This window comes from Chiloscyllium plagiosum, unplaced genomic scaffold (genome assembly GCF_037043375.1).
Source record: "Chiloscyllium plagiosum isolate Xiang-an unplaced genomic scaffold, Cpla_swu_hap1 HiC_scaffold_13, whole genome shotgun sequence".
NCBI classification, from domain to species: Eukaryota; Metazoa; Chordata; class Chondrichthyes; order Orectolobiformes; family Hemiscylliidae; genus Chiloscyllium; species Chiloscyllium plagiosum.
This window is the reverse complement of record NW_028270151.1, coordinates 63,458,564-63,586,145: the sequence shown is the minus strand read 5'-3', so window position 1 is coordinate 63,586,145 and position 127,582 is coordinate 63,458,564. Positions and strand designations below refer to the sequence as shown.

Here is a 127,582-nt window from a genome sequence, read left to right as displayed (position 1 = left end):
GAACTTACAGGTAGCAGTGATCCCATGTATCTGCTGTCCTTGTCTTTTCAGATGATATTGGTTGTGAGTTTGTAAGTGTTAACTAAGAGGCCTTGATGAATTTCTGCAGTGCATCTAACAGCGCAGAATGTACACACTGATTGTTGCTGAGCTTCGGTGGTGGAGGAAATGGATGTTTGTGGATTTGGGGCCAATCAAGTGGTTGTATTACCCTGGATGGTGTCAAACATCTTGAGTTTCATAACATCTGAAGCTGTGAAGCATAACATTCTTTTATGTTCAATTACAGATAATAAAAGATTGCAACCCATTAACCTTCTTTATTACATGCTGTTCTTGTATACCAGCTCATAGTGACTCATGCACACTTCCACTTCAGAACATCTTGCTCTGCACTTTGAGAATCCAGTCATTTTCCATTTGTGAGACTTTGCTTTCTCCTGCCAAAGTGAACATTTTCCACATTATACTCCATCTGCCCTCTTGTTCAACCTATCCATATCAGACCGCAACCTCCTTATATCTTTTTTACCACATACTTTCCTACCTATATTGGTGCCAACTATGAATTTAGCCACAATATAAATTGTGTAATGTGCATCAGACAACAACTGAATAATTTCAGAGGAGAAGATTGAAGTGTGCCAGCTGAAAGATCCACACATGTAAATCTCATTTTGAGCAGACTAGTGGTCAGCTTAATGACAGCCGTTGGGCAAACATAGCTCTCTTTGTACTGCTGCTCAGCCTCTGTATGTCAAGATCTGACTGGGATCATAAGTCATTTCTTGTCATGTAAATGCCGGTCATTCAAAGGTTATGGTGGCTCATATATCCCTGGCATGTGGGAGTGCCTAAATATGTGGGAATCACAATTTTTCCTGGGATAACCTCTTCAGGATCTGGACTGACAGACCATTGAAGTTGCTGTTGGTACCCAGACTCATGACAGCAAAAGACTTAAACTGACTACTAGACTTAAACTGACTACTAGACTTAAACTGACGATGAGAACTCATAGGCTGGTATCCAGGAGAGTGCACACCCTGGAAAGTCCACCTACTTCGGGTTTGGAACAGTTAGATTGCTTAGCAACATCCAAAACAGAACCAATCAAACGTTTGGTTAAATAGACACCCGGTTTGAATGGAGGTTGATACTGACACGGCCGTTTCAGTCATTGTAAAAACAGTCTTTAATGAGATGTGCTCTGGACTCCAAACCTTAAGTTTGTACAAGACCTTGGCTAGATTGAAAACCTATGCTGGGGAACCTTTGCAGATTAAGGGTACAACTTGGGTTGCAATCTCTTATGAGAAGCTGGCTCAGTTACCACTGATTGTAGTAAAAGGCTCGGGCCCAAGCTTGATGGGGCAAAAATGCTTTAGAAAGATTCACTGCAATTAGCTCAACATGCTTTGATTAAGAAATGGCTGCTTGAGTGAAGTCCTACTTAAATACCTGGAGGTTTTCAGAAAGGTCTAGGAACTATCGGATGAGACAATACCACCTTGCAGGTTGCATAGGAAGCAATTCCACAATTCTAATGCCTGCCCACTCTCATTTGGCTTACGGACAAAAATAGAGGCAGAAATCAGAAGGCTGGAAAGTGAAGGAATCAACAAACCAGTCCAGTTTGCGGCATGGGCAGCATCTGTTGTATCTATCATAAAGCCTGACGGTTCAGTTCACCTTTGTGGAAATTTTAAACAAATGATAAACTGCTTTTCGCAGCTGGATAAATACCCAAAGCCTCACATTGAGAATTTGTACACGATGCTGGTATGGTGGGGGGGGGCGGGGGGGGGGGGGGAGTGGAGAGAGAGTTTTCCTTCACAGAGCTGGACATGAGCCACTTGGGCTTCTGTCAGTAGGTGCTTTTGCATGTTTACATCATTAATCCCCAATACTAAACATGTCTCAGCACCTCATTAAGGGCTAAACTAAAGTCACATGCCACTGCCAGTCATCTTAACCTAGTCAAAAAACTTCATATGGATTCGCCTGGTTCTCAAATTGCCAATTAAATGTGATTGCATCTCAGAAGTAGAGGTGCCTAGGGGCCGTAACTAAATCCATCAATTCCTGAATGTTTTAATATCTGGTGTCTCAAGGAAAGGTAGGCTCCTAATAACTGAAAACACCGCAAGTCCACAGCTGTCAGAATGTTGCTTTTTATCTACCCCAAAGTCATTTGCCTGTAAATATTCTTTCCACATATTGGGCCCAGTCATCAATAGCAGAGTCAAACGAATTAAGCTTCCCAAATAATGGCATGATACCCAACTCAAAGACAAATTTCTTCAGGAGCATGCTTTTCTCTCATTGTCACTGAAATGACTCCACAGAAGCCAGAATCCTGTCACCAAGTTACCCTTACACATGGAAAGACATTTACACTGATCCAGCTCCCTCAGAGCCAGCTCTCCAAGTGAACAGAATGTCTGATATTCCTGTTATCTGTCAGCCTGGGCTCCATGATTGGGCTGTTAATCTGGTCAAATCAGGGAACGCATATTCTACAATCAATATAGAAAGTAAATAACTGACTTGATTGGGGCAGTTAACAAAGAGTAGGGATAATCGGTAAATACTTGAAACAGATGGAAGTGATTAATGATATCTACCACCAATGGTACCTCAACTATTCACTATATTTCTCAATGATTTTATCAACAAATTATATCTAGTTTGCAATTGCCAAAGATTGGTAGTAAACAAAATCGCGTGACATTGTCTACCATGAGAAAAACTGTGGCAGAAGGGGATCAATGCAGGCAAGTGCTCTGTCACCCACGTCTACAAACAGAGGGCATATCCATGATTTTCTAAAATAGGAGAAAGTTAGGAACAGTGGAGGTTTCAACAGATTTAATAGATCACTAATGAAAAAAGATGAAATGAATGAACTAGAATACAAGAACAGAGGACTTTTGCAGCATCAGTATATCCTTGGCTAATCTACATACAGTCATAGAGCACAGAAACAGACCCTTAAGTCCAACCAGTCCATTCTAAACTTATTCCCACTTGGCTGCTCCTAGCCCATATCCCTCCAAACCTTTCCTATTTATGTACTTGTCCAAATGTCTTTTAAATACTGTAATTGTACCCACATCCACCTCTTCCTTATGAAGTTCATTCCACACACGAACCATCCTCCTTGTAAAAATGAGCACATCTGTTTAAAATCTCTCTCCTTTCACCTTAAAAATGTGCCTCCGAGTCTTGTAACTCCCCATCCTAGGGAAAACTCAACTATCTTTAACTCTATCTATACCCCTTATTATTTTATAAACTTCTGTAAAGTTGCCTCTCAACCCCCTATGCTCCAGTGAAAAAGTTCCAGCCTATCAAGCCTTTCTTTATAACTCAAACCTTCCATACCTGGCAACATCCTGGTAAATAGCTTCTGAGCACTCACCAATTCAATAATACCCTTCCTACAACTGGGTGACCAGAATGGGGGACAGTATTCCAGAAGGGGCCTCACCAATGTCCTGTACAACCTGAATATGACTTCCCGAATTCTATACTCAAGGACTGAGCAATGAAGGCAAGCATATTAAACACCTTTTTAACCAGAAATAGCTGGGAAAGCTCAGCAGAACTGGCAGCATCTGCAAAGAGAAATCAAAGTTAGCATTTTGGGTCCAGTGAGCCTTCCTCAGAACAGCATCCGCAGTCCTTTCGGCCTTTTTAATCACTGGTCTGTATGTGATGCAAACTTCAAAGAATTATGCGGCACGGTGGCTCAGTGGTTAGCACAGCACCAGGGACCAAGATGTGATTCTAGCCTTGGGCGACCGTCTGCGTGTAGTTTGCACATTCTCCCTGTGCCTGCGTGGGATTCCTCCAGGTGCTCCAGTTTCCTACCAAAGATGTGCAGGTTAGGTGAATTGGCCATGCAAAATTGCCCGTAGTGATAGGTGCATTAGTCAGAGGGAAGGGGTCTAGGTGGGTTACTCTTTGGAGCGTCGGTCTGGACTTGTTGGGCTGAAGTGCCTGTTTCCACACTGCAGGAAATCTAATTACCTGAACCCCTAGGTCCCTCTATTCTACAATAATATCCAAGTACCTACCTTTAATTATATAAGCCCTACTCTTGTTTGGTGTACCAAAATGCAATACCGCGCATTTATCCAGATTGGCTCCATCTGCTAGTTTTCAGCACATTGACTAATTTGATCACAATCTCTTTGTAATCTTAGAAAACCTTCTTCACTGTCTACTATGCCGCCAATTTTGGTGTCATCCACAAACTTTACTAACCATGCCTTCTATATTCTCATGCAAATTATTTAAATAAATGACAAACATGTGGAGACTTGACCCAGTTTTAGAAAAGGCATATTGTCCTCAGAAGGAATGCAGTGCATATAAATCCGAACATTAAAAGGGCTCCAAGGTTTAAATTATAAAGAGAGATTACTTAAACTAGGGTGTCATATTTCCTACCATATAGGAAGTCAAGGGGTGAGTTAATTTAGGCTCTTAGGAGTTTGAAAGAAATTAACATGACAGAAAGAGAGATCCATTTCCAGTTGTGAGGAATCTAGGACAAAGAAACATAACCTTAAACTCTGAGGCGGGTCGTTCAGGTGAAAAAATATCAGTCACACAAAAGGTGCCAAATCTCTCTTCTGCAAAAGAAAAGCAGCTACTGTTTCAATTCATTATTTTAAATCAGAGATGAATTGAATTTTGTTAACAGATAGTATTAAGGGTAATGGACCGCAATTTCCCTTCCCACGTGGTTAAAGATGCCCTCCAACGCATCTCATCCACATCCAGCACCTCCGCCCTCAGACCCAACCCCTCCAACCGCAACAAGGACAGAACGCCCCTGGTGCTCACTTTCCACCCTACCAACCTTCGCATAAACCAAATCATCCGCCGACATTTCCGCCACCTCCAAACAGACCCCACCACCAGGGATATATTTCCCTCCCCAGCCCTCTCCGCCTTCCGCAAAGACCGTTCCCTCCGTGACCTCCTGGTCAGGTCCACGCCCCCCTACGACCCACCCTCCCATCCTGGCACTTTCCCCTGCCACTGCAGGAACTGTAAAACCTGTGCCGACACCTCCTCCCTCACCTCTATCCAAGGCCCTAAAGGAGCCTTCCATATCCATCAAAGTTTTACCTGCACATCCACTAATATCATTTATTGTATCCGTTGCTCCCGATGCGGTCTCCTCTACATCGGGGAGACTGGACGCCTCCTAGCAGAGTGCTTTAGGGAACATCTCCGAGACACCCGCACCAATCAACCAAACCGCCCCCTGGCCCAACATTTCAACTCCCCCTCCCACTCTGCCGAGGATATGGAGGTCCTGGGCCTCCTCCACCGCCACTCCCTCACCACCAGACGCATGGAGGAAGAACGCCTCATCTTCCGCCTCGGATCACTTCAACCGTGTGGGCGGCGCGGTGACACAGTGGTTAGCACTGCTGCCTCACAGCGCCAGAGACCCGGGTTCAATTCCCGCCTTAGGCGACTGACTGTGTGGAGTTTGCACATTCTCCCCGTGTCTGCGTGGGTTTCCTCCGGGTGCTCCGGTTTCCTCCCACAGTCCAAAGATGTGCAGGTCAGGTGAATTGGCCATACTAAATTGCCTGTAGTGTTAGGTAAGGGGTAAATATAAATGTAGGGGTTGGGGTATGGGTGGGGTTGCGCTTCGGCGGGTCGGTGTGGACTTGTTGGGCCGAAGGGCCTGTTTCCACACTGTAATCTAATCTAATCTAATCTAACCCCAGGGCATCAATGTGGACTTCAACAGTTTCCCCTTCCCCCACCTCATCCTAGTTTCTAACCTCCAGCTCAACATTGTCCCCTTGTCTTGTCCAGACTTGTCCGACTTGCCCAGCTCCTTTTCCACCTATCCACTCCACCCTCTCCTCCCTGACCTATCACCTTCATCTCCTCCCCCACTCATCTATTGTACTCTATGCTACTCTCTACCCACCCCCACCCTCCTCTAGCTTATCTCTCCACGCTTCAGGCTCTCTGCTTTTATTCCTGATGAAGGGCTTTTGCCTGAAACATCGATTTTGCCTGTCCTCGGATGCTGCCTCAACTGCTGTGCTCTTCCAGCACCACTAATCCAGAATAAGGGTAATGGAGTCAGGATGGCTGAATGAAATTAAGCTGCCATTAGTCATGATCTCATTAAATGGCAGAACATACTCAAGGGGCTGAATGGCCTGTCTAGATTAGAGTGGTGCTGGAAAAGCACAGCAAGTCAGGCAGCATCCGAGGAGCAGGAAAAATCGACATTTTGGGCAAAAGCCCTTCATTAGGAATAGAGGCAAGGTGCCTGCAGACTGGAGAGATAAATGAGAGAGACTCACTGAGATTCTTGTAGAGAGAGGAGGAAAACCTCTTCAAGGCAGGCATCCTTGTGAGAGGATTCACAGTAGGGTTAAAATCAACTAGGTAAAACAAGGACTGCAGATGCTGGAAACTAGAGTCTAGATTAGAGTGGTGCTGGAAAAGCACAGCAGATCAGGCAGCATCGAGGAGCAGGAAAATCGAAGTTTCGGGCAAAAGCCCTTCATCAGGAATTCCTTAGGAACTAGACCTTGAAGATCCTGGTGATGTTGGAATCACTACAGCATCAAAAGATCAATCACATCAATCTCACGTAGCAGGGAGAAGGGATCTAGTTGGATAGCTGGGAGGAAATTGGAATTTTAACAAACAGGCCAAATACCTGCTGGGTGTATGAAATAACCTTTCAACATGGCATGAGATTTCACTGTGTTAACTAGTTCATGCAGAAAGTGTCTTTTTTGTAGTTTAGTCTCAATTGCTACTAAATATTGTTAATTGCTGTTGCTTTTATTTTGTTTGCTGTGGTACAATTTTGAAAATAAAATCTTATCTTTCGAGGCCAATCGCTGAGTAATGCATTCCTTTTCAAAAGTTAGTGATCCCGAAGGGGATTATAATCACAGCAAGAAGCATACTGCCTTACTGAAATGTTCAAAAAATATTATATCTACACACTTATACACAGCAACCCCTTCATTTATCAACTGCCCAATTAATAATATTAGAGAAATATTCTCTTTTAATTATTCCAAAGTACTACAATCGGCAGCCACTACTGACAACTATAAGAAAATTGTTGTGGGAAAATCTACACATGGAAGTGCTTTTCAAATTCTAAACTTGCACATGTTTGGAAAGGGTCTTGGATGAAGACCAGAAGAAAGTTTGGCCGTTTTTTCTCTTATTTAAAGAAAGAACATCAAAACCCATTGAAGAATCTCTCTCACTGGCCAACTGAGATCAGCTTCCCAATGCAGCCATGGTATTGAAAGTGGGACATTGCACATGTGCATGCCTAAGGGATTAGGTGGATACGTTTGCTGAATCACTTGGGGAGCCAGCAGTAGTTAAAATTAGTGTTAAAAGTCTATCTTAACCAGTTTCTACTTCGAGATGAAGGAACTATCTAACAATATTTTCAAAAACTGTATGAAAGCAACACAATGACTAAGATGTACTCTTCATAAACCTCTAGGTGTAGGCTAGTGTTTCAGCATTTACACATCTGGAATTACAGCTTTATCCTTCATATTGACTGCCCACACAAAAATTCCAAAGCAAGTGAAATGGTTAGCCATTGCCAGGACTTCCTCACAACAAAAAAAAGTAAGTATTTTGACTTCAAAAGTTTAAAAACGCCAGAGGCCATGAGATGGATTTCATTAGTTCTAAAGCAGGCCACTGTGGTGGGCCATACAACTGCAGGAAATAAAACTAACGCATCCTGCCAGCCAATCCATAGAACAGTAAGTAACTTCAAATGCAACTAGGGAAGTAGAGAAGGATGATAGTTAAGAGGGAACTAAGAGGAGAGACTTGAATGATATGTAAGTGGATCCTTGACTAAAGCTCCAAATCAGTTAATTTTTAAAAGCTTTCAGAGAGAAATTGTGCCCTCTTAAAAATCATATTAGTCAACAGTTTTAAAATCTGGCATGCATATTATTGTGATAATATTTTTAAAAGCAAAAATAGAAAATTTTAGAATTGCACATCACGTCGATCGCTAACTGAATTGTTAACCACAATCTAACTAAGCTGTGCTAGTCTAGAAGACAATCAAGCAATCAGATAAAAGTGCAATTCCTAATCTTAGCTCAATAACTGGTAGATGCATTTGCCTGGCACAGAGAACACATTGTTTCTCATTTCTTTATACATAGTCTAATCAGGAATAATTAAACTTCATTATGAAGAGTCAAAAGTACTACTGGTAATGACACACAATATAAATTTACATATTGTAGTCAGGTAGATTACATTGTAATGTCTCTATTTTTTTTCTGAATGATGGCCTGTTTATACCATAGCATTTATACGTGCATTCTCTACATTGGAAAGTAAAGCAGCAATTGCACCAATTCAACTGAGTAAATGCTATTAAATCCTTAAGGGGCAGAAAGAAAATAATTGATTCATTGCAGACTGGCAGACATTACATGATTTAGGTATTCCACATATTTACATTATAAAATGGATTAAGGTAGCTATTGGCCACTTTTGCATACACTACTATAACATTCAACAGGGGAAACCCTCAAGTTGGCTTTATGCCACCTACTAAAACTATTTTATCCATTATATATGCATTTATTTTAGATCATATTTGCTACCATTAAATATACAGAAACAGAGTAATTTTTGTTTCAGAGCAATGATTCATGTTACAGCAGGTAAGCTAGACCTCTGTGTATCAACATTTTGTTTTTTTTTACTTCTAATATTATGCTTACATGTTGCATTGAATTGCAGCATTACACATTTACAGTTTCAATTGGTTTATGCTGAAGAATGTACTATTAAGTTTCAAGCAAACAGATAAAATTACAGAAGGGAAAATATATTTAACCACAGAGCAGACATGGGATCCTCTGCCTTATTAAATATTTATCTTTACAGCTGAACAGTGTCAGTAGCTACTCTTTGCAAGAATGACTGAAGGACACAAAAAGTGTGATAAGAACTAAGAAGCAATCTCGTTGTTTAAAGAAAGGGCTCAATGTCGATTTCGAGAGCGGAGCAGGGCATGGTCAGTTCAAATTTGGTGATAACATCAGGGTGAAGAACTCCCAGCTTGCCAATGCTCTGACCTTTAGCAAAGATCTCGGCACATCGACCCGGGAAGAAAGTGGAATCTGTAAAAGAAGGAAACAAAACAAAAACCATCAGTACTTCTCCACCTTCAATAACCAGCAGATGTAATTCACTTTCTTTGCACTGCCCTGCAGCTGGCAACTGATAATGCCTTTAATTAAATCTTCAACAGCTCTAAATGAAAATTTATAATTGTCTTCCGCAGGTCAGAAGTGAGCAACACTTTGATGATGGTGGTCGAATCCCTCTTTTTCCCTCAGAATCCAAATGAGTACTAGTCTTTATCACATTTTCAAGATAATTAACCATCAAAGCACAAAATACCATCAAAGTTTTCTTTGCCAAAAGACTAAGTATGCTAGCATCTAGATGTCATTAAAAGTATACAAAAGGTCACTTCATGGCTTCCTTAAAAATTTAATCGCAGCTTTTTGATAACTCTTTTTATTGGTCTCATTTTATTCTCACTTGTCTCTGTTCTATGTTAGCATACATCCTTCCTGTAAATGGTTATGCAGTAGCTAACTATTTGAATTGACATTTAAAGTGGTTGTGCTCATTTTTGTGAACTGAAACCCTTCTGAACAGAGGACACTGGTATTGTTCATCTGCAAACTTTGTCAAACCTGCTTTACTTTGCCTAGGATCAGAAAAGCTACAGAAAGTAATTTCCAAGATGCAATATAGCACAAAAACTTAACATTTTGATCGCTGTGCAAACAATGTACCCACGGGTAAGATTTCAAATTCACGTGCAATATAGAACTATATTGGTTTTCAATCATAGTAAAACAGCACAATCAGCAAACATACTAAAATATCCTTCATACTGAAGCATTAAGTTTTTGCTGGACAATGAATAAGAATGCCCTGAAGTTTGCAGAATTAAAGAATCAGGCATTAATGATTTGTTTTCTATTTGAGCATCTATTCACTCTGCACAGTGTTATTAGGTACACAGAAATTACAAACTTAATGCTAAGTAATAGAACAATTTCTGACAAAACAAACTAGGTATTTGCTTTAAAAGTAATGTTGAGTTGATCTTTCAATTCCTTTTCGGTGCAGTAACATTTTGAAATACTTCCTCTGGAAAATATATTATAAAGAAATTTAGGGACAGCACATTTTGTTACAATTGAAATGATCGATTTTTCCATACAGCGTAGCAAATAACTGCCCAGTCCTCAGGAAAGGAATCACTGGTTCACTGTCCAGATCATTCTATCTTGGCTGCTCCCTCCTTACCTGGCCTTCATGGTCCACCCTCTTGAGACTCCCCTCCCATTCCCCTGTGTGACTCTACATTTATCTGCTGTTATGGATACCAACACTAAGGCAGCATGGCCAGCTAATATTGGTGGGGATGCACTGCCTGCGAGCCATATGGGTTGGCATGCAATAAATATCTGAATAATCCTATCCAGAGTTGAATCTAAAACAATGGCCCAAGAACTGCTGTTATGAGTCTGCATTGGTATGAAGACTTTTCTCATTTGGTAATGATAAAACTTTGCCCTGCACGTCGCTGAGTGTTTGAAAAGTAGCTCAGTGCCCTCTGTGGGGCATTTGGGATGTGAGTCCCTCTGTGAATTTTCTCAACCAGTTAGATCAAATATTTGTAAAGTGAGCAGTTCAAGTTCTGAGCAAGGAAGTGCAGCCGAAAATAGTGAATTCTATGGTTCAAATCTCCTGGTGTGCAGATCATCAGAACATGTATGTGCATCGAGACCTTGAGGAAGTCCTGGCACACAGACACACGCAGCAATCCCCTGGGAAGTTTACACTTCCTAAGGGCTGATTTCTACTGCCTGCAACTTTCTCCAAACAAGTCCATCACTGAGCCCAGTGGCAGCAGCTTGGGATGCACATATGGGATTTCCCTGGATATTTATTCTTCAAATCTTACACTAATTAGTATCTAGTCAGTCTTAGTGATTATCCAGAAGGGCTGAATTGAGCACAACTAAATCCCTAAACACTTCTGAACCAATTCAATCACCCAGAGATCAGAAGCCCCGGTTCAAAAAGCACAAAAGGGTCAGATCATAGAATTCTTCACAGGCAGTGCCAATGTCACTCACCCACCATCCTGACTTGAAACTATATTGCTGTTCTTTCACTGTTACTGGCTCACAATCCTAGAACTCCCATCTATGCAATATTGCACATGTTCCACTATCTCAAGAACTACAGTGGTTCAAGAATGCAGTTTATTACCATCTACTCGAGGGCAATTAGTGATGGACAATAAATGCTGGCCCAGCCTCTGATTGCCCTCATCCCATGAACAAATAAAATGTTCACAGCATTGACACTGATTGGAAGACACTGACTAAGGCAAGTCATTTCAGAAAGAGAGGAAAAATATGAACTGAGGAAAGAAAGCTAACTGTAATTAAAAAAAATCTCCAACTATTAAAACATAAAGAATGAGACTCCAGATTACTAACAGTTAATTCTCAGTGCCTGAGAGGCTGATTGCCTGTAATCCACACTTGCTCATCCCTCAAGTTTTTTTTTAATATAGCAAACGTATGTCATATGTACCATGCAAGAACTCAATGCATTTGAAGACTGAATCGGATGGATGGGGGGGGGTTGGCTGTTTCCAGGCAGGTACCCTCACCTAAAGTTGCTGCAATGTGTTCTTTTCTTTTGGTGGGGGAGGAGTTGTTGGAGAAGATGTGGGTCAGGCTCAATGTTATTTTAATCCTACTTTTGGTTCAAGATTGTACTTCAAAATTATTAAAACATTTAGTTTAATATTAACAGTTTGCATTAGTACATGTCTGAAAGGGATTTTGAGAACTGTTTTATCAGTCATTATAAATGAATCAAATGCATTTCCACATTTAAACTTATTTCCCCTCTTGTCCCCACAAGTCTATAAATAAAGTCAATCTTTAGGAAATTCATGCACATAAAGTATTTGCATCTATATCCCAAATCTAGAGAAAGAGCAGAGAATGAATTTAACAGTACCAACTGCATAGCTTGTGAAATGTCATTAGCGAAAAAGGAATATAATAAAATTAGTCTCATTGTTCAAAATGGTTTCTATTTATGTTTTAATTCTTCAGAAAAGCTCTTCTCCATCTAGCAATCTCCTTTGTTCAAAAGGATAACAGCTTCAGCAGCAGCTATCTCTAGCCATTATTAAACATACTTCTACAGTAAATGACAGATTTTCAGCAAACTCAGCTGGCTCAGTTGTATGCTCCTTCAGGGAGAGAATCCTTGGCATGATAGAGCATTCCATTTAATAGCCTGGCTAAGGATAAAACACACCAACAGTGAAAAAGGCTCAATAACTAGACAGTCCATCAGACCTGGATTATTTGGTTCAGGACTGGGTGAGGAGCCAGTCAAAGGACTGGAATGACTTTCAAAAAAACTGACAGAACTTTTCTTTTCCCCCCAGGTTCCCCCTTCCCCATTTTCACTTAGAGCATACAGAGAGAAGTTTCCACCACCCACATGGGTGGGAAATTGGCAGTGAGGATCACCCTCTGCTACAGAACCCATCTGATTCTCATTTCCATTGAAATCAAACGCTGCAGGTCTCACTAACAGAAGGCAGACAAAACTGATCAGATGTACAACTTCCCAGAACGTACTGCACCTTTTCCTGGAATGGACTCATCCAGCTTACTACTTGAGAAAACCAAAAAGCATTTTATTTGTGATGCACTCCGCACTTGGCAAGCAAAGAACACATTTCAATACCACGTAAAAGTAAAATCTCCCACAAGTCACTGGTGAAACCCCAAATGATCAATCCTTTAACAAATGATAATATAACTTTAAACCATGAAGGAATGAAACTCCGGATTAATAACAGTTATTCTAAGTGCCTGGGAGGCTGATTGCTTCCAATCCACACTTGCTCATCCCTTAACATAACCTTCTATGGTAAACATACATCCTGTGTACTATGCAAGAACAGGACCGTCACACTACTCAGTGCATATGAAGAGGGAGTCGGATGGGGGCTGGCTCTTTTCAGGCAGATACCCTCACCTAAAGTTACTGCAATATTTGTACCTAAATAAAAAGCTTTTAGTGGGCAGTGATTGGGGGAAGATGTGGGACAGCCTCAGTGTCATTTTAATCCAATTTTTGGCCCAAGGTTGCACTTCAACATTATTACAACATTGAGTGAAATATTAATAGTTCGCATTAGTTCATGTCTGAAGGGGATTTTTAGAACTGTTTTGATATATACTATAAATAAATCAACTGCGTTTGCACATCTAAAGTTATTTCCCCTCTTGTCCCCAATAAGCCTGTAAATAACTCATGGAGTGAGGGCTGAGTCATTAAGTTCAAGCAGCTTTTACATGAATGGTAAACATTTGCATTACCTGGCACCTCACCAACAAAATACTCTGATATCCCATAATCCCAAGGAAAGTGTCACTGTTGTTATATTAAAAAAAATAATGTTGGCAGTCTGAAATGAGTGCAAAGAAGCTGCTGAAGGTTTTGAAGAAGTGTTCACAATGAGAAGAGTCAATGGGCTAATCGCCATTTTTGATTTACTGGCACAACTGGTCGTGGTGCATGCTGCACAATGCAACTTTTATTCTATAATTCTTTTAGTAAGTGACCAGAAATAGAGTTTTTCCCACCAATATTCTTACTTGGTAGTGAATAATAGAACACAAGAAGTAGGAACAGGAGTAGGCCATTTGGCCTCACAGGTCTGCCCTGCCATTCAAGTTTATGGCTGATCTGCTTCATCTTCATAGCACCCAACTCCCTGATCTTTCATAAATCTATTCACCTCCTTTTTACATATCTTCTGTGATCTAGCCTCCACAACTCTCTGGGGTAGAGAACTGTAGACATTCACTAACCTCTGGGGAAGGAATTACTATGCATCTCAATATTAGATGAGTCTCTCTTATTCTGGAACTATGCCCCTAGTTTGAGATTCCCTATCTGTGGAAAGATCTTCTCAATATCTAGTCACTAAAGCCCTCTCAGAATCTTGAATGCTTCAATAAAATCACCATCATTATTCTAAACTCTAATGAATAAAGACCGAGCGTGTTGAGCCTTTCTTAATAAGTTCAGATATAGCCTAGTAAATCTCTTTTGAACAATGCCAATATATCCTTTTTGTTTACATGCATGGATCAAAAGTGTACACAGTACTCCAGTGTAGTTCGTGCCAACACCCCATACAGTTAGAAGACTTCCCTGTTTTTAAAACTCCAATCCTCTAGCAATAAAGTCCAAAATTCCATGCGCTTTCTTAATTACTTGCTGCAATTGTATACTAACTTTTTGTGTTTGACGCATATAGAATACCTAGATTCCTCTGTGCTTCACTTTCTTTGCAATCCCTCTCGACTTAAATAATAGTCCACCTATTTATTCTTCCGACCAAAGTGCATGACCTCACAGTCTCCCACATTAAGTTCCATCAGCCAATTTTTTGCCCATTCAGTCACCTCGCATATCCTCTTGCAGATTCCTTATGTCCTCATCACAATATGCACTCCCACTATTTTTGTTCAGCATATTTAACCACATTACCCTGTTCCAAAGAAGGGTCACTGGATCAAAACGTTAACTCTGATTTCTCTCCATAGATGCTGCCAGATCTGTTGTCCTTCTCCATCAATTTCTGTTTTTCTTTCAGATTTCCAGCATCCACTTTTAAATACAGCTGGGTCACCTCTGATAGCAGACATTTCTAAGATGATTTATAGTTTGATAAAATGACTTCACACCCAACTTCCCCGGTTATTCTTGTCTGCCTATTTTGAATGCAGCAAAATGAAAGTTTATATAAAACAGTAAGAAAATGGAACACTTGCATCATGCTGGCAAATTGAAAAATATGGACATCTATTTTAATGTAAAAACAAAGCACTGAAAGAAGAAACTGCACCTTGCGTGAGCAGCTTCAAACAAAAATCACCCAGTTCAATTCTTCTTTCTCTCCAAAAATTTACGAAAAGGCACCAGAAGCTTCTTTGGCATTTGAATTGGACAGGTAGAAAGCCTCTCAGGTATCCTAATCCTTTTAGGTTAAGCACCATCTCTACACTCTACCACATCAAAGAACAACACTAACAAACTAATAATGACTTATCCAGGCACAAAACCCATCAGCTGAAACCCTGAACAAGCATGCCTGCAGCTACATCTCCAGCCACTGCCTTTCTGCATCTGGATCAATGGTAGGGTTAACTGGAGGTCTGCAGTTGTGAACCATTAAACTGTATTGGCACTAATCAATTTGTCTTCCCTGTTGCTACCACTGCACTACTATCCCATCCCACCCACACACACACACTTAAAAAAACATTTTTTTCTACATCATAGAACTGCACTCATATAACTTCCAGCACAGAAATGGGGCATTTGGTCTAAGCTGTCTACGCTGGCACTTATCTCTCTTACAGTATGGATGCTAAAGTGACAATCAACCTATCCACTGAGTTCCTAAGTTTCTTGGAAACAGCCTCTTCCTGTTCGAAAGAACAGAGACTGAGTGTAGTTTTCGGGGAATAAATTAAGAAAAACTCATGTTCTAAATTCATGGTAAATGCACCATGAAATATCTACATTTTACAGGTGGTTTCTATTTATTCTTATAGCAAATACACACCTTAAAACATGAAATAAAATTTCTTCACTCCATCAATTATACTTCTGTGAAAAACTTAAGTGTATTTAAATAAAAACACACTCTCTGCAGGCTGCATTACTCGGTTTTCACTCAGCCTTTCAATTGGATACATATTTATTTTTACAAGTTCAGAGCCCAGGTATCATATACCATAAATATTGATATAATTTTTACTTTTGTCATGGGAAAATCATGTCACCTTCCAATTACTAGAGAATTTTTTTAAAAAGTTGACTATTCTAAGTTCTTTGTATTTTCAATTCACATTGCATTTTGGTTTAAGAAACACTCAGTGCCCACAGCAGTATTACATAGTAACCACAAAAAACAAGTGTTCCATTATCATTATGGTGGTATTTCTTCACTCTTATACACCAAACTCTCTACTAAAGGCTAACATATACATTAATTTTCTTATTTTTTGTTGTACCTGTTAGCTTCATGATTCATATAAAATTATATATTTCCCAATCTCATAAACAAAAAAATCTGCTTTGTTATATTTCTGTTTCCTTTCAAAGTGGAAGCCTTCACACCTTCCTACATTACATCTATTCTGCCATTTTCTGGCACAATCACTTAACTTGACTATATTTCTTGGCAGCCTATTTGCAACGTTTTCACAGCTTATGATTCTATCTAGCTTTAACTGGATACATTATATTCAATCCCAAAGTAACTGATAACGACAGTGAATAGATGAGGTCTCAGCACTGATCTCTGCTGCTCCCTCTAGCTACGGCCTGCTTAAGGCCAGGTTATTCCTGTTCTGTTATCTGTTTATTACCTAATCTTCAAATGAATAATATATTATTCCAAATCCCATGAAGCCTGAGATTTTGAGTAATAAGCTCATGTGTGGCAGCTTACTAAATGCTCTATGAAAATCCACAAGCTAGTTTCCCCCTTATAGACCTTACCATAAAAGTTGATGAATTTATTTAACATGATTTTTCTTTCAAAAATTTATAGACGCTGTTTAATGATAATGATTTTCTGATTACCCTGTTACCAAGTCTCTACTATCAGATTCCAGACTTTTCCTACTACCAGTGTTAGGCTAACTGGCCTATAACTTCTTGTTTTCTCTGTCCTTTCTTGAATAGCAGGGTTGCATTTGTTACATTTATTCCATGTGAACTATTCTAGAATCTAGGGATTTATGGAAGGTCAAAATCACTGCACCCTCCATCTGTGCACTGATCTCCTTTAAAATCCTAAAATGCAGTGATTGGGTTCAGAGGATTTGTGTATCTTACATTTATTGGCAATGTACTTAGGATAATAGAAAGTCAATTGATATAACAAAGCTTATCATGCCTTAGAAATATATTTATCTGGAGCCAGTTGTACTATATCAGATTTTAAAACAATATCTAAAATACTACATTTAAATTATTTGTGCATACTTTGTGTTCATGTAGATTCATTCTCACCACCACAATCTGATTTTCATTCATCTTTGTTCAATTAGAAAAGGAGAAAGAATTGGAGTAAAGGCAGTGAACAGTCATTACTTAACCACAGACTAATGTGTGTCAGAATTAGGTCCTTCACTCTGAACTGCTCCTTCGTATATTTTTACGATGAGAAATTACTGAAGAGAAGATCAAAAGCCTTACACTTCCAATGGAATCAAAAGGTCCAAATTTCTCTTAAAAAGGCAGAGAAACACAAGATACACTAATTATTTTGTATTGAAGAATTGTTTGCGCACTATGTTTGTTTTGTCACAAGATACATTAAGTCTCACAGCTTTCATTAAAATTAATCCAGTATTCAATTTGATTCACATACTCGATAATAAAAAGCAAGTAGTAAATAAAAATATTGAATGCAAATTATCAAGGCCAACAGTTTCCAGTTCTGAGCAAAGGTCACTTGACCCAAAACATTAACTTTGATTTCTCTCTAGAGATGCTGCCAAACCTGCTGAGCTTTTCCAGCAACTTCTATTTTATTTCCAACAGTTTCCAATTGGGCTACAGTCACTAAGCTGGGCACAAACTGTAGTGGTTCTGGTAAGTGAATTATATGCTCAAGTTTCTGCATAAACAGATTTACATATTGTTGCAAGCAAACTCCTCTCCAGCAGTGAATTGAAAGGCTATTTTTTATAAACTGTTCACAATAGAAATTGCTCAATATATTTAAGATTGGTAACTTTGTGTAGTTGATTAATGCAACTGAAAATAGGTAGGTACGTTATTTTTAAACCTGCATGTGTCATCCTTGTGAAAAATCCTATTTTTATAATATTCAATAATCACATTTAAAATCAATATAAAACCATTTAGTACTGGCATTGGGGTACAGTAGTTAGCATTATAGTGAAATTATTTTTTTTTTGAAAAAAAGTCCACCTCAGGGCTCTTGTGCACAAAAATGGCTATTTTTTGGAGGACACTCACAAGCCTGTCTGAGTATGATTAACAGAAAAGCATAATAGTTCAATCTCCATGTGTGGCCTGTTTTGTGGAATGGGGCCACAACACTTTTAGAATAGTGCAAAAGATCATGAAAACTCAATTTGCACTTAAAATTTCGTAAACTTTTGTGTTGTTTTGTCAATTTTGAATGATTTTGGACACAGTGGAAACTCTGCGTCTAGTGTCCAAATTCAAAATTTTTAATTTAAAAATGCTGTTATCGTGTGCACATTGCTGGAACTCGCTTTCAAGGTTCAGATGATGTCACTGAAATGCTCAAGAGATTTAAAAACAATTCCATTCCCAATGTCCTGACGCCCAGTAACAACCTTTGAATTGTATTGTTGTTTGAATAATTGACAACTACATTACCAATGCTTTAGAGAAACATGTGGGATTGGGGTAATAAATTGATATAGTTGAAAATTGGCAAGCAGACAGGAAGCATAGAGTAGGAACAAATAGATCTTTCTCATGGTGGAAGGCAATGACTGCTGGGGCACCACAGGTGTCAGTGCTTGGACCTCACTTATTCACAATAGGCATCAACAATTTGGGACTAATATTTCCAAGTGTGCCAATGATACAAAACTAGGAAGAACTGTGACTGGTTAAGGTGCTTTAAGGTAATTTACACTAGTTGACTGAGTGGGCAACTACAGGGCAGATGCAGTAGAAGTATGAAGTAATTCACTTCAGTAAGAAAAGAGCAGAGTTTTTAAAAAAAATTATAGTAGATTGTGAAATGTTGATATAAAGGGGGACCTGGGGGTGCCCTTAGATTAGATTCCCTATAGTGTGGAAACAGGTCCTTCGGCCCAATAAGTCCACACCGACCCTCCGAAGAGTAACCCACCCAGGCTCATTTCCCTAAATTTACTCTTGACTAATACACCTAACACTGTGGGCAATTTAGCATGGCCAATTCACCTAACCTGCACATTTTTGGATTGTGGGAAGAAACTGGAGCACCCGGAGGAAACCCCTTGTGCAGCATTCACTGAAAACAAGCATGCATGTGCAGAAAGCAATTTGGAAGGCAAATGGTATGCTGACCTTCATTGTAAAGGGAATTTTCGGTAGTTTCATTAACTTTCAGTATTTCTGGAGATGCCAGGAATAGTGGGGCTCGATTTCCAATGCACTACTCCAGTAAGTCATGACAACCTGATTCCCATCAACTCTAGTTTTCCCTAGGATTCCTTGATGACAAGGACACTCTCCCCGGATTTTGGAGTTCAGCTGTTTCTTTCCTGTTTGGAGCAAGGCTATAATGAGATCTGCAGCATGTCAGATTGTCAGTGAACAGGTTATTCCTTTGCAAGTGCTGTTAGAGAGCACTGTCAAGGATCACTTTCAACGCTTTGCAGATGACTGAGATTTGACTAATAGGGCTGTGATTCGATGGTTGGATTTGTCCCACCTTTTCTGTATGATACATATCTGAGAATCTGTCCATACTGGCATGTAATGCCTATGTTGGCTGTACTGGTACAAACATGGTTAGTTGTAGAGCACAAGCCTTCAGTACCAGAGTGCTGTCAGGGTCCACAGCCTTTGCCATTTTCAATGCCTTCAGCCTTTTCTTGACATCACATGGAATAAAATGAATTGGTTGAAAACTGGTATTCAGGACACTGGGTCCTCAGGAGGAGGCTGAGATGGATCATTCACTCGGAACTGCTGGCTGAAATAGATGCAAATATTTCAGCCTTGTCTTTTGCACTAATGTGCTGATCTCGTCCAATATTGAGGGTGGGAATATTTTTGGACTTGTTTAGCAAGCAAGTAGTCTTGTATTGTAGTTTGAGAAAGTGTGGACTGCCGAGTCGAAAAGTGTGGTGCTGGGAAAGCACAGCCAGTCAGGCAGCATATGAGAAGCAGGAGAGTCGACGTTTTGAGCATAAGTCCTTGCTCTTGCTTGAAACACTGACATTCCTGCTCCTCGGATGCTGCCTGACTGGCTGTGCTTTCCCAGCACCACTCTATATTGTAGTTTCATCAGATTGACTCCTCATTTTCAGGTATGGATGATGCTGTTCTTGGTGTAACCTCCTGCACTCTTCATTGAACCAAAATTGATATCCTGCCTTGATGATAACAGTGAAGCAGGTCTTGTGCCAGGCCATAGGTTGTAATTGTAGTCAAATACAATTTTGTTGCTGATGATAGCCCACAGCAACCCACAGATGTCCGGTTTTGAGTTTTTAGATCTGTTTGAATTCTCTTCCATTTAGCATAGCAGAAGAGACGTAAATGCATTGGAGGTGGTTCAGTGTCGGTTTGCTAAATTGATACCCAAAATGATGGGGTGGTCATGAGGAAAGGTTAGACTGACTGGATTTGTTTTCACTGTACTTTCAAAGATAAGGTTGGTATGAGGGGCTGAATGATCTACGTCTGCTCCTAATTTCATTATTTGTAACATCACCTAGCCTCAATAAATATAATTCTCCAAAGGCTTTACATCCATCAACAACGTGCAAAATTTGATGGAATGACTTTCCATACATTGTATTGTCCTGCTAAAATAACTTAAGAAAATTATTTAATTACCTGTAATCAGTTAATACAATACTAACAACCTAGATTATAAGAGCGAATTCAATATTCTAACTGAAAATCTCAGTGAGGTTGGACAATAAATGCTAATTATATTATAATACTGTTACACCTCTGCACTGTATATATAATGGACTAACCTCCTCCTTGGTCCCTGGAGATGGTAACCAGACCAGACGTCTGACTCATGCACTGTCTGCTTTGCTACGCCTGTTTGCTAATGTGGCCGTTCCATATCCAAGCTTTAACAGGATCACTAAATCTCTTGATGATACATATTACTCTAAACGGCCACCTACAGCATCTCTGTTCCATTTTATGTAGCTTGAGTGAGGATCATTTTTCACACACAATCTCCAGAAAGGCTAATGGCACTCAACAATTTCATCCCTATTTCCAGTCATCTATATCCATGCACAGGTGTTTCACAGATGGCGACAAAAGGTCAGAATTTTGTGCCATTATGAGAAAATGTATTTCTACAAGTGCAGAAAGTGAGAGGTTGCAGTGTCCTGCATTTGACATAACAAGTCATGGCATACAGAAGGTTAATTAAAGGATGCAGCACATTTAGGAAGGCTTTCAATTAAATGAAGCATTTACTGTACCTAGAGGTGATTTGTACCAAATTTATTCACACAAATTTTGCATGGCAAATGGTACAACTTTTAACTATGGTGGAAAATCCATTACAGGAAAATTATGTTTCTTCATGCATTGGAAATAGATATCTTATATTTGTATAGGTATGTTATTATTATAGCACCCATTTGTAAATGCTACTCATTGTATCGTCGAAACATACAGTACATAGGGAGGCTGTTCAGCCTGTCAAATTTGTATTAGGTGTTGACAAAGCCCTAGTACTTGTTCCCACATTCCTGCCTTTGCCCTTAAGCTTATAAGTTCATTAATAAATAACCATCAAACTCAAGTGTTGAACTTATTTATGGCATTCACTTGCAACATCTTTCAGAGTTTTCCAGCTCCCAACAGTAGCAAGAGTTTCTCGCTTTCCCCCCAATAAAAGGTGAGTCATTCACAAAAGCAAATAGTATTATCTGTTTATTCCATCAAAGCCCCGCAACATTGTGAAAACCCACCTAAAGTCACCTTTAACCACATTCATCCAAAGATATTAGACCTAACTGTTCCAACATCTCCTCATAAGTAAAATCCTTCTTCCTTCGTAATACTATCATACACCTCATTTGCTCTCTTTCCAAGGCCTTTGCATCTTCTAATCTAGCCATTTGCCAGAGTACAATCTTAATCCTGCAATAGTAACAATTTATTACCTTCACTTCCTTTGACCTCTGCTTAAACCTCACTTCCATTCTACATGCAATGTCACTATGTACTCTAGTATGGAGAGGAGGCCATGTGAATTATTTATTCCCATTAAGATGATTTTTAAGGTGACAGGTTAAAGGTTCGTTGCAGTTATATAATTTCTCAGTAAATGCACATTTTGCTGTCAGTGAGGTTTATGAATGATGAATAAATTCTCTTGAAATTCCTCTAAGTTAATTCTACAAAAACTAAGTCATCAAAATAGACTTTAAAAAATGCACAAATAAAAACAGAATGTATACATAGTTGGTTATAAAACAGAATATTCCAAAATCATTAAATGGTAAATGTCTAGTCAAATTGAGTTGACATACAATGAAGTCCTCGGTTTGAACTTTGGGCTGTGCACTGAATTAACTGCTTGTGAAAAATCCTTTAAGATCAGGCAAATCTCTACAGAAATGCAAGGAAAGTTCTTCCTTTCCTACAAAGTGGTCAGTGCAAGTACCACCTCAGATGTTGCATTTTTGGAAAAGAACACTTAGTTTAAGCTCATCTGGAAACTTTTGTGCAATCAGATTTCTTACAGGACCTGGATAATGAACAAAAACTGAATACATAATAGGTGTAAGAGGATTGCCCTCAAACTTTCATTTCAGAGCACTGCACTGCCAGATTTTAATTTTGCCTTACTTTCTTAAAATGGTCTAGACTGCTCTTGGTGCTGCTTGAAATCATGTGCAATCGCAACTTTCTTTTGTTACGAAAGAGAACTTTCAATATTGAAGCAACAATATCGCAATTTATGACATTCATATCGCAATTTATGACATTTTCACAATATCTCTAATTATTTTTCTTATAATACATTACATGCATTGTTACATGAACAATCAGGCGTACAGGCTGCCTGCAGCTCTGACTCCTTTTAGATCCCTTCACTCCAGAATTTCAACATATACATTTCATGCTAATTGATCACATTACTTTTTAAAGCTTAATTTAGTTAGTTGTGTGACTACTTTGCTAACATTTGAGCATTCATGTTGGTCTATTTAATTTACTTTATTTTTTTTTCCATTCCAATAAAAAGTGGCAATCATTAGAGCATATTACATAAGCAGCAACATATCATTTAAGTTTTCAATGATAGTGCTGTCCTTATTATTTCTCACTTGGCAATTTGTCATTTGACTATTGCAATTTCTCCATTACTTTCATAGGATCACAGAATCCCTACACGATGTGGAAGCAGGCCATTCAGCCCATTGAGTCCTCACCGACCTCCAAAGAGCACCCCACACAGACCTATCCCTCCACCCCCGACCCTATTCCTAAAACCCACATTTCCCATGGCTAATCCATCTAACCTACACATCCCTGGGAACTATGGACAATTTCCCATGGCTAATCCATCTAACCTACATATCTTTGGACTGTGAAGGAAATCAGAGGAAACCCATGCAGACATGGGAAGAATATGCAAATTCCACACAGACAGTCGTCTGAGGGTTGGAATCGAACCCGGGTCCCTGGAGCTGTAAGGCAGTGGTGCTAACTACTGAGCCACCACGCTGCCCCAAATTTTGAGAGTCTTAAACATTTAGTCACGGAACTATTACTTTGATCAACGTACTATCAATGCAAAATGTGATAAGCAGTATTTCTAAAATAAAACAGTGAATTCACTTTGGAGCAAGTAATTCATTGCCCATTGACGACACTCTGCATCACCAAATGCTTTGTTTCCCATGATATTACTGATTATGTGATAAACTTCCACAAATGCAACAACAGTTTTACTTTGGCATATGTTTTAAAAGAGCTTCAATAAATACTTCCAGAAAGTGGTACTAAAAATTTATTATTGGTGTTGTTTAAGAACTGAAAATGTTGCTCCAACTAATGACCCTACTATTCCCCAATCAAACTTGCAAACACCAAATTATCTTAAAAACATTAGGCAGGGCACTTCATGAGAACTTTTAAGACATAAAGATTGTAGTTTGCTGGTGGTGGAAAGAAAATCTCCTGGGATTTCAGTCTGTTTCTGATCCACATCTTTCAGTCTCCTAACACATTAAAAGCAAAGCTAATCTGCCATTGAAAGAATTGATTTGTATTCATAAATGAAACATATTGGCATATAACAGGAAATTTTTGGATGTGGTTAAGAATGGAAAAATGTCACTTAAAAACATTCCACAGATTATAATGATAGTTGAGTCAAGTTGCCCCATTGTCATATTCTGTCCACGTGTTAAATTGCCATTGTAATATTTAATCAAACCAATGCGCAATTGTGTACAACTGATTAAAAAAAACTATTGAATAAGGTAATGCGAATTTGCCAGATGTGTTTATTGGTAGGTGGGTACCTAAAATAAAGTGGGTACAGCCTAACATCTTCCCACTCCTTTCCCTCCCTCCCACCATTCATCGGGGATACCTCTCTGAAGATAGCTCTTTCACTTCAACCTGTTCTACAAAGCCCACATCCCAAGTCCTCTCCCAATGGTTTCTAAGTCTTCCTGACTCAATACCCAGACCTGGCTGGACAGCAGCTCCAGAGGGTGGGACTTCTAACCCAGTGAAGAACAGGAGTCCCATTCTGCATCTATTCACATCACCAGCAGTGAGTTATTGCTGTGGGGTGGATTTTCTTTTCCTTTGTTGGTTACTGACAAACACTTTGGTAGGGAGGGTGAGCAGCCCATCCCTGGCAATACACAGTCCACTGTCTCAGCATCAGAACATTGCAAATCAAGATCTAATACAGGGTTGAGTTCATAACCCAGGCTAACAAGTCAGTACGAAACTCAGGGAATACACTATTATCAGAGGCATTTCCTCAAAATGATTACTTGGCTCAGATTCTGTAGCAAAAATAATTTTGGTTTATCATTATCATTGAAGTGTAATTAACAAGACAGCATGTGGATATATGTACAGCACATGGACATCAGCAGTTCAAGAAGGCAGCTCACCACCACGTTCTCAAGGAGAGCCAGGGGTGGGGGGGTGGGGGGGATGGGCAATAAATGTTGACCCACCTGGTGATGCACAGGTCTCACAAGTGAATATAAAAAAACTTCTAACAATTCCATGTGCAGTTAAATGCAGAAATCTGGTGGTTTCTGTCTGAGTTGGGCTGATCCTCCACCATTGAAACCGAGAGAGCATGAGGTTACTGTACTTACCACTAAACCTGCCAATAAGATCCACAGCTGCCCAATCTAGCGTAAACAGATTTTAAATGTGCATTAAGTGAAAATTATACTCAAGGAATCTCTTTGGCACTGAAAATGAACTGTTATAAGTTGGGTGTCTAACTTATTTAGCTTTTGTTTCTAAGAGATTAAAACAGAACTTGTTTTTTGCTTCTGCTTGACTTTTTTTTTAAAAAACCCTCTCTCCATCTGAATTCCAATGATTATATTACAAGAAGGTGTTATATAAACTGGGATTGGATACTAAGAAATTTATACGGGTAAGAAGTGAACTGATTGAAGTTTTCAAGATATTAAGGGAAACTGATAGAGTAAATAGAAACTCTTCCTGCTGCTTAAGACTAGTTCTGTATTGCAAAAAAAAAGGTCAAGACTTTGAAAACCCTTCTGAAAATGGCAGCTGACGCTTTGTAAATTTTAAAAGTGAGATTGTAACATTTTTGTTAATCAAACATATTAGTGAGACAAAACACAAAAAGGAGCCAACAAAGTCTGAAGAAGAACCACTGGACCCAGAAAGTTAACTGATTTCTCTCCACAGATGCTATCAGATCCACTGAGATTTTTCAGCAATTTCTGTTATTTCAAATTAGTGAGACAGGTTATCTGGCAGATCCAGTGAATAAGGTCACAGATCAGCCGTAATTTCAATGAATGATGGATAGACTCAAGGGGCTAAACAACTTACACTCATTCCAATGCTCTTTTAATCCTATTTTTCTTTCCCTTTATTTCATTCTCCGTGCATGATTTGACATTGAATTAAATGTTTTAACTTCAACTTCCTTATTTAGACTCTGCACTGCAATTCAGAGTTCTTCAGCCTAACTGGGTTTCTTTTCATTGGTGAGATGCTGGCTAGGCCAGCATTTGTTTCCCCATCCCTAATTGTCCAGAGGCCAGTTACAACTCAACCAAGAGGGTCTGAAGTCATATACAGGGCCAGACCAGAAAAAGACGGCAGGTTTCATTAGTGAACCACTTGGGCTTTTACAGCAATTGATGGTCAGTAGGCAAGTTTTTACTTTGGAAAGTTTTTAAAATTCAATTCAAATTTCACTATCTTTCATGATGGATGCTAAACCCATGCCCCCAGAACATTAGTCCAGGCTGCTGAGTTACCAATTTAATGACATTATCATTACAACACAATTTCCCCATTTGAGGAGAAACATTTACAAAAGGTCTCCGACATGAGACAGTGCATTTGATTTCTAATTAAGAATTCCAGGGCCTAAGTCCATAAAAATGCCCACGAGTAACTTTAATCATGATGAGCAGCTGAAACCATTCATCCTTTGCTAATTGCAAGATCTAGATCAATAGATTCACTGGGTCTCACTACTTTTTCACCCGAGATCTTGGGCCAGTAAAGGCATGTTCCAGGTTATTAGGCACATGGAGGAGAACGGAGGACATGGACTGGCGATGCTGAATTCAGGTACACTATCCTGAGCTAAATCTGAAAAAACAACTCCACTCACCTTCGACTGCCTGAATGTAGTACCCATTCTCTTTTTCTGGATTCAATTCAAGTAGTTGCATTACACGGTCCAACATGCCATGGATCACTTCAAAGCCAGGATTCTTATTGTAGTACACAGCACAGAGGCGTCTGGAGTTCCTTGCACCAACATCTGCATTCCAGTAAAATTTTAAATAATGGTATCAATTAAAAACCTGTACCATTTTTGCCTAAAAGGCAGCTATCAACAACATTGGAGTAAGGTAATACTAAAGACAAATGCACGTTTAAACAAGTTCCTGAAGCTCAGAAAATGGTCACGCGTAGGGTTAAGCAATTTGAATGATAATCATTTAAAAAAAGCTAAAGGTAACGTAGAAGTGAATATTTGCGTTATGTGACTGTGGAATCAAGGTATGTTTTTACCATGAGGGAAGACTCCTGTCTGAGAGATGATAATTCTCCTGCCTTTGACAGAACATATAATTAACTTGATTTCCAGGATCTAGTCAGCAATGGAAATCCGAATGGGACACCTCTATTAATGAGATGATAATGCACACATCACCCTTAACTAAAGTCAACTGTTAATGCTTAACCTTGAAACACAAAATTGATTATCATATTGTCCATTGATTGCATCCTAGTGAGTCCACTTCTCGGTCATTCCTCTAACAAGTTTCCCTGGATTCTTTTGTACAATGTCAGGCATGTGCTATCACTTACTAAAGATGTCCTCAGATTGTGACTTTCCCAGGTGTGTATCGCACCAGTTCTTGTGTCAATGATGCTCCCTCACAGTGCTAATTAGGGATTCCAGGATAGTCAGTATTTGGTCATGACAGTGACGTGAAAGAGGTATTGAAGGTAACATCTATTTTGGCATCTTGTTTGCAGTTAAGGTCCTGGAGCCGGAAGGTGCAGCCATACTGTACTCCAACGATAATGTGCTAGTGGTGGTTCTGGGCAGATGCAGACTTACATGTTACCAAATGAACAGACAGTTTTCATTTGAAAAGGTAGAGCTTTATGAGTAGTGACATATATCCAGGTAAGTGGTGTGTTCCAACACAATGCTGATTTGGGGCACGTAGAAAATGGAGAGGCTTGGTGAGTTCAGATTGGCAGTTGTTGGTCAGTACCCAGCCTCTTGCTTTGTTTTTATAGTCAAGCTGTTGATATGGCTGGACCAGATAGGCCTCTTAAGCTAACAGTGCTCCACACAACCACCACCAACCTGCTCCAAGATAATCCTGATGTAAGTGGGAGCATACATTGGTCTCAAGCGTAGTTGCGTCAGCCTTATCAACTTCATTATTAAGAAATCACAACAATGCTATTGCATTTTATGGGGTGGTGGTTAGAAAAAGCCATTGCACAATACTTGTGGCACAAATGTTAGCAGTCTTTTGTCAATTCACAGTTGCTGCAGTATGCTCTTTGGAAGCCCTGTAATTTCCAGAGCTTGTGAGAACTGGTTTGCAACGAGTGGAACTTTCTACTTTTAAGTCAATTATGATTCCAGTCACTGAAAGGTACTTGTCACGAGCACCACCCTCCCACCTTCAGTTTTACAGAGACTGTTGACATATTTGTTTGAACATATTATGACATCTCTGCGGCTGTCACAGCCTGTGATAGGACTTGAACTCATACCTTCTGTCTCAGAGGGTGGGCCACTAGTAATGTCAATGCTACTGAATATCAAGGATAACTGATCTTACCTTCATTTCAAGCCCAAGCCTAGGTCAAGACTTTGAGTTGTCTGAAGATTTCTACCTTTTCTGGTTTATTAATCGCATTCCAATCAGTTAATCAGCCAAAGCTTTTTTCTTAAAATTTTAAATGAAACTGTAGCCTTGAAATTGCTTTAGAGGCTCAACAGATTCTGCCCTTGATCATTATCCACTGATATTTGTTTGAAAAAGTGCTTGCGACACTAGGATTAGGCTCAGCCATGACTTCTATACTCTCAGTCCAATGATATGCCATCACACACAAAAAGTGGGCACAGAGCTAACAAAGCGTTAAGTCAGATTTAAAGATATATTTCTTCATGTCAGGTGATACATGAAACAGATGACTACATTTGCAGAAGCAACCCATTCCATTCAGCATCAAATCAGAACAAGTATAATTACAGGTTTAGTGCAGAAAAATGAGACTGCCAAGTACTGAATACTCTTTCTTTCCATCCCATACTTTTACATATCTTAGAACTTCCTGCAGCAATGTTACTTGAAAAACAAATGGTAATATTTTTTCCTTTTTTTTGTACCGCTGAGCTCTCCTAGATTGAGAACATTTGCCAAAACAATTTAGCTGTCAAAAACATGAATCGAAATAAAAACTTCATGTTCAGCATTATTTAGCTTCATGAAGAGTAAAGCTAAAACTGTTAATGGTTGATTACTGTTAATAAAAAGAATGCAACACATCAAATAAAATACTTATGCCATATCCTTGTAGTTTCAAGTGATTAAACCAAAATATTATCATAATGTCATGAAAGAATTTCTCTGCAGCTTATAATGGGCAAATAATGTTTGCTTAGGCTTTAAGCTGCACAACTAACTGAATTTCTACCACCTAACCTTGCCGTTCCATTTTTGACCTTTGACAGATGCAGGAAATGAGGTTGAAGTGGCATGCTTTGAATTCGCCTTTTGCTTAGTACTCCTGATCAGGCCTTCTCACTAATTCTGTGAAGGTGAACATACTCAAAGCAACATTTATTGTTTCGTATTAAACTGCAGCATTGAGTATAACCATGTACACAACAGGCAACCAACATAACACCTGGGCCAGCAGACTGCCAACTTAAAAAAAATCCAACACACATAGATTTTTTGCAAGATCGGAGTTCAATTTTTCTCTCCTCCTGCCAATTTTCTCTCCTCTAGGAGAGTTGATTCTTTGCTGGAATGTGGTTCTTTGTGCATGAGACCTCTCTTTAATTCAGAGGGAGCCTTCTAAACATGTGAGCAATGACACTAAATTACTATTTCAGAACTGAGCAAACTTGCATTTCTCACACTACATTATTTAAGAGACAACAAATTTTATTGTATTGGAACTACATAAATAAATTGCTGAACTGTCGTCACGCTGAGGATGACTGAGCAAAAGTCAAATTTGACTCTTGGATCAAAGAAAGTAATAGAAAGTAAATCATTAGTCAAGAGATCTGCAGAGCAGGTTTGAGCTTGTATGTCGGGAATAACGATATCTCAAGATGGCTAATTTACTATGCATTAAAATTATAAATTTTATTACATGAAAATTAATAGTATAATTGGATCATTTTAAAAATTAATTCATCCTGTCATTTGTTTTCTTAATTCTTTAAAATTCCCTTTGAAGTAGGAGTAATATTGCATAAAGGTTCTGTGATTTTTTTTTTAAAAGATGATTTGGAGGATGCACAAATACTCCTACTCCTGTAAAACCAGGGCGATTTCAGTTTCACAATATAAACTATACTGTGAACTTGCAAACAATCTGCTCATGATTTCAATCCTTGCCATACGCATGATCACATTTTTGTAAATTCTAAAAAAGTGAATGATTAATATTTTTGAATGGAATTTCCCAATACCTAAGTAGCTAAACCATGCAGATCAGTAACTCCACATTGAGTTAAGTGAACACAATGAAGCAGCAGTAGGCAATTAACCTAATTGCTAAACATTTTGGAAGGAGTAAACTATCCTTGGATCCTATTCTTGACATCTATAGTGACCCCTGCTGGAAGTGTGGCCATTAGATATTTCAATTGCAAAGCACCAACAATTGAATAGCCTGTCACTACTCAATATTACAAATAAGTGATACCGAAGGGACAAAACATTGCTTAAATTAAACATTATTATTAAATTATTTCTGTGGCGCTCTCTTAATAGATGAGCAAGATTTTCCTGTGTATATGAGAGATACAGGCCAGGGTGGCCTGAAGATTGAATGCTGACTTGTGCTGAATCAGTGCACCACGAAGGTGGCAAATTTGGCCTCAATTCTCACGGGCTGCAGGAAAGAAAACATTAGCCAGGATTCATGTTCTTGATGATTATTGTAGAGTTCCCGCAATTGCCAGCGAGCTCAGCACAGATTGATAGTCGAACCCGGAAATTTCCCGGGCTTTATGCTTCCAGTCTGTGTTATGTTAGAAAGCTATGCTATCCAACTGAACAAAATTTTATTCAAGCATCAAAATTTTAAACCATTAACTATTGACAAAAACTATTTAATATTTATACGTGAGTAAAATACCATTCTAAAATCTCTTTGTTTGGCATGTTACATATGCTAATTAAAAGTAAGAGCGCAATTGACTATGAAATGAGTATTGTGTTTAATGAAGTATAAATACCTTTGGAAGAATCTTTCAGAACAACATCAGAAATTTCAAATAATTTCAGAGGCAGTGGCATCTTTCTATTGGCTGCAATTGTCTTCAGCAGACCAGGGAGCAGGGTGGTACGAGCCACCTAAATCAAATAGAAGGATGGACACTATAGATGAACTGTTTTCATTATCAGCTTGGAACACCTGAATTTAACACGCCACAACAGAGAAGACGAATCACACAAAATAAAAACTTTCAAGATTGTCTGCTCACTGCTAACAGTAAAATGTTGTTTCAGCAGCTAGTAAAACAGACACTACTATTGTCAAAATGTGTGAGAGCTTGTTTCCCATATGCAAAGTGAACGTATTCCAGGGAACAATGAAACAGATAGTTCCAAACCATTGTTATATAAAATAAAGAAAAGACATAGATTCTTGATCAGTCAGGGAATCAAGGGTTATGGGGAAAGGGGAGGAAAGTGGATGTAAGGAATGTTGGATCAGCCACGATCATGTGGAATGCAGGAGCAGATTTGAGGAAGCACATGACCGACTCCTGTTCCTATTTCTTTGGTTATGAACGTATGATTGTAGATTTAAAAGCAAATGTTCAACTACGTGAAAAACATTTAGTCAAATACTACAATTTCAATCTTCGCTTTTTTGGAACCAAACTTGCATTTTCTATATATATATTTACAAACTCCAAATGAGAACAGTATGCAGTTAATACCTCTTTTAAGGTTAAATGTTCTTTGCGAAATACATTTATTTATTATATTGGATAACTATGCTATTCCATTGAAGGAAAAGCAGTGACTAATTGGTGGCAATATTTTAAAGCCTACATTCGCTTGCACTTGGTAAAACAATTTACAAACTGGAACACTGCCGCCACCTTGTGGTCTGTCAAATATTTTTCCAGCTTCTCAGACAGTCCCACAGTATAAGATACACACCCACCCACACACCCCTGGATTTGAGGGTCTTCAGATGATTTAAACAATCTGATCCTAGTTCACGACACGCTGCAGGCAGTGTCTGAGCAGGTAGGATGCTCAGGTTTTCGCATGGTCTTTTCACTGTTTGCGCTTGATCTCCAACCCAAGCCTATCGGAAATGCTCAAGATGGCTGGCACTTTCACATATGCTTCTCCAGTTTGGGTAAGATTCCAACAAGTTGGTCAGGGTAAGGTTATTTTTCAGGAAGGCTTAGAGGAGATCCTTGAAGCATTTCCTCTGCCCACCCAGTAGCTGCTTGCTGTCAGGAAGCTCGGAGCATAAAGCTTATTTTGGAAGTCTTATATCAACCATGTGATGCACTCAGTGCTGTGGACTGACCTGAACACTGGGGATGTAGGCCTGAGAAAGGTCACTAGTATTGGAGCTTCTATCTGCCCATGGATTTGTAGGATTTTACCAAAGTTTTGTTGCATGTATCACTCTAGGGATTTGAGGTGTATTGCTGTGCATTATTCATGTCGATGACATATATAGAGGACAGGCAACACTATCTCTAGCTTGGTGTCAGGTTTGAGGAATTTTTAACCAAAACACTATTCGCCATATGGCCATTCAGTTCGTTCTGCTATAACGCATATTTCTTCAATGCGAATTAGCTATAATGTGTTTGATGAATTCAGACCATTATTTATAGAACACGCACTTTCCTTATCTGTATTGGGTATAACCAGTCCCATTGGTTTAAAGGGTACCGCTATTACGCCATTTTCTTATAATGTGGAATCGCACAGGAATGGACCTATAGCATTTCTCAGAACAGGCTGTAGGCTGCACTGTGACAATGGGCATGATATTGAATTTCACCATTAGTGTCTTTAATGCCTGCCCTCACTGTAAGGAGGCTCTCAAGGCAGTAAGTATGACCCACACTATCAACTAGCTCATGGTGGATCTTTGCAACAGTGCCCCACTGAGTGTCAAGTGGGGACAGGCCAATAGAAGACTTCAGACTTCTGGGCATTATGTCCAATTCTCATTCACACCTCTGAACATGTGCAGACACAATCTAGTCTGCGCATTGCAGCTTGATAACAAGAGTTTGGTATCATCTCAGTTCTAGGTTGAAACTTTATTGCTGGAACAGCACAGCAGGTCAGGCAGCATCCAGGGAACAGGAGATTCGACGTTTCGGGCACAGGCCCTTCTTCTGCTCATTCCTGAAGAAGGGCCTGTGCCCGAAACGTCGAATCTCCTGTTCCCTGGATGCTGCCTGACCTGCTGTGCTGTTCCAGCAATAAAGTTTCAACTTTGATCTCCAGCATCTGCAGACCTCACTTTCTCCTCGATCATCTCAGTTCTAGGCCAAACAGATTAAACGGTTTCATGTTCATCCTGCAAAGAGGCTCAACTTCAGTGGGAAACTTTATGAATACTGAATAATGAATATGTTCTGGCAAAGAAGGTGGTGAAGAATATTGGTGTGATTACACAGCCTTGCTTGACCTCAGTTTGCATATACATTGGGTCTGTGGTTGATCTGTTGGTGAGAACCAAGGTTTGCTCATCTGAGAAACGCGACAGTTCATTCCTGTGCGAAAGAAAATGGTGCAACGATGGCACCCTTGAAACAATTGGGACTGGAATCGCGTTATACCCAATACAGGTAAGGAAAGTGCGTGTTCTATAAATAATGGTCTGAATTCAAACAGGTTATAGCCAATTCGCATTGAAGAAATATGCATTATAGCAGAATGAACTGAATGTCCATATGGCGAATAGTGTGTTGGCTAAAAAGACCTCAAACCTGGCACCAAGCTAGAAATACAGTGTTGCCTGCCCTTCCAAATACGTCATTGACATGAACAATGCACAGCAACACACATCAAATCCCTAGAGAAATAAACCCAGCAAAACTTTGGCAAAATTCTGCAAATCCACGGGTATGATAGAAGCTCCAATACTAGGTGGAGGATAGTGATGAATTTCTATAGGCAGTTACTTTGAAGAGAAGGCTCCTTAACCCCTCCCAGATGGCAGAGTGGAGGCCTTTGTTAGGTAGAACAAAGTCACGTATAAAAGGTACTGCTGCTTTCTGCACTACTCTTCGGCTTGTCATGCTCATTGTGCTTATTGATAAATGGAATCCCCAATGTCACTCCAAGGGAGCTCTCCAGCCCTGGAATGGAAGCAAACAAAATGTTTTGAATAAGTTTCACTGTGCCAGATAGCAGAGACCCCTCTGCTAGTTACTGCAATTGGTCTTATCTTCTTTCTTGAAAATTGTTGCAATTATAGCATCTTGGAAATCATCATGTACTCCTCCTTCCAGACTGATACTGACCTCCTTTCTACAGTGCTGTACATTCTTCCAAATGGCTGAAACTGCTCTAACCTCCAACTTTGCACTAGGTTGGCATGGTCTGGTGTTGTAGCCTCCACTGCTGGTCCTGAGGAGAAAGGCACTTCTATCTAATGATCTTCTCAGCAATTTCAATTTCTCTGCTGCATCAGTTGGCCAATCCTTCATCAACAATGACAAGCAAAAAGGTGGCTGACCTGGATCCCTTATCCTAGAGGTTTGGAAATGAAGTGGGGGGAGGGTGCAAATATCCTTTCACTGATTGGACAGGCTCAATTCCTTTTTCCAAAATTTGTCCAATGATTTAAATTAAGAAATGTAAATGACATACAGGAATTAAAATGTCACATTAAACACTTTAGGATGATTAGAAACAGATAAGACAGGAATAGACCAATCCATTCCATCAAATCAGTTCCACCATTCAACAGTACATAGGCATGGTCTTCCCACTCTCACTGCACATCCCTTGATACCTTTCTCTAGCAGAAATCTCTCACGACTTCGAAAGCTCCAATGTGGAGGACAGAGCTACAGAATTTTCAATCACCATTTATATAAAAAGATTTTGCATCAGAATGGTGTAGTTATTTCAAGATTACAGGCAGAACCTTAGCAGGATCTCAGTGATGTGGCAGGGGTGAGATGAATGGTAAATTGGGTGAGATATTCTCAATGTTGGGATCATCTCGCTGCTTACTTGTACAAGTTTCTCATGCAGTGTAGCAAGATTCTCGCACAGCAGTGGCAAATTCCCAAATGCTATTCATTATCGCTTGTTAAGACAATTTGTTAACAGTCTAACCCTGTGCAATCTTACCACACCATGCAAACAAGCTGGTGGGAAAACTCAGCATGGAAACCAGAGCAGCTTCTTGCCAGATTCAGTACCAACATCTCAGTCCCAGTCCAAGGGCGCCAGCTGCATGTGCTCCATATTCAAGGACAATGGCTTGTAACATGCGATGTAATACTGCAGCAAGGACACAGTGTGCTCAGGGGCATGCACCCAGCTCATGGACTGGACCAGATGAGATCTCTGGGCCACTTCCTTCTGCCATGGCGCTCATTCACTCTGAGTCTACTTGGCAACTCACAGCATCCCTGCCTTGCTTTGCTTTTTTGAGCCAGAGGTACCAGGTTCATAATGCTATATTGTGCCACTTATCAGACACAAACCTAGGAAGCTTCTCCTGGCTGTCAGCTGGCCTCAGCCCATTCAAGGGAGACAGTCATTGCACAGGAGATCCTGGCATATTGAGTCAAGGACACCCTCCAATACCAGCTCGGAGCCTGCTCAGGGGATTCAGAGTTAGGATCCTCTGTCCAGGGGCAAGGAACTGAATAACTGGTGGTAAACTACTTGTTTCAACTCCTCTTGCTCTCCCGTGGGCTGGTTTGTTCCTGGACTGAGGGACAGACAGATACAGGAGAAATGAAAAGGGATGGCAGTTATTACAGTTGCTGCGTTTCCTGAGCAAGCGAAGCATGGCAGGTCGCGTTGGAGGTGAGGGTTAGTACAGTAGATGTTGTAGGAAGGAATGAGCAAGAGTGATAGAGAATGAGCCTCTGAGGGAAGTGGGTTCAGCACAGAGTCTATCAGAGAGAACATGGTGGTCTGTACATTGGCGAAGCAGAAACTGATACTGACCTCCTTTCTACAGTGCTGTACATTCTTCCAAATGGCTGAAACTGCTCTAACCTCCAACTTTGCACTAGGTTGGCATGGTCTGGTGTTGTAGCCTCCACTGCTGGTCCTGAGGAGAAAGGCACTTCTATCTGCGCACCACCCTACCCAGCAGGACCTCCAAGGCATTAACCACAAAGTGAGGGGTGATTTCTCCATCTGCTGAGTCTAAGGCAAATGTCAGCAACTGTGAAGAGCAGCTGTGCTGACCAGTGCTTGTCCAGGGACTTTTCACAACGGCACCAACACCGGGGATGTTAACATCAGTGAACTGGGGATATCTCTGGGTAGTGAGTCATTCCAACTATGACTGGGAAGTCGGTCACGATACTCTCCACAGGGGCAGGAATGACACTGAAAGCAGCAAGTTTGGAAAGATTCAACACTGCCTCACAGCAGGAAATCACTCCAACAAACTCAAAGAGACTTATACTTGGCGAAGAAAAAATTAATATTTAGCACTTTGGTTCTTCACCAAAGCAAGTGGGATACCGAAAATCTGTCTAATTATTTTAATTTTGCAAACACCTTGATCACAATCGCATGACCTCAAGTGACTACATATCAAATTTCTGCAATTTGTAATTGTGAAATCTGCTAAAGCCCTGCAATCATTCTGGTGATTCTGTACTTGATCCTTTCCAATCTCACTATATCTTTCTTCTTCTATTCTCCAAAACTGAAAGCAATTCACTAGATTTGGCCTAATTATACTCTATACCTTAATCAAAGTATATGACTTTAAAGGAGTCATTTGAAATTTGAGTTAGGGCACCTTTCTGTAAAACTTAATTCATTCGGTTTCTAAAGATGTCATTTTAAAGTCCTTGAATGTATCATCTCCCAAAGCAGTCTCCAAGTTTCTTAGAATTCCATGGCTGAATCCCTCCTGTCAGGTTTGCACCTCCGCCACAAACATTAATATTATCAAAGTCAACAGTATCATTTTATGGAGCTGTCACAAAAGTAAAGCAATCCTTCCTTGTCTATGTCAACCTGCGTACAGCTCTTGACATAGCCTGCTGATGCATATTCATCGCTGTCCATCTGGATGGAATAGCAATCACCTGATTCCACCTCAACTATCCAATAAGCTCTCAAGAATCAACTGTAATGACACCTCTTCCTGTTTGCAGAGCATTACCTCTGGTGACCCCCAAGGATATCTCTTGTGGTCTCATCTAGATGTTGCCCCTCAGCGACACGTTCCAACAATACATCAGTTGCCACATGGGTGCTGAGTGCACTCAGCTCAAGACCCCGCCACTGACTCTTAATTGTCAGACATGCTCAATATTCTGTACCAGATGAACACAAACTTCCTCCACATTTGGAGGGCAGAAGCTATAGACTTTGGTGCACAATGCAATCTCTGTTCTCGTGCTCCATCCTTCTCCCCAGTGACCGCCCGAGAGTGAACCAGAGTGTTTACAATCTTGGTTTCAAATTTGCCATGGAGATGAGCTTCTGAGCACATACCCATTCTGACACACTGACTGCCAATTTCCTCCAGCACAACAACATCTACCTCTACCCCTGCTTCCTCCCAGCTACTGCTGAAACCCTCATCAAGGCCTTTCTTATCTCCAGACTTAACTATTCCAATGCTGTGCTGGCTGTCCTTTCATATTTTAATCTCCATAAACCTGAGGTCATCAAAGCTCGGTAGTGCATGCCCCAGCTTGCTCTAAGTTCAGTTCATTAATCACCTCTGACCTATGTAATTTCTCAGCTAGAGAAAGTCTACATTTTAAAACTCTCATCCTAGTTTTCAAATCTCTCCGTAGTCTTTCCCTTCCCTAACTCTGTCACCTCCTCCAGCCCCAGAATCCTCAGAGATATCTGTGCTCTTCTCATTTTGGCGTCTTGAGCACCTCTGGTTTTAATCACACTACCAGTGCTGGCTATACTTTCAAGTGCTTTAGGCCCCTGAATCCAAAACGTTCTGCCTATACTTCTCCATCTCACTACGTTGTTGCTATCTCTTTGACTGAGCATTTGGTCAGCAGGGATACAACAGGCTGAATGGCCCCTTCTTTGCTGTAAGTACTCTATGGTTTATTCAAACTTTCCTAATGTGGGGATCATGTGGTGTTCTACAGTACTCTGTGAATATAATAATATAATGGCATTAAAGGTGCTACAAAAATACAAATAGTTGCTGTAAACAGGTTAATGGCTGATTTTAATGAGCTTTGGTTGATAACACATTAGTGTACAAAATATAGGAACCACCTTCAGGCAGAGAACTCAAGAAGTAACTTTCAATATCAACTGCATAATGAACATTTGGTGGAAAACACAGCAGTTCAACTGACTTTGAATGCAGGTTACGTTGGAGGCAAGTGCTCACTCAGCCTTGGCTTGGAACTACATCACTGTTCCCGAATGTCACTCGGTCAAAATCCTGAAATTCTCTTCTTCACAGCACTATGGCTGTCCCTCCACCCAAAAGACTGCAGCAGTTCAAGGATGCATGCTCACCACCATCTTTTCCAAAGCGATTAGGGATGGGCAAAAATAGCTAGTTTACGCATTAATGAATTTTCAGAGGAAATTAAATCACACCAAGTATTTTGTTAAAAAAAAAGTGGTCTTTTCATTCACTTTCTTAAGTAAGCATCTAAAATAAAATATTAAAAATGAGAAAAACTGAGGGTGTGTGTTGGGCAAAAGGAAGAGTGGGTAAGAGAAGGTGGGTGGGAGGGGATGACAGCAATAAAAGAGCAATGGGGGAAGAGGAATTTGTAGATGTTGTTGGTAGCAAGATCAAACTCTTTCATCATAAGTCACTTAATAATTTCAGTGTAAACATTACATGCTGGAAATCCTCCCAAGTCTGAAGATCAACACTAAAGACCCATGAAATCAGATTAATGTCTCAGGTATGGTTCAATTCAAGCAAATTCACAAATGAGTTAGGAGGTGAATTCACCAACTGAATTACAAATCAGACTTTACAATTATTCAAAATATATCTTTTATTACCTAGAAGTACCATTTTAAAGATAATTATATTTTGATTGTTATCTCATTAATAATTGCTATGCTAAAATAAATTTGTCAGGAAGTTCAATTATATTATAAGACAAAACTGTATTTCAAATCTTTTAAGGTATAACTTAAAGATTTTTTACACACATAAAAATCTGTCTTCAAAATTGGAAATAGCAAAGGTGCAGGTCTTTCAAAAAAAACAGAACAAACAGTCATTCTTCATTCCTACCTGAAATTCAGCTGTTTTAGGATTGGCTATATGTACTGCTTTCGTTTCTGATATGTCCTTGCCCAGCTTGCCAGCAATATCATCTTGCGAACACTTAGGTGATGAAAAACAGCACTAATTAGACATGTGGCAATGGCTAACTAGTTGGCTGGTCATAATTCCATAACAGAATACTTCTTATAGATATAACCAACCATAGTACAAGAAGTTCAAACACAATGGCACATAAGTTGCTGGACCTCGATATAATATGCTCTATTCCTTTGACTTATTCTTGCATCCTTAAGCTCAACTTATCTTCACACACTAAATTACTGGAAGTATGAGCAGATACTGGCTTAGTAAGTGCACAGGGCAACTGGAACGTGAATCACCAACGACATCAAATTAGATTTAGGGGTTGAGAAATAAACATAGGCCTGAGAAGGAAAATGAACTTGAGTGGGTGAATTCATTTTCAATCAGGTAAGCAAGAGAAATAAGCAGAGGGCTCTTGCGACACAGTGGCAGTGTCCCTACCCCGAACCAGGAGACCTGAGTTCAAGTCTCACCCACTGTAATGACATCTCTGAACAGATTAATTAAAATATATAAGAGAAATAAATGGAAGGGGAAATAAATAAAAATTGGAAGAGAGGACAAAAATAGAGACAGAAAGTAAGGTTCATTTTACAGGTTGTAAATTGATTAACAATTATCACCTTGTCAAAAGGCTATTTTACACTATTGATTATTAGATAGCTTCCAGTGGCAAGTTAAATGGATAATTAAGATGCAAATTCAGCAACTTCATTAAACTCGAGGGATGGTTAAGGGCCTGATGCCAATAGCTTGTGGCAATTTGTAATTGATGGGGTTCCTCTTCCTCACCACAATTTGCACATTAATTAAGATACTTGCTGTTCAAACACCATTATTTTCCAAGCGAATTTGGGCCAAAATTTACTTGTCTGTAATTTAGCAACACACAAGCATCAAAAAAACACTTTGCAAGGTTTGTTAACATTCACAAACAAATTCTACCTGACAGTTCATGGCTATAAATAGCTACATTGATTTATTGGCTTCAAAAACAACCCAGTGAGTTGATGCCCTAATAAAATTTGCCATGGGCTGGTGACATATGTTTGCAGTGTTGAGAGATGGAACAAGTACAAGCATTTGTTTGAATGAAGTTCACAAACTCTACCACATTGCAGGGAAGATCATCTACCTATCGTGGGCTTCTTCCACAATTCGGTACACCTGGTGACCCTGTCCAATAGAATTCTGCAACAGTACTATCATTGTCTGTGTGTGAAAACAGGTGAACAGATTTTCTCCTGGCATTCTATCCATCACTATCAGGAAGCTGTACAGTCAGTGCCAAGCTATTGTAAACATCTGGATGATTCAGGTCTTTTAAAAATGTCAACTCTGTAATTTGTCTTGTCCATATAGTGGACGAAAATTTTAAGGCCTAGTGACCAGTTTCCAGCACTCTACTAATGGCACTCCACCATCAATAGGTCCTTTGCACGTACTGGAATACAGGTCAACTCTCACTAACTGTGCATACAATCTGCCCTTGGATTTATCAAGGAACTCGTCCACTTTCATCCATTTTCCTAGATTCAGCTGGGATGAACTTCAGTAGGTTGCACCCCACTGACACCACTCACCAACCATGCATCCCTGGAGAACACTCACCTCCACTCACACTTAACATAGAATAGAGGTAATGAGAGGGGTTCTTTTAGTGCAGAGGTAGTATCCCTAGGAAACCTGGATTCAAATCCTACCTGCTCCAGGAGGTATGCCATAATATCCCTGAATAAAGTTAAAAATCACACAACACCAGGTTATAGTCCAACAGGTTTGATTGGAAGCACACTAGCTTTCGGAGCGACGCTCCTTCATCAGGTGTTGTGTGATTTTTACCTTTGTACACCCCAGTCCAACACCGGCATCTACGAATCATACCTCTGAATAGTTTGATTAGAAAAAAAAATTGAGGTAGAGACAGGGCTCTTGTGGCACAGTGTAGTATCCCCACCTTTGAACCAGAAGGCCTGGGTGAAGTCTCACCTACACCAGTGATGTATCATAACATATCTGGACAGGTTGATGAAAAACAAATTGAGGTAAATAGCGGGCTCTCATGTTACAGATGTAGCATTCCTACTTCTGAACTAGGAAACCTGGGTTCACGTCCTATCTGCTCTAGAGAGGTTGTTGGCTAGTTATAAATTTTAATTACGTGTATTACCAAAATTCCACCAAAATGTACAAAAAAAGGGTTTTCTAAGTCAGTCATTGCAAAAGGTGCCATCTGACATTTTTAAAAAATCCACGTTCAGCAGTATGTCTCAAGTGTATTATCATCGTCATTTGTTCTTTCTTGAGAAAACAGGACCAAGTAAAGAAAATGCACAAAGTTTGTGTTTTCTGCTCAACACAAACAAATTATCTTAATATGTACCAGTTACACAGCGTATGCAGCTAAATGAAGGTACAAATGCATTTTAAGTCTTAACAAAATATTTAAACCAAAATAAAAATGAAGTTGATCTTATTAAAGTTCCTGCAATGGTCCTAAACATTAGGAAGTGATAATGAACTCACCAGGGCAAAGGTCAAGGCCTCCGTGAATCCACCAGCTGCCATGTCCTGCCTCAGCAACTCAGCTAATTTGTTCAACGAGAACTAATAAAGGATAAAATAAAAGCAATCAGGTGACCAGGCTAAACACAGTCTCAGCAACACACAGCCAGACTTTGCAGGCTCAGTGACACAGTGTTTAGCATTCATGGCCACAGAATGTTAAAGAGGCTCCCACAACTTCAGTAGGTTGCACCCCACTGACGCCACTCACTAACCATTCATCCTGGAGAACTCCCTTTACAACAGCTCTCACAGCTCCTAAAATACTTACTGCGGTAATTGTAACAATCAGGGTGGATTTCAAAGAGGAGTTCCCTGATTGGGGTTGTTAAGCTGGACAGATCAGAATAGTAGTGTCAGATATCATGATCTTCTGAGAGTTGGCTTTGAGGGAGGACTCTTCCACGTGTAAATAAAAGGTGACTTGATGACGGGATACCGCCCTCGGGGACTCATTTCATTCACTGTCCGTACACACCCAACACAGACCATCACTCCACAAACTGTCATCAAACCAATAAATCTCACCCCCACCCTCCCAAACACTATTCACTCCTCCAGCCCTCCCTAAACGCCTGATACTGATCTCTTTATCTCTCTAGTCACTGCTCACCCTCCCACATCCCATCCCACCCCCTCACTATGCTCAACTCCCTCACACCACCCTCCATCCCTACATTCACAACCCTCATCATACCCTCTCCCTGCTGCAATAACCCATCACTCCCCCACTAGTTTACCCCACACCCTCCCTTCTATGTTCACCCCCAACACCTAGCCTTCCCCCTGCTACCCACCCAGTATGCTAACAATCCTCACTACATCCTGGAGCGCTGGCTTTGACACATCTGCCAGACTAAGGAGGAAAGGATTTTGGGAAAGTGAGCTGGGAAGTGGTTGCAATGGTTGGGTCACCACCTTTAGGAGAGCAGCCGAGGGGGGGGTCAGTCACTTAGTAGTCGTAGAGTGGTGGGGATGTGCAGCATCAGGAAAGGGTGAGGCAGTGTTAAGAGGGATGTGAGTTGCATTGGGAGAGGTTGGCCAGTGTTGGAGAAGGGGAAGTGGGGTGGGGGGGGGGGGGGGGGTGAGCCGTGACAGGGAGGGAGGGGGTGGGTAGTGTTAGGGAGGGAGGAGGTGGGCAGTGTTAGGGAGGGAGGAGGGCCATGTCAGAGAGGGAGGGGTTGGGCTGCATTGAGAGAGAGTCAGCAGTGACAGTGTGGCCATTGTGCAGGATTTACCACCTGATGTATTTAGACCTACGTTTCCAAACAGGCGTCACAACTGTTAGAAATCAATGTAAAAACCACTGTGCATAAATGGCAAACAGCGTCAGTTAGGGTCCCACAAAGATGTCCCGGAGGTATCCAATTTTGTTCCTGGTGTATATCAGCTCCCCAAAGTTTCCGATGCCACTGTGACCATAATAGCAGTGAAGGTCTCAGGTGCTATTGGGATCGGAACATCTAGGCAAGGAGGTGATCATTTATTTCCTGGATGTTACTGGAACCTGGCTGCTGTGCTTGTCTGCATAGCAACACTGACTACACTTGAACTATAATTCACCATTGTGAAGTATTTTGGAGCATTCCAAGGATACAAAATATTATGTTTCTTTTAGATCAAAGCTTTCTTAAAATACTGCTGTTATGAGCAGGTGAGGAGAAGTGAACCAGATCCCCTTTTCCCAATCTTCTCAGTCGGTCACAACAAAAGTTTAAGCTATTTTTAGCACAAGGACATAACCACTCTGCAACTAAAATGTAGCTAACTCAGTTTACTGGAGCACTAAGGAGCCAGTCACAAGGTTTTCTGAAGTTAACTGAGAGCAAGTTGATCACCTGCCAAGTCTGAGAAAAATAATAAAGTAATGATATCAAGCATATGGTGTTCGTAAAGTACTTGGAGACACACACGCATATTACTAAAAGGGGATAGCATCCAGAAGATAAATAACATAAAAGATATAGTTTAATCATTTGGGTTTTGTTGAGGCATATGGTTTAGACCCAACAGCACGACTGATTAGTTGGGTTTTTGGACACCCAACAGTAGTAAATATTGCAGTGACCATTTAAATTCTTGGCTTTCTGATACTGATATTTCTTTCCAATCAGTGTTGTAATTGGATATTTTGTTTTCTCAAGAGATGGAATAAGAGCTTTCTCCAGCATGTGTTAGTTCGACAGTCTAAGATCAATCTCTGCTCTACCAAAGAAGCCCCTTGAAACAGCAGCAGCTTGTAAATTCCCTGTCTGCAGTTTGGTAATTACAGGTGAGGTTCCATCTCCAACATGTGAAGACCCTCATAATGGTGTAAATCAATATAGAAGATGTGGTATGTTCAGCCGAACTTTTCCTGCTGCTGTGCTGATCTAAGGTCTGTGCATGGCAGCAACTGGAGAATCCCATAGTCAATGTATCAGCATGCCAAATGATTGTACAATTATACAAAGCAGAGGGAACGTTAGAGGTGAAGGCCTTTTCACAGATTAAATGACTAGTTTATTTGTCTTCATGTAAAATGTTAAAACAAGCTAGTATGAGCTGAATAAGAATCCATGTTACTTTTATGAAACTTGGCCAACCTGTGTAGGTCAGGTGATGCTTGTGGCTATTTTTAATCAATGCTTTTCAATCCTTTTTAAAACCATTGCAGTCCAAGAAAGTCCCAGGTATTAAATCAGATAATGGGATTCAAAGATCAATAGTCCATAATTTACTTCATAATAACAATGCAGATGTAATGTAATATTACAACCATTTACTTTAATCAATAACAAAGACTGCTGTCTCTCACCTGATTAGCTACAGTGTATGCTTTTGGAACGGTCATCTTGATATTGTTGTAACCATAGGCTATTGCTGCATCTTCTACAATGTCACATGGATGGATGATATCTGCCCTTGTGGGGGGAATTTCAATTTCTATTTCTTCTCCATTTCCTATTACCTTGGACTTTAAGTACATCCGACTCAGCAGTTTAGCAATAGATTCAGGTGTTTCACTGTAAGTAAAATAAAATTGCAATTAGAATTAGAATTTAGAATTTTAAATACAATTTAATCAGGTAAATATATTAGTTTCAATAACTTACGTGACTCCTACATGCTTGTTAATAAAATCTGCACTTAGAATTTCTTTTCTATACCTCATCTCCTGCAAAAGAAGAAAAAAGTTTGTCATGTCAACAAAGCCATTTTCAATAATATTTTAAACTCCTCCAAATTTATCCCTCCTTTCTGGAAAATCCTAACTTATTTTAGAATGTGGGTTCTATGGATTCCATCTGGCTGGTCACAACTGTGTAGGAAATTGTGGTATTGACCCCTTCACGCGATCAATTCAAAGGAACAAAGGCATTGGATCCTCAAAATCTGTCCACTGTCTACAAGGTAAAAGCCAGGAGTGTGATGGAATACTCCTCACTTGTCTAAATAAACACATCTCCGACAAGACAAAGGAAGTGACACAAAAGAGTTAATCACTCTCTAAAACTGGTATACTTTACCACAAGATTCAATCCAGCAACTAATCAAGGTTAATTAGACAGCAGTTTCTAAACCCACAACCTCTATCACCTAGAAGAACAAAGGCTGAAGACATGTAGGAACAGCACCACCTGCAAGTTCCCCACCAAGTTGCACACTATCCTGACTTGGAACTATGCTGTTATTGCTTCACTATCATTGGGTTACAATCCTGGAACTCCCTCCCAAATAACAGTGTAGAGGTATTAATAACGTTACTGAGGAAAATTGGGAAAGGTAATAAGTGCTGGCCAATTATATTCCTGTCCCATGAATAAAGCATAAATTTATATCATATTCCACAAGTAAAATCACATTTCTGCAGTGTTAACATTGACATCCCTGCAACAGTGTAACTAGAAGCAGTAACATTTTTGATAAGTGAAAGTCATCAAGTAGCTTTGTACACCAACATGCTTGGATAGTATAATCTAAAATCCTAGTTGAACAATTGATATAGATTTTATATTTAAAAGGAAACACTGCAAAGCTGCAGATTCACTCAAAGTACATTTCAATTGTTTTACATAAATTGAAAGGGTATACAATACTGTTTATTTGACATACAAGTTTTAAATTTTGTAATTATAATCTTTGAAATGTGAAACCTACTGAGATCAACTTTAATACAAGCTCTAATTCAGAAAATAATTTGTAATAACTTGGTATTACCAGATTTGTAGCATAATCACATAACATTACAAATTGAAACATAAACCAAACAAACTTCAATTTTGTGCAATTAAATTTGTGTAATGTTGTTAGTCCAGCTTTTCAAACTGTTACCATTGCTACCACTACTTACAGATCTGTATCAATCCTTCCTTTAAAAAGGTACTCAAAATGCTTGCTAAATGCACAACTCAAATTTAGAACAGCAAAAATATCCAATTGCATTGTTGCATACTTTTCCCAATTCAAACATTGGTGACACAACTCTTCTGTTTATTGACTGTTACACTTTATTAAAATTCTATTGACAATATAACATTTCACATAACAAATGGTAACTTTTATTTCTCTTATTCTGCACAATTTGAGCTGATTTGTTTCTTCACTTATTAGAAAACACAGAATACATATATTGTCACATTAATCAATGAAAGTCTAATTTTCCAATGGATCTTGGTATTTAAAAAAACAAATGAATAAGTGCAGCAATCATCTAAATATTTAAAAGTCCAATATTGTGCAGAAAATTATCAAGTTGAAAAGCATGAAGACAACACAAATCTGCATATCTGAACTCAGAGGATTATCCATTTTTATTTCTCTGGCACTAGTGTTTGTTAACTATTGTTATAAATTGATTTCCCTACATTGTGTAAACTGTAATTGTCTTGAAGGTTACATTCAGCACTGATAATGTTGGGCAATTATGATCAAGGGCACCAACTATATTTTTTACACAATGGAAATGGCTGATTATACTCACTGGGTAAATGCATGTTTCTTCATTTGGATATATTACCTGAGCTGCTTCAACTCTGTAAAACAGATTTTGATTTTTAATTCAAGATTCATTTCCAGTCAACTGTACTTGATAATGACAAATATATTACATTAGAAGTATTTTTCTTCAGTTAAAATCCAAGACCTATCCTACACCAACAGTTGCTTGGGAAGGAATTACAAATAGCAGATAGTCATTATATAAGCATAAAAATGCACACAATTTGCCTAAAACACAACCTCTAATTTTGTTACTATGTTATCTCATTTCTGTATGTACAATGTATTTAGTTTATCATGCATGAACAAACATTCTTAATTCAGATGCTAACGAACATAGTACATTCAATTCTGGCCTCTTGAGCATCTCAAGTTGCTCCAACATTGGTGGGTGTGACTTCAGATATCTCACCTTAGGCTCTTCCAAAACATCCTCATCTCACATCTCTTATAAATCTCTCTCTCTCAGACCACATTTTTGTTCACCAGCTTCAGTATCTCTACATATGGCAAATCTTGTTTTATAGGCACCTGTGAAGTACCTTGGTACATGCTGCCACGTTTAATACATAAAATATATTTAAGTTCAATTTGTTGTTGCTGGAGGTAAATCTTTAGAGGTACTTACGTAAATGATTTCTCACAGTACTCACTAAACATTGTGACAATCATATCCAGCACTATTTTTGCCTGTGATAAGAAAGAGTCAGTCATTTAATTTCAGTCAGGTTTGATTATATTTGTTACGTTTACTTTTATGTTTGGCAAAATATATAAAACTCCCAACAAACACTGGTATACTTACTTTTGTGCGATCAGTTGCCGTACATTCAATAAAAACATTTTGTGTGTTGAGTGTTATTTTACTATGATCGCCTAGCAAATCAAAGACAAAAAAAGGATGATCTTTGTAACTAGAATGATGAAAGTACAGTAAAAGACATTTATTTCAACTATTTAATAGTTGTGTTTCTGGTAGGGTTACTTTTCCCTCTTGCTTTCCCTTGTAAATCATTCGCCTGTAAGTTGAAAATTGTGGGCCAATCCCAGCTTTCAATAAATTTACGACAGTCAAGGACATAGAAGAACTTCATTGGATAATACCAGGAACCAGGTCTTAACCATTAGAAAAGACTGAGAAATCGAGGCCCTTGTCATCAAGTAAAGCAAGTTTGGAGGTCACCTGATACAGGGGTTCAAAATACTTCTCGGTTTTAATAAAGTAAACAGAGGGCTCTTGTGACATAGTGGTAGTGTCCGTACCTCAGGGCTAGAGGGCCCGGGTTCAAGTCCCACCTGCTCCAGAAATGTGCAATAACATTTCTACCAGGTTGATTTTATATAAAAAAAAGGAAACACTAGTTCTAAGTTGGTAACCACAAGAAAAAGATTAAAGCTTTTGCTAAAAGAACAAAATACATTTAGGAACATCCTTTGAGCAGTAATATGAGAATAGGGACTATAAAAATGGGACATAATGAGGTCTTGTGGGTACAATTCAGGAATATAAAAGATCAGTCACATCGCTAAGAATATATTATAGGCCCCAAAACAAACAATCAATCGATCTGCAGGTAATAGAGGAGAAGCAGATATACAGACAATTCACAAAGGTGTGTAAAAATAATAGGGTAATTATATTAGAGATTTCAACTTCCCCAATGTTAATCGGCTAGTCATAATGTGAAGAGTTTAGAGGGGTAGGATTTCTTGAAATATATTCAGGAGAGCTTTTTATAATCAACATGTATAAGGTCCAACTAGTTTTGGATTGGGGGAAGGCAGGTTTTATTGAAATAAGACAGAATAGACTGGGAACAGCTTCATGGATAAATCTGCACCAGAACAAGGGGTGGGCAGTCAAAAAGGAAAAGAGGAAAATACAACATATTCCCTTTAGGGTGAAATATAGAAGCAACAAGCCAAGAAACCCTGAATGTCTCAGAATATTCAGGACTGGATAAGAAGGAAATAACAGACTTTTAGCAGGTACAAAGGGGACAAATTAACAGAGGCCTCAATGGAGTTTAGGAAGTGCAGGAGAGAACCGGAGAAAGCAATCAGGAGAGCAAAGACAGGACATGAGAAAACACAGGTGGGTAAAATTAAGGAGTATGGCGAGATATTATCTAAGTATACTGTGGGGAAAAGAATAACTAGGAAAAAGTAGGACCCATTAGGGACTAAGGGCGTAATCTATGCATGGAAGTGGAGGACAGCTGCAGGGTGTTAAATGGGTATTTCATATCTGTCTTCAATCAGGAGAAGGAGGATGTACTTAGATTTTGGGGAAGAGGGACTGTGGGGTTCTTACGCAGATTGTCACAGGGATTGAGGGAGTATTGGAGGTTTTGGCAAGTTCAAAAATGGATAAATCCCAGGACCAAATGGACAAATAGCCAGCTGTGGGAGGCAAGGGAAGAAATCACAGAGATCTGAACTAATTTTTTTAACTCCCCTCTGGCTACAGGGGTGGTGCCAGAGGACTGGAGGACAGCTAATGTAGTTCCACTTTTCACAAGACTGATAGAGAAAAGCCAGGAAGTTAAAGACCAGTGAGTCTCACATCAGTAATAGGGAACCTTGGAGAAAATTCTGAGGAGGGAATGCATTTGGATGGGGAAGGTTTGATCAGGGATAGTCATCGTGGTTTTCTCAGAGGGAGATCATGCCTAATAGATTTGAATGAGTTTTTTGAGGTGGTGTGTGAATGAAGGTAATGTAATTGATGCTATTTATATAGATTTCAGCAAAGGCTTTAACAAGATCTCATATGTGAGACTGATAAACAAGATAAAAATACATGGGAACCTGGGTAACTTGAAAAATTAGATCGTAAAATTGGCTGAATGGAGGCCTGTGTCCAGTGGCATACCACAGGGATTATTGTTTGTGAGATGAGAATGTGAGGGGGCATGATAAGTAAGCTTGCAGATGACACGAAGATTGGTTAATAGTGAGTAAAAAGACGTTAGGCTACAGGAAGATAGAGGCAGGTTGATCAGGCAGGCATATTGAGGTATATAAGTTTATGAGAGGCATGGACAGGGTGGATGGAAAGCAGCTGTTCCGTTTTGTTGAAAGGTTAATAATGAGGGGCCATAGTTTCAAGGTGAAACGCAGGTAATGTAGAGGGGTTTTAAGGAATAGCTGGTTCACCCAGCGTGTGCCGGTGGTCTAAAATGCACTGCCTTGGAGGGTAGAAGAGGTGGGAAACCTCACAACCTTTAAAAGGTGTGTAGAGGAGCACTTGAAATGTCATAACATTTAAGGCCACCAGCCAAGTGTTAGCAAGTGGGATTTGTGTAGATAGGTCAGCATAGACTCAATGGGGAGAAGGGCCTCTTCTGCGCAATATGATTGAATGAATCTGCAAAAGCAAAACTAGGACAACACATGCCCCACTAGAATGTGGTTGACCCATAGTTTGAAAGGTCTTTAGAAGGGGGATATGTAACTGAAAAACATGAAATTTAAAAGGATGAAATACCTACTGACCGGATAGAGTAGGTAACCTTTTCGAACAAATGACGTAGGCTCAAGAGAAAGCAACACTATGGTCAGACCTAAATACATTTAAACTTGAAAAGCAAACTTAATTTCCTCACTTCTTTGTTATGTATCTCTCAAGGTTGCAAGGAAAAGATTCAACAATGTCGCATCATATCGGAGACATCACTTCCTTTTGGCCTTCTATTTAGTAAGCGGCTGTACATCCATAAAGATAACATCACAAAACTCATCAGTGGCAAAAATCCCTCAAGTAAAACACTAATTATTTCTTGTTGGTAAAACAACAATTGGCTACGCTGACATTTATTCCTTGAGATTAGAAGGTCGAGGGAATGAGACGTTAAAAATGAAAAAGGGATTCAATAAGTACAAAAAAACACTATTCCTCAGGTGGGGGAATTCAATTTAAAATTAGTCTGGAATCTTGAGGTCCTTTTCCATAGAAAGATTAGTTTGAAACAATAAATGCCTTGCCCTCTCTGCCCACCACCATCACTGGTGCCACATCTGCATGAAAGGTTGTGGGTACTAAGGCAACTAAAATTTTCAAAACTGTGGTCAAGTAGGTTTTGGTCAGGGAAGTGTATCAATACAGGTAAAACGAAATGGAGATATAGATTAGTTACGATTTAATTGAATGATGGCGAAACAGATTTTAAAAGCTAAGTGGTCTAATTCTATTTATGATCAGAACAGTTTCAGACTTCATGTCTCCATAAACATTTGTCGTGATCACATCTAATGTTATTATTGGATAAGTCAAATCCTGGGCTGAAACTGGATTGATAGATCACATTTGATTTTGTCTTGGTTTCAGCAGTGGTCTCTCACTGATTCATTAGCATGCAATGCTGCAGATTTTGCTTTAACAATAAAACAGAAGGTTATTCACAAAAGAAGTAAAGACAAAGTTGAATTAGCTAAATTATCTACTTATAACACAAATTCAAAAATAGATTTTACACAGTAAAAATATAATCTCATTAATCCCCACTCATTTACAAATTGTAAAGAAAAACAGCTTTTGTATGGGAGGGATGAGGTTGCAGGGAAAAAAAAATGGAAACAGCTACAGTGAACGTCAAGAATCTATTTCCTTTACATAGAAAAATTGGACCAGAGTGCTCAGACACAAATGGCATACTGTACTCACCATTTATAATAGGTGGCATAGAAAGGACGATGCCATTGCTATCATAGATAACAGGATAAACTGGTTTATCTTCAATGATGTGCAAATAATGGCGAAGGTGACTGTCCGTCTGAAAATCAAATCAAATAAATCGTAGCATTTTCTAGACCAAAATCATTTGGTAAATTGTTGAATAGGTAGATATCATTAGGGTCTTGGTTCTTTTATTGTTGAAAAAAGAAATTGATACCACAAACAATGATATAAATACACATGCAGGATTTTATCAAATATTTTGAATTAAAAGTTTGATTCAATATACATTTTGCTGTGGAAGTAAAATCTAATCATACAAATACATTATATTGTATTATATATTATTGAATTAAAGATCAAACAAATGATAGGTTAATTGAATGGTTTTGTAAAAGCAGATATTGTAGCAGTTGAATATCTGTCAAACTTTGATTGGACAACTTGAGTAATGAGGAAAGATTGGAAAGGCTGCTGTTGTTGGAGTAGTGTAAGTTGAAAGGGGATCTGATAGAGTTTTATAAAATTATAATGGATAGATGTGGTGGTTAGGAACCGATTTTCTCCATTAGTACACGGGTCAATAACTAGAGGGAATAGAGTTAAGAGGCAGAGGAGTGAGAGTAGAATTGAGGAGAAAGATTTTCACCCAGAGAATGATGGGAATCTTGAACTCACTACCTCAAAGAGTGATTAAGTCAGAAACTCTCGTAACATTTAAGCAGCATTTAAATATTCACTTGCAATATTATTGCCTCGAGGGCTATGGGCCAAGAGCTGGAAAATTGGATTGATGTAGTCAGATGTCTGATGACCGACATGGACATTATGAGCAAATAGCCTCCTTTTGTGTTGTAAATGTCTATGAATTCACACAGATCATCAATTATTCAATTCATACCAATTAATCATGATACATTTGACTGAGGTTATCTCTCAGTAGGGAAGGATTCCTTAAACAGTTCACTTTTCATTTAAGACATGATATTTTGGATTCCAATGTATTGTGCCAACAAGGTGAGAATCCATGTAGTCAAGGACACCATTGTTCCAGGAAAGCTTGAGCACTCACCGCTGGGAAGAATTTGCATCTATACAATGTCTTTGCATGCACCAGGACTTTGCAAGGCAATTTACAACTGGCTGGTTAGCTCAGTTGGCTGGATGGCTGGTTTGCAATACAGCGTGACACCAACAGCACGGATTCAATTCCCAAGACTGGTTGAGATCATTTTGAAGGTCTCACCTTCTCAACCTCGCCTTTTGCTGAGACGTGGTGATTCTCAGGTTAAACCACCACCAGTCATCTCTCTCTAATGAGAAAGCCACCTTATAGTCTTCTGGGACTATGTGCAACTGCTAGGTTACCTCTGAAGTGCAGTTATTGTAAATACACATGCAAACTTGAAGCCAACTCTAAGGATACCTCACAAATTGCAAGTGAAATCAATTACCTTTTCATTTGTTTCATTATCAGTTCTGCTGTTCAAGGGTGGAATATTGACCAGTAAATCAACACAGTTTTATCTGCTTTTTCGATTTGTACTAGATTTTTACATCCTGCTGAAAAAGGTAAACGAAGAGCAAATTTTCCTCGTTTCACCTGGATTATCCAAAGCACATGAGCAGGGAGTATTTCGGTCAGTTAATCAAATGCCAGATAACATAGTTTAGCCAAGCATCGGGACCTTGAGATCTTGTTCGAATAATTCAAAATTCAGATAATCGAATGCCAGATAATCAAGGTTCCTCTGTGTCAGGGTCAGGTGGAGCCGCTAACTTGCTCTGGGTGAGGTATCAGCTGCTCAGCAATTGCTTGCACTAATTGGCCAATTATTAGCCAGAGCACAGACTCTTGGAACTGGAAAGCTGAAGGAGTAGCAGCTTATGGTTAAGGTAAGAAAGAGGTTTCTGCATTTGGAGGTGGCCTCTCTCCAATTTCTAAAACATTTACATTAAAAATATGTCTTTGCTAGCTGCGTCACCACTGTGGAAGAAGAAACCCTCGCAGGAATGCCTGCAGTTGAAATCAAGGGGGGCTTCAAAGCCTGTCTGGAGCACTCACCCCCGATCAGTCTGCATCAAGGTAGATGGTGCAAATGCCAAGCCCTCAGGGGATCTGCAGGGTGACTAGAAAACACCAGGCAGCCTCTGACCAAAGGCCTTAAGCACCACTGAATACATTATGTTACCCATTGAGTTTGGAGTTAACCCCATCATTCCCTGTAAAATAATGGGTGAATTTTCAGTTGCCCCGTGTCATTTGCATCACACCCTAAACCTCATGCTGCAGATCGCAAATAAATTCACAAATGAGAGACAGAAGACATATTCAAGGACCTGCACTTGATCAGAAAAGACTAAACAGTACAAGCTTGGAAAAAAATTCACCTAACTCATCAGTGCTGTGCTAAACACAGAGGGGAATAATAAAGATGTTTCTTTGTCTTGTGAATATTTCAGGATTTAGAAGATTAAAAAATGCTAATGCCAAGGAAATGCAACATTTCTCACTTAGTTGACCAGGTTCCATTCCAAGCACACATAAATGATGTAGAATGTAAGAGGACATAGTTTAAAGCTCCAACAATGTATCTTTAGCAACCTCAAAGGGCAGGCCATTCCTTCACCTGCAAGCACATTCTTTTTCTGCATCACACATCAGCCAGCTGGTAGCTTGTAGTGAGAATGCAACCATACAGTCTCAATTTAAGCCAAATTTCAGGTAATTATGTGATGGACATTCGTACCATATTCCGTGAAAATCGGATTGTAATTATCCAAATACAATTCATAAGGACCCTTCCAGTTAGCACACATAGGAGGTGTTTTCTTAAATACCATTAGTATAAGCTGGATTTGAATTCAGGTAGAGGGGACATAAGCCAGTTTCTAACTTGATACATCACAAATTGCACCAGAATTAAGCATTTAAAAACATAGAAACCTGTGTGCTCAACAATTATTGTGGCACAAGGGATTTTTTGTTCTCGCAAAGTATTTCACACAGGTAGGAGAAAGTGAGGTCTGCAGATGCTGGAGATCAAAGTTGAAACTTTATTGCTGGAACAGCACAGCAGGTCAGGCAGCATCCAGGGAACAGGAGATTCGACGTTTCGGGCACAGGCCCTTCTTCAGGAATGAGCAGAGAGTGTTCAGCAGGAGAAGATAAAAGGTAGGGAGGAGGGACTTGGAGGAGGGGCGTTGGAAATGTGATAGGTGGAAAGAGGTCAAGGTGAGGGTGATAGGTCGGAGTAGGATGGAGGCGGAGAGGTCAAGAAGAAGACTGCAGGTCAGGAAGGCGGTGCCGGGCTGGAGGGATCCGGCTGAGACAAGGTGGGGGGAGGGGGGATGAAGAAACTGGTGAAGTCCAAGTTCATCCCCTGCGGTTGGAGGGTTCCCAGTCGGAAGATAAGACGCTCCTCCTTCGACCGTCGGGTTGTTGTGGTTTGGCGGTGGATGAGTCCAATGACCTGCATATCCTCGGTGGAGTGGGAGGGGGAGTTGAAATGCTGTGCTACAGGTTGGTTGGGTTGGTTCGTCCGGGTGGCCCAGAGGTGCTCTCTGAATCGCTCCGCAAGTAGGCGGCCTGTCTCCCCAATATAGAGGAGGCCACACCGGCTGCAGCGGATGCAGTAGATGATGTGGGTGGAGGTGCAGGTGAATCTGTGGCGGATATGGAAGTTTCCTTTGGGGCCTTGGAGAGAAGTGAGGGGGGAGGTGTGGGCGCAAGTGTTGCACCTCCTGCGGTTGCATGGGAAGGTGCCAGGAGTGGAGGTTGGGTCGATGGGGGGTGTGGATCTGACAAGGGAGTCGCGGAGGGAGTGGTCTCTACGGAAAGCTGATAGGGGAGGGGAGGGAAATATATCCTTGGTGCTGGGGTCTGTTTGGAGGTGGCGGAAGTGACGGCGGATGATGCGCTGTACATGGAGATTGGTGGGGTGGTAGGTGAGGACCAGTGGGGTTCTGTCCTGGTGGCGGTTGGAGGGGCGGGGCTCAAGGGCGGAGGAGCGGGAAGTGGAGGAGATGCGGTGAAGGGCACCGTCGACCACGTCGGGGGGGAAATTGCGGTCCTTGAAGAAGGAGGCCATCTGTGTTGTACGTATTTTGAACTGGTCCTCCTGGGAGCAGATGCGGCGGAGACGAAGGAATTGGGAGAATGGGATGGCGTTTTTACAGGGGGCAGGATGGGAGGAGGTGTAGTCCAGGTAGCTGTGGGAGTCGGTTGGTTTGTAGTAGATGTCCGTGTTGATTCGGTCGTCTGAGATAGAAACAGAAAGGTCTAGGAAGGGGAGGGAGGAGTCCGAGACTGTCCAGGTGAATTTGAGGTTGGGGTGGAAGGTGTTAGTGTAGTGGATGAACTGTTCAACCTCCTCGTGGGAGCACGAGGTAGCGCCGATACAGTCATCAATGTAGCGAAGGAAAAGATGGGGGGTGGGGCCAGTGTAGTTGCGGAAGATGGATTGTTCCACATACCCTACGAAGAGGCAGGCATAGCTGGGGCCCATGCGGGTGCCCATGGCTACTCCTTTTGTTTGGAGAAAGTGGGAGGATTGGAAAGAAAAGTTGTTCAGGGTGAGGACCAGTTCGGTCAGTCGAAGGAGGGTGTCGGTGGAAGGGTACTGGGTGGTACGGCGGGAAAGGAAGAAGCGGAGTGCTTTGAGTCCTTCGTGATGGGGGATGGAGGTGTACAGGGACTGGATGTCCATGGTGAAGATGAGGCGTTGGGGACCGGGGAAGCGGAAATCCTGGAGGAGGTGGAGGGCGTGGGTGGTGTCACGAACGTAGGTGGGGAGTACAGGTCCTAGCTCCCCGCCCTGCCGTGTGTTCACCATCCCTCCAGACTTGCCCCTCTCTGAGGATGAAAGATCAGTCCTCAGCAGAGGTCTCACCTTCGTTCCCACACGTTCTCGGGTCAATGAATTCAATACACTGACTGGAATTGAAGTGACACCGAACAATTCTTCCGCCGCCTTCGCCTCCGTGCCTTCTTCTTCAATCAAGACTCTCGCCCACCCTCTGACGACCCCTTCTCCCACCTCCAACACACCCCGTCCACCTGGACACCCCGTGCTGGCCTCCTACCTGCCCTCGACCTCTTCATAGCAAACTGCCGCCGCGATATTAACCGCTACCTGAACTCCCCCACCCCTCCCACCCACTCCAACCTCTCACCCTCGGAACGCGCAGCCCTCCACTCCCTCCGTTCCAACCCCAACCTCACCATCAAACCAGCAGACAAGGGAGGCGCAGTAGTAGTTTGGCGCACTGACCTTTACACCGCTGAGGCCAAATGCCAGCTCGCAGATACCTCCTCCTACCGTCCCCTTGACCATGACCCCACCCCCCACCACCAAACCATCATCTCCCAGACCATCCATAACCTCATCACCTCAGGGGACCTCCCATCCACCGCCTCCAACCTCATAGTCCCACAACCCCGCACCGCCCGTTTCTACCTCCTGCCCAAAATCCACAAACCTGACTGCCCCGGACGACCCATCGTCTCAGCCTGCTCCTGCCCAACCGAACTCATCTCGGCATACCTCGACACGGTCCTGTCCCCATTAGTCCAAGAACTCCCCACCTACGTTCGTGACACCACCCACGCCCTCCACCTCCTCCAGGATTTCCGCTTCCCCGGTCCCCAACGCCTCATCTTCACCATGGACATCCAGTCCCTGTACACCTCCATCCCCCATCACGAAGGACTCAAAGCACTCCGCTTCTTCCTTTCCCGCCGTACCACCCAGTACCCTTCCACCGACACCCTCCTTCGACTGACCGAACTGGTCCTCACCCTGAACAACTTTTCTTTCCAATCCTCCCACTTTCTCCAAACAAAAGGAGTAGCCATGGGCACCCGCATGGGCCCCAGCTATGCCTGCCTCTTCGTAGGGTATGTGGAACAATCCATCTTCCGCAACTACACTGGCCCCACCCCCCATCTTTTCCTTCGCTACATTGATGACTGTATCGGCGCTACCTCGTGCTCCCACGAGGAGGTTGAACAGTTCATCCACTACACTAACACCTTCCACCCCAACCTCAAATTCACCTGGACAGTCTCGGACTCCTCCCTCCCCTTCCTAGACCTTTCTGTTTCTATCTCAGACGACCGAATCAACACGGACATCTACTACAAACCAACCGACTCCCACAGCTACCTGGACTACACCTCCTCCCATCCTGCCCCCTGTAAAAACGCCATCCCATTCTCCCAATTCCTTCGTCTCCGCCGCATCTGCTCCCAGGAGGACCAGTTCAAAATACGTACAACACAGATGGCCTCCTTCTTCAAGGACCGCAATTTCCCCCCCGACGTGGTCGACGGTGCCCTTCACCGCATCTCCTCCACTTCCCGCTCCTCCGCCCTTGAGCCCCGCCCCTCCAACCGCCACCAGGACAGAACCCCACTGGTCCTCACCTACCACCCCACCAATCTCCATGTACAGCGCATCATCCGCCGTCACTTCCGCCACCTCCAAACAGACCCCAGCACCAAGGATATATTTCCCTCCCCTCCCCTATCAGCTTTCCGTAGAGACCACTCCCTCCGCGACTCCCTTGTCAGATCCACACCCCCCCACCGACCCAACCTCCACTCCCGGCACCTTCCCTTGCAACCGCAGGAGGTGCAACACTTGCGCCCACACCTCCCCCCTCACTTCTCTCCAAGGCCCCAAAGGAAACTTCCATATCCGCCACAGATTCACCTGCACCTCCACCCACATCATCTACTGCATCCGCTGCAGCCGGTGTGGCCTCCTCTATATTGGGGAGACAGGCCGCCTACTTGCGGAGCGATTCAGAGAGCACCTCTGGGCCACCCGGACGAACCAACCCAACCAACCTGTAGCACAGCATTTCAACTCCCCCTCCCACTCCACCGAGGATATGCAGGTCATTGGACTCATCCACCGCCAAACCACAACAACCCGACGGTCGGAGGAGGAGCGTCTTATCTTCCGACTGGGAACCCTCCAACCGCAGGGGATGAACTTGGACTTCACCAGTTTCTTCATCCCCCCTCCCCCCACCTTGTCTCAGCCGGATCCCTCCAGCCCGGCACCGCCTTCCTGACCTGCAGTCTTCTTCTTGACCTCTCCGCCTCCATCCTACTCCGACCTATCACCCTCACCTTGACCTCTTTCCACCTATCACATTTCCAACGCCCCTCCTCCAAGTCCCTCCTCCCTACCTTTTATCTTCTCCTGCTGAACACTCTCTGCTCATTCCTGAAGAAGGGCCTGTGCCCGAAACGTCGAATCTCCTGTTCCCTGGATGCTGCCTGACCTGCTGTGCTGTTCCAGCAATAAAATTTCACACAGGTACAATTTTTCAAATTAAAAGAAAAAAGCAAAGTGCATAGCCATTGCAGATTAACTTAGAATTGCTCAATTATTAATAGCGACAGATCCTTTGTCAAATGAGTTCTTTTATGTTCAGTTTAAATCATCAAAGCAACAATATTCATCATATAAAAGTAAAACACCGACTGTAAATGTTGCTTACCTTGTAAAGATCCATTATTTCTGAAGCAGTGTATTCCTTTGACTGGTTTAAGGGTTTAAACTTAATTTCAGAAGGTGGTTTTGCAGTATAGGTAAAAGGTCCTACCAGTGTGTCCAGATCATGGGTTCCAATTGCAACCAAAGCTCGCTTCCTACAGAAACATTTACACACTAATTATTTTCTCAAGATTTACTTCCAGGGAATCTAACTTTTCAGTATTACAACTCGAACATAGCAGAACACCTCAAAATTGAGCAACCAAAACTTGTGACTATTTTACCACACGGATGTTTTCACACGATGTCTGAGTGACACACATTTGGGAGTTTTAGAGATGATTTATCAGAAAGTAAGGGCCGATGTGATCTCACCTGCAAATGTTTTGATGCAGCTTCTCCTGTAGATCAATGAAACTGTCATAGCGATCCTTGGTAAACTTAATGTTACGAAGGACAGCTGCTACAGCATGTGGGCGAACTTGTGCAGTCTACAAAGGAAGAGAATTATGATGAAATTGGGACTTATAACAACAAAGAGGTTTTGGATTGTGACGGTTACAGAATTAACAATACATTATGATTATAGCAGCACAAAAACATGACTAATTACTATTCCTCCCTTCGTGGAAATAATGACTGATTAAAAACATTTCTAATTCAGTGTTGAGATGGCTGATTACAAACAGAATGGTGGAAGAAAACTGCAATTGGTCCCAAACCTACTGGTTTTAGGCAGAAAAAATCTGCCAGGGTTTACGTTAGTTATCCCTATCCTACAGACAATTGAAAGATAGGATTTACTGTTACTTGGAGGCATAGATTAATCAAAGTTAAAAATCACACAACACCAGGTTATAGTCCAACAGACAATCACCTGATGAAGGAGCGTCGCTCCGAAAGCTAGTGTGCTTCCAATTAAACCTGTTGGACTATAACCTGGCGTTGTGTGATTTTTAACTTTGTACACCCCAGTCCAACACCGGCATTTCCAAATCTAGATTAATCAAGGTAGTCAACACAGTTTTGTTCAGAGAAGATTGTGTCTCAGTAATGTAATTGAATTTTCTGAGGAAGTAACGAGGATGATTCATGAGAGTAGTGTGGTGGATAGTCATTTACATAGATCCTCTTAAGGCATTTGGCAAGGTCCCACATGGCGTGCTGGTAATATAAATTAATGCCATAAGGATATGATGAGTTGGATTCAAAATTCCGAAACGTCGATTTTACTGCTCCTCGGATGCTGCCTGAACTGCTGTGCTCTTCCAGCACCACTAATCCAGAATCTGGTTTCCAGCATCTGCAGTCATTGTTTTTACCTAGTTGATTTTAACCCTACTGCGAATCCTCTTGCAAGGATGCCTGCCTTGAAGAAGTTTTCCTCCTCTCTCTACAAGAATCTCAGGGAGTCCCTCTCCCACTGCATTTCCTCTGCCCTGAAGCTCTTCAACCATCTCCTGAAACAAACTTGTTACCACAGCCACATTTGCTTCCTCAGTGCCTGCCTCCATAACCAACTCATCCCACATGGACTCCGGACCACCTTTAAACCAGCAGAGTTCGGAACCGAACAGGACAAACAGGAAGGGCTTTTGCCCGAAACATCGATTTTACTGCTCCTCGGATGCTGCCTGAACTGCTGTGCTCTTCCAGCACCACTAATCCAGAATCTGGATTCAAAATTGACGTAGTGATAGGAAACAAAGGATAACTGTAGACAGGTATAGTTGCAAATGGAAACCCATTCCCAATTGCGTTGCACAGGGCACAGTTTTGGGCCCCTTGCTATCAGTGATATGTATTCATAACTTTGACATAAGCATCAGAGCGACAATAGGGAAATTTGCTGATGACATAAAAATTAATTAGGTTATTGATCATGAAGGTTATGGTAATTCACTGCAGGAAGATATCAATGGTTAGATTCAGCACAAAATGGCAAATGGATTTCAGTCTGAACAAGAGAGAGGTTGTGAATTTGGGAAAGCAAACAAAGCAAAGGAACACACAGTAAACAGGGGTGTATTGAGAGGGATAGAGGTGGTGAGAGACCTTGGAGTGCACATACACTGGGTCCTAAATGTGGCAGGATAAGTACATATGGTGGTAAAGAAGGCATGTGAGTTGCTTTCCTTCACTGGGTGAGGTATTGAACCCAAGAGCAGGGATGTCACGTTAGAACAATATTAAACACTAGCTAGGCCACGGCTGGAGTTGTGTACATAGTTTGGGTCACCATATTACACAAAGGACATAATTGCTTTAGGAAGAGTAGAGAGGAGATTAACAAGAATGTTGCCGAGGCCTGAAAATTGCAGGTGTGAACAAAGATTGGATAAGCTCAGGTTGTTTTCCTTAGAAATGTGGAGGGTGAGGAGTGACTTAGTTGAGTTCTACAAAATAATGAGGGGCTTGGACTGAGTGGATGGAAAACTGATTTTTCCCAAAGGAGAGATCAATCATTGTGGGCCCAAATTTCAGGCTATTTGTAGACATTAGAGGAGACGTGAGGGAAAACATATTTCACCCAGAGCATGGTGAGTGTCTAGACTTCTTTATTAAACTGCCACGCATGAATTTTAGTTATTATTAAATTAGTAAAATAACTTATCGATCTGTTCAGCCAGGCACTGCACTGCTGGGTAGGGGGCTGGTCAGTTATTGGCTTTTTAGCGCCAGCCTTTTGTTATGTTTTAAGTAATTCTTGGCAGTCTCCTAACCCAGCCCAAATGGCCCAACCCAAAAACTGACAAGATCCAAAATCCAGGACAAATTCAGTCCAGGTTGCCAGTTTTGATACACTGCCTGTATTTTGCTCAAACTCAGAATTTCTTTTTCAGAAATACTGAAACTGGTATAAAAAGTTCATATGATGTATTTTTCCTTTTAGGACCTGGGTTGAAATCCATCCCCAGTGGTGTAGGCAACACAAACATTACAATCCTTTCACAGGAATAGGTGTATCGTCTAAGGTTGGGAGTCAGAAATGCTGTCGAACAGCGTTCAAGCTGTATATATTAGCTTCATATATTAGCTTCATGAAATGACCAAATATTCCATTTTTAAAGATGAACATTCCTCATTTTAAACATATTTTAAAAATAAAATATATTTGCTCCAACATTTGGTATGAAATTTAAGCTGGAATGGTAATGGCATCTTGAAAAGAGTTTTTTTTCACTTCCTTTAAAACCATATAACATTCTATAAATGATGCTTCTTTCATATAATACAGAAGTGAAAGTGAAAGTCACCACAGAGGGCCATAACTACTTTTTTATTCATTTGTGGGATATGGGCATCACTGACTAGCCAGCAGCTATTGCCCATCTCTAATTGCCCTTGAGAAGGTGTTGGCGAGTTGTCTTCTTGAACTGCTACAATCTGTCTGTTGTAGGTTGACCCATAATGTCATTTGGAGGGAATTTCAGGATTTTGACTCAGCAAAATCATTATTGCTTGCTCAATAGAGACAGAGAGAGAGAGAGAGAGAGACAGACAGACAGACAGAGAGAAAGAGACAACCGGTGGTAACTTTAATTTGAGGGTAACCACACCTCAAGTGAGGGGCAAGGTTGAGAAGATGGGGTCCATGATGACCCCAGCCAATTTAGGAATTGGAAGACTTGTTCTTAGTGTCACTCTGCATCACAAATTAGCCATCGAACCAACTGAGTTAATCTACCCCCATATAATGTTTCAGCTTACTAGGCAAAATACATGTTTACCTCTTTGGTGATAATTAATTTCTGCATGTCTCCACTAGGTGGCCCCACTCTTGTGTACTTTGGAGCTTCAATTCTGCTTGGACAAATGAAAGTTACATCATGACAGTCAACATCTTTTACAAGCAATAGGTATCTTAAAACTTTAATAACTTAACAACAAACCACACTTAATGAAATTACGATACTTTCCAAATAAGAAAGAAGGCTTGGTGACAAAGAAAACAGTAAGAAAGTGAAGTAAAGCAGCATCTATCAGCAGAGAAGCGAGTTAATGTTTCAGGGTCATGTCTTTTCATCAGAACAAAGTTGGAGGTATAATTGGTTTTCAACAAGTGAAAGGAAGAGGACAAGAAAAGAACAAAAGGGAGGGCCTGGGATCAGACACAAAGCCAAAGAGAGTGGTAATGGAACAAATAAAGACATTAGAGGTGAGTTGAGAAGAAGTTTGAATTGCAGAATAATGACAGATTCTCTCCAAAATCAAAAACAAGAGACAATAAAAGTAAAACCAAAACCTGAAATGCAAAAGTAAACAAAATTTGAGCAGAAGTTACAATCAAGCTGAAAATGTTCAAACAACTGCACCACATCCTTTGGTTAAGGCCTTCTTCCAGCCATCATTTCAGATGAGTCTGGAAGAAGTCCTTAACCAAAGGATGTGGTGCGGTTGTTTGAACTTCATTCAACACAAAAGGGCCGAGGAGAGAAATCAATATGTGAGCAAGGTGAAGAATTAAAAAAGGTGAGTGCAGTGTCATGTTTGCGGGCTAAAGAAATGTTCCACAAAATAGTTACCATGCTGCATTTAGTCTCCCTAATGCACAGTAAATAGTGAGCAGTAAATAAGAAGTCACTAAATAGAAAGAAGTACACATAATGCTCTTTGTTTCATCTGAAAAGTGTGTTTGGGACCTGAGTCGAGTTGTGCTGGGAGTAAGGGAGGGGACAATGAGCTGACTAAGATGTAGGCCAGGATATTTTGGAGGAGATACTCCCTTTGGAACAATGAAAGGGAATGGAAAGAGGTCGATGTTTTTGGTAATGGTGGTATCACACTTGAGGTGGCAGCAGGCATTTCATTGGACAGGGTGGGTCAAAGGTGAGGACAAAGATAGATAGATTCCCTAAAGATAGATTCCCTATAGTGTGGAAACAGGTCCTTTGGCCCAACAAGTCCACACTGACCCTCCGAAGAGCAGCCCACCCAGACCCATTCCCCTACATTTACCCCTGACTAATGCACCTGACGCAACAGGCAATTTAGCATGGCCAATTCACCTAACCTGCACATCTTTGGACTGTGGGAGGAAACCGGAGTACCTGGAGGAAACCCCCGCAGACATGGGGAGAACGTGCAAACTCCACACAGACAGTTGCTCGAGGCGGGAACTGAACCGGGTCCCTGGCGCTGTGAGACAACAGTGCTAACCACTGAGCCACCGTGCCGCCCCCAAGGACAAAGGACATATCCTGGCATGGTTCTGGAAGGGCGGGGAAGTGGTGCAAAGAGAAATGTGGGAAATGAGCTGGACAGGATCAACAGCTCTTCTTCTTTTCAGCTTTTGGTTTTAGTCTCATTTTTCTGATTTTAGACAGTCACTGTCCACCATCTTGCCATTCATACCTCCTCTAATGTGTCTCCTTTCACATGTTATGTGTCTTCACTTGTCCCATTACCAAGCCCTGTGGTCTTACACAAACTTGTGTCATTTAATCGTTTACGTCTTCCAACCTACCAAGACCTTCTCTTTGTTTTGTCTACATTTCTTCCTAACCCCTTCTCTTATTTAAAATCTGTTACTTGTCTAACATCTTCCAGTTCTGACAAAGTTAATCTGAAATATTAACTATTTCTCTCTATATACTTGTTCAGGATTTCCATCAAGGATTGAGTTTATTTCATATTTCACAGCAAATGCAGTATTCTACTTTCATATTAAGAAACGTTACCTGTCTTTAAAGACCTGCAAACCACGGGTCAATCCTTCCAGGCACAAGAGATCATAACGGTTGGCAGGAACATCGATTTTATACAATATCATATCGGATGCACCCTCTGCTTTTCCATCTCCTTGTTCTCTGCTTATAATTTCCTTTTCAGATGTCTGCAACAAAAGAACCAACCTATATAATACACATATATAGTATACATACGTGTACATATTCACAACAGCTTTACACAAGCAGCATTTGAATGCAAGAAACCGGAAGCTTCCACACTCCCTGCCGCACCCCCTCCTCACCCTACCCTACCCTAAAAGGTAGTAAAATACATTATATAATTGTAATACTGATTAGCAAAATATCATTTTTAATCCCAGATCTATGCAATTACGTGATCTCAGTCAGATTGTAGTAGGATGGCCAATGTAGGCCTCAGCAGCTCTGAGCTATGATTAGGAAATTATAGAGTCACAGAGATGTACAGCATGAAAACAAACCCTTCGGTCCAAACTGTCCATGCCGACCAGATATCCCAACCAGATATCCTGCCAGCACCCGGTCCATATCCCTCCAAACCCTTCCTATTCAAATACCCATCTAAATGCCTGTTAAATGTTGCAATTGTACCAGCCTCCACCACATCCTCTGGCAGGTCATTCCATACACATACCACCCTCTGCGTGAAAAAATTGCCCCTTAGGTCTCTTTTATATCTTTCCCCTCTCACTCTAAACCTATGCCCTCTAGTTCTGGACTCCCCAATCCCAGGGAAAAGACTTTGTCTATTTATCCTATCCATGCCCCTCATAATTTTGTAAACCTCTATAAGGTCACCCCTCAGCCTCCGACGCTCCAGGGAAAACAGCCCCAGCCTGTTCAGCTTCTCCCTGTAGCTCAAATCGTCCAACCCTGGCAACATCCTTGTAAATCTTTTCTGAATCCTTTCAAGTTTCACAACATCTTTCCAATAGGAAGGAGATCAGAACTGCATGCAATATTCCAACAGTGGCCTAACCAATGCCCTGTACAGCTGCAACATGACCTCCCATTTCCTGTACTCAATACTCTGACCAATAAAGGAAAGTATACCAAACGCCTTCTTCACTATCCTATCTACCTGCGAATCCACTTTCAAGGAGCTATGAACCTGCACTCCAAGGTCTCTTTGTTCAGCAACACTCCCTAGGACCTTACCATTAAGAGTATAAGTCCTGCTAAATTCATGAGAATCAAAACAGCTCAGATTAATTCTTCTTGTCAACGGTCAATGATACCTACTGGAAAATGTACATTTATAAATATATTAGCTAAGCTTCAGCTGTGGTGCTTGACATGGTTGAATAGCCTATCAATAATCATACATAATTAATGATCATTAGGCAAAGTTGAGCAAGGCAGACTGCAAGCTGAACTGTACCTCAACATATGTGAGCATCTTAAATAGAGAAAATTGGATTGGAAAATTGGTAAAGATTTGCTGATACTTTTTTATTTGACATTCACTATACTTCTACACACGTGTTGCTTTTAGCTAGATATAAAATGATACCGTACCACTTCATCCAGTTCCAAACCAAACTCAAAACATAGTGCATCAAACTCTTCATCAGCTGTAAAAGAAAATTAAAAAATTAGGTGTTGTAAAACTCAATAATTTCAGAAAATTTCTGGAAGGATGACCATATAATTTTATGGAGTCAAGAGTAAGTATTTGCCAAGTGCACCATACCTAACCTTAACACCTCACCTCCCCCCATACAGCATGTCTGGTGTAGCTTAGAACAGATTCTTTAGTTGTTGGATTGCTTACCTCTGTTTATTGTATGTTGTTCATACAGCTTGGCACCTGACATGTAATTTCACCAGGCTGACACCTGTTTTACGTTTTTTTCATTGATTTGATGTGGGTTGTCACTGGCTGGTCAGCATTTATTTTCTGGTCCATAGTTGCCCTTGAGAAGGTGGTGATGAGCTGCCTTCTTGAACTGCTACAGTCCACCTGCTGTGCGTTAGCTCACAATGCCATTAGGGAGGGAATTCAAGGATTTTGAGCCAGCCACTGTGAAGTTGTATTTCCAACTCAGCATGGTGAGTGGCCTAGAGGGGATCTTGGAAGTGATGGTGTTCCTTTGTATCTACTGCACTTATCCCTCTAGGTGGAAGTGGTCCTGGGTTTGGAAGGTGCTTTCTGAAGATCTTGTGGATTTCAGTGCATCTTGTCGATACTACTCACTGCTGCTACTGAGCATCAGTGGTGGAGAGAGTGGATATTTATGGATGTTGTGCCAATCAAGCAGGATGCCTTGGCTTGGATGGCATCAAGCTTCTTGAGTATTATTGGAGCTGCAATCATCCAGGCAAGTGGAGGGTATTTCATCACAATCCTGACTTGTGCCTTGTAGATGATGGCTTTAGGGAGTTAGGAGGTGGGTCACTTGCCACAGTATTCCTTGCCTCTAACCTGCTTTTGTAACCACTGTGTTTATGTGGTGAGTCCAGTTGAGTTTCTGGTCAATGGTAACTCCAAGGATGTTGACTGTGGGGGAGTTAATGCTGGTAATATCACTGAATGTCAAAGGGTAGTGGTTAAATTATCTCTTATTAGTGATCATAGCTTGACTGTTGCGTAGTGTGAATGTTACTTGCCACTTGTCAGCCCAAATCTAGATATTGAGATCTTGTTACATTTGAGCAAGGAATGCTTCAGTATTTGAGAGGTGTAAATGAATTTGCAACATTCAGCACCATCAATGAATATCTTCATTTTGACCTTGTGATGGAGAGAAGGTCATTGATGAAACAGCTGAGAATGGATGGGCCTGGAACACTACCCTGACGCTCTCTAGGTGCTGTTCTAGGATGCCTTCCTGCACTCTTCATTGAAACAGTTTTGATTCCTTGAGTTGTGGCAATGTTAGAGTCAGGAATATGCTGAGGTATTAGTTTACAGATTGTGTTTGAAAATAATTCTGCTGATGGCCCACAGTGCCACACATGGAAGCCCAGTTTTGAGTTACTAGATTTATCGTTTTGGGCACGATAGTCCCGCCATACACGGAGTATCCACAATATGATCAGACTTTATCTCCACAAGGACGATTAGGTGATCACTTCTATTAATGTAGAAATGAACAGATGCACCTGCTACAGGTACAATGGCAAGCACGAGGTCAAGTATGTTTTCCCCCTCATGACTTGCAGCATGCCCTATTAGCAGCTATGTGCTTTAGGACTTGACCAGCTTAGTTAGTAGTGGTACCGTTTATCAAGTCTTGATGATGAACAGTGAAGTCCCACATTTAAAGTACAATCTGTGCCCTTACTACTGTCAATGTATCTTCCATTTGGTGTTCAACATGAAGGATTCCTCAGCTGAAGAGTGACACAGCAAGGTTTCTTGCCTGTGTTTGACCTGATGTTGAGAGAGTCGCGTGTAGGCCAGACCAAATATAATTGGCAGATTTTTCTTCCCTAAAAAGATACTAGTAAATCAAATAGGTTTTTGCAACTATCAACAATGGCTTCATGATTGTCATTTAACGGGCTATTAGTTCCAGATTTATTCATTGAATTCAAAACTCATCTTCTACCTCAGTAGAATTTGCTTTCCATCCCCCAATTCCCAGCTTAGGTCTCTGGCTTACCAGTCTTGTAACAAACCAAATCTTCAAATGTTGGAAAGAAGAAACTGCCTATTTCAACAGACAGGACGCCCTCCGCAAAGGAAATCCTAGAAATTGAAGAGACCTACAGACCTCAGACTATCAGGATAAGCAAGGGTCCTCCACCCAGCAAACAGTGAGTTTTCCAAGTTCGAAATGCATTCCAGGAAAATAGGAAAACCTCCAGATTGCCTGAATTTGTTCACAGAAATGGGGTAGTAGTGAATGCAATTATGTACACAAATACATAATAATCATAATGAGGAAAAGGATTGGGAGAGATGTGCTATTTGGGTGTGAAAAGGTTAATAATCAAGAATTCCACAAGCTCTGTCCACCAGGATGATATCAAATGGACTTGTGGCAGGACAGATTATGATCTTAAAGGAGATTCTCCTCAAAATCTCTGCAACAATGTTTATTATATAGTGTGATCTGTAACTAGTGACTCTCACATACAATAAACTACCTATATTGTTAATGACATGAGACATTTCTAGTTTGACCAGGAAGTGGTTTTCCTCTGCCACAGTAAACCAAGCAGGCCATGAGGTTTCCTACACTTAAGGAAGATGATGGCAACAATCATCATCACGAGCAGCAGTTCATCCAGTGTAATGAGCTGCACGTGCATACAGCACAGATTAGTATAATTCTGTACTTTACAAATGTTTTATGTGTCTCCAATATACCCCCCCCCCCCCGCTCCTGCAGATACTAGAGTCATATTGGGTACAACTCCATGGCATTGACAGCAGCATAATACTTTATTCAGAAATGTGAGCTCTTCATTGCAAGGTTGATAAATCCCCAGGACTTGATCAGGTGTACCCCAGAACCTTGTGGGAAGGTAGGGAAGTGATTTTTGGGCCCCTTGCTGAGATATTTGTATCATCAATAGCCACAGGTGAGGTGACAGAAGACTGCAGGTTGGCTAAGGTGGTGCGATTACTTAAGAAAGGTGGTAAGGAAAAGCCAGGGAACTATAGACCGATGAGCCTGACATCAATAGTGGGCAAGTTATTGCAGGGGATTCTGAGGGGTAGGATTTACATGCATTTGGAAAGGCAAGGACTGATTGGGATAGTCAACATGGCTTTGTGCATGGGAAATCATGTCTTACTAACTTGACTGAGTTTTTTGAAGAAGTGACAAAGAGGATTGATGAACATAGAATGGAGGACACTGTATGTGCACTTTAGTAATGTGTACAACAAGGTTCCAAATGGTAGTCTGGTTAATAAGGTTAGATGACATGGAATACTGGGAAAACTAGCCATTTGGATAAAAACATTAGATTAGATTAGATTCCCTACAATATGGAAACAGGCCCTTCGGCCCAATAAGTCCACACCGACCCTCCGAAGAGTCACCCACTCAGACCCATTTCCCTATGAATGATGTACATAACACTATCGGCAATTTAGCATGACTGATTGACCTGACCTGCACATCTTTGGACTGTGGGAGGAACCCGGAGCACCCGGAGGAAACCCACGCAGACACAGGGAGAATGTGCAAACTCCACACAGACAGTCACTCGAGCTTGAAGGTAGTTTGAAGGTAGGTGACAAAGGGTGGAGGGTTCCACAAGCAGTGTGCTACAAGGATTGGTGCTGGGTCCACTGCTTTTTGTCATTTATAGGAATGATTTATATGTGAATATAGGAGGTATGGTTAGTAATTTTGCAAATAACACCAACATTGGTGGTGTAGTGGACAGCGAAGAAGGTTACCTCAGAGTACAATGGGACCTTGATCAGATGTGCCAATGGGCTGAGGAATGACAAATGGAGTTCAACCTACATTTTGGAAAGGCAAGTCCCCTTCCCCCACCTCACCACAGTTCCAACCTTCCAGCTCAGCACTGTCCCCATGACTTGTCCTACCTGCCTATCTTCCTTTCTACCTATCCACTCCACCCTCCTCTCTGACCTATCACCTTCATCCCCACCCCATTCACCCATTGTACTCTTTGCTACCTTGCCCCACCCTCCTCCCTGACCTATCACCTCCATCCCCACCCCCATTCACCTATTGTACTGTATGCTACTTTCTCCCCACCCCCACCCCCCTCTCATTTATCTCTCCACCCTGCAGGCACCCTGCCTCTATTCCTGATGAAGGGCTTTTGCTCGAAATGTCGATTTTCCTGCTCCTCGGATGCTGCCTGAACTGCTGTGCTTTTCCAGCACTACTATAATCTAGCATCTTATATATTCAATGGTAGGGTCCTGGGGAATGTTGCCCAACAAAGAGACCTTGTAGTACAGGTCCATAATTCCTTGAAAGCAGAGTCGTAGGTAGAATGTATCAAAAGAAGGCGGCATTTGGTACATTCGCCCTTATTGGTCAGAGGATTGAGTACAGGAGTTGGGAGGTCATGTTGTGGCTGTACTGGACATTGGTTAGGTCACTTTTGGAATACTACTATAAAGGTTTATAGAATCATGAGGGGCACGGATAGGATAAATAGTCAGGGCAGGGGAGTCCAAAAATAGACAGCATACGGTTAAGGGAAGGATTTAAAAGGGATCTATGGGGCATCTTTTTCTCACAGAGGGTTGTGCATGCTTTCCTTTATTGGTCAGAGTACTGAATACAGGAGTTGGGAGGTCATGTTGCAGCTGTACGGGACATTGGTTAGGCCACTGTTGGAATATTGTGTGCAATTCTGGTTTCCTTCCTAACAGAAAGATGTTGTGAAACTTGAAAGGGTTCAGGAAAGATGTACAAGGATGTTGCCAGGGTTGGAGGATTTGAGCTATAGGGAGACGCTAAACAAGCTGGGGCTGTTTTCCCTGGAACGTCGGAGGCTGAGGGGTGACCTTATAGAGGTTTACAAAATTATGAGGAGCATGGATAGGGTAAATAGGCAAAGTCTTTTCCCTGGGGTCAGGGAGTCCAGAACTAGAGGGCATAGGTTTAGAGTGAGACGGGAAAGATATAAAAGAGACCTACGGGGCAACCTTTTCACTGAGAGGGTGGTACGTGTATGGAATGACCTTCCAGAGGAAGTGGTGGAGTATAATTGCAACATTTAAAAGGCATTTGGATGGGTATATGAATAGGAAGGGTTTGGAGGGATACGGGCCGGGTGCTGACAGGTGGGACTAGATTGGGTTGCGATATCTGGTCAGCATGGAAAAGTTGGATAGAAGGGTCTGTTTCCATGCTGTACATCTCTATGACTCGATGTATAGAATGCGCTGCCAGAGGAAGTGATGGAGGCTGGTACAACTGCAACATTTAAAAGGCATTTGGATGCATATATGAATAGGAAGGATTTAGAGGGTTATGGGCCAAATGCTGGCAAATGGGACTAGATTAATTTAGGATATCTGGTCCGCATGGACAAGTTGGACCAAAGGGCCTGTTTCCATGCTGTACATCTCTATGAGTCTGGGCAGTGTGCCTTGTTGTGCCAACTCAGCACAAAGGATTTTGCACCTGACACCAATTACATTTTTACCCAAAGTCAACACACTAACATTAGAAGGGCTTATGCCCGAAACGTTGATTCTCCTGTTCCTTGGATGCTGCCTGACCTGCTGCGCTTTTCCAGCAACACATTTTTAAGCTCTGATCTCCAGCATCTGCAGTCCTCGCTTTCTCCTACACTAACATTCCCAGCAAATGATAGCAGACAGCAATCAGGGGAGTGCTGGATTATTTTGCCATCCTTGCTGTTGCCCTGGCTGAAATCAGCAAAGTGTTGGAACTGATTTGGGGACTATGTAATACTTATGATGTAATTACCAGCTAGGCCACATTTTCTACTTTTGCAACTATAAGAGCTGACTGCATTATGAATGGCACAGTACGATTAAAATATTTCTTTCAGAAAGATCAGATTGCAAACAGCGGAATTTATATTGTATTAGCTATTTCAGCATAATTCCCAAAAGGTTGGAACATATTAAAAATGTACGTTACAGAGAAAATTGATTTTTAAAAAATCGTTTTTGTTTAGTGGCAACATCCCTTGAAAGATACATTGCATGAATTGGTTCTCCAACTAACGTGTCGCATTTTTTTCAAAAAAAAAACTTAGTGGCAAGCGTTTTTGTTTGGAAATTAAAAACAAGAATCTGCATTATTTAAAACCAGTACCATGCAATCAACCCCAAGCCCGCTGTTTCTTTAAAGTGCGCCTCTCCCTGATATTGACAGCTCCGCTCTCCCTCAAATCACCGCCCACACCGCCACAGGGCTCCGACTCTGCATGATGCAATCAATAGAAAGGAAGACTCCCCGGGACCGGGCAACAAAACAATGAATGAATCCGAACGTTCAGGTACTCCGTGTTCCAAGTCCCAGGTTCCATTCTCCAGGTCCCACGTTCCAGATTGAGCTCCCCCCACCCTTGCACTCCTCTCTCATTCCCAACCCCGTGTAACAATCTAGTTACACTCTTCCCGGGCGTTATTCACCCACCACCCCGCCAGCTAAGACCACGAATGAATGGATTTATCGAACTCACTGTATACTTGACCCAAAGCTTCAAACAGCAAATCCCTCTTCACACTGACAGTAGGCATGGTGAAAACCGGCAGACACAACCAGGGCGAGCGTGCACGCAAGGGCCCGACCCGGCGGCTGTCTTCACCACTCCTGAGCGGGTGTTCATGTTTTCACTTTGCTGCAGCTTCAACGAATCATCTTTTCAAACACGCAATATCTGCATTGTTTTACTCGCGGATACCCTCGGCCACCAATTGCAGCATCTGTCGTTGGCACTTTTCCTCGGGCGTATAATGCAGCTACCTACTGGGGTAAAACGACGTGTTCATTGTTGTCAGGACGTCAAAGGAGGGCAGTCCAAAAAAGGAAGTTGCAGAAAGTTATGTATCCGGAGAGTAAAAGTAAGCTATCAGTGCAGTTTTGCCCAGATACTAATTTTTTTGTATTTGGTTACAAAGTTGTAAAGAGGCGTATTTTTCTGCCAAGTTAAACGCAGGGTCCGTTGAGTTATTGTACCCCCGTGCATTAATTGCAGCTAAAGGTAGTCTTGTATAAGCAAGAAATGCTTTTGGTTTGTTTGTTAGATAGTGTCAAACTCCACTATTTGTTTGTTTCTTCTTATTCTATTCTACAGAACCGAACTGCTTTAGTAATAATGAATGTGTAGAAATATATTTTTATGAATAAAGTGTATTTTTGAAATAAAAAGGCGCATTTTCAATATTGATTTGTAGGGCAGAAATTTCACGCAGAATGCTTTTAGTAGGAAAGATAAAACTCATAAAACAAGTTGGACTTGATGGTACTGGAAATTAATCATGAATTTCAGCATTCCTTCCCATCGTCTTTCTGTGGGTGTTTGCACAACATGTCAGCCAAACCAGTGCGGCAGGGATCTACGACTGGGACCTGTGCGAACAGAAAGCAACTGTAATTCCCTCGCCAATCCAATGAAGAAATCATTGATCAGCATAGCCGAATCTGAACAGTGAATTAAATGTTTGGATTTTGTAAACTGCAGGTGTTATTCTTGTGTTACTCATTCCTGTCCTCAGGAATTTACCTACAAATGTTCAGTGGATTCTAGATTGTTTACATCCAGACTGTTTCTTAAATTCTGCACTGTTATGATTAGCTGGCTCCGGGCGGGGGGTACTATCCAACAATCCGAGAACTGTGCAATAGACCTCAGAACGTTCATTTACCTGATGACTTCGTTATTTTGCTGGAAAAGCGCAGCAGGTCAGGCAGCATCCAAGGAACAGGAGAATCAACATTTCGGGCATAAGCCTTTCATCAGAAATCACATTGATCTGCTCTGCTTTTCCAGCGCCACACTTTTTGACCACGATCTCCACCATCTGCAGACCTCACTTTCTCCCAATGTTGTAATTCTCCCATCCTCCACCACTTCCTCTGGCAGCTAATTCCATAAACGCACCACCCTCTGTGTGAAAATGTTGCTCCCTAGTTCCCTTTTAAACCTTTCCCCTCTCACTTTAATCCAAGCCCTACGGTTTTGGACTCCCAATCCCTGAGGAAATGACCTTGTCTATTTACCCTATTCATGCCCCTCATAGTTTTATAATCCCTGTATAAGGTCACTCCTCAGCCTCCGATGCTCCAGGGAAAATAGTCTCAGTCTATCCAGCCTTTCCCTTACCTCAAACCATGGTAACATTCTTCTAAATCTTTTCTGAACCCTTTCAAGTTTCACAACAGCCTCCCTCTAGGAGGAAGACCAGAATTGCATACAATATTCCAATAGCAGTCTAACCGATGTCTTGTACAGCTACAAAATGACCTCTCAACTCTTATTCTCAATGCACTGACCAATAAAGGCAAGCACAGCAAATGCCTTCTTGACTATCCTATCTACCTGTGACTCCACTTTCAAGGAACTATGAACCCGCACTCCAAAGTCTCTTTGTTCAGCAACACTCCCAGGACCACAGCATTAAGTGTCCAAGTCCTGCCCTGGTTTGCCTTTCCAAAATGCAGCACCTCCCATTTAGCTAAATTAAACTTCATCTGCCACTCCTCAACCCATTGGCTTAACTGATTGGGTTGGGATATCTGGTCGGCATGGTTGTGTTTGACAGAAGGGTCTGTTTCCATGCTGTACATCTCTATGACTCTATGACTTAGCCCATAGACCTCTAATCCTTTCCTATTCATTCGATAGCCTGCAATTAGTTATGTATTGTCCTCCTCGTTTCTCTTGTGTATACTCCTACTGCCCTGAATGTAGGTTTGCTTGCTGAGCTGGAAGGTTAATTTCCAGACATTTCATCACCCTGCTAGGCAACATCTTCAGTGGGCCTTCCAGGCTTAAGATTTTACCTAGTAGGGTGACGAAACATCTGGAAATTAACCTTCCAGCTCAGCGAGCAAACCTACATCCAGAACCTCAACATGAGCTACAAATCATCTCAAATCTCACTAACTCCTACTGCCTTTACATTCCTCTCAGGATTCACTCAAACCCAGCTATCTGTATCTGCCATATTCCTCCTTCATTTACTTGACCAGAGCCTCAATTTCTGTAGTCATGCAGAAACATACTGTCTCTGTGTTCTTGTCTCATTTTTACAGGCCTATGGTGACAATGAAAATGAAGTCAGAGAAACAATCAGTATCAGTAAAAAGGTAGTGTTGAGAAAGCTAACGGGATGGAAATGGGTACTGCAGACGCTGGAAATTAGAGTTAAGGCCTCTACACTGGGGAGACCGGACAGCTTCTCGCAGAGCACTTCAGAGAGCATCTCTGGGACACCCACACCAAACAACCCCACTGCCCCATGCCGAACATTTCAACTCCCCCTCCCACTCTGCTGAGGACACGCAGGTCCTGGGCATCTTCCATGGCCACTCGCTCACCACCCAATGCCTGGAGGAAAAATGCCTCATCTTCCACCTCAGGACTCCTAAACCCCATGGCATCAATGTGGACTTCACCAGTTTCCTCATTTCTCCTCACCCCAGTTCCAACCTTCCAATTCAGCACCATCCTCATGACCTGGCCCGCCTGTCAGTCTTCATTCCCACCTATCTGCTCCATCCTCCTCTCCAAAATATCACCTTTACCCCCACCTCCATCCACCTACTGCACCCTCAGCTACCTTCTCCCAGTCCCACCCTCCTCCCATTTATCTGTCAACTCCCGAGGCTTCCAGCCTCATTCCTGATGAAGGGCTTTTGCCTGAAACGTCGATTTTTTTCTGCTCCTTGGTTGCTGCCTGACCTGCTGTGCTTTTCCAGCACCACTCTAATCTTGACTGGGAAAGCTAACAGCCTAAAGGTATATGGGTCTCTTGGCCCTGATGGAATGCATTCTCGGGATCTAAAAGAGATGGTGGAGAGGAAATAGCAAATGCACTTGTGATAATTCATTAAAATTTGCTGGACTCTGGGACAATTCCGACAGATTGGAAAGCTGCAAATGTGATGCCACTATTGAAAAAAAAAGGACTTTTTAGCTTAACTTTTGTAGTGGGGAAAATGCTTGCTTCTCTCAAGGAAGAAATAGTGAGATATCTGGGTAGAAATGTTCCCATCAAGCAGACACAGCATGGATTCATGAAAGGCAGGTCATGTTTAACTAATTTACTGGAATTATTTGAGGACATTACGAGCGCATTGAACAAGGGGGAAATGGTGGCTGTGGTGTATCTGGATTTCCAGACAGCATTTGAAAAGTTGCTATGCAAAAGGCTGCTGTATAAGATAAAGATGCAGTGTTAGGATAATAGCATGGATAGAGGATTGGTTAACTAACAAAGAGTAAAGAGTGGGGATAAATGGGTGTTTGGATTAGTGTTGGGACTACAATTGTTTGCAATTTACGTAGATGATTTGAAGTTGGGGACTAAGTGTAGTGTGTCAGAGTTCACAGATGGCGCTGACATAATTGGTAGAACAATGTGTGCAGAGGCCACTAAATCTGCAGAAGGATACAGATAGGTTAAATGGGTGAGCAAGTGTCTGGCGGATGGAGTAGTGTTGGTAAATGTGAGGTCATCCATTTTGCTAGGAAAAACAGCAAACTGGACTGTTATTTAAATGGTTAAAAGTTGTAGCACGATGCTGTGCAGAGGCAGGTGGGTGTCCTTGTACATGAATCACAGGAAGTTGATTTGCAGGTGCAGCAGGTAATGAAGGCAGTGAAGGGAATATTGTCCTTCATTGCTAGAAAAATGGAGTTTAAAAGCAGGGATATTATGCTGCAGCTGTATAGGGTGGCTGGTGAGGCCACACCTAGAGTACTGTGTACAGTTTTGGTCTCCTTACCTCAAGGATGTACTAGCACTGGAGGGGATGCAGAGGAGGTTCACCAGTTTGAGTTTGTGGTTAAGAGTGTTGGCTTATCAGAAGAGATTGAGTGGACTGGGACTATCCTCATTGCAATTTGGAAGAATGAGATGTTGCATAGGAAAATATAAAATTACGAAGGGAGTAGATAAGATACAAGCAGGGAGGTTATTTCCACTGACTGGTGAACTGGACAGCATAACCTCAAAATAAGGTGGAGCAGATTTAGAACTGAGTTAAGGAGGAACTTCTTCAGCTAAAGGAATCCCTGCTGAGTGAAGCAGTTGAGGCTGCCATCTTGAATGATTCTAAGGCAAAGGTAGATTTGTGAACAGTAAAGGAATTAAGGGTTATGGTGAGCAGTCAGGAAAATGAATTGACTGGCAGAGCAGGCCAGATGGCATGCTTCTCCTCCTGTTTCGCTGGACTGTTAATCCAGAGACCCAGATAACGTTCTGGGGGCCTGGGTTTGAATCCCACCACGGCAGATGGTGGAATTTGAATTCATTAAATATCTGGAATTCAGAACCTGCTGATGATCATGAATCAATTGTTTGGGATTGGAAAAACTCATCTGGCCCACTAATGTCCTTTAGGGATTGAATCTGCCATCCTTACCTGGTCTGGCCTACATGTGACTCCAATCCCATAACAATGTGGTTGACTCTTTACTGCCCTTTGGGTAATTAGGGATGGGCAATAAATGCTGGCCTAGCCAGTGACACCCTCATCTCACAATACAAAGGCCAGCTTTCAATTCCAAATTTTTATTGAATTCAAATTTTACCAACTGCCCTGGTTGCATTCAGACTCCGGAACCTAGAACATTAATTAGCCTGGAGTTCTGGATTGTTTGTCCAGTGACATTGACTAAGCCACAACCTCTCCTAATGTAAAACAAAGAATGCAGATTTTGGAAATCTGAAACAAACAAAACAGAAATTGTGAAAGAAACTCAGCAGATCTGGCCATATTTGTGGAGAGAAAACAGAGCTAATATTTTGAGTCCAGTGACCAAGTCAATGTTCAGTGTCAAAATAGGTCAGAAGATTTACTGGACTCACAGGATTGAAGAATTATCCCAGCAAAACAAGACATTTAAAAAATTACATTTTAGACTCTTGTATAAAAAGCAAAATAAAGATTGTAGCACACACATAACATTAAGGTAGAAGTGGAAATATGAACAAAACTTCAAAATATAATGCATATTTTTATTTATTCATCAGTAAAACAAACTTTTTCTTTAATTTAAGAAATTGTCCGGTGAATTTTTTTTTTCAGATCTGTACACAGTCAAGTAAGGTTGGAGAATGGGGTTGAGAAACTTATCAGCCATGACTGAATGGTGGTGCAGACTCAAAGGACTGAATGGCCTAATTTCTGCTCCTATGTCTTATGATCTTATGTTCTTACACATTGAATTGGTAATATATGCCTTTTGATTCAAAAACCTCTGTTTTAACCAACTGTAGAGTGGGAAAGAAAGGAATCAATTCTTTTTCCGTATCTGGTCATGACAGCATGATGAGTACAAAATTCACAAACCAACATTTTTCATTCGGAGTTTCAGAGTATATTGAAATTCTATGAGATGATCCAACATTAGTTTGTAACTATATATAGATGCTTATTGATCAAATGCATGACAGAATGTTGCATGTTCAAGTCCTAATCCAGAGACATAAACCCATAATCGAAACTGAATTTCTGAACACTAATGCTACACTATTGGTCATGCTGTCTTTATGCCAAGATGTTAAAACAATCTATTTTCACAATGTTAAAAATCACACAACACCAGGTTATAGTCCAACAGGTTTAATTGGAAGCACACTAGCTTTCGGAGTGACGCTCCTTCATCAGGTGGTTGTGGAGGACACAATTGTAAGGCACAGAATTTATAGCAAAGGTTTACAGTGTGACGTAACTGAAATTATACATTGAAAAATACCTTGATTGTTTGTTAAGTCTCTCATCTATTAGAATAACCATGTTAGTTTCACTTCTTTCATATGTAAATCACAAAACTCTTTTAAAAAGTTACATTCTCAGGTAGAGCAGCTAGAGGGGAGGATTTAAACTAGTAAGGTGGGGGGGGGGGGAGGGCACAGGGAGATAGTGAGGAAAGATTTCAATCTGAGACTGGTACAGTTGAGAACAGAAGCGCATCCGTCAGGGCAGGCAGAGACAAAGCAGAGAACAAGGTAGGACTGATAAATTAAACTGCATTTATTTCAATGCAAGGGGCCTAACAGGGAAGACAGATGAACTCAGGGCATGGTTAGGAACACTTAATTCTGCAGGAAGGATAGAAAGGGAAGCAAGAGAGGAGGTGATTGGCGTTTTTGATGAGGGATAGCAATTACAGCTGTGCTGTGGGAGGATATTCCCGGAAATACATCCAGGGAAGTTATTTGGGTGGATCTGAGAAATAAAAAAGAGATGATCACCTTATTGGAATTGTATTTCAGACCCCATAATAGTCAGAGGTAAATTGAGAAACAAGTTTGTAAGGAGATCTCAGTTACTTGTAAGAATATTAGGGTGGTTACGGTAGGGGATTTTAACTTTCCTAACTTAGTCAGGGAATGCCATAGTGTTAAGGGTTTAGGTGGAGAGGAATTTGTTAAGTGCGTACAGAAAATTTTGCTGATTCAGTATATGAATGTACCTGCTAGAGAAGGTGCAAAACTTGACCTACTCTTGGGAAATAAGGCAGGGCAGGTGACTGAGGTGTCAGTGGGGGAGTACTTTGAGGCCAGCGACCATAATTCTGTTAGATTTTAAATAGTGATGGAAAAGATTAGACCAGATCTAAAAGTTGAAGTTCTAAATTGGAGAAAGGCCAATTTTGACGGTATTAGGCAAGACCTTTCGAAAGCTGATGTTCGCAGGTAAAGGGACGGCTGGAAAATGAGATAACAAGAGTCCAGAGAAACTATATTCCTGTGAGGGTGAAAGGAAAGGCTGGTAGGTGTAGGGAATGCTGGATGACTAAAGAAATTGAGGGTTTGGTTAAGAAAAAGAAGGAAGCATATGTCAGGTATAGACAAGATAGATCGAGTGAATCCTTATAAGAGTATAAAGACAGTAGGAGTATACTTAAGAGGGAAATCAGGAGGGCAAAAAGGGGACATGAGACATCTTTGGCAAATAGAGTTAAGCAGAATCCAAAGGGTTTTTACAAATACATTAGGACAAAAGGGTAACTAGGGAGAGAATAGAGCTTCTCAAAGATCAGCAAGATGGCCCTTGTGCGGAGCCGCAGAAAATGGGGGAGGTACTAAATGAGTAATTTGCGTCAGTATTTACCGTGGAAAAGGACATGGAAGAAGTGGAATTAGGGAAATAGATGGTGACATCTTGAAAAATGTCCATACTACAGAGGAGGAAGTGCTGGATGTCTTGAAATGCATAAAAGTGGATAAATACCCAGGACCTGATCAGGTGTACCCTAGAACTCTGTGGGAAGCTAGGGAAGTGATTGCCGGACCTCTTACTGAGATATTTATATCATCAATAGTCACAGGTGAGGTGCTGGAAGACTGAAGGTTAGCTAACGTGGTGTCACTGTTTAAGAAAGGTAATAAGGACAAGCCAAGGAACTATAGACCAGTGAGCCTGACGTCGGTGGTGGACAAGTTGTTGGAGGGAATCCTGAGGGACAGGATGTATCTGTATTTGGAAAGACAAGGACTGATTAGGGATAGTCAACATGGCTTTGTGTGTGGGAAATCATGTCTCACAAACTTGGTTGAGTGTTTTGTAGAAGTAGCAAAGAGGATTGATGAGAACAGAGGAGTAGATGTGATCTATATGGACTTCAGTAAGGCATTCGACAAGGTTCCCCATGGGAGACTGATTAGCAAGGTTAGGTTTCACAGAATACAGAAAGAACTAGCCATTTGGATACAGAACTCTCTCAAAGGTAGAAGACAGAGGGTGGTGGTGGAGGGTTGTTTTTCAGACGGGAAGCCTGTGACCAGTAGAGTGCCACAAGGATCAGTGCTGGGATCACTGCTTTTTCTCATTCATATAAATGATTTGGATGTGAGCATAAGAGGTATAGTTCGTAAGTTTGCAGATGACACCAAAATTGAAGGTGTAGTGAAGAGCAAAGTAGGTTACCTCAGATTGCAACGGATCTTGATCAGTTGAGCCAGTGGGCTGAGAAGTGACAGAGGAAGTTTAATTTAGATAACTGCGAGGTGCTGCATTTTGGGAAAGCAAATCTTATACACATACTGGTATTGCTGAACAAGGAAACCTTGGAGTGCAGGTTCATAGCTCCTTGAAAGTGGAGTCGCAGGTAGATAGGATAGTGAAGAAAGCATTTGGTATGCTTTCCTTCATCAGTCAGAGTATTGAGTACAGGAGTTGAGAGGTCATGTTGCGGCTGTACAGGACATTAGTTAGGCCGCTGTTGGAATATTTCATGTAATTCTTGTCTCCTTCCTATCGGAAAGATTTTGTGAAACTTGAAAGGGTTCAGAAAAGATTGACAAGGATGTTGCCAGGGTTGGAGGATTTGAGCTATAAGAGAGGCTGAATAGGCTGGGGCTGTTTTCCCTGGAGCATTGGAGGCTGAGGGGTGACCTTATAAAGATTTATAAAATCATGAGGGGCGTGGAGAGGATGAATAGACAAAGTCTTTCCCTGGGATGGGGAGTCCAGAACTAAAGGGCATAGATTAGATTAGATTACATTACAGTGTGGAAACAGGCCCTTCGGCCCAACAAGTCCACACCGACCCGCCGAAGCGAAACCCACCCATAACCCTACATTTACCCCTTACCTAACACTATGGGCAGTTTAGCATGGCCAATTCACCTGACCCTGCACATCTTTGGACTGTGGGAGGAAACCGGAGCACTCGGAGGAAACCCACGCAGACACGGGGAGAACGTGCAAACTCCACACAGTCAGTCGCCTGAGGCGGGAATTGAACCCGGGTCTCAGGCGCTGTGAGGCAGCAGTGCTAGGTTTAGGGCGAGAGGGGAAAGATATAAAAAAGACCAAAGGGGCAACTTTTTCATGCAGAGGATAGTACGTGTATGGAATGAGCTGCCAGAGGAAGTGGTGGAGGCTCATACAATTGCAGCATTTAAAAGGCATTTGGATGGGTATATGAATAGGAAGGGTTTGGAGGGATATGGGCTGGGTGCTGGCAGGTGGGACTAGATTGAGTTGGGATATCTGGTCGGCATGGACGGGTTGGACCGAAGCGTCTGTTTCTGTGTTGTGCATCTCTATGACTCTATGACCCAGGTTCAATTTCTGCTTGGGTGACTATCTGGGTGGAGTTTGCATGTTCTCTGCGTGGGTTTCCTCCCACAATCCAAAGATGTACAGGCCATGTGAATTGGCCATGCTAAATTCCCCATAGTGTTAGGTTCATTAGTTAGGGGTAAATATGGAGTAGGGGAATGGGTCTGGGTGGGTCACTGTTCGGTGGATCAGTGTGGACCCATTGGGCCAAATGTCCTGTTTCCATACTGTTGGGAATCTAACCTAATCCTATCACCATAATTCCATGTTTACCAGGGCAAATTGGCCTAGCCTATACATCCCTAGATACTATAGGGTGTTTTGGCATGACCAATCCACTAAAAACATAATTAATCTGTCCAGTGTGTTATAAGATCTTGAAGTAATATTCCAGAATGAAATCCCAATTACCATGGAACACAGACAGTAACATTTTGTTTCCTTACTTATCATTAACTGTCCAGACCTTTCTTTTAAAAAAATCATTCCTTTAGAAAAGATTAAGATCCAATAAATGCAAAAATATTGATATGGATGCACTACACATTTTAATACGAACTAACGTAATTGGTTTTATTCTATAATGCATACATCCCAATTTAGCATTAATGTAATGGCAAATTCAGTCATAGAGTCACAGAAATGTACAGCACGGAAACAGACCCTTCGGTCCAACCTGTCCATGCCGACCAGGTATCCCAAGCTAATCTAGTCCCACTTGCCAGCACCTGGCCCATATCCCTCCAAACCCTTTCTATTCATCTCCCCATCCAGATGCCTTTTAAATGTTGCAATTGTACTAGCCTCTAACACTTCCTCTGGCAGCACATTCCACACACGTACCACCCTCTGCGTGAAAAAGTTGCCCCTCAAGTCTCTTTTATATCTTTCCCCTCTCACCCTAAACCTATCCCCTCTAGTTTTGGACTCCACCCCAGGGACATACCTTGTCTATTTACCTTGTCTATGCCCCTCATGATTTTATAAACCTCTATAAGGTCACCCTCAGTCTCCAACTCTCCAGGGAAAACAGCCCCAGCCTATTCAACCTTTCCAGAAAGCTCAAATCCTCCAATCCGAGCAACATCTTTATAAATCTTTTCTGAACCCTTTCAAGTTTCACAACATCCTTCCTATAGGAAGGAGATCGGAACTGCACACAATATTCCAAAAGTGGCCTAACTGATGTCCTGTGCAGCCGCAACAGGACCTCCCAACTCCTGTACTCAATACTCTGACCAATAAGGAAAGAATACCAAATGCCTTCTTCACTATCCTGTCTCCCTGTGACTCTACTTTCAAGGAGCTATTAAACTGCACTGCAAGGTCTCTTTGTTCAGCAACTCTCCATAGGACCTTACCATTAAGTGTATAAGTCCTGCTAAGATTTGCTTTCCCAAAATGCAGCACCTCACATTTATCTAAATTAAACTCCTCAGCCCATTGGCCCATCTGGTCAAGATCCCATTGTAACCTGAGGTAACCTTCTTCGCTGTCCATTACACCTCCAATTTTGCTCTCATCTGCAAACTTACTAACTATACCTCTTATGCTCACAGCCAAATCATTTATATAAATGACAATGGTTAAGTCTTTGGAATTCCTTGCCACAGAAAGCAGTGGTGGCAAAGTCCTTGTTTACATTTAAGGTTGAGTTAGATAGATTTTTCATCAGTAAGGGAATCAAGGGTTATAGGAAAATGCAGGAAAGTGGATGCAAGAAATTTAACGGCCTACAGTTCATATTTCCTGTGGCTTTATTTTAAGCAGAGTTCTGACATCCTTGCTGAGTATCAATTAGGAATAATTCAACAGCTGAGAACTGAACTGAAACCATAGGTGGTTAAGATGAACCCAATATTTGAGCAATTATGCACATTCACTACGGCTCCTTCCCTTAAAAAAATACTTTCAAAGCATGGTGGCAGGTGGTCAACACTACAATAATCCAATTCAAACCCTTTGCAATAAAAACACAAGTCCATTGTTCTGTTTGTTCTAATTCACTTATCTTTTGCTTGTGGAGTAATCTTTTAGTACTGATACAATTCAATGCAGGAAATGGCAGTTCATGTGAAATAAAATGTCAAAACACCTATGTTCCTCAACAACCTACCCCAGTTGAGCATCTTCTGCATTAATAAAAAATTGTTTGTATTTCACCTAGTATAAAATTAAATTAAAGAAACAAGGTAGTGAAACAAAGATCATCTGATGCATGCATGTCTATTCCAGTTTTCACTACAAAGAGTCAAGACAAGATGTTGTAAATCTCTTGTATAATTCAAGCAATAGTTAGCACATTGACCAAAAAGGAAAGTCTCATTTCAGTTCAAACACAGCTAAGCCTCATTAATTATAAAAACATTAGCAAATGCTATTGTAACATGTAGAGATTCAGAAAGAAAATCACTTCTACAGAAAATTGTTAATCCTAATGGTCAGAGGGAAATAAATATCATAAAGATGAACATAAATTGAAAAGTAAGCAAGTCCTTCAACATATTGTCTAGCTATCACCATTGTTAACAGCTAACGCAAGAATGCAACTTTAAAAAAAAGATTTTGTGATTTACACATGAAGGAAGTGAAACTATCACTGTGTTCGAACAGATGAAAGGCTTAACAGACAATCAATTTTTCAATGTATAATTTCAGTTACATCTCACTGTAAATTTTTGCTATAAATTCTGTGTTACGATCGAGCCCTCCACTATCACCTGATGAAGGAGCGTCACTCCGAAAGCTAGTGTGCTTTCAATTAAACTTGTTGGACTATAATCTGGTGTTGTGTGATTTTTAACTACGTTAAATTACCTTAGCATTGCTGAAAAAGTTCATTTGTATTAAGCTTATCAAGATAATTTTCAAATACCGCTATAAAGCATAAACGTTTAAAATATATTATACTACAAGAAACTGCTGTTTGGCTAGTAAGTGAACTACAAGTCATAAAGAAATTACACAAGTAAAAAGATCGGAGGCTGAGGGGTGACCTGATAGAAGTATATAAAATTATAAGGCACACAAAGGGTAGATAGTCTTTTTCACAGGGTAAAAATGTAAAATACTAGAGGGCATAGGTTTAAGGTGAGGGGGGGAGCCTTAATGGAGATGTGCAAGGCTGTTTTTTTTTAAAAACAGGTGGCTGACACATGCTGGCAGAAGAAGTTTTCCTGCTCTCTCTACAAGAATCTCAGGGAGACCCTCTCCCACTGACTCCATGCTACTTTCTCCCCACCCCCACCCTCCTCTAGCTTATCTCTCCACGCATCAGGCTCTCTGCCTTTATTCCTGATGAAGGGCTTTTGCCCGAAACGTCGATTTTGCTACTCCTCGGATGATGCCTGAACTGCTGTGCTCTTCCAGCGCCACTAATCCAAAATCTGGTTTCCAGCATCTGCAGTCATTGTTTTTACCTACATGCTGGCAGAGGAGGTTGTTGAAGCAGATATAATAGCAATGCTTAAGAGGCAGGGAAATGGAATCTCCAATGGTCACACTAAATTCCCAAAGCTTGGATTACATTTGCTTAAAATGAATAAATGCATGGTTGGTGTTTAAATATAATAAAGTCTTGCTATCTTTGACGTTCGCAAAGTCATTAATCCACACAAATGTTCTATCCACTACATCTATATAGAATTATGCTATTTCTGCACTTGATAACCAGCTAGTTCTGTACATTTAAATAAATCCAAAATATCACAAATGCTTGAAATCTGATCTAGAAACAGCCAATGCTGGAGAAACAAAATCAGAAATTGCTGGAAAAGCTCAGCAGGTCTGACAGAATCTTTGAAGAGAAATCAGTTAACATTTCGGGTCTGGTAATCTTTCCTGAGAACTGATGGTAGCTAGGAAAATGTTTTTTATGTAGAAGATAGAATGGGGGAGGAGGTAAAGAGTAAACGAGAGAGAAGAACAGTTAGAAAGACAACAGAGTGAATAATGATTTGGATAGGAGTGTGAGTAGCTGTTAATGGAGACTGTTAGTGGCTAACAATCAGTTGTATGTAATAGCAGGGTAAACAAGCAGGAGGCTGGAAGCACACAGCAAGCCAGGCAGCAGAAGGAAGTGGAGAAGTCAACATTTTGGATGTAATTCTTCTTCAGGACTGGGGGCGAGTGTCAGAGGAGTTGCAGATAAAGGGGATGGGGGACAGAGTGGTGTGGTGGGGATAGGTTAACACAGGTAGAGGGTCTGGCCTGTTTGGTTAATGAGAGGAATGAATCCAATTGGTTGCTAGGGGAAGGGTTGATGAGAGGGATGGAAGGAAGGGGAGGAGTTGGGAAGGGAATTGGCTGATGGGCATGGAGGTTATTTGAAATTGGAGTACTCAATGTTGAGTCCTCTGGGTTGTAGGCTGCCCACGTGGAAGATGAGGTGTTGTTCCTCCAATTTGCGGTTTGATTCATCGTGGCAATGGAGGAGGCCAAGAATGGTCATATCGGAAAGGGAGTGAAAAGGGGACTTAAAATGGGTGGTGACTGGGAGGTCAGGTCAGTCCCTGTGGGCCCAGCTGAGAGGCTCAGTGAAACATTCCCTTAGTTTACATTTGGTCTTCCTGATGTAGAGAAGACCACATCGGGAGCACCGGTTACAGAAAACTAGGTTGGTTGGAACCTCTGTCTCACCTGGAAGGACTGTTTGGGGCCTTAGACGGAGGTGAGGGGAGTGATGTGCCAGCAGGTTTTGCATCTTTTCCGGTTGCAGGGAAGGTACCTGGGGGTTCAGGGGGGTTGGTGGGGAGAATGGCACAAACCAAGGATTGGTGGAGAGAACGGTCTTCGGGAAGGCTAGGTGATAACAAGACCTGAAATGGGGAGGATGTGGGCTAGGACACAGGAGAGTTCAAGCCCGAAAGATATTAAACTTGATATTGAATCCAGAGAATGAGGTGTTGTTCTTCCAGCTTATGGTGAGCTTAGCTTGAGTAATGCAGCAAGCATGAGGCAGAGATGTTGGCCAGGGAACAGAGTAGCATGTTAAAGTGACAGGCAACTGGAAGCTCGGGGTAATTTTTGCGAGTGGAACATAAGTGTTCTGTGAAGTAGTCACTCAGTCTATGCTTCATTTCCCCAATGTAGAGGAAACCACATTGTGAGCAGCAAATGCATTAGACTAGATTGTGTGAAGTGCAGGTAAAGTGCTGCATCTCCTGGAAAGTATGTTTGGGCTCTTGGATGCTGAGGAGGGAGGAGGTAAATGGGCAGGTATTATAAATTTGGCAATTGCAGGGGAAGGTGCCTTGGCAGTGTGGGGGTTTGTTGAGAGTGAAGGAAGAGTGGACCAGCATGTCCCAGAGGGAATGGTTCCTGAGGAAGGAGGACAAGGGAGGAGAGGGCAATATGCATATAGTGGAATTATCTCGCTGGAGGTGGCAGAAATGGTGGCTAATGATCTTCTGGATGTGGATGCTGGTGGGACAGTAGGTAAGGTCAAAGGGGACCCTATCATTATTCATGATGTGTAGGTTATGTGCATTAGTCAGAGGAAATGTAAAGTAATTGGGTAGGTGAATGGGTCTGGGTGGGATACTCTTTGGAGAGTCTGAGTGGACCTGTTGGGCCAAATTACCCGTTTCCACACTGTATGGATTCTAAATCTAAATTCTAAAATTTAAATCTTCAGTTTTTCACTGTATACTGAGGTCACTGTCTTTGGCCCTCATTATATACAGTGTCCCCCAGCCATCAATTCCATTTCCTGAGTTGGCCACTGGCTGATACTGAAGCAGGGTGCTATGAAACTGACCCTCTGTAAGTTTCAGACAAGACATATTTTCCAACAGCAATCTCTTTAATATCAGCCTTGCCTATGCCCATTTGCTACTGCAATCATGTTCATTTATATTTGCTACTTCCAAATTATGTTTGGAATATCCTAAATATGCCCAATCTGTTGACTATTAATCACAACCCTGTCATCTCGGTCCTTTCAAATATATGATGAGAACCAATAAAAAATGATGTTAATACTTGGAGCTCGAAAACCACAAAGGTTTGCGTATGAACTTCTTTTTATCTTCAAACTTTCCTGCACACCTGATCCATCTATCCCACAAAGATGCTAACAGACCACATATTCTGAAGAAGGGTCAGTGCATCGAAACATTAACTCTGCTTTCTCACCACATATAATGCCAGACCTGCTGGGTTTCTCCAGAGATTTCTGTTTTTGTTTCACACGTAAATCGATTTATGTTGCCAAATATTTGAATGGATGATTCTGAAGTAGGTAACAGCTGTGCCATATTCCACAGTGGACAAACAGGAGGCTGGAAGAACACAACAAGCCAGGCAGCACAAGAGGTGGAGACGTCAATGTTTCAGGTATACAGGATACAGGATGTACATGTATTTGGAAAGGCAAGGACTGATTAGGGATAGTCAACATGGCTCACAAATTTGATTGGGTTTTTTGAAGAAGTAACAAAGAAGATTGATGAGGGCAGAACGATAAATGTGATCTATATGGACTTCAGTAAGGCGTTCAACAAGGTTCCCCATGGGAAACGGATTAGCAAGGTTAGATCTCATGGAATACAGAGATAACTAGCCATTTGGATACAGAACTGGCTCAAAGACAGAGGATGGCGGTAGAGGGATGTTTTTTCAGACTGGAGGCCTATGACCAGTGGAGTGCCACAAGGATCGGTTCTGGGTCCTCTACTTTTTGTCATTTACATAAATGATTTGGGTGCGAGCATAAGAGGTACAGTTAGTGAGTTTGCAGATGACACCAAAATTGGAGGTGTAGTGGACAGCAAAGAGGGATACCTCAGATTACAATATGATCTTGACCAGGTGGGCCAATGGGCTGAGAAGTGGCAGATGGAGTTTAATTCAGATAAATGCAAGGTGCTGCATTTTGGGAAAGCAAATCTTAGCAGGACTTATACACTTAACGGTAAGGTCCTAGGGAGTGTTGCTGAACAAAGAGACCTTGGAGTGCAGGTTCATAGTTCCTTGAAAATGGAGTTGCAGGTAGATAGGATAGTGAAGAAGGCGTTTGGTATGCTTTCTTTTATTGGTCAGAGTATTGAGTACAGGAGTTGGGAGGTCATGTTGCAGCTGTACAGGACATTGGTTAGGCCACTGTTGGAATATTGCGTGCAATTCTGGTCTCCTTCCTATCGGAAAGATGTTGTGAAACTTGAAAGGGTTCAGAAAAGACTTACAAGGATGTTGCCAGGGTTGGAGGATTTGAGCTATAGGGAGAGGCTAAACAGGCTGGGGCTGTTTTCCCTGGAGCTTCGGAGGCTGAGGGGTGACCTAATAGAGGTTTACAAAATTATGAGGAGCATAGATAGGATAAATAGACAGTCTTTTCCCTGGGGTCGGGGAGTCCATAACTAGAGGGCATAGGTTAGGGTGAGAGGGGAAAGATATAAAAGAGACCTAAGGGGCAACCTTTTCACACAGTGGGTGGTACGTGTATGGAATGAGCTGCAGGAGGAAGTGATAGAGGCTGGTACAATTGCAACATTTAAGAGGCATTTGGATGGGTATATGAATAGGAAGGGTTGGAGGGATATGGGCTGGTTGCTGGCAGGTGGGACTAGATTGGGTTGGGATATCTGGTCGGCATGGACAGGTTGGACCAAAGGATATGTTCCCATGCTGTACATCTCTATTACTCTATGACTCTATTACCAATAATCCTCAGTAATCTGTATTCCGGTAGCAAAAGGAGAAAACATTGGTAATACTCAGCAGCTCTGTCAATGTGTGGGGAGAAGTGAATGTTTCAGGTGTACAAAGTTAAAAATCACCCAACACCAGGTTATTGTCCAATAGGTTTATTTGGAAGCACTAGCTTTCGAAGTGCTGTTTCTTCATCAGGTGGATGTGAAACAGAACAGTCAGTCACCAAAATTTATAGCAGAAGATTACAATTATACAATGATAAATTGAACAAACCTGGATTGTTAAGTCTTTCATATTTCAAAGTGGATTTGCTGCTTTTGGATCTTTAATATGTAAATCCCAAAACTTCTTTTAAGTCACATTCTCAAGATAATTTAAGGTTTTATAACAAAAGGTGACATCTCAGCTCAGACAATGCCTGAAAGGTGTGACTCAGACCAATCTTGAGTCAGACTGGTTCTATTTCCAAAGTGGAATTAACAAATATTATATGGATTCACTTCTTACATTGACTGCTTGTAGCTTTTGCATTTTTTGAGCAAATACAAATTCACCCCTGCGGGAGAGAGAGAGAGACAGAGTGAGTGCATGAGTTTGTGAGTGCACGTGAGAGAGGGTGTGGTTGCATGTGTGCCAGCTTGGTAAAGTGTGTGTGTGAGTGTGATGGGGCATAAGCCTGTGTGAGGGTGTGTGCATGGGTGTGAGTGTGGGAGATGTATGTGTGTTTGGATGAGAGAGGTCTGTGTGAGTGTGATTATGGAAGCATGTGTGTGTGAGAGATGGCATACTGCAGTGGGGTCATCTGTAGTGTGATATGAACCCAAGGTCCCGGTTGAGGCCATCCTCATGGGTACCGAACTTGGCTATCAGCCTCTGCTCAGTGACTTTGCATTGTTACCTGTCCCAAAATCCACCTTGGAGGATGGTCACCCGAAGGTCCGAGGCTGACTGTCCCTGACTGCTGAAGTGCTCCCCGATTGGGAGAGAACACCTTGCCGACAATCACTAGGCAGTCAGGGACAGTCAGCCTCAGACCTTCAGGTGACCATTCGCTAAGGCAGACTTTGGGATAGACAACAATCAAAGTGGCCGAGCAGAGGCTGATAGCCAAGTTCGGCACCTGTAGAGATGGACTCAACTGGGACCTTGTGTTCATGTCACACTACAGGTGACCCCAATGCACTACACACTCTCTCTCTCTAACACACACACATACTTACAAACTCACACACTCATGCAGACCCACTCTCAAACACAAACTCTGTCATACGCACACACATACGCCTTCCACACTCACACCCATGCACACCCTCTCACAGGTTTATGCCCCATCACACAAACAGACACACGCATTTACCAAGTTTGCACAAACGCAACCGCACCCTCTCTCATGTGCACTCACACTGACACTCACAACTCATGCACACACTTACTATGTGTCTCTCTGCTGCATGCGCACACATCTATATGATAATGGGATGAATTTGTATTTGCACAATTGTTTTAGCAGATACATCCTATTTTGTTCAAAAAATGCAAAACCTGTAAGCAGTCAATGCAGGCTACAATATTTGTAAATTCCACTTTGGAAATAGAACCAGTCTAACTCCTGATGAAGGGCTTCTACCCAAAACATTGATTCTCTTGTGCCTTGGATGCTGCCTGACCTGCTGTGCTTTTCCAGCACCACACCTTTGACTCTAGATTGGTCTGACTCACACCTTTAAGGCATTGTCTGAGCTGAGATGTCACCTTTTGTTATAAAACCTTAAATTACCTTGAGAATGTGACTTAAAAGAAGTTCTGGGATTTACATATTAAAGATCCAAAAGCAGCAAATCCATTTTGAAATATGAAAGACTTAACAATCTAGGTTTGTTCAATTTATCATTGTATAATTGTAATCTTCTGCTGTAAATTTTGGTGACTGACGGTTCTGTTTCACATCCACCTGATGAAGAAGCAGCGCTTCGAAAGCCAGTGCTTCCAAGCAAACGTGTTGGACTATAACCTGGTGTTGTATCATTATTAACTTTGTCAAATCCAGTCCAACACCGGCTCCTCCAAATCATGGTTTCAGGTGTAATTCGTCCAACAACATCAGTTCTCTCCGCAGATGTTATCGTCTGCTTGACGTGTTAACTTTTGCTTGAGTTTTAGATTTTCTGAACTGTGTTTCATGCAGTAGAGTTAAGGGGAGTTTGGCTCCCCCTATTGTTCCTTCCAGAATCACCCTTCCTCCGGAGTGAAGGCGCGCCACGTTTATCAAACAAGACCACTTTTTCTCGTCAGGAGGTGAAAAACTTAGCAAATTAACTTCTCCCAGTTCTTCCATCAGACCGAACAGTAATCGGTTCCACAGTTAAACTCTTTGCCTTTTGGGAAAAAAATAAGTATAAACTGGGGTAAAATATAGACTTTCAGTCCGAAAGCATGCAGCAATCTTTGTTTTGAACAACTGGAAAGGCACGGTTGGATCGCCCGCATTCTGCGCAACTGCGTGAGGTCAGGAGAACTTGCATGCGTGTGGTAACACGTTGAAATGATAGGAAGTGAAGATTGGTGGTAAGGCATTCGGCTTCTGTACTGGGTGAAAGAAACGGAAATATTTTATGTACAGTGCTAACTGCCTTTCAGATCGGGGTCTTGCAGTCATTTCAAGGAATTCTTCCGTGGGTAAGCAGCTGTTTGTCATGAAGATCGAATTTGCCCCTATAAATATCCCTCTGAGGAGAAGGATACAGACGTTTGCTGTTCTCAAGTGGATCTTCACATTTTTGATCTTAGGTAATTTTTTTTTCTTTTTGTAGTAATTTTGATTGGGGAAAAAGGACTTTTTTTATTTAACGGGAGTGATGAGTTGACAAGTGCCGGTTCCAGGCACTTGCCCTAACACGAGATACTCACACAAGTTTGACATGCAGTTGGTTAATTTCTGCACAGAAAAATCCAACAAATGTGACTGAAATGGACACTGCTATTTTAATACACATCCCTCCACCGTCCCCAAATCCACTCCACGTTCCCAAAACCAGTAGATGCTGATTTTAAAACTTCAAACGCTTCCATGAAGAAAAGTGAATTGTCTCAAGTTTACTATTGTTAAATCGATTTCAGGGAGTGCCTCAACAACAAGGTTGTTGCTATAAACAGTGTATTTTGCACTGCGGTGTTAAATGATCGGAGGGTGTCAGATAACTTTCTGGAAATGATCCTTGTTTTTGTTGATGCTTTGGCTCATTCCTGAAGAAGGGCCTGTGCCCGAAACGTCGAATCTCCTGTTCCCTGGATGCTGCCTGACCTGCTGTGCTGTTCCAGCAATAAAGTTTCAACTTTGATCTCCAGCATCTGCTGACCTCACTTTCTCCTTGATGCTTTTAATGTAGAATTAGCTTTTGCAATATCACCCAGCACGGACACAGCTAGGCATGTTGGGTGGTCGGCAGTGTAACGGATATAGGAAGCAAGAGGAAGAGTAGCTTATGGAGTGCATAAGCTTGAATAGGGCGTAAGGGCGTCAAGGAAAGAGGTTAGAGAAAGCCATGTGTTGTTCAGTGGCAGAGCAGGAAGGAATATTGATGAAATAAAGGTTGCTGGACAATGGGAAGGTAGACGACACTAAAGATTGGTCACAATTTTAATTTTAAAAACCCATCAGCGCCTGGAAATCATTATTTAATTTGATTTGTTTTATTACCCGAGGTACAGTGCCTTTACAAGCAGATCGTATTTATACAAGTGCATCAGGATCATAGAACAGAGGGCAAGATACAGAGTTTCAGTCGCCCGGAAGATGCAGAGAGAGAGAGACCAACATTAACAGTAAAGAAGACAGTAATCACTGCAGATGCTGGGAATCAGAGTCAATAGATGTGAGGCTGGCAAAGCACAGCAAGTCAGACAACATTAAAGGAGCAGGAAAGTCAAAGTTTGGGGCAGAACCTTCGTCAGGACTGGGGAGAGGGATGGGTGACCAGAAGTAAATGGAGGGTGTGAGGTTGGAGGGAAGGGTAGGTGGGATGGTGATAGGTGGATGCAGGTAGGGGGTTATTGTGATTGGTCAGCGGAAAGGGTGAAGCAGATAGGTGAGGAAGATGGACAAGTAAGGACAGGTTCAGGGATGTGAGGGGGACGGATAAGGATTGGGGAGGAGGGATTTTGAAGCTGGTGAAGTCAATATTGAAGCCATTGGGCTGTCAGCTCCTCAGGGCAAAATATCAGGTGTTGTTCCTCCAGTTTCCTTTTAGCGTCACTCTGATAGTGGAGGAAGCCAAGGATGGACATGTCACCATGGGAATCAGAGAGGAAATTAAAATGGATGGCAGCTGGAAGGACGGGTTGGTTGATGCATGCAGAGCGCAGATGCTCCGTCAACCGGTCCCCGAGTCTGCGTTTGGTCTCCCCGATACAGAGGAGACTACATCAGGAGCAACGGATACAATAGATCAGGTTGGGTGAAGTGCAGGTGAATCTCTGTCAAATCTGAAAGGATTGTTTGGGGCCTTGGACAGAGGTGAGAGGGGAGGTGTGGGGGCAGGTGTTACACCTCTTGTGGTTGCAGGGAAAGGTACCGGGTGTGGTGGAGAAGTTGATGGAGAGTGTAGAGTTGACGAGGGAGTCCGGAATGGCGCCTGTGGAAAGTGAATGGGGGGGGGGGGGGGGGGGGGGGAAGGAAATATATTTTTGGTGGTGGGGGTCTGATTGTAGCAGGCAGAAATCCACAGTAAAGAACTTCATTCAAAAGTCTGATATCAACGGGCAAGAAGCCTCTTGAATTTGTTTGTATGCGTACAAACTTTTAAATCTTCTGCCGACAGAAGAGAGTAAAACTGGTCTGGGAAGGCTCTTTGATAATATTGTCTGCTTTCCAGAGACAGCGGGAAGTATAGATGAAGCCAGTGCTTGGGAAGCTGGTTTGTGTGATGGACTAGACTGTGTTCACAACTCTCTGTAGTTGGGGCGTAAGCAATGATTTATATTGGTTTTGAGCATTACTGTCTTTGCTTTTTTAACCTCTATATAAACTGAGGATTTCATTTTGAAAACATTAGTCAATTTGTCAGCCACTTCTAAAACAAATTGTAACTAGACCATAATCATTTACTCCTTTCAAACATTTCATTAATTAGTAAATAACATCTTAATACATTACCTTGTAGCTTTCCATATTAAAATCTTAACTGAGGGCAATCTACCCTTTAAAGGAAATAACTTCCATGTACATTGAGTCCTTCACGTCTTCAGGAAATATATATCTATGTATGAAATAATCCAAACAGAAAAAACATTGCAGTAAAAGTTGGAGATCTTAGATGAGTAGAGACAGTAAAATTAGATGGAAATATGTCACATTAGGAGCTAATAACACAAAACTACACCAAGCTGAAAATACATAGGGGAAGCAAAAAAGAAATATTAAGAAGAATAAATACAGACTGACACATAATATAAAGATATAATAAAAGGTAAGGGATTAATATTAGTTATTCAATGTTTTTGAGACCAAATGTTCACCCAATCAATCACTGCTGAAACCATTGCAGTTCTCAAAATATACAAATGGTCTTGATTGGGTATAAAGGATACAATATCAAAATTTGAAGACAGCCTAAATAAAAAGCAGGCTTACTGCGAGGAATGCTGCATGTGACTTCAGGATAATTATATTGGCTCTTGCTCATCTTCATTCCTACTTAGAAAATTTCCTGTGAAAACTAATCATTTACTACTGCTGGGTTTGCTTCAACCTTCACAATACATTTCTGTTTCTCAACTCAAACTCTTCTTATCATATACTTTTGTTATGTTTTATTTATGTTTACTATTTCTCTATGCCATGTGTCAACTTTAGTTCAGTTGGCGAGATGGCTAACCTTTTCAACTTCTCACCTTGCCTGAGGTATGGTGACCCTGAGATTAAACCATTGTCTTTCTCCAATATGAGAGCAGCTCTGTGGTCTGGGGACTCCACCTCTTACCTACGCACTATGCCAGACTGTTCCTAGAGAAAGAGTAGGAGATCAGTCGAACCCACATTGAAAGTTTATATTTTATTTCAAACTTAACTAAAGCTTCATTGGAATTTGCGCAGTAATGATTTTAGGTCTAATGTGGTTTGTGATACGAAGAGCATTCTACATTAGAATTATCTACTAGTAGACTTGGACCTCTTACACTTTACAAGAAAAAATGTCAAGTGTTATAGTGGTGTCCTGGTCCATCAATAAATATCATTAAATATAGGTAATCTGAATATTGGGTTATGACTTTGCTGTTCTTGAACTCTTATTGCACAGAAATTGATACCCTTGTTCCCTACATTACAGTAATGACTATATTTCAAAACGACTTTGTTAGCACTTTGGAACAACCCCCATCCACGAAAGGCACTATGCAAGTGTGGGTTCTGGTTTTTATGATAGTATTTAGAAACTGTGATGTGCATTTTAGTATTCTGACCATCAAATAAAAATAACCAATTATCATTTTCACTGAAGATTAACATGTCATATGTATCTCATATTGTGGTTGTAGCAAATGTGAATTAATTATACATTGGTTACAACTTCCTGCCTTCACAGGTCAAATCTGCCTGTTGCTCTTTGGGGTGCTCATCTTGGCTGGTCACTGGTATGTTGTTGCACTTTACTGTGTTTGGTTGTATCTTGACTGGGAGACACCAAATCAGGGTGGAAGAAGGTCAGAGTGGGTCAGAAACTGGACTATCTGGAATTACTTCCGGGACTACTTTCCTATTCATGTAAGTTGGTGTTCAATATCACATCTTGAAGAGAACCATATTTACTGTACTTAACTAGAGGCCCATTATTGTCTGGTAACAGGATTTTAAGAAAAAAAATAGAATTTTGTTTTCAATATGAGCTGGAATTCTTTGGATTTAATAATGTTAAATAAGATAATTAGCCACTTTCCACAAAAGGCCAAAGACAGTTCTCTCTATTTGAGAGGGCAATTGATTACATACAGCTTGAGGAGTACCACTCCATAAGCAAGAAGCCAAGCCTCCACGAACTAGCACATGCTGTTGGGCATGCTGCATTAAATTCTAGCCATCAAGATAACTGACTCTCAAAAGACATAATTTTCAACAGCACAGCGCTCCCTCAGCACTGCATGACTATCAGCTTTGAATTTGTGGTCAAGCCCTGGAGTGAGACTTGAATACTGTGACTCAGGCATATGTGCTACCCATTGAATCATTACTGAGGGATTCATTCAATTTATTCATCCTGATGAAGAGCCTATGCTCAAAACATCGACTCTCCTGCTCCTCAGATGCTGCCTGACTGGCCGTGTGTTTCCAGCACTACACTCTTCGACACTGATCTCTAGCATCTGCAGTCCTCACTTTCTCCTAGGGAAATGGAAAGTCTGACTGAATGTGAATGACATGCCAATTGTTTCATTCTCACATATGGACATCATGGAACTGAATTTTTTTAAAAAATGAAGGGAATGGAGACATTTGTAGGAGTGATCTACAGGCATCTGAACAATATTTTGGACTTTAGGAAATAAGATACAGTATAGTGAGGGGAATTGACCCTGTTCTCTGCAGCGAGCAGTGTAAGTCCAGATGCCGTGTTATCTGTCTGGTGCCAGAGTTCAACATATCAGCTCTGGGCTGGAGAAGAGCTTGCAGTGGGATGGGGGAAGAATCCAGTGGTCATGATCCACATCACATCTGTACCAATGAAACAAGTAGAAGTAGGAAAGAGTTTCTGCTGATTATGAGAAATCAGGTGCAAAAATGAAAAGTAAAACCTCAAAGATAATAATCTCTTAATTACTACCTCAACCACATGCAAATTGCAGTAAGGATGATTAAGATTAGAGAAGTGAATCATGATTCAGACCACTGTGGGAGAAGTGAGTTCTGGTCTGTGGGGCACTGGCACACAAAGTGAAATCTCTAGATATTTCCAAATCAATATATGTTATACAGTTTTGGAACAGGCTGAACTTAAAGCTTGGACTCCTGACTCTACACATGAAACATACTGCATTGGGTGTTCTCATGAACCACATAACTAGAGAAGTAGGGGCTTTAACTAGGACTAATGTTCAGTCTTACAGATGACATGCATTACATGATAATCTATAAATTCATCAGCATATTTTAAGTATATAATGTACACCTTTCTTTTGTAAAGGCACAAAACTTGAAAGTGAATGATTCGGATCCCTCCTTTTGCCAAGTTTCAGTCAAACTGTGGCAGTATTTACAATAAAGGCTGATTATTGTCAGTTCAGTTGTTTTTTTTCTAGTGTTGATTTCTTTTGCTCTCACAGATCCCTGCTAAGTAAATTCCGTTTCGACAACAAGGTCCCAATTGGTTCACTAAAACCTTTATGTAAACAAACCTGCTGCTTTATAGTCTTGTAATGATTCCAGTCCCATACCATTAACTGTAATCTGAAGTGCCCAAACTGGTAAGTATTTATTGGGGATTGTTGTAACATGCATGTCTATCCAGTCATGCCCACATCCAAAGAATATATTTTTAAAAACTTAAATGTATGATTCTATGAGTCATCATGGAGTCAGTACTGCTTGTTGGCTGAAAAATCATACCCTGACTGTCTTCAAACAGCACAATTATGCTACTGAAAAGTTTAGTTATCATTGTGAGGCTTAGGCATTCCCAAGGACAATAAAACCAGATAATAATAAATATTTCTTCTCTTTTTGATCACTTTTTATAACAATTTTTAAAATCACACAATACCAGGTTATAGTCCAACAGATTTAATTGGAAGCACTAGCTTTCAGAGCACTGCTCCTTCATCAGCTGGTTGTGGAGTACACAATTGTAAGACACAGAATTTACAGCAAATGTTTACAGTGTGATGTAACTGAAATTATACTTTGAAAAATACCTTGATTGTTTGTTAAGTCTCTCATCTGTTAGAATGAGCATGATAGTTTCATTTCTTCCATATGTAAATCACAAAACTCTTTAAAAGTTACATTCGCAGGTTAACTGTAACAATTTATGTCAGGCCAGATAAGATGTTGAAGCTGTTAGCCCCCTGTGTTCTGTTATCTGTGCCATAATGTTTCGACTGATTCTAATCGAAAAAAATGAGTTAACAAAGTCTTACATGGATTCATGCAGTTTTTGAGTAAAGTACAATGTAACTCTGCAAGTACAAATTCACCCCACAAACATATATGTGTATATGTGCATGTGTATGTGTATGTCTGGGGTGGGGGCTAGTGAGCGTTTGAGAGAGAGAGTGTATATGTGTGTGTCTGTGAGTGTAAAGGGGTCAAAATCTGTGAAAGGGGGCATGTGTGAGTGTGTGTGTGTCTGGGGTGGGGGGTTGTGAGCGTCTGTGAGAGAGAGTGTATATATGTGTGTGTGTGTATCAATGTAAAGGGGTCTAAGTCTGTGAGAATGTGCATGTGTGAATTTGTGTGTGCCTGCAGGAGTGTGTGAATGTCTGTGTGCATGTCAGTGTGTAGATATGTGTGTGTGTGTGTGTGTGTGTGTGTCTGGGGTGGGGATTGTGAGTGTCTGTGAGAGAGTGTGTGTGTGTATAAAGGAGTCTAAATCTGTGAGAGGATGCATGTGTGAGTTTGGGAATGTGTATGTGTATAGGAGTGTCTATAGGAGTGTCTGTGCGTGTCTGTGTGTGTATAGGAGTGTCTGTGTGTGTGTATAGTGCAATGGTGGTCACCTGTAATGTGACATGAATCCAAGGTCCCGGTTGAGGCCCTCTCTATGGGCCTCTGTTCGGCCACTTTTTGCTGCTGCCTGTTCCGAAGTCCGCCTTGGAGGATGGTCACCTGAAGGTCTGAGGTCGAATATCCTGGACTAATCAGTAGTTGCAAGGAAAAAGTCACTGCTTTCCCACATTATCAATGCTCTTTTTATGCCTGCATAGAAACAGCAAATTAATACCAATCTGTGATCATTTGTATTTAGCTAGCCAGTGATTCAGGCTGGATTTGAACCAAAGCCCCTGTGATGAAAAATTAATAACTTGCTTGTGCACCGTCACTTTAGCATGTTTTGTTTCCAAGTTTTTTGATCTTTACAATATTACTGTTTTCAAGTTTGACTTTTTATTTCCAAAATAAGTGTAGTCATTTTAGGAAATTGTACTGAAATCTGGAACAAATTTATTTTCTTCATCATCATTTGTTTTTTTTATTGTTCTGAAACATTTACCTATTTCGTTGTTTAAGTATTGTTATTTATAGTTGACATAGATGATTGATTCAGATTTATTTCCAATATAAGCTTGTGAAAACAACGGATCTGGATCCACAATACAACTATCTGTTTGGATATCATCCTCATGGGGTGCTAGTAGCTGGAGCCTTTGGAAACTTTTGCAGTGAAGCTACAGGATTTCAGAAGTTGTTTCCAGGTTTGACCTCATATCTGTGCATACTGCCAGTCTGGTTCAAGCTTCCATTTTACAGGGATTACATCATGTGTGCAGGTAATGCTTTATACGATTGGTTTCATTCACAAAGTTCCAGTTTCATTCCAACCCTGAATTCTTTCACGAATTCAAAGTGCTACTTTAGATTGTAAATCTCATTTTATGCTTTTGTATTCCACAAAAAGTATGTCGAGAGTCATACAGCACGGAAACCCTTCGGGTCCAACACATCCAGGCCAACCAAATTTCCCAAACTAAACTGGTCTCACTTGCATGCATTTGGCCCATATCCTCTAAACATTTCCTATTCATGTACCAATCAAAATGTTCTGCCTGCATTTACCACTTCCTCTGGCAATTCATTCCACATATAAAGCACCCTCTGTATGAAAATGTTGCTCCTCAGGTTCCTTTTAAATCTTTTTCCTGTCACCTTAAAAATATGGCCCTTGGTTTTGAACTCCCCCTCCTACGGAGAAGACCTTTGCTATTCACCTTATCTATGGCCCCCAAGATTTTATAAACCTCTGTAAGGTAATCTACACTCCAGTGGAAAAAAGTCCCTGTATATCTGGTCTCTCCATTTAACTCAAATCCTCCAGTCCCAGCAACATCCTCGTAAATCTTTTCTGCATCCTTCCTATAGTAGGAACTCACCAATGTCTTGTACAAAGCCTCAACATGATGCCCCAACTCCAATACTCAGTAGTCTGAGCAATGAAAGCAACTGTGCTAAATGCCTTCTTAACCACCCTTTCCATCTGTAATGCAACTTTCAAAGAACTATGTACTTGAACCCCCTAGGTCTGTCTGTTTGACAAAACTACTCAAGGCCCTACCATTATCTGTATAAGTTCTGCCCTTGTTCATTTTACCAAAATGCGAAACCTCCCATTTATCCAAATTAAACTCCATCTACCACTCCTCAGTCCATTGTCCTAAATGATCAAGGTGCCTTTGTAATCTTAGATAACCTTCTTCACTGTTGTCTATGTGACCAATTGCTGTCATTGCACACTCAGTAACCAAGCCTCTGACATTTTCATTCAAATCATTTAAATAAATGACAAACAGCAGTGGACCCAGCACTGATCCCTGTGAAACACCGCTGGTCACATACCTCCAGTCCAGATAACAACCCTCCATCACCACACTCTGTCTCCTACCATCAAGCCAATTTTGTATCCAATTGACAAGATCTCCCTAAATCCGATGGGATCTAACTTAACTAATCGGTCTAACATACAGAATCTTGTCAAAGGCTTTATTAAAGACCATATAGACAATGTCTACCATTCTGCCCTCACAATCCTTTCACTAATGTCCTCAAAAAACTTTTATTTCCTGATTTAATAAAGTGGCAATTTGAAGTGACCTGAATTTAAAAATCAGACACAGAAATTGAAACTTGAAAATAGCAATTGCTCAGGTGTATTTTAATTAGAAAATGAGCAAAATTTCATCATCGTTGAATCCCCTCCGTGTGGAAGCAAGCCAATTGGCCCATCAAATTGACCCCAACCCTCCAAAGAGCAAACCACCCAGATCCAACACTCTACCCTATCCCTGTCACTCTTTATTTCCCGTGGCCAATTCACCTAACCTGCACAGCCCTGGACACTATGGGCAATTTAGCACAGCCAGTCCACCTAACCATTTGGAACAAGTTAGATGATATAAGCTAAGTGGTGAAATTTACAGGGGTAATTTTAATCCCACAGGATCAGGCAGGTGAGTGAAGAAGGTAGTGTAAAAATTCCAAAAATGGGAAACTTGACTCTAACCAGCTTCCGTAGCAACCACTTCCAGTTTTTTTGAAGTTGAGTGACTCACTGACTGTCCACACAGTCATAGAGATGTGCAGCATGGAAACAGACCCTTTGATCTAACTTGTCCATGCTGACCAGATATCCTAACCTAATGTAGTCCTATTTGCCAGCGTGTGGCCCATATTCCTCTAAACCTTTCTTATTCATGCACCCATCCAGATGCCTTTTAAATGTTGTAATTGTACCAGCCTCCACCACTTCCTCTGGCAGCTCATTCCATAGACTTATAATTTACAATTGAATTGAGTCTCAAATATTTGCTGTACCATACAATTAATGCCAGTAGGTCTCATCTCCTGCAGCTCAGGAAACGTTGCTGTTGAAGGGAAGTGAATGTTTAATGTGATGAGTTTTAATGACTACTCCTTCTAAAGTAAATACAAATTATTGCAGAAGTCACCTGGTATTATGGCACGACAAGTACATTTCTTCAAACATCCTCTTTCCATTTAAAAAAAATCAGTATACACTATCATTTACAGTTACGTTACCCTGTATACACAAGCAACATCTGAAACTGTAATTCTGAAACAAAATTGTTTCTTAATTCTAGTCTATCCCACTTTTACTAATATATGCATATGCATTGCATATATAAATTTAAATTATGTAGGCCTTCTAATGATATTTGTGTGCATTGTTGTTTGCTGTTCACCTGGAATTTGGCTGTTCTTAGGGTTGATGTTCTGTCATTTAGGTGTGCTGTTCCCACGGAAAATGCTGTTGCCTTGATATCTGCTGTTGCTGATCGTTGCTGTTGCTGGAGAATGAGGGACCTCTAGGATTAATAAGTGTTCTGAACTCTGTGCAGTTGGTGACATTAGATCTTCCCCATATGTTGTCTGCAGTGAAGGAGGAGCTTCACTGGTTGTGTGTATATGTCTGCAGTAACAATGTAGCTGGTCATTTTAGTTACCACGTAAGGACGAGGTGGCAGCTGCTCTACACAGGTTCCAAGTTGCCACATTGAGTTGAAAGCATTGAACATTTACACCCTGACAATGCTCAACTCTGGCAATGGTTTGGCAATTTAATCAAAGTGAAATTTAGCTTTCTGTCATTTCATTTTGCCATTCACTCCTGTTACTATATCTGGATATAGTAGTTTTTTTAAAAATTGGAAGTGGAGTTTGGTATGACATTACTTCTTTGAGTGGACTACTTCCTATAGCTTCAATAATTGTATTTCTCCACTCTCGGACTGCCTTGCACAAGTCTGTGCTGGTGTTACTCTTTTTTTTAATGATCCTGTTGGCAATTTTAATGTTAAGATAGTGCATAGTGCTGAATTTCTCAATGACTTGAAGTCCTCACCTGTGAATTGAGGGCCACTGTCACTCATCATGATGTCTGGACTGATATAAACAAAAAGTGTGCTTTCAGGTATTCTGTAATCTCACTGGTAGTCATTATGTTGAATGATCTAATCCCCACTAGTCAGAATAATAGTTGATAGTGACAAGATGATACGTTCCTGCAAGAGTGAAAATGACTACTCCAAGTTTCATCCCTAACCTATTTGGAATGTCATATATCAAGAGGGGCTCTTTAGCTTATTTAGCTTGGAATAACTTCCAAACATTGCACAAGCTGATCTAATTGCTCATGTCTGGCCAGTCGAGCACTAACATTGTCTTCCTCAATCTCGACTCAATTCCTTGATAGCTTGCATGGATATGCTTCAGCTTCTCTTCTCTCATGTTCTGAGTGTTAATGATTCCATTTCCTTTGCACAGGATGTCATCTTGGGCTAACATTTCACTGCTGCATACGGTTTACTCTTCCATGGAAATAGTGTGACCTTGATGGTTTCAGGTCATCCTTTCATTACTCCTTCCTGTAGTATCTTCTCATATAGCTTGATTGATTTAGGCAAGATTCTGCTAGACTCATGACTTCTAGAGAATGTTAGAACTCTTGCTTCTCTTTGAATCTGGAAAAATTCAAAATCCATTTTAGCTACCTAGCCTTCTTCATAGGGAATGCCACACTTGACAGCATGTTGGCAATGTGCATCTGTTTCCCTTGCTTATATTGTCACATTTGGGTTGAAATCTTTGCAAATGAAGTGGCATTCTCATAGATGTTTGAAGCAGACTAAAGTGGGTGAGGAAGATGTTTTGTGCTTGTGGTTAGACACTACTGTCACTTTGTTTCTCACAAACTGGTAACTGATTAACACTTTTACAAGTATAAACAATAGCCAGGCACTCTTACCTGTGTGTAGCATCATTCATTTTGCATTAATGGCTTGGATGTAAATGCAAATGATTGCCATTGCTGTATAAGGTTTGTTCTAGTTCCTGCTTTTCTCACAAATACTGCAAGTCAGTGATCACCTGGGAATGGGAGCTATCATGGATGATCTCTTGGTCTATGAATGTAAAGATACGATGGAAGAAGACATCATAGACTATGATCTAAATTTGACATTGTTCGAACATCATCGCTAACATTTTCATCAACAGCTGTTTGGTTCTAGTGAAAATTGCTTTTGTTCTATACCCCAGTAACACTGTACATCAATGGCTGTGAGCTTGCATAGATCTTTACATTCTGTTGATAAATTTACATGAACTTTGCTGAATAGTTTACAAATCCAACAAAGGGTATGTATACATTGATTGCTATCTCTCTGCTACAACTGTCACGTTGTCAGGATCTAATGTCTATGCATACTTACATATTTGACTAAGGCATTTTCAATTGTGTCTTAGTTTTTGTTGTTCAGCTGTTGGTTCATCTGGTGAGTCCTCTCTAGCAGTCACACAAATTGAGATCATAGTTTGTGATGTCTTCTTCCATCATATCTTTACATTCATAGACCAAGAGATCATCCATGATAGCTTCCATTCCTAGATGATCACTGACTACCTTGTGCTGTACAGAAAGGTGCATCAGACATCCATCAATCATCCTTTTAGGCTTGCTTAGTTTCATTGCAGTTAAACACTGCAAACAAAACGATTCCTCCTCTTATAGTTAGAGCACTGCATTCCCGGTCCTTATCATGCTTGCTTTTCATTTTTGCGGTGTTCCTTGACTATATTTACCTCCTATACTCTGACCTTGCTCTTTCTACTAGGTGTTCCACAGTTATTTATTAGTAGACACTTCAATCTGTGGTTGTAAGGCCTTCAAAGGTTCTTTAGATTAGATTAGATTAGATTAGATTACATTAGATTACTTACAGTGTGGAAACAGGCCCTTCGGTCTAACAAGTCCACACCGACCTGCCGAAGCGCAACCCAACCAATACCCCTACATTTACCCCTTACCTAGCACTACAGGCAATTTAGCATGGCTAATTCATCTGACCTGCACATCTTTGGACTGTGGGAGGAAACCGGAGCACCCGGAGGAAACCCACGCAGACACGGGGAGAACGTGCAAACTCCACACAGTTAGTTGCCTGAGGCAGGAATTGAACCCGGGTCTCTGGCGCTGTGAGGCAGCAGTGCTAACCACTGTGCCACCGTGCCGCCCACTAGCCTGGCTTTTCTGCCATTCAAGTTGGATCTATAATGCAATACAACTTGTAGTACTCTTTTCCCAACACTGATAACAGAGTTGATACTCTTGTTTGTTCAGGGTTGTTATTCAAATCTGTAGCCAAGTCATAATTTTGCCAATAAGACTGATAGAAATTCTAATTACCTACCTTAACGCCTTTCATTTTTGAAGAACTGAGAATAGAATATTCACAGCCATCCTGACCAAACTGGAATTCATTGTTACAGTCTGCTGTCCTAGTATTCTTGCAGGTTCTTACAGAAGCTGGCTGTTTTGCAATTCTGAAATCCACATAACTTTGCTGTTTAATGTAACGTGCTTTCATAGCTGTTCATTCCATGAAGTGAAATTGAGTTGCAGCAAAGATTACATGATTATGGCAAGCCGCAATATACAACTTACAAATATACTTCTCCAAAGTGAGAAAAGCTGGATTCAACAGGAGTATCTCCTTCGTGCCCCCCAAGATAAAATTGTTTCCCATGTAATCAGGACCATCTCTTCCAATGATCTATCCATGGCCCTTCACAATCTCTGATGACCTCCATGATCTGTCCGCAGCTTTTTACACCTTTTCAGCTATTAATCGAACAAGCAGAGTGCTGACCCAAATCTTCTCTATGGTCTCCAACTGCATTTTGACTTTGCAATTAGCCTGTCCAGCATCCGATTTCAAAGCTCCTTGGATGCTGCTTGAACTGCTGTGCTCTTCCAGCACCACTAATCCAAAATCTGGTTTCCAGCATCTGCAGTCATTGTTTTTACCTAGTTGATTTTAACCCTACTGCGAATCCTCTTGCAAGGATGCCTATCTTGAAGAAGTTTTCCTCCTCTCTCTACAAGAATCTCAGCGAGTCCCTCTCCCACTGCAACTCCCAGGTCATTTCCTCTGCCCTGAAGCTCTTCAACCATGTCGTGAAACAAACTCGCTACCACAGCCACATTTGCTTCCTCAGTGCCTGCCTCCGTAACCAACTCATCCTACATGGACTCTGGACCACCTTTAAACCAGCAGAGTTCGAACCCGAACAGGACAAACAGTACAGACTACAGATTCAAAAACACCAGCAACAGTTCTCCTTCAAGATCCTCCGCTCCACACTTGCAGCAATGCACCGGCACCTAACCTCTCTACAGTCAGCCCTGCCTCAGCTGAGGGCCACACTCTCTCAGAATTGTAAAGGACCCACTCTGTACTACATCCTCAGGAGAATTCATACTCTCAACAAACAGTATTTCAATTCCATCTCAAACATCAAAAACTGTAAGTACAACAAACTTTTATCTACCCAACTCCATAACCAGCGCTCCTCAAACATTCCAGAAGATTCCCCTGGCCTCGGAATGTTCTCAGACGCCATTAGCCATGCGGCTGATGCAGCTGCCACCCCCACGCTGATTGATGAAGTCACTTCCGCCCCTATCATGGTCACTCCCACAACCACTTCCACCCCTCACAATTCCTCACGCATCACACGTGGCATCACTTCCGCCCCTCACATCATCGCTGATGCCACATGCTCAGTGACTTCCACCACCCCTAATGCCATGGTCACCACCACTTCCGCCCCCACCAGCGCCACTCACCTGCATTCTGCTTACACGCCCCCCACAGACCCCACTGTCACTATCCCCACCCCCCCAGAACCCCGAGGGGAACACTACCCCAGCTCATGACTCCACCCCCATTCCCCCACCATCACACCCACTCCAGTTACAGGTTCCGCCCCCACTCCCAGCTCTACACCCACACCAGATCCCAGCTCCCAGCCCTGCCGAGTTTTCACCATCCCCCCAGACCTCTCCCTCACTGAGGACGAACGATCAGTCCTCAGCAAAGGACTCACCTTCATCCCCCTCCGTCCACGCATCAATGAATTTAATACACGCCGTGACGTCGAACAATTCTTCCGTCGCGTCCGCCTCCAAGCTTACTTTCACAATCAGGACTCCCGCCCACCTTCTGAGGACCCCTTCGCCCACCTCCAACACACTGCATCCACCTGGACACCCCGCGCTGGCCTATTACCTGCCCTCGACCTCTTCATTTCCAACTGCCACCAGGACATTAACCACCTCAACCTGTCTATCTCCCTCCCCCACTCCAACCTCACCCTCACAACGCGCAGCCCTCCAATCCCTCTGCTCCAATCCCAACCTCACCATCAAGCCAGCGGATAAAGGGGGCGCAGTGGTAATCTGGCGCACTGACCTCTACACCGCTGAAGCCAAACGTCAACTCGAGGACACCTCTGCCTACTGCCCCCTCGACCATGACCCCACCCCCCATCACCAAACCATTATCTCCCAGACCATACAGAAACTCATCACCTCAGAAGATCTCCCACCCACAGCTTCCAACCTCATAGTCCGGGAACCCCATACTGCCCGGTTCTACCTCCTTCCCAAGATCCACAAGCCTGACCACCCTGACCGACCCATTGTCTCAGCATGCTCCTGCCCCACTGAACTCATCTCTATCTACCTCGACACTGTCCTATCCCCCCTAGTCCAGGAACTCCCCACATACATTCGTGACACCACCTACACCCTCCACCTCCTCCAAGACGTCCATTTCCCCGGCCCCCAACGCCTCATCTTCACCATGGATATCCAATCCCTCTACATCTCCATCCGCCATGACCAGGGCCTCCAAGCCCTCCGTTTTTATCCTCTCCAGACGTCCCCAACAGTACCCTTCCACCGACACTCTCATTCGTTTGGCCGAACTGATCCTCACCCTTAACAATTTCTCCTTTGAATCCTCCCACTTCCTCCAGACCAAAGGGGTAGCTATGGGCACACGAATGGGCCCCAGCTATGCCTGTCTCTTTGTTGGCTACGTAGAGCAGTTGATCTTCTGTAATTACACCGGCACTACTCCCCACCTCTTCCTCCGCTACATTTATGACTGCATTGGCGCCACCTCGTGCTGCTGCGAGGAGGTTGTACAATTCATCAACTTCACCAACACATTCCACCCTGATCTTAATTTTACCTGGACCATCTCTGACACCTCCGTCCCCTTCCTGGACCTCTCCATCTCCATTAATGATGACCGACTTGACACTGACATATTTTACAAACCCACCAACTCCCACAGCTACCTGGATTACACCTCTTCCCACCCTACCTCTTGCAAAAATGCCATCCCGTATTCCCAATTCCTCCTCCTTCGCCGGATCTGCTCCCAGGAGGACCAGTTCCACCACAGAACACACCAGATGGCCTCTTTCTTTAGAGACCGTAATTTCCCTTCCCACGCATCTCGTCTACATCCCGGACCTCCGCCCTCAGACCCCACCCCTCCAACCGTAACAAGGACAGAACGCTCCTGGTGCTCACCTTCCACCCTACCAACCTTTGCATAAAACAAATCATCCGCCGACATTTCAGCCACCGCCAAACAGACCCCACCACCAGGGATATATTTCCCTCCTCACCCCTTTCCACCTTCCGCAAAGACCGTTCCCTCCGTGACTACCTGGTCAGGTCCACGCCCCCCTACAACCCACCCTCCCATCCTGGCACTTTCCCCTGCCACTGCAGGAACTGTAAAACCTGCACCCACACCTCCTCCCTCACCTCTATCCAAGGCCCTAAAGGAGCCTTCCACATCCATCAAAGTTTTACTTGCACATCCACTAATATCATTTATTGTCTACGTTGCTCCCGATGCGGTCTCCTCTACACTGGGGAGACTGGGCGCCTCGTAGCAGAGCGCTTTAGGGAACATCTCCAAGACACCCGCACAAATCAACCAAACCGCCCCGTGGCCCAACATTTCAACTCCCCCTCCCACTCTGCCGAGGACATGGAGGTCCTGGGTCTCCTTCACCGCTGCTCCCTCACCACCAGACGCCTGGAGGAAGAACGCCTCATCTTCCGCCTCGGAACATTTCAACCGCAGGGCATCAATGTGGACTTCAACAGCTTCCTCATTTCCCCTTCCCCCACCTCATCCTAGTTTCAAACTTCCAGCTCAGCACTGTTCCCATGACTTGTCCGACCTGCCTAGCTCCTTTTCCACCTATCCACTCCACCCTCTCCTCCCCCACTCACCCATTGTACTCTGTGCTACTCTCTCCCCACCCCCACCCTCCCCTAGCTCATCTCTCCACGCTTCAGGCTCACTGCCTTTATTCCTGATGAAGGGCTTTTGCCCGAAACGTCGATTTCAAAGCTCCTTGGATGCTGCCTGAACTGCTGTGCTCTTCCAGCACCACTAATCCAGAATCTGGTTTCCAGCATCTGCAGTCATTGTTTTTACCTGTCCAGCATCCAGGCAGCCTTTCAATATAGTTGGCTGCCAACTGGGAAATGGAGCTTGAAAATCTAAATCAAGTTTTGCTATCAAATTCAGGAGGTTCTCTGTGTGTTTCAATCACTATGTCTGTCTCACATCCCTGACTCTCCCCCCCCCCCCCCCCCGCCCCAACTCTGTCACCAATGCCCATCTTCAATCATGCCACTTATGAAAAGTGTGGGAAATTGTGCCGAAAGTACATTGAAGTTGCAGTGATTGATACTTTTGAAGTTTCTGCTAAAATTTATTTGCATAATGACATGTAAAATGTTCCACAAACCAGCAGCATATACCAATGAAATAATGTTTTCTCTTTCCATTAAATTACATTCCTTGTTTTATTGATGAGTGTTTGTTAATAGAATTTGTCACCACAAATATGCATTTTTAATGAAGATACCCAAACCTTCATCAGCAAGTAAGCAGATTTAAAATCAGTGAAAATAATTTAACAAAAATGACTTATAGTATTAGTTTTACTGTTTTACACTGGCTACTTTAAATATCAATATTCCAATCAATAGGATTATGGCTGATTCAACTCATCATGATCATTTTCCTGCCTTTTTTTGCATAACCCTTGATTCTCCTACTGTTCAAGAGTCTATCTATCTCAGCCTTAAGAGTCTTCTAGTTCTGAAAAAGAATCACATTGGACTTGAAATATTAACTCTGATGCTCCACAGATGTCCTGTCAGATTTGCTAAGCTTCCTTTCATTTTAGCATCCACAGTATCTTATTACATTTAAGTATTTTTTGATATGGGTACATGTTTCGAATGTGCCTACTTGTGCTATTGCCCAAATGCCCATTGGCGCAATATGAAATCCCTCCCCCTCAAATCAGTGCAAGAGGGAATGGACAGTTTTGTAATCGGGTCTGATACAATCAAATTAAATCTTGAATCAGCATAGAAGATGACAGGAAACAGGATCTTATGCAAGTAAAACCAAAAATATTGCAGATGCTCAAATCTAGAAAAAATGATAAATCCTGAAGAAACACATCCGATTTAGCAGCTTCAGTAGAGAGAAAAATACAGTTAATGCTTCAAGTCCAAAGAGTGTTACAAAGAAGAGTCTTTGGAATCAAAATGTTAGAGATGGAAATGTGTTGCTGGAAAAGCGCAGCAGGTCAGGCAGCATCTAGGGAACAGGAGAATCTTCAAAATGTTAGTTCTGTTTCTCTCTCCATAGATGCTGCCAGATGAGTCTCTCTGGAACTTGCCGTTTTTATTTTTGAATGAGTACATGATGATTTTTGTCAGAGTACTTCTGTGTTTTAAATTCCTCATCCTTTGCACTCATTTGGTCAGTTCCTCTAAAACTGTACTAGAATCTAGATGCAAAACTAATGGAAACAAGCAGAAACTATTCTGTAGCATTTTATGTCCCCAGTATATCATGCATATATCATTTATTGTAGATCTGATGTTTAGGCATCTTTCTGGATTACAATGGAGACATTTATTTTATTCATCCTCAATAAACTGTAAGCCTTTATTTCTATCTTGTTGTAGGTCTTGTCTCATGTGTGAAGAGAAGTGTTTCTCACGTTCTGAGTAGGAAGGGAGGCGGGAATGTGGCTGTCATTGTGATAGGCGGTGCTGAGGAATCTCTGGCTGCCAGACCTGGAGCACTAACTTTGAAAATCCTTAACAGGAAAGGTTTTATTAAACTGGCCATAAAACATGGGTATGTAAATGTTTAACATTGGAAATACTGTCCTTTTGAAAATGTTAAGCTTCTGATGCATGTATTGTCAAAAATAAACTGTTAATGATGTCAATTTCTGGCTCAGCTCCTCCAAAAATGTGGAATCTTGATAAAATATAATTCCAAACATTCGGTAACCCTCCCTTGCCTTGCATACATGGTAATATTTCATTTGTGTGCCTAGAAATATGGTGGGAAAGGTGTGAGGGGGCAATCACAGCCACATGGGGCATCTGGTTTGCATCTAAAGCTGGTATACACATAATTTCTAGCAGGCACTGGTGTTTAGAATCCAGGAGCAGCAACAGTTGCTGATTTTGTTAGAACATACAAAATAGCAATGGGAGTAGGCCCTATGGCACTTGCATCTGCCGTCTTTTTATGTAAGGTCATGGTTAAGCTTTATTAACTCGACATTGCCACCCATTTCCCTAGCTCTCCTAAATGACCAAAGATTATCTATCTCACTCTTCAAAATAGTTTGTGCCATGCTTAAAAAGAGCTACAATTTATTTTCTTAAATAGACTCTGTTCTCCAAAAGGGTGAGATAAAATAGAGACAAGCATGAGCTTCTTAATCATAAAAGTACTAATTTGATGTTTTGCTACAGGTAGAATGAAAAAGATGAATTCAAGGTTAATTTAGTCATTAAAGAACATGTCCAATTGTTATGGGGAATAATAGAGTTCAGTTCCTCAACTTTACTTTGTGCATTTTGTATTAGACTAAACTTCAAAGAATGAAGCCTGAATTTGTTGCAAATTTCAGGGCACATCTGGTTCCAGTCTTTTCCTTTGGGGAAAATGAACTCTTTAATCAGGTAAACAATCCAAAAGGATCACTTCTTCGGAGAATGCAGGAAATATTAAGGAAGATTGCAGGATTTACGTTGCCATTGTTCCATGCCAGGGGTGTCTTCCAGTACACCTTTGGTCTGTTACCATATAGGAAGCCTATTTACACCATAGGTAAGGAAAATCAGAAAATATTATCTACTCAAGTTATCTAAGTCTTTTTAATGCACAGGCAGGGTGTATGATAAACCAGTGATTACACACATTTTTTTGAATGTCTGGAGAGATTGTGATGGTCTTCTAAATAATGTTTGGTCATATCTGTGCTAAGAAAGTACTTGATGAGATTGCTTCTGCAGCATTTAGTCAGTCACATCACTGCTAACAATAAAACTCATTTTGTTTTGATAAGAAGTCATTGACCAGAAATGTTAACTCTATTTCTCTGCACAGATACTGGCTGACCTGCTGAGTATTTCCCACATTTTTAAAAATTGCAGCTATGCGAAATAAAACAATGTCATTCTTGGAATGTGGAAGTCATTTATCAGACATAGTATAAGGAGTCAGATGGTGTTACTCATCGCAAAATTCTCTGCCTGTGATCTACTGTTATTGTACAGTATTTATATGACCAATCCAGTTCAGTAACTGATCACTGGTAAATCCCAGGATATTGGGAAATTCAGTGATGGCAATGCCATTGAATGTCAAGGGAAATAGTTGGATTCGCTCTTGTTGGAGATGGTCACCACTTAAAGCTTATGTAATGAGAACCTTACTTGTTACTTATCAGCCCCCCCAAGCTTGGATGTCATACGGATCTTGCTGCATTTTGAACTCAGACCATTTTATTAGGCAAAACTGAGGACTGCAGATACTGGAGAATAGAGTCGAGAGTGGGGTGCTGGAAAAGCACAGCAGGTCAGGCTGCATCCGAGCAGGAGAATTGACATTTCAGGCAAAAGCCCTTAATCAGGAATGAGGCTGAGGGGGTGGAGAGATAAATGGGAGGGGGGGTGGTGGAGCCGAAGGGTAGGTAGCTAAGAGTGCGATAATGGGTAATGGTGATAGGTCGGAGAGGAGGGTGGACCAGATAGGTGGGAAAGAAGTTGGACAGGTAGGACAGGTCATGAGGGCAATGCTGAGTTGGAAGATCTGAACTGGGATAAGGGAAATGAGGAAAGTGGTGAAATCCACATTGATGCAGTGGATTTCAAACATCTTCCTTTGTACGAAGTAGGGCTGCAACAAGCAGAATTTTTCCCCAATTCCTAGTCAGTTCAACTTTTCTAGGTCTCCTTGATGACATGGTCAAGCATTGCCTTGACATTGAGGGCAGTCACTCTCATTTGAGTTGTACTATTTTGTCCTTATTTGGACCAAGGCTGCAAAGAGGTTAGGAACTGAATGGCCTGATGGAACCCAACTAGACCAATGAGCAGGTTATTGTTGACTAATTGCCACTTGATAACACTGACGATGATGGCATTTTAGGGGAGGCAATGGCCTAGTGGTCCTGAGACCCCCATAATGTCCTGGGGACATAGGGTTGAATTCCACAGCAGGTGGGGAATTTGAATTCAATTTAAAAACTGGAACTAAGCTGGGACTTTCAGGAGAAGACCAAGATGAATCATCAACTCATCACCTTTGGCTGAAGGTTACTAATATTTCAGCCTTCGGTACAATTACAATGTTTAAAAGACATTTGGATAGATACATGAATAGGAAAGGTTTGGAAGGATATAGGCCAGGAGCAAGCAGGTGGGACTAGTTTATTTGGGATTATGATCAGCATGGACTGGTTGGACCAAAGGGTCTGTTTCCGTGCTATATGACTTTATGACCCTAAGACTGTTGAGGGTGGGGATAATAGGTAGGGTGGGGGTAATGATGGGCCATGAGGTTACAGGTTGTGGTTGAATACATTTCTGTTGCTGCCAATGATCCACATTGCCTCATGGATGCCATCTTGAGTTGCTAAGTCTATTCAAACCCTATTCATTCAGCACAGTTGTAGTGTCATACAATACCATGAAGGATATCCTTAATGTGAAGATAGGAATTTGTCTCCACAATATTTACTCTTTCCAACTGTCATGACCAGGTGCAATTGGTGAGGGTGAGGTCAAGTGCACCTATTTCTCTTGTTGGCTCCCTCAGCAATTTCTGCAGGCCCAGAGTATGAGCTTTTTCTTTTCATCTTCAAGTTTTAAATGCTACTACCAAAGCACTTTTGATATCCAGAGTACATTTTGTCCCCTTTCCACCCTCACTGAGTTCTCCAATTTGTGTTCAACATAAAGGAGAACTGATTCATCAATGTAGTGGGAAGTATTTTCTATGTATACATGTGTGTCTTCATCTCATACCCAGAGATAATATTGACAGTGCTCTTGACTATGTCTTTGATATAGAATGAAATGCTTTGCAGGGGTCTAATGTGGCTTTGAGTATTTGAATGGCAACAATGGCTGGGATTCACTCCAGGCTTCATTGGTTTACTTGACCATAAAATTTGCAATGTTACCTCACAGCAATTTTGAGAATTTCCATAATTTGTTGGATGAATGGAATCATAATATGCAAGCCTTGTGTAAACAACAATTGGTAGTCAGGCTCCCACTATGTTTTATGAAATGCTATTTAATCTTTCAAGACCAGAGGCAGCATTTGATACTTTATAAAGCTCATTTGCAGTGGTAGTAAAATGTTATTAGAGGTTTTTTTTTAAATAAAGTTTCTTTTATTTTTCCTATTTGTGTTTCATGCAATGCAATTTGTTTTGCTTTACTTTCTGTAACTGCTTTTTACCTAGCTCACTCTATTTACTACTCTAACATCTATCTTAACTTCTGTATCATTAATACTTATTGGTTAAGGAGATGGATTGCTTGTCTCCTTGTCTGCCAATATCACAAATCTGTGTCGAACTTGCAGTGTTATTAACAGTTCGCTCATCCAGCAATTTGAAGGACAAAACATTTTTGAAGCAATGTTTGAAGGAAAAAATGTAACTAACTGAATATGTGACATGATGTGCTGTGCAACCTGTAAAATCTAGGCCAGTCTCATGTATAAGAATAACTAATCTTTTATTTCTGCTCCGAAAACACGACAAAAAACTTGCTTATTAATTTTGTTTCCCTATTCTCGCAGTGGCCTTCTTAGAGCACACATGTATTGAGGAAAATTTCTTCACTGTCCTATATGTTTAGAATTATATTTAGTACTGTTAACTGGCGTAAATGGAGAGCTAAGGTTAGGTGAATAGAAAATAGCAGTCGGTCATTTAGTGCTTAACTTTGAGAGTGCTCCAACTGTAGTGGGCTAGGTTCTGTTTCCTGAGATAAGCAGCTGATGTCCCTCTCTTTTTGTTTAGCTTGACAGCTCTTACAGAAGTCAATGTCACAGGACACATGTCGAATGGCCTTACCTGCAATCCTGAAACCAATCAATGAATGACTCATGGCAAAGAAACAAAGCATTTTTAAAACTTCCACTTTTGTGCAGCTAGAAACAGGATTAGTGCTTTCACTAAACAGCTCTCTAGCATTTATTAGGTCCCTCTTGACTATACCACCCTTAACCATTGCCTCCAAATGTTGGGTCTACTTCATGTGTAAGACAACAAATTCCCAGCCTTCTCATGTGATGTGCTACCTTCAGCCACTACTTTGTACACACAGCTAACCAACCACATGCAAATGAAAACCAGGCGATAAAATGACAATATGTTTTATCAATTGCATCGGTTTCTATGCCTTTATTAATGATTCACCGACTCATCCCATCCAGACCATCTATAACTTTCTTTATCCTGCTGTAGCGAACAGGGGAAAAATGGACCTGACTTCTAGATTGATCACTATAAAATCAAAACAAGTATATTAAAAAAAACAATACTACACCTGCAAAATAATAATAATAAATCAGCTCCAAACTCATATGAAAGCTTATATCATTGGCCTAGATCTTAGTTTGCAGATAGCTGGAGACCAGACGTAATGAAAAAGATCTGTGTCAATATTCCTCTGAAATGCTGTCACTCTGCACTAATTGCCTAGGTAGTTTAAACTTCCAATGGCAGTTATCAAGTGACTGGAACTCTCTAAGAATGTCCCCATCTGTAAGTTAATGTTACAGTCTTCAGAAAGATCCAATTTACTTACCTTAATAGTTAGCCAGGAAATGTTAAACTATTAAAATCTGCTCTAACTACTGGCTAATATAAAACTGACCCTTCAATCACTCACACTGACAACTTCCCTGCTGCTCGTCACTCAACCTTCCCTTCCAATTCCCAGCCCTTGGCTAACCCCAAGCCTCTGTGGACCCAACCTGACTTTCTCCATCCTCCCATGCACTGCATTCTGGAGTTGTCCTGAGACTTGTTCTCCTTGCCTCAATCCACTAACATTTCTCCAACCTGATTTACTAGATTTCAACCCATCTACACACTTGCCCATACAAGACATTATGATTGGAAATATGCAATCGTATAAGATTAAGGCCATGGCCTGATTTACTCTGTTTATCCTACACTACTAGCATTCAGCTGAATTAAAGGTACAATGCACCGACTGAGGCCTTCAGCATCAGATATTGAGCCCAGGAATGCAGAAGAGTGGCACAGGGTGAAAAGTAAGCACAAGAGCTGCAATCCTATAGTGTCGAAGACTGGAGCGATGCAGCCTAATAGGATTACTGCTCTTGGAAGATGTGGGCCATTTGTTTCGTAACAATTGAAGAGGTTCCAAATTATAAATTTAAAAATCCCCTTAATATTATACTAATTCTACTATATTCCCAGTAAACTTTCTGAAAGTTGCAGAAAAATGAAAGAATGTGGAAAGTGCAAGAAATGGGTTGTAAATTCATGAGTAACACTTTGCTGTGTTTGTTTTACAGTAGGAAAACCAATAATTGTACAGCAAAACCACACACCGTCAACTGAAGAGATTGAAGCACTACACAAAAAGTATACCGATGCATTAAATAAATTATTTGAAGAACACAAAGTTCAGTATGGTATTCCAGAAAAAGATCATCTCCTTTTCACTTGACTTTTAGCTTTGAACGTCTGAATTCATACAAAGGAGATGGTCATACTATAGGCTGTAATTTTAACTTTGGAAGATACGTACTTAACAATAGATGAATATTCAATAATGATTTGATTTCTGGACTCTTATAATCATACTTGGAAAGTTGGTCTGTGACACTTGAAATGTTCAACTTCAGTGATAAACACTGATGCAGAAGCAGTCGTGTAATGTGTGGCTCGACAGAACAGCTAATGTACTGCACATGGCAATTAAATGATCTGTCTATTTAGAAGTTCAATCCAATTGAATTTGGCATGTGCTAAGTGAGCCTAGTATTTTCAACAAACCGTCAGCTGATTTAGAGATTTCAAAAGTTGTACCAGAAAACCTTATACATTGGAATTATTTTAAGATCAAATTGCCCCAAGATATTAACTATAAATCATGGAGAAGGGCTTAGCATTGCCAAAGTATCTCTTCAAACTCGCCTAAGGTACCAACAGTAAAAAAGCATCAAAATATTGACAACACAGCTGTAACCACTATAAAATGTTTTGCCAATTGTGAAAACAAAATATCTAAATGTTTATCATGGAATCTTATAATACAACCGCTAAAGAACCTCAATAAAAGAACATTAGTGTATATTGTTTGTTTCTCACTGTAATCTTTTAAATCTGAAAATTACAATCCAAAGATCTGGCTTATATTTTTAAATGTATCATATTCCTATTAATGACTGGAGTTTGTTTGTGTTTTTTAAAGAAAATTAAGTATTTTTTGAAAAAAAATGGTGGGGGAGAGAGAATGAGAGCACAAAAATAAATAATTAGTAACTGATGAATGAGTTAACAATATATACATTTTTAAAATCACAGGTTTTGTTTGTGTTTTTCTTAATTCTAAGAATCATTAACTATTCTTCTAAGGACCCAATCTGGTCAGGTCCTGTAACCAAACAAAACTGATAGAGTTTGTTTTTTCTTCAAATAAACCAAACAGATTTAAATTTTTCTACGGAAAATAGTTTTTTGGTACCACAGAATATACTTCCTTCCTCTATCAAAGTAGCTTGTCGAGATCAAGTAATTTCACTAATAAATATAATTTCAAAAGTCTTTGGAATTTATACATACACCTTTAGATTACTGGTTTATTATCTTAGCTCTTTTATGTATAATGTAGTCTTGGAGAATCTTGTTATTGTGAGGCAAAATTAGTTAAAATGGATTGCGAAATGTTAGACACTTGCTTAAAAATGTGTCCATTTAACATGGTTTAAAGGAAAGTTATTGGTTGGATTTTTTTTGATATTCTCACTATTATAAAAAAATTAGCATCCACATTCACACCTGAAAGTTGCATCTTCAAGGGTACTGCCAGCACAATAAGCTATTTTGTTGTCAAGTAAATGGAACTACAAAAAGTACCAAAGGTCTACTAGCTAAATATAAAATCTGCTCAAAATTAATCAATTTTAGGATACATTTGTGCTTCATGATTTTGTGTATCATCAGCATTTAACGCATTCTTGTTTATCTCAGTCAACTGCTTACATTGGACAAATAGCATTATTTGGCAATGCATAAACCTAAATTTTTAAACTGGTGTTTCATAAAAAGTATTATAAAAATGCAAGTCATTCATTGCACTCTGCGATGTTGGAATATGCAATATGGTTGAAATTTGTCTATCATAGTCTTAGTCTGAATACATATACCATTCAAAACAAAGTAAATGATTGTGTACATCATCAGTATTTAAAGCATCCTTGTTTATCCCAGTCAACTGCCTACATTGGACAAATAGCACTATTTGGCAATGCACAAACTCAATTTTAAAAAGCATAATAAAAAATGCAAGTTGTTCATTGCTGTTTGTGACATTGGAATATGCAATATGGTTGAAATTTGTCTATCATAGTTTTAGATTTAAAAAGTCAAAAAGATTCAATGTCTGAATGCATATACCATTCAAAATAAAGTAATTGATAGTACAAATTGAAATAATTAACTATGTTGTAATAGCCACATGAATGAGTTCACAAAGTTAGAAATCACACGACACCAGGTTAGAGTCCAACAGGTTTATTTGGAAGCACTAGGTTTCATAGCGCTGCTCCTTCAACAGGTGACAATCATCTGATGAAGGAGCAGTGCTCCAAAAGCTAGTGCTTCCAAATAAACCTGTTGGACTATAACCTGGTGTTGTGTGATTTCTAACTTTGTACACCCCAGTGCAACAATGGCGTCTCCAAATCATGAATGGGTTCTGCATGTTGATGGGTATTTACCAAGCTAGAAATAGGCAGAGAGTCAGATTCCGAATTAAATATGATACTGGTGCTACATGACCTTAGACCAGGAGATCCGTTCAGGTGGAGATGGGGAACAGTAAAAGTAAGAAATCACTAGTGGGAGTGATAAATAAACCCCAAACAGTAACCAAGATATAAGAAATGTACAAGGAGAAATATTGGATGCTTGTGCTAAAGGGACTGCAATACTTTTTAAAGATTTCAGTCCACATAGAAACTGGAAAAATCAGATTTGCTAATATTAGCCTCACCAAAGAGTTCTTTCAAGATAATTCATTAGAGGAGCATGTTTGAAAACCAACAAAAGAGCGGCTTTTACAAGGTTTTGTATTGTGTAATATGACAGAATTATTGCATGATTTCTGAGTAAAGGGACCTCTAAGAAACAGTAATCAAAATATGATTTCATTTTATGCCTAGTTTGAAACTGAGAAGAGTAGTTCTAAGTCTAGTATTTAAACTTAAAAAAGAGGAACTGTGTGAACATGGAAGTGCCAATTGAATTGAACTGTGACATTAGGTTAGGAGTTAGATACATAGAGAAGCAGCGGCTGACATTAAAAGAGATATTGCAGAATAACTCAGGAAAAGTACATTGTTACGAAAAAGAAAAATTCCACAGAGAGGACCCACCATTTACATTTGGGGAGGCAATGGCCTACTGGTACTGTCTGGACTGTTAATCCAGAAACTTGGGTAATTTCTGGGGACCTGGGTTTGAATTCCATCACGGCAAATGGTGAAATTTGAATTCAGTGATAATCTGGAATTAAGAGTCTGATGATGACTATCTGTTGCCGATAGCTGGAAAACCCATCTGATTCACTAATGTTCTTTAGGGAAGGAAACAGCCATCCTTACCTGGTCTGGCCTACATGTGACTTCAGACCCATAGCAACTACTGGGCAACTAGGGATCAGCAATAAATTAGTGATGGACACCGTCATCCCATGAATAAATTAAAAAAAGGAAAATATCAAACTAAAGGAAAAGGTATTTAATTGTGTTAAAGTGAGTGGTAGGCCAGATAACTGGTCAGAGTACAAAGAATGTCAGAGATTGACTAAAAGCATTAAGAGAAAGCTAGCTAGAACTGTAAAACAGAATACAAGATATTCTTTAGGTACCTGAAACAAAAATGAGTAAGTAAATTGAGTGTTCATCCTCTAGAAGTTAAAAATGGGAAATTAGTAGTAGATATTAACAAAATGATGCATGTAGGTAATATTTTTCTAATGTCTTCACTATAAAAGATACAAAAAAACCCAGTAATATGTGTAAATCAGGAGGTTTAAGGAAGAAAGTATCTTGGTGAAAGCATAATATCTAGATAAAACTATAATGAGTTTCAATAGCTTGTTTATAAAAATGACTTCAACATCGTCTTTCACAATCCCAGGTTTAGTGTCTTTTCCCATTTTTAAGTCCACAGTTCAAAAATATAGAAGTGATCATTACAGGAAAGAAAGCAAAATTGAGTACGATTTTTATATCATACTAATGACTCACCTCCAGGGCAGGTGGAACTTGAACCCACACCCTCTAACCGAGAGGTAGGAACACTTCTATTATGCCACATGCCATTTCCAAACTGAACGTAGTGTTCTACATCTGATCTCTTCAAAGTCCTTTATGTTTTTGCCAAGAATACCTTATGTTTAACTCCACTCTAATTCCAATAAGGATTAACATATTTGCCTTCCTAATTGCTTACTGTACCTACATGTTAATTTTTTATGACTCATATAGGTAGAAAACAAAGGGTGGTGGCGGAGGGTGGCTTTTCACACTGGAGGCCTGTGACTAGTAGTGTGCCACAAAGATCCGTGCTGGGTCCACTGCTTTTCGGTTTTATATGAAAGATTTGGATGTGAACATAGGAGGTATGGTTAGAAATTTTGTAGATGACACTAAAATTGAAGGTGTAGTGGACAGTGAAGAAGGTTACCTCAGAGTACAATGGGATCTTTCTTAGATGGGCAGTGGCAGATGGAGTTTAATTTGGTTAAATGTGATACGCTGCATTTTGGAAAAGCAAATCAGGGCAGGACTTAAACACTTAATGCTCAGCTCGTGGGAGTGTTGCTGAACAAAGAGACCTTGGAGTACAGATTCATAGTTCCTTGAAAGTGGAGTCGCAGGCAGATAGGATAGTGAAGGCGGCGTTTGGTTTGCTTGTCTTCATTGGTCAGTGCATTGAGTATAGGGGTTGGGAGGTCATGTTACACCTGTACAGGACATTGGTTCACCCACTTTTGGAGTATTGCATGCAATTCTGATATCCTTCCTATAGGGAGGATGTTATGAAACGTGAAGGGGTTTAGTAAAGCTTTACACAAATGTCGTCAGGGTTTGAAGGTTTGAGATATAGGGAAAGGCTGAATAGGATGAAGCTAATTTCCCAGGAATGTCAGAAGCTGAGTGGTGACCTAATTGAGGGTTATAAAATCATGAGGGGCATGGACCAGGTAGGGGAGTCCAATATTAGAGGGCATGGGTTTTTAAGGTGAGAGGGTAAAGATTTAAAAGGGACCTAAGGGGAAACTTTTTCACGCAGAGGTTGGTGCATGTGTGGAATGAGTCGTCAGAGAAAGTGGTGAAGGCTGGTACTATTGCAACATTTAAAAGGCATCTGGATGGGTACATAAATTGTAAGGTTTAGAGGGATATGGGTGAAATGCTCGCAAATGGGACTAGTTTTATCTAGGATATCTGGTCAGCATGGATGGGTAGGACCAAAGGGTGTTTCCATGCTGTATTTCTCTATGATTCTATGTACATAAATACCCAATTCCCTCTGAGTACTAATTTGTGTGAGTCTTCTCCCATTTAAAATATACCCTACTTTTCTGACTATAGTGAATAATTTCACACGTTACCATATTATATTGGATTTTCTGCCACCTTGCACTCATCAACCTGTATCCCATTAGAGCCCCTTTAGAGCACCCTCACACCTTATTTTCTCAAAAAGCCTTGTTTCATCAACAAACCGGAATAAATGTTTTCTAATTAACCTGTTCAGTTGTTACACACCTCTGAAGCAGGTGGACTTAAACCCAAGATTTCTGGCTCAGAAGAGCAAGACTATATATATTTTACAGGATGTGGGTTTCACTGAACAAACCTACATTTATTAACCATTTCTAATTGTCCAGAGGGTAAGTGTGGGTCTGGAGTCACACATAGGACAGTTGAGATAAGTATGACAGTTTTCCTTTCTTATAAGGGCGTTAGTGAACCAGATGCGTTTATACAATAATCAACAGTGGTTTCATGGTCACCATTAGATCAACTCTTTATTTCAGACTTTTGTCAAATTCAAATTTCACTATCTACCATGGTGGGAATTGAATCTATGTTCTTCAAGCATTGCTTTCCATTGCACTGGGGTTCCAGATTGCCAGTCCAGTGATGTAACTAGGCTACTGCCTCCTGGTAAGATAGTATATAGATATTTTTAATCAACTTGTTCAGAAGAGTTGTGACAACTCTAGAACAAGTGGGATTTAAACCCAGGACTTCCAGCTAATGTAGGGAAACTACCAAAGTGCCACAGAGCTCTCAGCAAGCCCATATAGATATTTTAATCAACTGGTTCAGAAGTGCTCTGGAGGAGTATTGAACCCAGACCTCCTGGCTGAAGTAGAGGTAGTATCATTGTACCACAAGAGCCAGCTAGCCTATACATTATACTCTCAGTTCCTTTATTTACACAACTGATATTTGTAAATGGAGGCCAAACAATCAGAATTGGAATTAGGCTTTATGGTTACATGTACTCAAGCACAGGGATACACGAGCACAGTGAAAAGTGTATAGCCATTTTTTGGCACCATCTTAGATACAAACATGGCTCGGTCGAAAAGCTTAGGCACAAGTAATAAAAATAAAGAAATAAAGCTAAAAGGCCAGCATTACAATATTTCTAAAGCAGAAACAGAAAAACAAAAGCAGATGGAGCAGACAGGTCCATGTTGAGCTTCAACTTAGGCCTGTGTTGGGCTTTGCCTCGAGGCCGGGAGCCCGTGCTGGGCTTCGCCTTGTGCGACTCCACTGAGCTGAAACTAACCCATTTATACATAATCTCTGTTTTCTCTGTTAACTAAACCTTAATGTATGTTAATGTATTATCACCAATCCAATCAGCCCTAATTTTGTGTAACAGCAGCTTGGGTGATACCATAATCAAATAACTTCAGAAAATCCCAAGTACTGCATCTGTTCTTGCCTTTTATCGACACTGTTAGATAAACTCTCAAAAAATCTGGAAGATAAACTGCATTTATTCCAATGCAAGATGTCCAACAGGGAAGGCAGATGAACTCTGGGCATGGTTAGGAACATGTGACTGGGATATTATAGCAATTACAGAAACATGGCTCAGGGATGGGCAGGACTGGCAGATTAATGTTCCAGGATACAAATGCTACAGGAAGGATAGAAAGGGAGGGAAGAGAGGAGCAGGAGTGACGTTTTTGATAAGGGATAGCATTACAGCTGTACTGAGGGAGGATATTCCCAGAAATACATCCAGGGAAGTTATTTGGGTGGAACTGAGAAATAAGAAAAGGATGATCACCTTATTGGGATTGATAGTCAGAGGGAAATTGAGTAAAAAAAGGGTAAGGATATCTCAGTTACCTGTAAGAATATTAGGGTGGTTATGGTAAGGGATTTTAACATTCCAAACATAGACTGGGACTGCCATAGTGTGAAGGGTTTAGATGGAGAGGAATTAGGGCTGATTGGATTGGTGATAATACATTAACATACATTGAGGTTTAGTTAACAGAGAAAACTGAGATTATGTATAAATGGGTTAGTTTCAGCTAAGTGGAGTCGCACAAGGCGAAGCCCAGCACGGGCTCCCCGCCTCGAGGCGAATCCCAGCACGGGCTCCCGGCCTCGAGGCAAAGCCCAACACAGGCCTAAGTTGAAGCTCAACATGGACCTGTCTGCTCCATCTGCTTTTGTTTTTCTGTTTCTGCTTTAGAAATATTGTAATGCTGGCCTTTTAGCTTTATTTCTTTATTTTTATTACTTGTGCCTAAGCTTTTCGACCGAGCCATGTTTGTATCTAAGATGGTGCCAAAAAATGGCTATACACTTTTCACTGTGCTCGTGTATCCCTGTGCTTGAGTACATGTAACCATAAAGCCTAATTCCAATTCTGATTGTTTGGCCTCCATTTACAAATATCAGTTGTGTAAATAAAGGAACTGAGAGTATAATGTATAGGCTAGCTGGCTCTTGTGGTACAATGATACTACCTCTACTTCAGCCAGGAGGTCTGGGTTCAATACTCCTCCAGAGCATTTCTGAACCAGTTGATTAAAAGAAATTTTTCTGATTCAATATGTGAATGTACATACCAGACAAGGTGCAAAACTTGACCTGCTCTTGGGAAATAAGGCAGGGCAGGTGACGGAGGTGTCAGTGGGGGAGTACTTTGGGGCCAGCGACCATAATTCTATTAGATTTAAAATAGTGATGGAAAAGGATAGACCAGATCTAAAAGTTGAAGTTCTAAATTGGAGGAAGACTAATTTGGACGGTATTAGACAAGAACTTTCAAAAGTTGATTGGGGGCAGATGTTCGGAGGTAAAGGGACAGCTGGAAAATGGGAAGCCTTCAGAAATGACATAACGAGAGTCCAAAGAAAGAATATTCCTGTTAGGGACAAAGGAAAGGATAGTATGAGTAGGGAATGTTGGATGACTAAAGAAATTGAGGGTTTTGTTAAGAAAAAGAAGAAAACATATGTCAGGTATAGACAAGATAAATTGAATGGATCCTTAAAAGAGTATAAAGGCAGTAGGAGTATACTTAAGAGGAAAATCAGGAGGGCAAAAAGGGGACAAGAGATAGCTTTGGCAAAGAGTTAAGGAGAATCCAAAGGGTTTTAACAAATACATTAAGGACAAAAGGGTAACTAGGGAGAGAATAGGGCCCCTCAAAGATCAGCAAGGCAGCCTTTGTGTGAAGCCACAGGGGTGGGGGAGATACTGAACAAGTATTTTGCATTAGTGTTTACTGTGGAAAAGTACATGGAAGATATAGAATGTAGAGAAATAGATGGTGACCTCTTGAAAAATGCCCATATTACAGAGGAAGAAGTGCTGGATGTCTTGAAATACAGAGAAGTGGATAAATCCCCAGGATCTGATCAGGTGTACCCTTGAACTCTAAGGAAGCTAGGGAAGTGATTGCTGGGCCATTTGCTGAAATATTTGTATCATCGATAGTCACAGGTGAGGTGCTGGAAGACTGGAGGTTGGCTAACGTGGTGCCATGTTTAAGAATGATGGTAACGACAAGCCAGGGAACTATAGAGCAGTGGTGGGCAAGTTGTTGGTGGGAATCCTGAGGGACAGGATGTACATGTATTTGGAAAGGCAAGGAGTGATTAGGGATAGTCAACATGCTTTGTTAAATCATGTCTCACAAGCTTAATTGAGTTTTTTGAAGAAGTAACAATGAAGATTGATGAGGGCAGAGTGGTGGACGTGATCCATATGGACTTCAATGAGATGTTTGACAAGGTTCCCCATGGGAGAATGATAGTAAGGTTAGATCTCATGAAATACATGGAGAACAAGCCATTTGGATACAGAACTGGCTCAAAGTAGAAGACAGAGGGTGGTGGTGGAGGGTTGTTTTTCAGACTGGAGGCCTGTGACCAGTGTAGCAAAACAAGGATTGCTGCTGGGTCCACTACTTTTTGTCATTTATATAAATGATTTGGATGTGAGCATAAGAGGTATAGTTAGTAGATTTGCAGATGACACCAAAATTGGAGGTGCAGTGGACAGCGAAGAAGGTTACCTCAGATTACAACAGGATCTTGATCAGACCAGCCAATGAGCTGAGAAGTGGAAGATGGAGTTTAATTTAGATAAATGCAAGGTGCTGCATTTTGAGAAAGCAACTCTTAGCAGGACGTATACACTGAATGGTAAGGTCCTAGGGAGTATTGCTGAACAAAGACCTTGGAGTGCAGGTTCATTGCTCCTTGAAAGTGGAGTCACAGGTAGATAGGATAGTGAAGAAGGCGTTTGATATGCTTCCCTTTATTGGTCAGAGTATTGAGTACAGGAGTTGGGAGTCATGTTGCGGCTGTACAGGACATTGGTTAGGCCACTTTTGGAATATTATGTGAAATTCTGGTCTCCTTCTTAGCGGAATGATGTTGTGAAACTTGAAAGGGTTCAGAATAGATAAACAAGGATATTGCCAGGGTTGGAGGATTTGAGCTATAGGGAGAGGTTGAATAGGCTAGGGCTGTTTTCCCTGGAGTGTCAGAGGCTAAGGGTGACCTTATAGAGGTTTATAAAATCATGAGGGACACGGATAGGATAAATAGACAAAGTCTTTTCCCTAGGGTGGTGGAATCCAGAACTAGAGGGCATAGGTTTAGGCTGAGA

General features: G+C 41.2%; 2 protein-coding genes and 1 long non-coding RNA gene across 5 annotated transcripts in view; 1 reads left to right on the top strand and 2 right to left on the bottom strand.

The window, feature by feature from the left end:
* Positions 1-8,417: 8,417 nt before the first annotated feature.
* farsb (phenylalanyl-tRNA synthetase subunit beta) lies at positions 8,418-74,295 on the bottom strand. Of its 2 annotated transcripts, none has more exons than XM_087993681.1 (17): positions 74,179-74,295; positions 66,402-66,457; positions 64,854-65,008; positions 62,904-62,976; positions 59,548-59,663; positions 59,177-59,327; positions 51,650-51,758; positions 47,789-47,859; positions 47,612-47,673; positions 46,967-47,018; positions 45,099-45,160; positions 44,801-45,008; positions 41,965-42,045; positions 39,361-39,453; positions 31,148-31,265; positions 26,798-26,950; positions 8,418-9,191 (listed from the first exon to the last, which is right to left on the bottom strand). In XM_087993681.1, the coding sequence occupies exons 1-17, from the start codon at positions 74,225-74,227 to the stop codon at positions 9,040-9,042; spliced, it is 1,761 nt and encodes a 586-aa protein (XP_087849807.1). In that variant the 5' UTR covers positions 74,228-74,295; the 3' UTR covers positions 8,418-9,039. The 2 variants fall into 2 exon arrangements, with proteins under 2 accessions (XP_087849807.1, XP_043557989.2); XM_043702054.2 differs by lacking the exon at positions 74,179-74,295 and adding an exon at positions 72,993-73,194.
* A 17,975-nt stretch (positions 74,296-92,270) lies between these two features.
* LOC122555851 (2-acylglycerol O-acyltransferase 1-like) lies at positions 92,271-119,197 on the top strand. Its single transcript, XM_043702056.2, has 6 exons — positions 92,271-92,995; positions 96,790-96,968; positions 100,480-100,684; positions 111,796-111,970; positions 112,761-112,960; positions 117,701-119,197. Exons 1-6 carry the CDS (start codon positions 92,821-92,823, stop codon positions 117,853-117,855), a joined length of 1,089 nt encoding a protein of 362 aa, XP_043557991.1. The 5' UTR covers positions 92,271-92,820; the 3' UTR covers positions 117,856-119,197.
* The window catches only part of LOC148148325 (uncharacterized), a 39,062-nt gene continuing 10,352 nt past the window's right edge, over positions 98,873-127,582 (bottom strand). The window contains exons 2-4 of one of the 2 annotated variants that reach the window (XR_015759205.1): positions 104,674-104,830; positions 99,914-100,112; positions 98,873-99,301 (exon numbers count right to left, since the gene is read on the bottom strand). This is a non-coding gene — a long non-coding RNA (uncharacterized LOC148148325). The remainder of the gene's footprint in view (positions 99,302-99,913; positions 100,113-104,673; positions 104,831-127,582) is intronic. The other variant, XR_015759204.1, reaches the window with a different exon arrangement.

Coding starts and splice junctions, on each gene's coding strand:
- farsb (XM_043702054.2), bottom strand. CDS start 73,050: ATGCCTACTGTCAGTGTGAAGAGGGATTTGCTGTTTGAAGCTTTGGGT. Junction 47,674..47,788: donor CGGCAACTGATCGCACAAAA/GTAAGTATACCA, acceptor TTCTTATCACAG/GCAAAAATAGTGCTGGATAT. Junction 26,951..31,147: donor TCTGAAAGATTCTTCCAAAG/GTATTTATACTT, acceptor ACTGGAATGCAG/ATGTTGGTGCAAGGAACTCC.
- LOC122555851 (XM_043702056.2), top strand. CDS start 92,821: ATGTACAGTGCTAACTGCCTTTCAGATCGGGGTCTTGCAGTCATTTCA. Junction 111,971..112,760: donor AAACTGGCCATAAAACATGG/GTATGTAAATGT, acceptor TGCAAATTTCAG/GGCACATCTGGTTCCAGTCT. Junction 112,961..117,700: donor GAAGCCTATTTACACCATAG/GTAAGGAAAATC, acceptor TTTGTTTTACAG/TAGGAAAACCAATAATTGTA.